General features: G+C 39.3%; 8 protein-coding genes and 2 long non-coding RNA genes across 14 annotated transcripts in view; 4 read left to right on the forward strand and 6 right to left on the reverse strand.

The window, feature by feature from the left end:
* Window positions 1-431, reverse strand: part of LOC110064639 (uncharacterized) — a 38,695-nt gene extending 38,264 nt beyond the window's left edge. For both annotated transcript variants that reach the window (XM_089286334.1, XM_089286341.1), the window contains exon 1: window positions 157-431. The gene's annotated coding sequence lies outside the window, so the exon portion shown is untranslated. The remainder of the gene's footprint in view (window positions 1-156) is intronic.
* Window positions 432-7,058: 6,627 nt separating this feature from the next.
* Window positions 7,059-16,309, forward strand: LOC110064171 (neural cell adhesion molecule 2-like). The gene is made up of 7 exons (XM_089286351.1): window positions 7,059-7,384; window positions 7,493-7,894; window positions 10,797-11,084; window positions 12,564-12,878; window positions 13,714-14,013; window positions 14,507-14,803; window positions 15,239-16,309. The coding sequence occupies exons 1-7, from the start codon at window positions 7,324-7,326 to the stop codon at window positions 15,349-15,351; spliced, it is 1,776 nt and encodes a 591-aa protein (XP_089142477.1). The 5' UTR covers window positions 7,059-7,323; the 3' UTR covers window positions 15,352-16,309.
* A 1,524-nt stretch (window positions 16,310-17,833) lies between these two features.
* Window positions 17,834-98,089, reverse strand: LOC149117809 (uncharacterized). Its single transcript, XM_089295982.1, has 8 exons — window positions 98,048-98,089; window positions 46,783-46,851; window positions 45,407-45,454; window positions 44,028-44,105; window positions 43,678-43,745; window positions 24,425-24,550; window positions 18,857-21,838; window positions 17,834-18,439 (listed from the first exon to the last, which is right to left on the reverse strand). Exons 2-7 carry the CDS (start codon window positions 46,847-46,849, stop codon window positions 18,869-18,871), a joined length of 3,357 nt encoding a protein of 1,118 aa, XP_089152108.1. The 5' UTR covers window positions 46,850-46,851; window positions 98,048-98,089; the 3' UTR covers window positions 17,834-18,439; window positions 18,857-18,868.
* On the reverse strand, window positions 29,008-34,859 carry LOC110064693 (uncharacterized). The gene is made up of 3 exons (XR_016210096.1): window positions 33,059-34,859; window positions 32,330-32,439; window positions 29,008-31,807 (listed from the first exon to the last, which is right to left on the reverse strand). It is a non-coding gene; the product is annotated as an uncharacterized LOC110064693 (long non-coding RNA).
* On the forward strand, window positions 60,923-61,600 carry LOC149117810 (uncharacterized). The gene is made up of 2 exons (XR_016210088.1): window positions 60,923-61,099; window positions 61,519-61,600. It is a non-coding gene; the product is annotated as an uncharacterized LOC149117810 (long non-coding RNA).
* On the reverse strand, window positions 75,329-98,150 carry LOC110065062 (uncharacterized). Of its 3 annotated transcripts, none has more exons than XM_089295499.1 (8): window positions 98,048-98,150; window positions 89,007-89,090; window positions 88,220-88,381; window positions 87,991-88,068; window positions 87,719-87,786; window positions 86,977-87,102; window positions 76,893-80,768; window positions 75,329-76,017 (listed from the first exon to the last, which is right to left on the reverse strand). In XM_089295499.1, the coding sequence occupies exons 2-7, from the start codon at window positions 89,074-89,076 to the stop codon at window positions 76,905-76,907; spliced, it is 4,368 nt and encodes a 1,455-aa protein (XP_089151625.1). In that variant the 5' UTR covers window positions 89,077-89,090; window positions 98,048-98,150; the 3' UTR covers window positions 75,329-76,017; window positions 76,893-76,904. The 3 variants fall into 3 exon arrangements, with proteins under 3 accessions (XP_089151625.1, XP_089151717.1, XP_089151664.1); XM_089295591.1 differs by lacking the exon at window positions 98,048-98,150 and adding an exon at window positions 96,919-97,242; XM_089295538.1 differs by lacking the exon at window positions 98,048-98,150 and adding an exon at window positions 94,859-94,971.
* Window positions 98,151-104,633: 6,483 nt separating this feature from the next.
* On the forward strand, window positions 104,634-106,165 carry LOC149117811 (neuropeptide Y receptor type 2-like). Its single transcript, XM_089297860.1, has one exon. It carries the CDS (start codon window positions 104,760-104,762, stop codon window positions 105,741-105,743), a length of 984 nt encoding a protein of 327 aa, XP_089153986.1. The 5' UTR covers window positions 104,634-104,759; the 3' UTR covers window positions 105,744-106,165.
* A 4,153-nt stretch (window positions 106,166-110,318) lies between these two features.
* Window positions 110,319-116,045, reverse strand: LOC110046219 (uncharacterized). 2 transcript variants are annotated; one of them, XM_089298011.1, is made up of 12 exons: window positions 116,020-116,044; window positions 115,298-115,345; window positions 114,918-115,021; window positions 114,266-114,348; window positions 113,944-114,032; window positions 113,550-113,654; window positions 113,164-113,245; window positions 112,581-112,641; window positions 112,360-112,434; window positions 111,817-111,852; window positions 111,235-111,291; window positions 110,319-110,791 (listed from the first exon to the last, which is right to left on the reverse strand). In XM_089298011.1, exons 3-12 carry the CDS (start codon window positions 114,972-114,974, stop codon window positions 110,774-110,776), a joined length of 663 nt encoding a protein of 220 aa, XP_089154137.1. In that variant the 5' UTR covers window positions 114,975-115,021; window positions 115,298-115,345; window positions 116,020-116,044; the 3' UTR covers window positions 110,319-110,773. The 2 variants fall into 2 exon arrangements, with proteins under 2 accessions (XP_089154137.1, XP_089154103.1); XM_089297977.1 differs by lacking the exon at window positions 110,319-110,791 and having other exon boundaries at window positions 110,929-111,291; window positions 116,020-116,045.
* A 79-nt stretch (window positions 116,046-116,124) lies between these two features.
* On the reverse strand, window positions 116,125-117,502 carry LOC149117812 (uncharacterized). Its single transcript, XM_089298413.1, has 4 exons — window positions 117,308-117,502; window positions 117,099-117,170; window positions 116,596-116,667; window positions 116,125-116,336 (listed from the first exon to the last, which is right to left on the reverse strand). Exons 1-4 carry the CDS (start codon window positions 117,399-117,401, stop codon window positions 116,260-116,262), a joined length of 315 nt encoding a protein of 104 aa, XP_089154539.1. The 5' UTR covers window positions 117,402-117,502; the 3' UTR covers window positions 116,125-116,259.
* A 2,888-nt stretch (window positions 117,503-120,390) lies between these two features.
* LOC149117813 (uncharacterized) lies at window positions 120,391-121,524 on the forward strand. The gene is made up of 2 exons (XM_089298868.1): window positions 120,391-120,637; window positions 120,818-121,524. The coding sequence occupies exons 1-2, from the start codon at window positions 120,440-120,442 to the stop codon at window positions 121,265-121,267; spliced, it is 648 nt and encodes a 215-aa protein (XP_089154994.1). The 5' UTR covers window positions 120,391-120,439; the 3' UTR covers window positions 121,268-121,524.
* Window positions 121,525-134,636: the final 13,112 nt, after the last annotated feature.

The following is a 134,636-nucleotide window of genomic DNA, read 5'->3' on the forward strand; positions in this document are numbered from 1 at the left end:
TAAAAAAGGTGACACGACCACATTAAGAAATGAATCCCAGAGTTATGCTTCTTTCATTCACCCTAAGATAAACTCGTTTTAAATAAATTCATGATCTGACATACTCAAATTAAAATTTAGAGTTTGTGATGTACCGCTATACAAACACTGCCTTACCTTCTGTATGAGAAAACTGCTGGTAAGTTAGTGTTGAACGGTGCCACATGCCACATGTACATGTAAACCAATTTTCGTAAAAACATACCTCGCATTAAAGCGATAACTTATACAAAAGCGAACTATGAAAATGCAAATTTTACGTCACTTTCTTATCCGTAAAATGCGCTACAGTTCAAACAAACGGATTGACGTTATGAGCCCAATATTAGCATGAAAGACAAAAGGGTCGTGTATCCGGAAACCATTCGCGCGAATCCGCCATTTTCCCTTGTACTGTGGCTATTGAAGTAGTTATAGTTGTTATGGTTACTAGCAAATAGACCAAAACAACCGCTGGACAAAGGCGAGCGTTATTGATATTTTTGTCTTTTTCTTTGATTACAATAATTTTTCTAGTATTTTTTAAAAAAAAAAAATCTTATCCTTGCATTGCATTTTGAGGGACCATATTTCATAGCTTCAATAGCAAAAATTGTTACTTTAATTTAGCCGTACTTCTGGATGCATGTTATCTAGGTATTTGCATAATTTATTTATAGCTATATCCCACTGTTGTTTCTGACTATATTAAACCACACGATTACGAAAACAATGATATCATTGTTTGTTTATGAACCAAGCAACCATGGAAATACATAATTTTAATTGGATTCTATGATCAGAGCAAAAGAATTTTTTCGTATTACGCAAGCACAGCAACGAAATTACACGTTTGAAAATTTTGAATGAGTCATTTAGAATACATAACTCAAATGATGTCAATTTTTAGATTGAACATGCACAAGGAAACTATATTTCCTTACTCTCTACATGTGTGCAGTTGAAAGCGAGTTAAGCCGTACCAAGAGAAATTGAGAGACCCTCATTTTCTCTTGGCCGTGCACATAGCAATAATATTTCTGGAACATATTTTTTTCTTCACTCGTTATAGGAAGTCTACCTAACGGCTAAGCATGGCGCATCAGACCTGAAACTAACAGACCAATAACAAATCAGAATATTGGTTATTGACCATCATCATATTACATGACAAGCCGTGAAATAACTGTAGAAAGAGATAGTAAATACTGTAATATGTTCCTAATAGCGCTGTCTCTTGGATTAACGAGTAAAACCAGACAAAATACGTCCTAATTTGAAATGAAGTGGCTTCACATTGTAAATTGTTAGTAAATGAAAAGACATTCAGTAACAACTTTACAAATTGTCATTTTGGAATTGCTGTCTGCTTATCTTTATCTTAAGTTCATTTCTTTAAACCGTAGAATGCGGCAGAGTGCCGAATGCGTACATGCGGCAGATTGTCGTCCTAATCGATATTTTCTGCAAGTGTTTATCTATAAAAACAAACTATATTTGAAGATAGTGGAGCCCCCGGGGGGGGGGGGCTCTCATATAAAATGGTCGGGGGTGCTCGTCGGAAATTCTAAAAAGAACCTATAAGAGGACCAAGATCCCGTGAAAGCTCTCGCTGTGGACCTTTTGAGGCTGAACACCCCAAACCAAACTGCGCTTTTACCCCTAAAAAGTACGATGAGCACTCCTGTCCTCTTTATATGAAAGTCCCCTGGCAGTGGAGTGTTTTTAAAATCTAAATGAGGTATATATGATTCTTTTTAGAACAATCTTTGCACCGAAATTGACGGTCACCTAAAGGTGATTTAGTTGGGAAAATGTTTCGTTAAACTGAATCGAAAATATTCTAACTGAGGGGTTCTTCCACAAGTTGGTGGGAGATCATTCCACAAGCGATAAAAATAAACAACAAATTTTACTGTAGCCAAACTAAAATTCTTACCGAGGCAAAATCCGAAAAATTGTGCGTCTTCTTACTGTGATTTATTGATGTATTTTTTTTTTATTTATTTTCATTTATTTATTTATTTTTTTTTTTTTTTTCAATTCATAGCCTCTAACTGGAACTTGAAATAAATAAGTAAATTCAAAATTTTTATCAAGGTACGGTCCTTCAACACTGCACAAAACCAAGGCGCGTAGAAAACCGATTTGCACAATCTTGACAACATAACCTGTCCTGGTTATCGGAGGCGTTATTTTCGGCCATTAATAGGGCATTGATAGCGGTGAAACTTTGAGATCTGCTGGGGGCTGGTATCCAGCGTGCTAGCTATAAGGTCCAAACCGCCTCTCACAACCCAGGAAACAGTGATGAGTTGATTACAAATCTAACACAGATACCTCAACTCCCCAAGGGGGGGGGGGGGGGGGGAACTCCCATATAAAAAAGACGGGAGTGCTTGTCGATATTTTGAAAAGAATCTCTTAGGGATACCAAGATCCTGTTTCGTGGGATGGGCTTGAAATGTTTTTAGCCCCAATTCTAAAACAACGCATTGGGCGGAAGACCCTAAAAAATACCAAAACCGCTTTTCTTAACTCCTAAAAAGTACGACTAGAGGCCCCGTCTTTTTTATATGGGAGTGCCCCCCCCCCCCCCGGGCTCAGCTCCCGGGCTCAGCTCCCGGCCGTGGGGGGCCTCAACTATAACGATGAAAAAAGTATAGCGCATTCATATCACTCATGACATCGACGACGAACGCCTGACATATTTTGTACAACCCAGAGGAAAACATTCGAAAGTCATCACTCCACCCCTCTCCCTGTAAATCTGAAAGAAAATATGATACAATGAAATAGTTTTTGCGGATCGCTAGCTGTATAAGAATCCCGAACAGAATTGTTTTTTTCATATTATTATCTCTGCTATGGAATAGTATAAATTATTTACAACAAGTTTAAATATATATTTTTTGGACCCACTACATAAAGTAAAAACTGAATACTTTTGCAAAGATTGATTTAAATGTTTTTATTACATGGATCGTGCTCCACGCGGAACACGACTCACGTGCCCATAACTATTACGGCCCCGTGACGGCACTTGTTGCTTTTAATGCTGTGCGTTATTTTGGAAAAAAAAAGTTTATTTCTACAATAACAAACAAGCAAGCGAATTTTCCGAGTTTTAAATGGTGCATTTCTTTCTTCAAGCCGACATATGCATATTTTGCTTTGTTTGTTTATTTGTTTGTTTTTCTATTTAATTTATATAAATGATCTGAGGGATGTAAGACCCTATTGTAAATGAAAATATATGCCGGTGATACTAGACTATGTGTGCCAGGCAAAGACGCTTAGCTTTTGAAATTGAGTCCAAGATTATCTGCCGTTAATATGAATAACTGATATCCTGCTATAAATGAATCTAATAAGTGAATACATAATAATCAAAACCCCAAACGTCCCAAAGATTGCAACTTGATGCCAGTATTACGTATTGGCGGTTAACTACTGGAAAGGATGTCCGATGACAAGATGGAACGACGGAGAAAAATATTTTCTATTTCTTTCAGAAAACACTGCGAGATAAGAACTGAAGACAGATCCCTTTTTTTTATTTGGATTATCAACTGTACTACTTTCATTACCTCAGCAGATCGTGTTAGTTCTTTGTTTGTATCTGGGTTTAGTAGAATTCCGTTCTCTTACTTCTGCAAACACTGTAATCTGATTTGGTGAGCTACAGAACACTATCAGCCATTATAATTCACCACTTAATTTTCCTTTGTCGCCATTGGCCAAGACTGATCACGTGGTATGATCTCGCACGATCATTATGAGGTAATAGCCTGCCCACGGGTGACTATCAGATAACAGTGCCCTCTCGGAGAAGTAGCTTTTTTCATATCGATCTTGTTAAACGCGGTAAACAGCGGCACAGTAAAACGGCAGGCGGACGCAGAGGTTTCAAGCTTGTGGAGAAAAGTTAGGTTTTGACATCTCCTTCTTCGCCGTTTTGTTTAACAAATAGATTCTACGATGCCTTGCGTCTGTTCAGTAATACATCACAGATGACGTCAAAACGTGGTATTACACTGTATTAAAACACGACATGCATATGCTCGGATATTTGTTCGCTGACATTATTTGTTCCGAAAAGCGAACAGTTTTCCGAGAGCGTGGCTCGAGAAAAACTGTGAGCTTTAAGGAACAGATTATGTCCGAGGACAAATATCAGAGCATAATTATTTTCGAGCCAAATGGAGGCTATTGAGTTTATTATCCTTCAAACATTTTTTTGGCAACACGCACGGTTTTGAAAATTGGGAAACATCACTCTGATATTCCCCAGTTTCAGCTGGGGAATATTTGGTCACGTGGCGCGTTGAAACCAATCGCGCGCGAGCAAAAATATTTGATGGATTATAACGACTGATAGTTGTCCCTTGGAAATTTGATGTTCTTAAAACTAGCATCCTTTGCCCTCGAAGCGATAGTTCCGAGACATTAACACCCTATTGTCTTTATTGTTCACCACTAAATTTTCTTCCGTGCGCCAGTTCAAAAGTCGCATTGGATTATTTTCACCTTTTTTAGATGACACCCGTAAAAGCCAAATGTAAAATTGGAAAAAGAAAACAGAACAAAACCCACTTAACCCTTTAACCCTCAAAACTTCCCCCAAAATGCTCTTTTTACCATTAAATCAGTTTTTTTTTCTGGTTGCCATGACGCTAAACGTGACTCAGTTTTGCTGAAAAAGCTACTTTCTTTACCAAATAGATAAATTTCTAGGAGATTAGGCACAAAAAGGTACAAAATTTTAATTCGACGCGTGCATGCGCATAAGCCAAAATTTGGACATTTATTTTTACTTTATTTATTTATTTATTTATTTATTTTATTTTATTTTGGGGGGGGGGGATTGCCCTTTGCGAATTTTTTTCTTGCCCCTTTCTTTTCCTTTTTCTCGGCCCTTTTACTCTCGCTCCTTTTTACATTTCATATTCGTTCTGGCTGCCGTAAAAAGTTGGGTTTTATTTATGGACAAAGCCTTGAAATGGGACCTTGATCAATTATACGTATAATGGGCCATTTTAAAACCATTTTTGCACCAAAACTGAGAAGATTGTTTGTCAATTAATTTGCTTCGCCAGAATGTGGTCGATATCCAAAATCGACTGTTGTGCGAATAGATCTATCCCAGCTCTACTATCTGCATTTCAAGAATATTTAGTGACATTTCAATTGATGAAGTCACAAGTCGTACAAAGAACACCACCACTCAGCGAGTGTATATGCGCGCTTGCGGGTCAAAGGGTTAATACAATTTCATTTGTTCGTTTTCTAGCTAGAAGCCCGCTTGTTTACAGAAACATTTTCACGGACGAGTACTATCCATCCTGGTATTTTCCTCGGACGGACACTATGGGCTGATAGTGTCTCTCCGCAGATGAACACTATCGCGTCCCGTGATCAATTTAAACCAAGAAGAATCGAAGAATATTTAGCGGCGAACTATAAAAGCTGATAGTTACCCTTTGAGATTTAATATTCTAAAAGACAAATATAAAAGCTCGAAATTCGTTCTCAGGCAAATATTCGTCGTTTTTTAGACTATAAAATTTTCACGGGCGACTAACAACCCATACGCCCTCCACAGAAACGTCGTATTGTTAATTTATTAGTAAGACACGGGTGGAAGTCGTCTACAAAATCTGTCTCCCGATGAGGATGATTTATTTAGAAACATTAATGATAATTAAATCTCTAAGAGTAATAAATGAAGGAATTTCACCATTACGCGGTTTTATAACCTCAAAATTGTTGAATAAACTGATAAGCGCGCGTACACAGCTACAAATTCCAAAACCAATTTTCTTCGCTGGTGATTGCGCTAAATCAAAACATATCCTTAATGTATAGATAAAGACTTGCAAAGTCATTATCTCAAGGAATTTCAGTTAGAATTCTACGATAACAATTAGGTTTCGAGCTGGAGATTTCTATGGGGTGCAGGGTGATGGCTGATTCGACCTACAGGCTTCATCAACTATCACCTCATAGACGAAATCTCGCGCTCATCATCTAAGTGTTAACTAGGCACAGCTTCCTAGTAGCATGGGGTCTCTTACAGGGTGTTTTCTAATATTCTATACTTCAAACGAACACCCTCCGGTCAAAAATCCCTGACGGAATAAGGTTCAACCGCAGCTAGTGTTCAATACACTAGTACCAACCCACCTCGCTCCCCGCCCCACCTCCGCCAGTACCAAGTGCAACAAGCTTTATCATATTCATTCATCGAAAATTCAGTCACCGTCAGATGGCATATCAGACAAGCATTGATCACTCATTAGAACTTTCTAAATTCATTTCAAACATTTCTAGTTACACTCTTAGATTCAGAGGTCCTTTTAAGGGCAAAACATATTAGTTCAAGACAAAACAAAAAGATAGGCAAAGATTCATAATAAAGTGACATTGTGGCGTAACACCTGCCGAGAAACCGCGTGCCGCGCCAATATTTTCCCGCCGAAACATCCCATTTAGCAAAAACAGATGTTTGGGATGATGTTTACTTTTCGCGTTAAATTTCCTTTTCTTTTCAGAGAAGTGTTTCGTGCCATACAAATGTAAATAGGATTATATCAGGAGCCATCCGTCCCCGATTATGGTTCCTGATTATATAGATATCTCACCTTCTCATCTTTCCTACCGCTAACACTAATTTGCGTTGGAGTTTTGCAGTTGAGCATTTACATACTGTAGGCAGCTTGAAAAGAACTTTTAACAAACCTTTAAGAGAAAACAAATTTTTGCCAATCCACATGTTCGTGGTACCATGTTCGATTTTAATAGCCAGTCTGTTTTCTGGTCATTTTATACCCTGATTCTTATGACCTTCTACATAGTTAACTAAAGGATCAAATGGCAGAGCTGATCTCGACTTTTCTCGAGATTTTTCACTACACACTTGCGTTCAAAAGCGGAATAAGAGTCAATTTTAATTCAAAAAAAAAAAAAAACTTAGTTAAACCTCCTAGAACGAATATATGGCTACACCATGACAGGCAAAATGGAAGCATTGCTCTTTTGAAATTTTATTCGAGGATTTTTTAGATTCTTGAAGCGTTTTCTCCGATTCGAATAAAACGGTGAATCGTAGACTACAATAGCTGACACTTATTTCGAAATGAGGCGTTTTAAAAACACGTCACGTGCCCTGGTTCGACCAATCAGCGCGCCTCACTCGGTTCGTCATAATGTTGCGGCAAGTGAGTATTTTGTGAGAGGCGACTTCTGCTTACCGTTTCAGAGATAAACTGACATTCGTTACCGTAATCTGCAAAAGTCGAAAATATGGCGACCCAACTCCTCCCTTTTATGCACGTGTTAATATTTTTGTTAAGTTTTATCAAAGGTAAGTAATTTTCTCTTTGAAGCGGCCTACTTGTTTTCTGCACGTGCCTGTTTGAAGTCGCCTTGATGAACCTTAGTGATAAGTTTTTTCTGTGTACTTTCATCGCAGTTTCTGTGGCAAGCGACGCTGTGAATTGGACCACAAGCCCAAAAGATTCTGAACATTTCGTCGGCAGTGATGCAATTCTTCGGTGGGAGTATTCAACCCATCCTTCAAACAAGATACGATTCATAAAATTCGGGATCAAGGTCCGGGCGAACGAAAGTGTTACAGATGTTGTCATTATCAGGAAAGATGTGTTGACAAGAGTTGTCACCTTCAATAAGAAAAGCGATCGAGAAGTCACAGCTCCCTTTGATGGTCGAGTGAGTGTGTTGAAAAACGAGACAGCGAGTTTTAAGATCAGAAAACTCACGATGAGCGATGCTGGAACATATTTTTGCTACCTAGAACCTGAAGATCGGATCGACGGAATGCCGGGTAACGACGAAGTTAAAATAAAAGTGGTGGGTGAGTGTAGTTCGTTTTTTCATTTATGTAATTATGTTGCTATGTTTAACTGAAAAGGGAATTATATATCTCGTGCTGACAGCCACTGACTCAGAGCCGATAAACACTTATTTAGCTCTTGTATATACGCTTCGTGTTGTTGTTTGTTTGTTTTTCGTGATGTAATTTTGCGATGGTTTTGTAAACTTGTGGAGACGTCGCGATGTAGTAATGGAGGTTGTGTTCGTAATGGAGGGATTTTCGTCACTTTTTCCATTAAAGAATTTTTATCCAGACAGCTCTTATCAATGCTAAGTCTACTGTCATTAGGCACTTTTTCGTAACGTACTTTTATGTTAAAAAACGTGAGCTGTTTATTTTGTTGACAACGTGTGAAAATCATGAGTCGCTTTATTTACACAGAAACTCGACCAAAACTTTACAACCTGCGTTGGACAAAAAGACATGAAAGAAAAGCAATTTTGTAGGTCTTCGTTTTCCAAAGCAAATTGGAACACAACCACTCGTTTATAATGGAAACCCTTCGGCGTTTTATTTAACTCTGTCACATTAAATATTTAACGAACCCTCTTGGAAGTCAATTCAATATTCAAGTCTCATATAGTGCTGTTTTTTGAATGAACACATAAGACCCTAAAAGTTAGATTCGCTTTTGATATTTCTAGCGGAAAGCATGCTATGAAAACAATTTTTATTTTCATATTTTTTATGAACCTTGCTCGTATATTTTGTACAGTGGGCTTTGTGGCGTGTTTGCATATGTTGATGAGGGCGGAAAACTGAGACACACGTGGGACGAACAATTTATTTGTGGTTCTCTTTTGTCTAGTGGAAATCTTTCAACATGCCGTAGAAAACAACGAAACTTGAATCAGATAGTACAGGAAAACTGTGTTTGATTGATTTGTTTTGTCAATGTTGGTTTGTGATAAGAAAAATTCATGTACAAATCTGAACTAGTGGAATCGTGAAATGCAGCTGAAGATCTTCAAAAGTGTCGAATGTCGATAGCTTTGCCGTGCCCATTTTCGTTTAAATCTACAGCAAACTCGAACAGACGGCAAAAATAACGTTCCGGGCCAGTATAAAAGCCAAGAATGTCAAGGTTTGCGGCCTCCGAACTGATAATAATCTGAAGATATAGGAACATATGGTGATGTGGGGCATAATTAATTAGTTTTTCATTTTTCGTTTCGATCAGTTTATGATAATCAAAGTGATCTCGCAAATGTATTCACACTTTCATATTCATCACTCAGGACAGGATGTTTTGTTTCGATCTACAGGAGTTTCGTCTGAAATAAATTTTTCAAGCTATTAAAAACGCTAGCTTATCGCAATGTTTACAAAGGAGAGATTTATTTTTGAAAGGTCAGCCAGCAAAATTCGACAGGGAGCGAAAGAGAACAAGAACATTAAAGTGAAAAACATTTCAACACACCAGGTGTAAAGTTCTTCATTTATATTTAAATGCACGACGTTTTTTGAGTAAAAGAAAAGGGTGATACATCCGAACTTTTGCATTTTGACGTATTAAAAAGATGAAGAAAATATTACTATTAATAAGAATCGCCTGTTCAGTTCAATCAAAGTCATAGAGAGATGGATCATGAAATATGTTGTTCGCATTTTTTTCAAATTAAAATTCGTATCTATGTACTTCCAAAAGGTTGATGAATTTCTCTATGTATCCTATTCTCTGTATATTCTATTCTCTCTATGTGCGAGTAGAAAACGCTTTTTGCGTATGGCCGATTGGAGAAAAGGAATTTTAAAGAAAAAAATTGACGTCTTAAATTTTGTGCCCAATATTCCGTGTAACACCCGAGTGATTAAGTCTCTGATATGTCAGTGATTAAAAATTAACATAATTACGAAATTGTGATCATTTTTGCAATTATGTTTTCTAAAAATTGACTGTGCTGCACCCAAGTTATATCCATATTTGGTTAAATGTAAGCGCTTGTACCCAGGCGTTTCTGTTTCTCAGGGACAAAGCAAACGCCTGGAAAAGTACATGATGCAGGCAGTAGCTGTTCGTTTCAATTTTTATGAGCTAAATTTTAAAAAAAACGTTCAAACAGAAAATACAAAGACAACACGAGGACGTTCCTTTATTTTAAGACTATCAGCACTTTTTTTTTATATTTATATGTATTCGTTTTTGCGCAGAACTTCCTCCACTGGTCTTGCTCAGCTATTTGCAGGGCAAGTCCGATGTATCATTTTACGGTATTTAAGGCCCCGTCCGTCCACACTACGCCGGAGAGAACGGTGGTTTAATTCTCTGTTGAGGCCTACCGGCCACACTAATCAGTCCGTCATTTAAACGGGGCTTTCAAGAAAAGCTCTACAAACCGGACGAACTTAAAAAACGCCGGCTTTGTGTTTAAGTATGGACGGAAAACATTTTGAAAAGTACGGAGCTTTTCGAAAACGCTCTTCAAACCGGAGGAATTTGAAAACGCCGGCTTTGCGTTTTAGTGTGGACGGAAAACATTTTGAAAACGGAGCTTTTTCGAAAACGCTCTTCAAACCGGAACAATTCGAATGCGCTGGCTTTGCGCATGCGTTTTAGTGTGGACGGTAAACATTTTGAGCCTTTCGAGAATGAGGATGTTATGATACTCATGCGAGTTCCCTGCCCGAGTCTTCCTCAAAAACTCAAATCCAAAATGGCCGGTGATTGTTGCATTTTTTTTTTCGGCGTAGTGTGGACGGAAAACATTTGATGCGTTTTCCGAGTGAAAACAGCGTTTTTAATTCTCCGGCGTAGGGTGGACGAGGCCTTCTATTGTTAAAAATTCAAATAAAACAAAAACAAGCGATGGGCTTAGTTCAGATTGAATAGCTTCTTTAAGATTTTAGATTCATTTTCTTACAACACATTTGCTATTTTCAGATATAATCATAGATCGCGAAAATTCCACAGTGCTCATCGAATCGTGGAAAGGGCACAGGATCACCATGAAATGCGTTGTGAGGAAGGCTATCACTAACTCCACGGTCCGATTCTACTGGCATAGGTCTAATGGTCAAGTGCTACCCGGAAGAGAGGTTTATTTCAAGGACCGTGAATTAAGTCAGAAGACAGTGGTGACTGACACGGACGCGCAATTCAATCCAGTCAGGTGTACAGCGAAAACGGAGACCACAACTCAAACGCTGGATATCATCATCAAACGACTGCGTGAGTGGTTTCGCTTAGTTGTACTCCACTATCCCCCTCCCCCGCTTCACCCCCCGACTCCCACCGATTCCCCCCCCCCCTCCCCCACCAAAAAAACAAAAAAAAAATCCAGAGGAGTAAATTAGCTTTGATTTATGTGAAAGCTATTATTACTCAGATTTTTTTTTCGGCCTTCACTTGACGGGGATTCCCTCAGAGACGTTGGAACACACTTTCGCCGCAGTTAGCAACTAAAGTGTGACGGGTTTAACGAAATCCCCAAACTTCCTCAAAGTCTTTCTAATAATTTATCCTGCTTTTTGATCAGTATCGGCTATCTCTTCCCTGAAGCGTAGGTCAACGTGTGGCAATTAAGTCTATGAAATCGCGCCAGACAATGTGTCAAAATAATGTTACATTGTTCGCTAAACTATTCGTTAACAGAAACCTTCACCAATTCCAAGGTCTATTTGTTGGTGAATGCAGGAGTTCGAAGGACTGCTTTGTAAATGCCAACGGTACAACTATTCAACAAAGAAAATCAAACGGGTAGCCACTTTCAGTGCAGCGCGAATAAACGGCGATACGAAAAAAAGGAGAAAGAAGCTTAATGCAAGGAGCAAACGCCCTCCCGCGTCCCGCTTCTTCCCTGTTTTTTCGTGCCCCATTTTTCGCGCTGCGCCCCAGTTAATAGCCCTGCGAACGCAGATGTAATTTCGGCGGAGACAAGCGACAGCCGGAGATACGTCTGCTTTCGCAGGCTATCCAACTATCTGAACACCTGGAGGAGGCGATGAGACAGGATGAACGCGAACCATCTCACATCGTTTGAAAACGTATCTTGCAGTGGAAAGGACTGTTCTATTTCATTTCTCAATGGAATGGCCGCGTATTTCATCAAGAAGCATTGTAATAGTGTGGAAAAGCAATTGGGATTAATAGTGATTTCCCCATCATTCCGGAAAAAAGGAGGAAAGAGCAAAACCTCTGAAGGCGTTCCATTTTTCTCAAAAAATTTCTACTGGAATGGAACGTTCCATTTGAGTTTCAACGGAACGAGTTTTCATGCAAATGGAAAGCACCCCGGGTATATTTGAAGGCGACTACGGATTTTTGATTAGTTCCTAATCTCATTCTTTGTTTCATGAGCAGCTTGAGAACCTTAAGCTGCCACAGTGTTGACGATAATACCAATAAAAAAAATGAGCGTAAATTTTTCTCGCGAATTTAGCTACTTCCTGAGTCTATTCAGTAACTAATCAAGAACTGACCATGGAAAAATCGCCATCGTTGTCCATTAAACGTTGAGGTTTTGCAGAAGACCGTAGCTAAATAATGTACCGTGATGTATAACACGCGTACAGAGCTACTGTACGGCTCGTGTAAGAATGTTTTCATGAGAGGGTAGGGGATGTCAGTTGTTTTCGTGTAACGTGTTTTTGGTTTATTCTTATGCTCCTTATTGAGAGTTTCATCTTTCTCTAACATTTATCTTGCCAGACAAGCCTACGGAACCAGTGAACGTCACTGTACAGGAGATTCGCAGCAATAATACCGATTGTCACGTGCACAACAAACTCATATGGGAGCCCCCGGTGGATGATGGTGACACACCGATAACAAGCTACATAGTGGAATATAAACATCCAGTCTTCAACAGGATCTTGATCAGTGAGACGGTCAACGACTACAGAGAGCACGTGATTTGCAAGCTCCAAGCCAGCGGTTATCCACGCGAGGTGCATGTTGACGTCAGAGCGATCAACAAAGTCGGTCGCGGTTTTCGATCTCGTGTAGTTCCAGTATCATTTTTCAGTGAGTTTGTTTGTTTTTTGTTGTTGTTGTTGTTTTTTTCTTGAAAAAGAAAATTTTCTTATACTATGACAGCATTTCGTTATAGTGTGGCGCGATCGTCACAAGTAAGGAATGCCTTGACAGTATTTTAGTTTCTTTTTCTTAACATCAGTAAGACACACATTCTACTGTTTTTTTGTTGTGGTTACTAAAGAGCAGTTTAACCAAATTAGGAGCTGATAACCCAAATGGTTAAGTATGAAATTCTTATGTATATTTGGTGTGGATAGCTTAGGTTTTCCATGACTGTTAAAACTATTGGCTGGAAAGTGCAGGATTTCAAAAGTTTTTAACATTTATAAGTGGCAGTTTTGGTGGAAACCAGAGCATTTGACCCCTGTGAAGCACACGTGGAAAAACATGAAACCGAGTTGCAAGCGCGGGAAAACATGAATTGAAACCCAGTTACAAGTGCGGGAAAACACGAAACCCAGTTGCAAGCGCGGGAAAACATGAAATCCAGTTGCAAGCACGAGAAAACACGAAATCCAGATGCAAGGGTGGGAAAACATGCAAACGGCGCCAAGCGCAAGGAAAATTGCGACTAGTAAAAGGTGCAAAACCCATTAAAGATTACAAGTGATAAATATAACGGTATAGAAAGTTTATAGCCGAATTCTCAATTGATTCTGTTAAGAACTCGATTGACTGAAAAAAAAGGTGTCGTTTTGAGTCGTTAGCATGGTTAGGGTACAGCACCAGGCTCCAAGTTTCTCAAGCTTTCACACAGCCGGCCAAATGATGTTTACCAACAGTCGTTTGAAAGCTTAACTGAAGCTGATTCATTTCTTACTAGGTTCTCCGTCTGCTCCTCTTAACCTGACAAACAGTTTAGTTCGTAAACAACAGCCTCCTTTTGACGTGTGGGTCTCATGGAGTCCACCTGAAGAACATGGCGGTTCGCCTGTGTTGCAGTATCAATTGGAGTATAAAGAAGAAGGTTCGCCATGGATTGATGCCATAGTACTGAAAACCAACAACACTTACATCTTAATCAGTAAACACGAAAAGGCCTACATTTACGAAGTTCGTGTTACCGCCAAGAATAGATTTGGATTCGGCGCCCCCTCAGAAGTCGTTACCGCGGCTTTCGCAGGTATCCTTTTAACACCTTAGTTACATGTTCATCTGCCTGTGTTTCTAAAGAAAAAAAATAGTACGCAATGCCACTACTGAAAAGACACACATGCAGGGACAGCGATATCATTTCCTCTTTTGGCTCTTGGCTGTTCGATTGTGGAGGAAACTGATCACCGTGGATACTTGGCCGTAGACTACAACCCGAAGTCTATGTCCTCGTTATGGGCGCTCTACCCTCCCCCCCCCCCCCGACCACCCCGTCCTCACCCGGCTTAGATGGACAAGACCATTTAATTTCATGCTGCCTATCTCCTTCCAGGTTCTAAATAGGCACTGTGCAATTTCATGGTGGGGATATCATTGCTTTTGATTAGTAATCAGGAGGGCCTATACTCTAAATCGCCTTGTGTTACGGAAATTACGATACGTTCTAGAATTGTGGTTAACTTTGGCCCGAGTGTGTCCTTAATTTTTTTTTTTTTTTTTTTTTTTTTTTTTTTTTTTTGCAGAAAAGCCAGACGCACCACAAGGTTTGGTCAAAGGAGAAGTGTTTTACGACCAGCAAAACAGACCTAACATCAAAGTGGTGTGGAAACCCCCAAACTACGACGGAGGCTCGGCAATCCGCCATTACATTGTTGAACATAAGACAGTGAAAACGGAATGGAGCACTGCAGCTAATGCGACAGTAGAAAAGACGGAGTATTCATTGCAAGTGAAAAAGTCCGAAACATACACTGTTCGAGTGACAGCAGTGAATAAATTGGGTGTGGGAAAGCCAGCAGTTATAACAGTTAAATTCACAGGTTAGTACGAGATAGAAGGTGTCACTGAATGCTCTTTTCTCCGCCTGGTGCATAAGTGTACCTGTACAGGATTAGTTCTGTATCGGGCGAGCATGGCTGTACATAAGGGGAAGGGAGTTAGATAGGGAGAAAAAAATCTTTTATTTAGATTTGCAGAAAGCGTGGAGGGAGGGTTCCATTGAGTGTGAGTTATGTATATCCTTGATGTTGGCATTTACTAGGACGACTTACTGAGATGTTCTATAGGGCGGGGTAAAGGAATAACACTGGTAACTATCTTTACTGACCTCTTGAGCAAACAAGATCAAATGGAGGTTGGCACATTGTACAGTTTCAAATCAACAATGGCCTTAAATACAAACTTTTAACAATGTAAGGCGCGTCAAGCGGGACAAAACTGCTAAAGATATATTGTTTTCTTGTTATATTTGTTAGATGAAGATGTGAAAAATCTCGCAAGATCGAATAAATCCAGAGCATCAATGACATCATCTGGTTTCCTTGGAATGCTTCTACTTCCATCAGCGTTGTCGTATGCTTTGGCGTAACTTACCAATCTCCAATCTTACACATCTCCATTCCAAGTTGTCTTTTTGTCATTCAAATATAAAGACGAAAGAACACAAAGGAAGCATTTCTTGCTTGTCAATGAAGAGCAAGCGCTGGCTGTCTGAGTCGAATTGTAGTCTCCGGAAATAGACTAATCCAGTGATCTGCTAATGCTGTTCTTGATTGGACAATGTGAATTGTGAATCCACTTGAATTGTGCCTCCATTAGACAACTTTAGAAGACTGAAAATACACGTTGTGTTTAATTGCGGTTTGATTTTGGTTACTGCATCAGGATGCTTCGCGTAAAATACAAAACGATATGATATACCCTATCAGCAAAACAATTTCAACGCCGCCCGTGTTAAATACCTTGTATATATGACATGAGTTTCAGTGGATAGATCCTTACTTGTAACATGAAGCATGGTCGAATTTTTTTTTTTGCAGATTTAGGATATTTAAGGGTGTTCTGAAGTCTCACCTGTGCTCGTTTTTTTTTAGTGTCACGCACTGATCGTCTTCTCTTAGTGCAAATCAAACGTTGTGTGTCATGTTATGTGTGGACAGTTTACGGTTGCTAGGAATCCAGGTGTGTTTAGAACGGCGTGCAAACAAGAGATAGATTACTTAACTTGCTGAGAGGAGAACTGTAAAATTTCACGAGTGAAAACTTTTTTGCATCTAAGGAATACCTCGTGTTTTCAATTTTACTGTTGTGTGTTGTCAGTGATAAGCCGGTTAACCTTACTAAAAACAGCTCATTAATTAACGTTTGTATCACTACCCCTCTAAAAGAGGGTGGAATGTGCTTTTTGTTCCAATTTATACCTAACAGAAAACATAACATTATTTTGTAAAAACAAATGGTAAATTGACAGTTAAATTTGTTAATAGCCTTGCAGTTGTTATGTAAGTCATTGATGTTTAATAAAATAAACGATTTCGAAACTTCCGGACTTTTGGCTATCGTTCTAAATAGTTTGGAACATAGAGATGATACCCCCCTGGAAACCGTTTTCAGAATTCTTTCAACTATCCCTCAGATAGAAGCACAAAATCAAATATTTATCAACGTTGTATTTTTACTTAAAGGTTACGATTCTACTTCCTTCTTGTTTACTGCTAGAGGAGAATAGGGATTTCTAGTTTCAGGATTAAACTGGATAAAGCCTTCAATGGAGACTTAAGCCTTGTTCGATTCATCGCCTACATTTGAGGATCAATCCCAGAAATACTAATGCTTCCTATTTGAGTCAAAAGCTAAGTTTCCGAACTGAAAAAAGTTTTTTTTAGGATAAGTTCGAAGCATATTGTATTAAAATTTCATTTTATGATGGATATTATACGTTTTCTTGCTTTCAATAACATTGACCGGAAAACAGAGAAAGCTTTTACATATCTAGATATGTAGAGCTGCTTTCACAGAACAAAGGGACCTTAAGTGAAAAGCCATTTTATGATGAATATTATCTGTTTTCTTGCTTTCAATAACATTGACCGGAAAACGAAGAAAGCTTCTACATAGCTAGCTATGTAAAGTTGCTTTGTCAGAACAAAGGAGCCTTGAGTGAAGGGCTTTCATTATACACGTAGGTCGTTAATAGCTCCATAATAAAAACTGCATTGACTTAATTATGTTTTATGGGTCTAAATACTTATATTTCGCTTTAATAATATTAGCTCGGCGTCAAAGAAATTGGCCTTAAATTTCATGTAGTAATACTTCGCAGAATTAAGAGTCAAAACTTCCCCCTCCGCCTTTTCTTCAATTTCCCCCAGCTTTCGTCATTCGCGTGTTTTTTTCTTCGTCTGACAAAGTCTGAGATTTTGGGAAGGTTATTTTCTTTCACAATAATCATTTTAGCCATATGTAACAGCAGTTTGCAATTGTTGCTCAGAAGAAAAAATTTTGTGGAAATGTGGGGTTGGGGGGGCAGGGGTGGGGGGGGGGGGGCTGTTGTTTTTGGAATCAGTCTACACCAGTGTATGTTCTAGTCCGAGTCTGAAAACACTGCTTGACGGCCGAATGAATTCGGAGCAAGTAAGAACCGTATATGGATGCCTGGGAGTATCTTCCTAAGTCAGGTTTTGTGAGCAAGGTTGTACAGAAACGACCCTAAACTGGTAATAAGCCCTTTCTCTCGCTTTTTATGAGTGAGAAAATCAGTATTGATCGCGATTGCACAACAAAATTCTCGACAAGAATGACGGCGCTACCTGTAACCTTACATTGGTAGGGACGGGTACAAAAATGAGACCGGAGAAAGCGCTGCAAAATAAAAGTCGGCCAATGATCTAGTCAGCTAAGAATTCCTCAAGCATAGCAGGATAATTGACATACAGTTCAACTAAGTACAAGAAGGAATAAAATAGTTTGACGTGTAATATAAAGCCGTTCATTTGTGTCCTCAGTTATCCAAGAAAGATGATTACGTGCTGTATTCTTTTCCGCTTTAACAAAAAAAAACAACAACAAAATATTCGCAGGATATTTTATACACTATTGATATAACATGTTGAAAGGTAAAATAAAGAGGCAGGAAAAAACCAGCTTCTCCGAACAGATTGTACAACTGTACAACGCCTAAGGAACACGACACTCAAGGCTGTAGAGTGTGTTGAAAAATACTGAAACGTTGCTATTTACATTATACTTTAGAGTCCACCTCATTACTTATCTACAAGCTGCTGGTGAAGAACTTAAATAAAGCGTAAATAAAAAAAACCACCTAATCCTTAAAATAGTTCTGTCTGAGACTTATTTACTTTGTAGCTCAGAGTGAGTTTTCTATTTACGTTAAAACAATATATATCTTGAGAAAAAGTCGCTGGATCGACCTCATTCGCATTGATAATAGCACTGAATATCTAAAAAACCTAGTTTGGGAAAGATTTTTATCATCGATTTTCTCCCTAGTTACAATTTGCACTTAATTATATATGTTTACAGTGTCTTTTATAACTTTGTTCAGACTTTTTTTCTTGTGAAGAAAACAGCTTCATACAAGTTAGTAGATACACGTCTTGATCAAGATTCTGCACTTTGGTCACTTCTTCACTATATACAGTTTCCACATTCCGCACCTAAGGGGTAGATATGAACAACACATCAAAATTGTGTAAGTAAATTGCGTCAGTAAAAACCCGGTATAGTCACAATGAATGCTAAATAAATCTTTCACATAGAGGAATCATTTCATCAAGGAGGCATTCACACGTAACGCCAGTCAGCTTTTAACGTTACGCTTTCCATAATTAAAATAATATAGCTATCTTTTGTACAAAGAACTGTCGTAGCTATATCTAATGAACTCAAACTGTTGTCAAAAATGTATTATGCACGCTCTTTTAGCACTGTGCAGTTTACATAACTTCACGTTACTAAGTGCAATAATGTTTCAGATATTTTCCCGCAGTTTCAACACTGAGCTTCTAAGGCCAAACCTAACATTAGTACCCTGATAATATTTTCACTTAACTACTACACACATTCCCACTTACAGGCAGAGACATTTAGTCGATTCCACCAAATTCCAGTGTGACGTCATCTCCAATCAACACAAACGGAGCCCAGTGCTTCACTTCATTAAACTCGTCAGATTCTCTCATACGTCTCATGGCTTTGTTCAATGATTCACTGGTACTGATCCCTTTTACCAAATGTGAGTAGAAAATGTTCATGAACTCCAAAGTGGCATCGTCATCAATCGCCCACAAGGACACCAGGATAGAACGAGCACCGGCACCCAGAAACGCCCGTGCAATGCCAACAACTCCCTCAGCCTTAATCTCCCCACGACCACTATGACAGCAACTTAACACCACTAGCCTTGCGCGAATTTGAGCACTTGTTACGTCTTTCATAGTTAAAACAAAGTCTTCATTCCCAGGAATCTGGGATGCTCGGGTAGTGTTGGGTGCTAAGGCAATTTCTCCTGTTTCCATTCGACCATGTGCCGCAATGTGTATTAAAGCAACTGAAGGGAGTCGTCTTAATACTTCATCCTTTGTTGCCTCTCTTCCAAGGAGGGGTTTGGTGTTGAATATTCTCCCAATCATCTGTACTTCTTTTCTGGCACAAGGCAGCTGCTCCAATTTTTTCCCTGGCATAACGACCTCTTGTACCCACGGGTCACCCACTAAAAGCACCCCCGTCTTGCCGTGGTAACCAGCTGGAGAATCTGTGATCAGTTTCAAACTGGTGAGCGACGGAATCACTCGGATCTTACAAACATCGCATAAATACGTGGATTTAGAGTCGACGAATGCAGCAAAAGGGGCCAGACATAATGGACCTTCAGGAACCAATATAACTTCATCCGCACGGACCAAGTCTGCAATAGGGTCAATGATGAGGCCATAAAGTGTTCTCAGGGTATTCATCTGGAACGGAACAGGCTTGGGTGGTGTCTGCGGAGACCTTTCATTTGCCATCTGCTCATCACTTAGCTTATCCAATGAGCGATCCTCGCATTTCACACCAGCTCTTACACCAATTTCCTGAGAGGCAGTCACAATTAAAGACTTCAGAAAGTCGTTCAAATTTAATGAACTGTTTTGATTAAGTTCCTTTTTCCTCAATTCCACGTATTTTCCTTCTTGAACAACCCAGAAAACAATGTCTTGTTCATCAATTGCCATGAAAACGGCAGTCGATGGAAGGAAACGGAATGTGTGGCATGTATTTTTTTCCAGATGGTATAACTGAGAGTGAGTTGTTTCGAGCCCATAGTTTAATTCCATCATATCATTCAGAGCTTGTGCTCGTCCTTGGTCAGCAGCAAGTAGAGCCTTCTCTACCTCACCTTGTTTTAATAACAGACGCCACAGACTAGTGTATGCAATTTCACACATATTGCGAAAGCTAATTTTCCACTCGTCCTCACCTTTCAGATCCTGCCTAATGATGTTGAACATTCTTACACTGGATTGAAAGCAATCAAGAGCTTTGGGCGGGGACCGTTGTAATTCAAAGGTGCAGCCAAGATTAAAGAACGCTTCGGCTGTTCCATATTTGCTCCCTACTTCTTTTGCAATTTCTAGACCACGTTCCTGAAACTCAATAGCTGTCTTGAAATCCCCCAGACATGAATAAGCGATGCCAAGTCTATCATAGGCCTCCCCTTCTCCAGCTTTGTTTCCCAATTCTTTGGCAATTTTTAGATGACGTTTCTGGTAGTCAATGGCTGTTTTAAAATCCCCCAGACTTAGATAACTGGTGCCAAGAGAACCATAGGCCCTTCCTTCACTAGCTCTGTCTCCAATTTCTTTGGTAATTTCTAGATGACGTTTCTGGTAGTCAATGGCTGTTTTAAAATCCCCCAGACTTCGATAACTGTTGCCAAGACTACCATAGGCCCTTCCTTCTCCTGCCTTATCTCCCACTCTTTTGGCGATTTTTAGATGACGTTTCTGGTAGTCAATGGCTGTTTTGAAATCCCCCAGACTTTGATAATCGTCGCCAAGACTACCATAGGCATCTCCTTCTCCTGCCTTGTCTCCCACTTCTTTGGCAATTTTCAGATGACGTTTCTGGTAGTCTATGGCTGTTTTGAGATCACCCAGATTATGATAACTGACGCTAAGGTTACCATAGGCGCTTCCTTCTCTAGCTTTGTCTCCCACTTCTTTTTCGATTTTTAGATCACGTTCGTGGTAGTCAATGGCTGTTTTGAAATCCCCCAAACTATTATAAGCGTTGCCAAGACTACCATAGGCCATTCCTTCTGCAGGTTTGTCCCCCACTTCTTTCGCAATTTTTAGACTACTTTTAAGGTAGTCAATGGCTAATTTGAAATTACCCAGACATTGATAAATGTTGCCAAGATTACCATAGGACTTTCCTACTCCAGCTTTGTCTCTCAGTTCTTTGACAAATTTTAGATTACGTTTCTGGTAGTCAATGGCTGTTTTGAAATCACCCGTAACGTGATAAGTGTTGCTAAGATTACCATAGGCACTTCCTTCTCCAGCTTTGTCTCCTACTTCTTTGGCAAATTTTAGATGACGTTCACTGTAGTCAATGGCTGTTTTGAAATCCCCTAGCCACATATAAGCGATGCCAAGATGACTATAACTCATGTTTTTTAGAGCTTCGTCTCCCACGTCTTTGGCAATATCAAGACAACGTTTATGGTAATCAATGGCTGTTTTGAAATTCCCCAGACCATGATAACCGCAGCCAATATGACCATAGGCTTGTCCTTCACCAACTTTGTCTCCCACTTCTTTTGCTATTTTTAAATAACTTTTATTGTAAAGAATGGCTGTTTTGAAATTCCCCAGACTGTGATGAGCAATGCCAATATAACCATAGGCCTTTCCTTCCCCAGCTTTGTTTCCTACTTTTTTGGCAATTTTTAAAAGGCGTTCGTGGTGGTCAATGGCTCTTCTGAAATCCTGCTGTCTGTAATAGGCGTTTCCTCCTTCACATTTGTCTTTCACTTTGTCTTTCACAGTTTTCGTTAGAGAATCTGCCTTTTCCTATTGGACAAAAAAGACCTTTATTAATGACAAATTGCAAACATTGATAAAAGCTGGTACATATACAAAATACAGTTGGCTGCATCAAAGTGCCAGCACGTGATCGATGACAAAACATCTAATTGGGTATTGACAATTGCATAATATTATATTGGTCTATATTTCACAATTTTTTTTCAAATCGAGGTAAATAGAGGCAAAATATTTCCTGAGCGACGGAACGGCGAGGTGGATATTCTGCCTCTCTTTACCAAGATTGAAAATAAAAATTGTTGTAGTATATACACACGAAGTGATCTCAACAACAGACAAAAAGAAAACTATTAAAAGTTGATTTAATTAACCTCTTAATTCATGCGTGCAAAACGTGCAAGCGGCACGAAGCATGCGCGAAACTATTCACAGAAACTAAAAATATTCCCCATCTTGTTAACCTTCGAAGAAATCCTTGATTGTCACACTCTTGCAGAACGATCTTTAAACAGCGTTTAAATCAGCAATCCTAACCGACGGTTTGCTTGCAAAACAAATTTACCGTTCAATTATTAAAAGAGCAGTTCGCGAAGGATCAACAGGAATTATACTGTGTGCGAGGGATTTTGGCGAAAACTGAAGGTTCTTCGTTGAATAGCTTTTGATGCTTCTGCCGATGAACCCTGCGGTGTTCATTTCTGCCAATGCCGGGTGAAGAGCGACTTAACGGTCGGATTTGTCTAGACTGATGAGATCTGTGATTCCCAAGAGCATGTCCAGAAAGTGCTCGAAAGTTGAACTTCGGTAAGTTTTTCCTATCCTTTGAGAACTTTTAGGCCAAATTTCATAGCCATCTTTGTGTTTTCTGGTTTAGTATGTCTTCTATTCTAAGGGTTTTAAATTTAGAAACAATGACGAAATGTGAGTCTACGCCGGTCAATTTGTTTTCCTTGAATCGTGCATTATTCACTTGGTAGGAGGTGAATAACGCTCACTGGCCAGAGATAGCGAACCAATCATATGGCTTGAAACACCAAGAATAATATGTACTTATTTTAATATCCAAAGGTGAATATAGGAATCGGACGCTTTATTCACCGCGCTAGGCGGAGAATATAACATTTCCGAAGCTTGCTTTCTAAGCTCGCAATCTTTGCCATCTTGGCAAGAAAACATGGCGGACAATTGCTGAATGAAAGTTTCGTTTATTGAATTGAAACACATCGCTACAGGTTCGGGATATTTTAAGCCAGGGGGAAGTTCTAAATGACTATTGTTGCCCTTAGATAACAAATGTTTTTAAAACCTCGTATTCGAGACACCTAAGAATCGTAAACGCAGTGGTTTCGTTGATCGCCAGCAGGTCAGATCGCGCGACCGAAATTAGTTTTGCTCAAACCGAAGCTACTCGTGTTTAGACGGCGAGTACAACAGAGAATGAAGTCGACCACGTTATACCCAAGGTAACGGATGAATCTATTTTTCGCTGAGTTTTGCTTGTTTGTCTTAATGCCTAACACGATAGGTAAAGCTTAGCACGGCTGCATATGACAAAACAAACGAACAATCGCGTCTGCGGTTCGGTGTTTTACTTCGTTATTTTGTAGTTGGCTCCTATTAACCGTACCGAGTAGGAGGTCTGTATGGGAGAATCTTGACCGAGGTTGTGAGTACAGACCGAACGCAGTGAGGTCTGACCGAGGTCAAGATTCTCCCATACAGACCGGCTTAGCTCGGTTAATAAGATGTTTATTATATAGCAAGAAAGAAAACTTTAATTCGTTCAATAGAACTGGTTTGCTTGCAAACGGAAATGGGCTTAATTTAAACCTGCCGAAATTTGCTCGTCCTCTTTTTTTTTTTTTTTTTTTTTTTTTTTGTGTGTGTGTGTGTGTGTGTGTGTACTTTTTTTTTGTCGTCAGGCTTTTTGGCACTTCCATAAATGATTGAGAAGAAAACAAAAGAAAACTGGGGAACATTTTTGTATTTTACTTGCTACTTTTTCAACGCAAAATGAAATCGGTTTAGATGCCGGTCTAGATGGGAAAATCTAGACCGCGGTCAATATCGATTTCAGCCAATCAAATTCGTGAATTCGGTTGTTCCCAGTCCTTGTGAGACACAGCCATATAATAATTCTTGATATTAACCTCTGAGAATTGTATTGAAGCAATTATTCGGGTCAGGCTCAGTGAACATTGGTAAATATATTCGTAAATATTCACCAATGTTTACTTCGCCTTTGGCGAATAATTGTTAAACAGAGTAAAGCTTTCTCAGTTTTTATAAATATCATGTTCGCAACTGGATGATCTCCCACTTTGCGAGAACGTTTTACCCAAGGCACTTTCCTTGAGTTTTGTGGCTTTCTGTTCAAAAATCATATTCGGCAAGCGCTGGTGTTATTATTATTACTATTATTATTATTATTGTTGTTGTTGTTGTTGTTGTTGTTATTATTATTATTTTATTTTTATGGCTCTAGACATTTACTCGAGGGATGATGTATGAGAAGGAAGGCAACAAAGTTATTAAGATAATGTTCTGCTTTCCCATTAAAGCCTCAAGAATATTTTCTTGTACTAATCCTCTTTTTATTGTGACAATGTTTACCTGGCCTGTTGCAGTGTGAGTGACAGGTATGCTCTTCATCTCCCGTCGCTTTGTTTCTTGTGATGTACCAGGTTCACTGAGACACTTGGTGCGTAAATCAACTAATGTCTCGTTGTTGTTGTTAATCTTCCTGGGGTTAAGTCACGTAGCACATTGTTATTAAGAGGTCATGGATATTGATAATAACGACAAATAAAATGAATCACTTGTCATTCACCTTGAAATCTGGGTTATTAATTAAGAGCCCATTGACCCATTTATGCACGCGCTCTCGTCTTTGCTAATATATAGATTTAGCCAAGCCTAAACGCGGAGCTCCTGATTGCAATAGCTGACGATAAAGGAAAAAGAGAATTATTTTTTCTAGGACAAGAAACTCAAAAAATGATCAGTTGTGAGCATGTAATTGGTTAGCGTGTGGTTTTGCTATTTTCTCCAGTTACATTTTAACAAACTATACCCAATAAGCCTAACCAAGATTGTAGAAATTACGTACGCATTATATCAGGGACTTTCCAAGAGACGATTACACAGCATGAAAAAGCAAATTTACGTGGGCATAAAGACCACGTAAATGTAACGTAAAGTTCGGATATACGCGACTTTACGCTAACTTTACGAAACGTAAAGTTGAGCTTTACAGTACCTTTAATGGATGGCGTAAAGTTGCGTAAAAGAACACCTTAACCCTTGACGTAAAGTTGGCGTAAATGTGTCGTAAAGTCGATTTTAAACAACAGCGTAAATCCAGTTTAAAGGCACTGTAAAGGTTAATTTACGCTACTTTACAGAGCATTAATTTTTCTTCTTACAAAGTTTACCAGTATCACGCTCCCAAGCCTGACTGTAGCCTGGCATTGATGCGCAGGAAGCCAAAAAATTGATCAAGAGCTAGCTCAAATATTTTATGAAGAAAGGAGAGAATTTTCATGGGCTTTTTCGTCTTAAAAGGCAGCGAGCTCACCCCAAATCCATTAATAAATTTGTTACAAAGTGGTTTCAGCCCTGTTGCATTACTCCATTTATTCACAATACATCCGTTACAGAAAATTACGGAATACTCATCTTTATTAACTTATCAAAAATGTTATCAGTTGGTCATGTTCTCAGGATTATGAAAATAAAGTAATCATCAATGAACATAGCTTAATTTTACTCTCACAAGTACGGTTACAAAGGTACAATCAGTTAATTGTAAGAAAAGAAAGAAGTTTTAAATTTATCAAAATAATCACCGCAAATCAACTACTTTTTGTTGTCCATGGCATGGCTTCTAAATCTTAACCGGAACAAACAGAAAGGATAAAAGTTTATTCACAACAGTGTGTTTATCATTCTAGTCAATATTCAGGTGACCTCCGGCGAGTGTGTTTTTTTTTTCGACTTCTTTTTGTTGGAAGAAAGATGTGGCCTGGCGCTCTGTGAAGGTGTCACAGCCCGGCTGCTGAGAGGTGTTGCAGTTGCACATGTAGTGCTGGTGGAGGGAGCAGCAATCCGGGTGCCTGGGGAAGTTTTTTTTCTTTCAGGACTTTATACATCTTTCTAAAGTATCGCTGTAAATAAAAATATTGAAATCAGTAATTATTTAATTGCTGATACGAGGAAACGGCAATCGTTCTCTTTCTTTTCCTGCCAGTGGTTCTTGCCGGCGTACTAGTGCTGTTGCTCTCGAATTTTGCCGACAGTTCCTCAAGTACACGTTTCTGTTCGTTGTCCCGTGCTTCTATTGCCTCTCGCAAGCGTGTATTTTCATCTATAACTCTTTGAAGAAGAAGAACACAATGATCTTCCATTTTGCAATGCTTTGATCAAGAGAAATCTGTTGCGCCAACTTCAGTTCCCCAGTTTATAGCGAAATGACACACTAAAGGACGCGATGACAGGAAATAAACAACGCCGACAAAGCTTTACCGAAAAAGTGAGCCGCCACGTTCCCGCCAATAAATTCGCATTTTCCTATTGGCTTATTTTTGCATGAAAGAAACACGATTGACTTAAGATAATCTGGGACCCAGTATCTTTCCCGGCCGATTAGTCCGACCGATAGTAAATCTGACTTTTTAAAACAGAAACTAACTAGCATAATGCATCACTTGCGAAAGCAAAGTAGGCTCTTGTGCGGGCTTTGCAACGAATATCTGTCTAGGACCGCATTCTGAAAACATCGTCAGCTTTATTATGATGTACACAATGAATGTTGGACGAGCAAAGACGACGCTGAAGAATTCAAACAAGAAATGGAGACAGCATTGCGTAGCGCTAGTCCTGCCGGTTTTACCGCCGAAAACACAAATCTATTCTCTTCTGATTCTTCTGGCGAGGACGGAAGTTCGGATCGAAGATGGACTGTAGAAACCTGCGATCAGCTCGTGATGGCTTCTTGGACCACTGATGATGGCTGTATTGATATCTCTGCACCGAGCAGACCTGGGATAGTCAATTCCTACATTTTACATCGTCTAAAAATCAATGGAGAATTCTATCAGCATGCGTTTGCCATTGTATGGTGGTACAAGGCAGATTGTGATGAAAGTTATTTTGGCAAACCAGCTTAAGTATGGAAACTCCATGATTATGAACCTTGTGGCCCTGCACTATTTATGCCTGTACAGAGAATTAGGCAAAAATATGCTTGCTCTTCAGTTACCCTTAATGGGGTAAAGAAGTTGGTATCCAGCCCCATCCCTAGGGTTTTTCATTAGTTGTAATCAGTATGATTGTACCGATTATTCATCAAAAGTATTGCTGTAGAGCAGTCTTCAAATGAGTGCAATGCAATGAAATATATAAGTAAAATTAGGAGTGAGTACAGTTCATCAGTGAGTTTTCTTATACAATTATCCAACTCAACTGTTTCTGTGATAAAGTTTGGGTTAATATTTGTATCATTAGGTTTTTGATTAATTGCTAGTCTACAAAATGTACAAGACCAAAATTTGAATCGAATAAACACCTTGGATTTTACAAAGTACCGATTTGAGTCGAATGTTATGTGTCTGGTAGTGCCTTCAAGGGAGTAATCTCTGCCCAGTAGAGTTTCTTTTTATTGAAACGTGTCCCAAAATAATTCTACCAAAAGTAATAAATGTGAATTAAATAAAAATGTCAGGTTTTTATTAAACTCTCCTGGCTGGTTTTCACAGGCGAGATCATTGCTACAAAAGTATAGGGAAACGATAAGAAGGTGATAGCACCGGCGACAAAACATAATCTGAATGATAAATAAATTCCTTTATGTTTAGCAATATCAATATCCCAGTTATGTCCATATTTTTCAAAATGAAAATTGTTGTAAACTTTTAACTCTCAAAATAGGTTTAGACTGTTTTGGGATTTGCCAATCATTGCACCCTCGCAAAAATATGCTAAAACTCCTGCATCTTAACGAAAGTCTTACCAGCAAACACGACGAGTTGAGTTGCTTGGTCAAGTCTATCAAATCAATTTGGTGCTGTGAGTGTACATGTTTAGCTCTAACAGGTTTCGGTAAGACTTTGTTCTTAAATACCGCCTTGTAAATACGATACTTGATGTTGTTCGAAGTAACAAGTCGTATCTGCCGTTCATTAAGCCCCGCATAGCTATCTGCGGCTCTATGTTTTAGCTTTTTATATCCTCCCGACTTAGTTTCTTTGAATGTTTTACCAACAATTCTAGATACATCGGATGTTTTCACAGCTTTCTTTCCATTAAAGTACAAGGTAGGACTCTCTTCAGGACCAAGAGCAAAGAGGTCTCTCCTTCTCCAGAACAGCACGACAGCACTCTTCTGTAACCGTGTCCGTTGATTCACCGGGACGTTAAACCTTCCCTGGACAAGCAGTAGTAGAGTTTCGCAGGTTTCATCATCCATCGTATGCGTGAAAGCTTCTCGCGCCCTTTTTTACTTTTCTCCAGCTTGAACCACCTGGAAACTACAGCAAAGCCAGAGGAGATAAACGCTATATAAAACCATTTTGAGCGGTCTGCTATGAGGAATGCCAGGAGTTACGCTTGCTCGATTCTGCCATTTCATGCAGTGACAGGGTTTCCGCGGCAGGGGTGCCAGTAACGCACTCTCCACATAGCTCTCTTTATTAAAAGATGTTGAACTTCCCTAATGGTATCAAATCGTGCAACAAAAACATTTTTAGAACTGATCGATTTTTTAGATTACTTCTTTTCCCTCATTTTTTTGTCCGATTCTTGGAATCAAGTTAGGTTCACGAAAAAGAAAGTAATAAAACGTCAACATTTGCGTGACAATGGGTGGAACTATTTCACCTGGTGATATTCCATTCTCCATTCTAAAGATTTAGGAAATTTTTAAGGAATTAAGAATTTTAATTTACAAAATTTATACACCTTTCGGGCTAAAATTATGCCACATGCTTGTTGAAAATATAGATTTACATAGAAGTATGTGGGTCGTTTAGCTCCCGATACCTGCTTAAAGAGAGCATTTGACAAGCTATATTGTTGAAGGGAATCCCGCTAATCTGTATGCTTCGTGACATTATCGCGTGAAGAGACTTATTACAATTTGCGTCACCACGTTATTACAAATTGCGTAGACTAACGTTCATTACAAAATGCTGCAACACTTATTACGAAATGCGTCGTTTGTATTTAAAACAAAATACTGCAGGTAATTACAAAATGCTGCAACTTTTACTTTACAAAACTTTACAAAATGCGTAAGGTATTACAAAATGCGTAGTTATTACAAAATGCGTAAGGTATTACAAAATACGTAGTTATTACAAAATGCCGCAGAACAGTATCCTTTCACACGGCTTTACGGACAGGTCGCGTAAAGCTGTACTTTACTATGTCCGTAAAGTCCTTTTAAAGCGCTGTAATAACATCCTTTCATACGGCTTTACGGACAGGTCGCGTAAAGCTGTAGTTTACTATGTCCGTAAAGTCCTTTTAAAGGGTTGTAAAGACATCCTTTCATGCGGCTTTACGGACACGTCATGTTCACTGTAAAGTTTAACTTTACTATAGCCGTAATTGGGGGGTAAAGCATTTTAAAACGCTAGAAAGACATCCTTTCATACTCCTTTACGGGCATCAAAAACCATATAAATGCTGAGTAATTTACCAAAAAAGAAAATGGCCCGGTTCCTTTTCTCAGCGCGAAACAACTACTTTGATAATGTAAGATTACTTATTTCAAGTTTAGGTGACAAACTTCCTAAATAAATGTCTTCTACAAATTGAACCCAAAATAACTACAAAACTAGCCAGAAGATTAAGTCCATATACTATTAATTGTAAGCTGAAAACAACATCATTAGGCAAAAGCACAATCCTTTGTACTCAACAACCTAAATTTAGTATCGTATACACAATTCAAATGAAACAGTTCATTTAAGTTAATACCATTGTTTACATCCTAGCACTATAAGGGATTCTAATATTCAGAATTGAAGACTCGCCCTTCTCACTGGCAATAAGTTATTAATACATTGTGCACTTTTATATTAAGGAATGGTAATAATAATCATCATATGAAATAAAATAATCTATATATACAAAGTCCAAACAGCAGTCATTAAATTAAGAACCTTATGATGAAATGCTTAAGGTGGCTGAACACAGTTTATGATACCTATGTTTCATTCACCTTTTTCTCTAAAACCCTTGATCCCTCGGTCGCCAAAAATGGCAGCAAGCTAGTTAACAACACGAACGTTGGTTTTTTGATAGTTAAACTGACGTATGTGCCGTCGCCATGGCAACACGAATAAAAATAAACAGGCCTTTAAAATCGGTTTTGTTTATTTGTAGAAAATCTAGTCATTAGATTTTCTTTATAATTTGCATGCACCAAGCTTGTAACGATTCTCACAAGTTAAGACCATTTTGCTAATAATTTAACAGAGATCTTTAATTATCCCTTGTTGAAGGTTTACCGGAATATCTAGAGTTTCCTTTGTTAAAGTTCAATTATTTTCAATACTCCAGTTACTTATTTCCTAAAGTATTTTCGTGCCAAATTTCGTGAAATTCTAATGAGTGGTTCTCGAGAAATAGGCGTATTTCCGAAGAGCAAATTTTCATTCAATCGCAATTTTTTGACTTACTACGCATGCGCTACATTTAACTGGGTTCTTTCGGTAACAAAGAAAAAAGCTGAGAATTGCTGAGTTCTTTGCATCTTTACCTTTTCTAACATATATTTATGATGAAAGACTAAAGCCATCAATACACCGCGTTCAATTATAGAGAAAAATAGCACAGATAGTGCGGGGTTGAGTAAATAAAATGATCGCTCTATTGACGGCATGTTTGTTTTTTGCAATCCTTGTGCGCGCGCTGAATTGCATCAGCAAAAGCGCGCGCAAAAACTGTGTTCGACCACCTTAAGGCACAAAAGACAACAACTGGCATAGTCCAATGTTGCTGGCACAAGTCAAGAAACTTAAAAATATTTGAACCAAATTCATAGAACTGAAACTTACAAAATACTCACTGTACTGGAGGCAGTAGAAATGGCTCCAATGTTACAATATTATTTCTCTTAGCTAAAAGCAGGTGTAAGAAGAACAATTTCATGCCAGGTAAATAACCTTTCTAGCTATAATCTGACTGGTGGTGTAAATGCACGCAAGTGAAATCATTAATATTTGAATGTGACAATAGCTGTGGCTACACTACATCATTCCATTTAAAAGGCATACTTGGTGTATCCCCACCAAGTTCAAATACCGGAAAGCCATGATAAACCACTTAGGTCAACCTCACCTGTGTTGTTACTACACTATAGCACCTGCGCTTAGAAAAGTGAAAAACTATCACAAGAAAATCGAGATTGGACATAGTGTTGGAATGTTACTCCTGGCAGATTGTAGTATAACCACAGCTTAAGATAATTTACTCCACATACATGATTGTACATTCTCAGTGCTGCCTGGCACAACGAGGAGTGCTTACATGTACTGGGTCTAGAACCCGATCTTCAAATGTTATAGAAAGGCTGCTTGAAGCTTGAGAACCAGCAGGAGAGCGTGATACTGGGGACTGACGCGGCACAGGTACAGGCCTCCTTGCTGGTGCTGATTGTCGTCCAGCCCGATCTCTAACATTTAATGGCATTTCCCTGTCAGATTCCTGTAAATGTGGTACTCGAGGAATAACTGATTCATGGATTTGCCTTGGAAGAGACTTTAACTATATATTGTGCAGTGTTTGTTTTACACTTGTCAATCTTGCACGCTCCCATTTCAAATGCTTCACTTTGTAATTTTGCAACTGCGGGACTTCAGAGTCAGAATCTGGCTCATATGAGCTCTCATCAGAGTTTGTATACTCCACTGTGAGCACTTGCTTTATCTCATCCTTTGTTTGCTCACTCCAAGTTGTTTTATTTAAGGCAGATAGCTTGTGGCCAAGCTTCTGCAAAATTGACAAAAAAGCACATGATAAGTACATCAGTATATTAACACTACCTGAAAAATATTGTAATCTCAAGTAACACCATCTAGTTTTTCTGTAGTATCATAAGAATTTTTCTTGCTTGTTTCATACATGTGATATCAATAACAGTGCAGGGATGATTGTGTCCCACTGTCCCTAGAAGATTTCAGGTAAATTATAATGCATTAAGTTGTGGTGAATTTTGGATACACAAAACATAATTGTGTAGTTCCAGAAAATATCCATATCTCCCCCATGGAAGGGATATTTTCTAGGATGCCCCCACCCCTCTGGAAATTCCAAATAAGCCTTGTACATTTATTTAAACTTTTTGGTCTTTGGGAGCCCCCACCCCCCAGGAAAATTTAAATCCCATCTGTTGAGGGGAGTGTGGATATTTTCTGGAACTGCACATTACAAATGACACCAGCTTTTAGCTAACTAGTATGTGGATAACAGTTTTAAGGCTACAAGAATGACCCCGTTATATTTGAAACTTACATCTCTTTTCCTTGCTTGCCTTCTACAGGTTGCTTTATGTTCGTTTGTTCTGAACAATGTTCTTCTTGTTTTTGCATCAGTTAGTGACCTGTAGTATGTTGCACTTGATTCTGCAGAATTAAAAGAAACACTTTAATAATAAACTTCTTCACTGTTTTTGCTTAAATTGTAGCCTGAGCAAACAGTCAGCTTGCCATTGCAAAAAAACAAAACACAATGCACATTTGTTATTAACACACAAGTGTTTTATTTAACAAATAAAGAAACCTAAGCCGTATATTACTCAGTGATAAAACACGACGGGCATTTGAGAACAGGAGGGAAATGTAGAAAACACTCATCTGCGGCTTGTGTTTTCTACATTTCCCTCGTGTGTTCTCAAATGCCCGTCGTGTTTTATCACAGTGGAATACATGGCCTAAGCTTCTTTATTTGCTTTATGATACAGAGGCAATGTGGCAAAAAACAATAAAACATGCTTTTTCTATGTTTTATACTCTGATAAAACATGGGTTTTTGACCAATCAAAGTGCACGCAGGGTCCTATCTATATTAGAATGGAAAATACACCACTTGTAAACTTTAAAGGAAACTTCATCCAAAACCCAAGAGGCACAGTACACATACTTATGACTTTATTTCCAATGTTTTTCTGTTGATAGTACAAACATTCGGCAATGGGATCAGTGATCATCGTGTTTCATTAAGGACAGGGTGCCAGACACATACCTCTTAACTGTTCAACAGACTATGGGCACTGCTCCTTCCCTCCATAGTCACTATAAATTGACTCTACAAGTTTGGTAAATACAACTCTGTTGACTTCAGAGGCCAACCTAGAAAATTATACAGTTCAGTTAACACAAATTACAACATGCAGGCCCCATTTATTAGATACAATGTTCATTAGCTGTGTCACATAAAATTTATATGTCAGTAACAGTTAATCAGCTTAAAACTTGTAGGGACTAGTTATTTTATAACCTGGGTCACTCAGATTTTGGACAACCAGAAAATTAGGTTTTGCACCTTTGTTACAGGCTCATGCTTGCTACTGTAGATAGGAGGTTCTAAGGCATTTACATGCAGTTTTGCTACGAAAACTGAATGAACTTTGCATTAGTCTTGTGGGAATACGTACCCTTCTTCAAATGAAAATCCCGGACCAAAACCCAAACTTTGTGAGAATGAATTCAATGATCAAAGTCTTTGAGGTTGCATTCTTTTTTATAGGGCAGATCAAATATATACAGCTATAAATATTAGCTATAAGAAGAAGAGCAATTTACTAGGAATTTTCATTAAAAATTTGGAGGACAGGCAGTACATGATTACATGATGGAGATGTACATGTAATGAAAATAGTCCTCTAATTCTAATTCAAAATGGTATGAACTTTCTAGGGATTCTGTGAAATTTCTTTATTTCTCGTATTTTCAGTTTCCCATCATGGGTACATATCTTTCAGTTTGTTTGCTTGTCTTGGAAAAACATTCACATTTTTTTCAATTGCAGTCACAACCTATTCTTTCAGGGAAATTATTAACAACCTACATTGTAGATCATGTGGGTTGCCTTGGCAGGCAAGTGACACACTTTACTATGTGTCAACTTGATATTGATAAAGGAAAAGTAACCGCTATAGTAAGTTTGTGAAACTGACATTTTGAGCATTAGCCCTCCATCAGAGCTCAGTGATAACCTCAAAGAGTTTCAATTACCAAGGACGAATTGATAAAGGGCTAACATTCGAAATGTCAGTTTCAAAAGCTCACCACACTACTTAATCGACTCCAACTTCAAGTTGACAAACTGTCATGTATTGGTCAGCGGTTTTGTTACGCATGCTTAATAAAGGGGCGGACCCTGTTCTTGTATGGCCGCCAAGTTGAAATGTAGTTGTTTGTGGCGTGTGTTTGCATCGGGCCTAATCAGACCTATTAGAAGCCATCCGGAGGTTTCCCGATATTTAACACTGGCGACGAGGACGGGGTTGACTAACTAACAAAGAATGGCGGCAGTTAACATCGAAATTCAAGGAGTAGCTCCGTTCGATGGCAAAGGAAATTCGTCTGCATTGGGACCACGTTGGAAGAAATGCCTTCAATCGTTTCAATACTTTCTTGTGGCCAAAGGAGTGATGAACGATGCACAAAAGAAGGCTTTGCTACTTCACACCGCGGGAATAGAGGTTCAGGAGTTGTACGAGACACTGAGTGACCCAGGCCCGAGTGTGGAATTTGAAGAAGATACGGTTACTGATTTCGAGAAAACTGCACGTACTTTGAACGCGTATTTTGTCACCAAGCTTAATGAACCGTACGAGCGACATGTATTCAGAAGCATGGCTCAACAGGACGGAGAAACAGTTGGTCAATTCATAACTAGGCTTAGGAAGCAAGCACAGAATTGTAATTTCACGACCCCAGACATTGACATTAGAGATCAAGTTATTGACAAATGTTGATCGTCGGAATTGAGGCGAAAATTGCTGGCAAAGGAAAATCTTACTCTTGAGAAAGTTCAAGAAGTAGCTCGGTCAATGGAAGCTATTGACGTTGAAGCTAAGAAAATGGGAGCACAGGATTCTGCATCTTCAACAGAGGAATCACTGGGAGTGAATGAAGTTGTTGTAACACCCCCTCCAAAGCCTCCCAAGCAGCCAAAAGGGAACAAAAGGCAGGGAAGATGCTACCGATGTGGTCAAGAGGGACATTTTAGCAAGGATAAATGTTGTCCAGCACGTCAAAGTGTGTGTATGAAGTGTAAGAAAGTGGGTCTTATGCAAGTGTATGCAAGACCAACCCTGGCAGCCATTCAGCATCTGGAAACAAGTCAAGTGGTAGAAAGAGTAAATTTGGAGAGACAAAATTTGTAGAAGAAGTGGTTGAGGAGGACACAGATGATGATGAGGTTCTGGGCATTTTTACAGTGAAGGATTCTGGCAAGGTTGGACGTTCCCCGATTCATGTGTCAGTTATGTTAGATCAGAAGAGTTACAAAATGCAATTGGATACTGGAGCCACAGTGTCTATCTTGCCTAAGGCCCTGTATGATCAGCAGTTTAATTAGTGGCCCTTGCGTAGTACCAAGGTTAAGTTAAAGGGTTACAATGGTGTCCGAATCCCTGTTTGTGGTGAAGTTCATTTGCCTGTGGTTTATGAACAGCAGGAACTGGTGGTACCTTTGATTGTTGTTGATGGCAATGGTCCCCCATTGCTAGGCAGAAATTGGTTGGAGCAACTCAAGTTGAACTGAAGCAGTGTCTTTCATGTGAGCAAAGCTGACACTGTCTGATGTGTTGAATCGGCACAAAAATGTTTTTGACAAGGGACTGAGAACCATCAAAGGGTTCAAGGCCGATATAAAATTGCAAGACGGTGCAAAGCCAGACCAGTTCCTTATGCACTTCGCCAAAAAGTGGAAGAAGAATTGGATCGTTTGGAGAGTCTAGGAGTTGTTAAGAAGATAGAACGTAGTGACTGGGCGTCTCCAATTGTCTGTGTGCCCAAGAAAGATGGATGTATTCGCATCTGTGGTGACTTCAAGGTGTCAGTTAACCAGGTCCTTCTAGACAACCCTTACCCATTGCCAGACACAGAAGATATATTTGCTACGTTAGGAAGTGGAACTGTGTTCAGCAAGATTGATTTGTCAAATGCGTATCAACAGATGGAATTGAACCCGGAGAGCCAACACTACCTCACTGTGAACACTCACAAAGGATTGTATGCTTATCAGCGTCTGACCTATGGTATTGCCTCTGCACCTGCTCTGTTTCAGTCAACTATGGATCAGATATTGCAAGGAATGGATAATGTGCGTTGTCGTATTGATGACATCCTGATCAGAACAGAAGCCCATGAACACTTGCAAGTACTAGACGACGTGTTGACCAGGCTAGAAAAGCATGGCATCTTAGCTAAGTGGTCCAAGTGTGAGTTCATGGTACCGAGTGTAGAGTTTCTAGGCTATCGTGTAGATGGGGAAGGTCGACACCCTAATGATGAGAAGATGGCAGGGATCAGTGAAGCTCCAAGTCCAAGGAATCTGGCAGAACTGCGCTCCTACTTAGGGTTGCTGAATTACTATGGCCATTTCATTGCCAATCTTTCCACCTTGCTCCAGCCATTACATGAACTGCTCCGAAAGGGAGGGAAGTGGGAGTGGACAAAAGAGTGTGAAGAAGCTTTCCAGCAAAGTAAATCTGAGCTTATGGCTGGTAGAGTATTGGTTCCATATGATGAGGAGAGAAAGCTGATTCTAGCATGTGATGAGTCTCCGTATGGTGTAGGCGCTGTGATTTCACACGTAATGGATGATGGACAAGAGCGTCCCATCGCTTTTGCCTCGAGAACACTTACAAAGAGTGAAAGAAACTATTCCCAGATAGAGAAGGAGGCCTTAGCAATTGTATTCGGAGTCCGGAAATTCCACAAGTACCTGTATGGTCGTACGTTTCACCTATATACAGACCACAAGCCCTTAGTGACCATCTTGGGTCCAAAAACAGCAGTACCAACCTTAGCAACTGCTAGAATGCAACGCTGGGTAGTAATTCTGCAGGCCTACCACTACCGAGTGGAATATCGACCGTCTACAGAACATAGCAATGCTGATGTCTTATCACGTCTCCCGTGCAACAATCCACCATTGAAAGAAGAGGCTGAACTCTATTTCTTCTCAGGCCTCGAAGAATTGCCAGTGGATGCAAAGGACATCAGCAGAGAATCCAGAAGAGATCCTGTTCTAGCGAGAGTTCTGAATTACACGCTAACTGGATGGCCAAATTATGTATCCAGTGAAGAATTGAAACCATACTTCACGCGAAGACACGAGCTTACAGTTGACCAAGGGTGTGTCTTATGGGGAATGCGTGTAATCATTCTTCTGTCGCTAAGGAACAGACTATTGCAAGAATTACACGAAGAACATCCTGGCATTGTCGCAATGAAATCTATTGCCCGAAGTTACATTTGGTGGCCGATTTTGGATGCAGAAATTGAGTTGATGGTGAAAAGCTGTGAAGTGTGTCAAGCAGTGCGGAAGGCACCGCCCAGTGCACCACTGTGCCTATGGAGGTGGCCTACTCGGGTGTGGCAAAGAGTACACATCGACTTTGCAGAGAAGGACGGCAACTACTTCCTTGGGTTGATTGACAGCCATTCTAAGTGGATAGAGGTGGCACACATGAGATCCACAACTGTTCAAAGCACTATTGACCAAATGAGACTTTGGTTTGCGACATATGGATTGCCAGAAGAAGTTGTTTCAGACAACGGGCTCCAATTCATTTCCCAGGATTTCACCAATTTCCTTAAACAGAATGGAGTTAAGCAACCACTGGTACCTCTGTACCATCCATCTTCTAATGGGGCAGCAGAGCGCACAGTGCAAATCCTGAAACAAGCGTTACGGAAACATGCCGAGTGTGAAAAGAGGCGGTAAGAAGCGTTCGCTGAAACATCAACTGGCCAATTGTTTGTTCCAGTACAGAAACACTCCACATTCAGTGACAGGAGTGACACCATCAGAACTGTTCTTGAAACGCAAACCTCGCACCAAGTTCAGTGTGCTCTTGCCAAACATGGAAGATCACATCCAGGACCAGCAAGGAAAGCAGCAGCGGCAACATGACAAGAGTCGTGTCAAGATGCGAGAACTGTCACCACGTGACTCTGTCAATGTGCGAAATACCCGGGGAGGAGTGGAGAAGTGGCATGGGTCCCAGGTACAGTGATAAGAAGGTTGGGACCACTGACCTACTTTGATCACCTTCTGCAGACGCAGCGTTTGAATTCTGAAGAGGCCTTTGATGAAGTGGATCCTGAGGAGTTGCCGGCTCCAATGGCAGTTCCAGTATCAGTACCGAGTACTCCATCACCATCACCGAGTACCAGTGTTCCAGCGACAACTCTGGAAGAACCCGCTCAGATTCCAGACCCTGTTGCAGATCCAGTTCCTGAGTACCCAGCTCGGAAGTTTTCAGCAGCTCCAGAGCCAGTTTCTAAGTCCCCAGTGAAGATCCCTTTTGCAGTATCAGACGCTGAACCACCACCTCCGATGCAACACCAGAGTGAGACAGTTCCAAGGAATTCGCCCGTGAGAGCTGAGCGCAGATACCCAGCCAGAGAGAGAAAAGCCCCAGATAAGCTTAACTTGTGACTTTAAGAACGTTCTAAGGCTAGGGACTCAATCTGCTCTTAGCAGAGACATTTGTTTTGTTGATATTAGAAAGTTCCAAGTTTGTTTATTTGTATGTATCCTTGTGCTGTTAGGTTTTGAGCCAAACATACTAGAAGGGGGAGGAAGTGTCATGTATTGGTCAGCAGTTTTGTTACGCATGCTTAATAAAGGGGCGGACCCTATTCTTGTATGGCTGCCATGTTGAAATGTAGTTGCTTGTGGCGTGTGTTTGCATCGGGCCTAATCAGACCTACTAGAAGCCACCCGGAGGTTTCCAGATATTTAACACAAACAGCTACATGAACACCTTTTATCTTGGCGAGAGCCCAGTTTCTTACATGTACGTGTAGTTATTGTGTCAATTATTTAACAAATAGATGCCATGTTGCCGTGCGTCTGTTCAGTAATAGATCACAGATGACGTCAAAATGTTGTAAGAACAAAAAAGTGGCACACGAGGCGATAGCCGAGTGTGTCACTGATGTTCTTACCACATTTTGACGTCTTCTGGGATCTATTACTGAACAGACGCACCGCAACATGGAATCTATTTGTATTATATAATAACGAAACAAACTACTACAGATAAAGCTTTTTTTTATTTCAAAATCTTCCAACATAACTCGAAAGCCGGCCTTTGCCCACTTTGGCGAACACGAAAAAAGCCATTTGACGTAATCTATTGTCTATACAAAATGAAGCAATCTTATTGGTTGCTATGCGCAACAAAGAATTGTGATTGGTCCAGGAAAATCACGCCACTGTCAAACTTGACTCGAGCGTCGCTTCTCGTGGAATGAGAAGCGAAAGCGCTGAAAAGTCAAGTCGGTTTTTGTCATCAGAGCGGCCCTGTGAGCCGAAAAGCTTGGACGTTGCCTTGAATATTGCAGTAGTTGAAAACTACGCTCGGAAAACTTGCGGTTGTGGTTAACGTGGAGGCCATTCGATTCGAGTTTTGAATGAAAGGAGCGTTAGTGATGGTGGAAATTTGTGTCCTCTGTGGTTGGTGATTCTCAAATCAGTTTGAAATAAAGTCGGAGACACCTTTTAGCTACAATACAGTTGGCCATGAGCTGTAGTGAGCTATACTTTGCTCGCTGCTGTGCCCTGAAACGGACTGGAACATTCGCATCGGAAAGCAAGGTTATGTGTTTATCTTAACTGATTTTAAGAAGCGGTTTTGATGTTTTATTCCTGACATCAATCAGTGTGTCAACAATTATTTTGAGACTGAGAAAAGTTGAATTTTTTCAATAAATTAATCTCATAGACATTTTGTTGATTAGGTTTGTTAAACTCGAGATAAAGCAATGGTTCTCGGCTTACCAATTTTGCGTTTGGTTTAGTCTCGCTCGACTGCCGACTGAGACTGCTCGAGTATTTTTTCTGAGTCATTTTCTAAAAAAAGAAACGGCTTTATCTTTCTCCTTCCTGTTAGACTATGCTTCTTGTACCTGTTCAATGCCTCGACAAGACGTTTTTGTACCTTGTCTTTTGGCCAGTCATGTAAAACATTATCTAAATTCTCAAAACTTTCCGCCATTTTAAAAAACAGTGGGAAAAACTTTGTAATGATGACGTCAATCGCGCGTCTGTCCTCTAATAGATCATAGGCGAGAACCAATCAAAATGCGAGAATAACTTGGGTTATTATGTAAAGACATATAGAAGACTGAAGCACATGTTCCATACCTTTTTCTACAGAATCTTTTTTGTGTGTGTGTGAAAGAAAATTCGACAATATGTGGTACCAGTACCAGTGAGAGCAATGCATTGTGTAAGGGTACATGTGTATTAAGGCTTTAATTTCAGAATATTTACACCGACGACACTAGCATTAAAAGTTTCTCTGCTGAAGAAGGTTACATCCAAATGGTATTCACTTCAGATTTGCTGAGAGTATTACATACAGGCTTACATTTACATGTGTCTTTTGGACAGTTTGAAGCATAATATGCATAAGTCAATAACAAATGCTGCATGCAGTTGTAAGCTTACACCATGTTTAATGACTACAAGGCTAGTAGTGAAATGATCTACATGTACGTGCATGGCAGATACTCGTACAGAATAATGCCTATATATAGCTAAAAGTCTATTCCACAATGTATAGCTTCTCCTTGTTGGAGAAACATTTGTAACCAGAGGCAATTCCATAAACTTTACGACTGAACTTTACCCTGGAAACTTAAATACGTTTTAAACTTCAAGACAACCAGTGGCTTACCTGGCATGTTGTTGTTGGCTTGTGCCCTCGTATGTATCGATGTTTTCACCAGCTGTATGCCACCAAAAACTGCTTGAAATCGTGCACGGAGAAGAAGGGAAGGTAAACAGAATTGTGACCGTTTAAAGTAGAGTTTTTAAACAGTGAAAAAGGACCAAGAGATCGATGCAAACTTCGACATTTCACACCTTTCAAAAAGGACGCCAAAAAATCGCGCGAGAACCGAGAGAACCTGGTATCTAATGTGCAAAACCGCTGAGCCGTACTTGTCGAAGGTCGGGCACTCAGAATGCTGCTGTAAGTCTTTCCTCATTTTGTCACAAGTCGTTTCGATACACATTTAAAGTCGATTTCGTTTCAAAAGTAAACTCGCAGCAAAAATCCAATTAAAGTATTTGCGCCTTCGTAATATGCTTTGTGATTTCTTGTTCAAACGTGTAGCCCCTGAAGAAGGTTAGTCTTGTCTCGGGACTTTCTCCACTAAATACACCAAAACTTCTCCGAAACGAGCTTTATTCCTCTTACTAACACAAAATTAAAACTGGTCAGGTTTTGAACAAATTCTGACCAACAACTCGAATATGTCTTTCAGTTTTTGGAAAACATTTTTTTCCCCTTGTTAAAAGCGTTACAGGTTATCGAATAGACTTCTTCAAAGTCTATTTCCGTAGTGTTTTGCCGGTTTGTCACTTCTCGCGACTTCGTCACGCTCGTTTAACGCAACTTTGTCGCTAATTTTATAGAAGTCGACTAGTGGCAAGCCTAACTGTCGAAAGGCACTTAAATCATTACATGTCCTTTCAGGTTCCTTTACAGCAATTTACGTCCCTTGGCGTGAAGTTTGATCTTTACGGTCACTTTAAACTACCTTTACGGAGCTTTACGGCATTGATAACTTTACGCAGCTTTACGTCACTTTATTAACTCTCCGTAAAGCAGTCAGTTCAGCTTTACGGAACTTTACCTATCTCGTACTGTCATGTAAATTTGCGATTTCGTGCTGTGTGAACAGTCTCAATCGAGTAAAATGTAAAACTTATTAAAAGAAAAAGTTCTTCCTTTCATGGCGTTTGTTCAGCGATCCACTGATCAGCAACAGAGACATTTGTGTTTCAAGATGCACCGTTTGAACGACCGTTACAGAAGCTATCCCATATTCGAGACGAACGTCTTGACATACTGGAGACGTTCAAAGAACCACATGAGGCATTGCTAGAAGTCCTTCAAGCCTTCCATGAAATGTATGAACTTACAGAAGCCACGTTAATATGATGGTAAACGACATGGACGTACTAGAGAAACACCTCCAAAGAAAAATTCAAGAAAAAAACTAAAACACCTCACGGTTAAGACAAGGAAAGGAAAGGAAACGAAAGGCTACTTACCATGGCGTCCTCGGTGCACCAACGATACTTCAAATCAGCAGCAGATACACATGGTACGACGCTTTACACGGTACTACTTAAGGTACCAACTCTCTTAAGAAAACTTTTGACGGCCAACAGACTCCAGGTCGGGCGTCCTGAATCACACAGAGATTCATAAAAAAAACTCTTTTTACGAGTTTTGGAAATCACGCCAAGAGCGTTATTTTGTAATGTTTTCTCTCAAGTGTCGTTGCCTGAATCATGAACGTTTCGCCCGAAAAATTACGTAATTTCCGTAGTTGGGGGGGGGCTGCATCCCCCCTCGCCCCCACCCCCCCAACCCCCAGCTCGCACCCCTATGATGGTGGGTGAGTAAGCTATGCAGTGACTGAATTCCAATGACTAATTAATTGAAAAGCTCAGGCCTGTTTATTTACAAGAGAAGTGACAAGCTCGTTTTGTTGAAATTGACATGATTTTTGATAAATCCAGATATATACAGGGCGATAAATAAAGCTATTCATAACCCGATCTGGTACTAAATAACAACTTGATTACGAGCTCGAGAATTCTACGAAGTGATAATTGATGATGCTGAAGGCTGAATCAGTTATAACTTCATGGAAATCGAAAGCATCTATTTTTGGCAGAATTCTGTCTAGATTAGCTTCAAAAAATTTTTCAAATATTTCCTTACATAATAGGAAATATTAAACTTTAGGCTTTGATAAAATCACACACGGATTAAATTCCCGTTTGCAATTTGCAGCTGCTTAAACGCACTCATCAGTTTATTGAACTATTTTGAGCTTTCAAAGTCGCATAACGGCCAGAATGCCTAAGTTAGTCTTCTTAGGAATTGGATTATCCAGTAACGTTTCTTGATCGTCCTCTGAAACCTCTGAGAAAAACGAGAGAACGTCACCAATTTATGGACGATTCCATCCTTCACACACTTCTGACTGACAGAGTACGATAGGTCAGCCTGCTCACACATATTTTGATTACAAGTCCTTCAGGATAAATTAAAAGCTCGACCACCTAACGAATCTTTCTAGACTGCAAGGGTGAGGAAAGGATGGAAATGGGGATTTCTTGTCGCTAGTGCCGGCGGAAATGCACAAAAGGGGGTTCTTGAGCAGACGTTCTCCTTCTCTACCGCGCACCCCGCCCCGCCCCCTTTCCATCGATCCCCGCTCTCCCCCATTTCTCCCCCGTTTTACGCCTACACAGGCTAAGTTCTCCCAAAGATAATGTTAATTACCGCGCGCATAGCTCATGGAGGAAGAAAATCACTTGAAGCCGCTTGAGCTGTCACAAGATTATCTTGGCCCACGTGGGGATTAACTCTTGCCCTTCATCCTCTCATTAAAAAAGAGATCAGTCAGTGTAATGTCTGCAGCCTTTTTGTCGATATCTGGGGTGGGAATGTTCCGTGGTGTGGGAAATGCTCAAATGAAAGCAGGGTTTTCTGCCAGTTTAATCGTGGACCACTATTTTCCAGAAGGTAGCGGGACTTGTAGCTTTAAAGAGCAGAAAGAATTTAACAGCCATGTTTCAAAGGATACTGCCAATCCCTTATCACACCAGGACGTGGCTTCTTCGTAACGCTTCAGTTTTACACAAGCACTAGCTCCTAAAAAGGAACAGTAATATTTGTCTTAAAACACCACTATTACTTCTGACAGGTTACCAGAATAGTGGCAACAAGAAAGACACGTTGTACACGAGCAAATCATCGACCGTAAGGATTGAGGATATTACTGTACGAGGAAAGGCAGACAAGACTTTAATAATTGCAAGAAGTCTTCCTGTTACAATGACTGCTTCATTCAAAGCCTTGTGAACTTACACTCAGTGGTTTTCTGCTCATTGATATAGATTTCACAGGTCAACAAAATGGTCGTCAAGAACTTACCTCTTTGAATGGCTTCAATGAAAGTTGGTTGCAAAGTTACAGCGGCTGTTGCATCATTCAGTGTTTCCTGGTAATTTCCTGGCAAATGCAAAAAGAAAACAAATATTATATCATTTCATGTTGTAGACGTGAAAAGGGTAAAATTAAGTAGTAAAATTATCACTACCTGCGAGTGTCTTACATGAAATTAATCCGGGATAAATTTAACATGATAGTTATCCTGGACATGGCAAGAGCAAAACGTAATATTTTCTATACACTTTTAACCACTTTTTATATCGTTTCTATCGCCTTAGCGTTTTCTTTATCATCCATGCCGCAATTTTCTTGTATTGTTTCTATGTAAATATTTTAAAGTTTCAGCAGAATCTCATTAGCATTCTTATAAGCGATTGTATATATTAAAGCGCATACAAAAATTTCACTTTTCAACTTAAAAATGACCGTTGCCCGGTCGAAACGTCGTTGTTTTTAACGTTAACTTTTAGTGTGAAATCAGTTTCCATAAACTTGTTGATTTAAATAAGCTTAACTAATTTTAATTTCCTTGTTGTTTGGATTATGGGAAATATTTAAATAGTTTTATTTAAATCGAGCTAAATCATATCTCTCTTCTTAGATTTAAAAATATTTTTGTCACTATGAATATTGCTATATTTTTTATAGTTTTATTTCAGGTTGGTTTTTATTGTGATATCATCAGTAATATGCTACCTTGGTTTTATTTATTGTTATTATTCTTATAACAATACTGTTCGGTGTTGTGGTAATTCTATCTTAGTAGTTTTTAGTCTAAAATGGCTTGAAACCTGGATATTTGAGACTATGGTGACCTAGGTGAATACAAAAGTAATCAAATAATCAGTACAATATTGGTTTATTGCAACAGATTTGGAAAATAATATTAAAGTATATGGACTGTTTAGGTTTATATCACTCGAGTGAAATAATTTCGCCTCAAGTCGCCTAAAGTCGCCTTAAGTCGCCCAAAGTCACCTTAAGTTACGGCGACTTAAAACTACTTAAGGTCCCAGAGAAGGCGTTAATAAAACCCACGACCCGTTAGTTATATTCGACCAACTTTGTGGTTTACTCGTGTTCAAATATGACAAAAGCGATAAGAAATAGATAAATAAAACACTTGTAATTGTTATGGATATCTACTAACTCAAAAAAGCAGCCCAACACCAAATAGTGCTTTTAAAACACTTTCGAAATCAAACCTAAACAAAAGTAATCTTTTATCACGCGGAGTTCAGGGCATGAACGTGCAACCTCGTTCCCAGGGTCACTCCTCTTTCCACTCCGAAGAGCTTTGATATTTACAGCCTGAATAAAGAACTAATAAACACATTATAAAATTTAAAATAAGATCTTACCCAAACGAAAATAAACAGCCGCTCTGCTACTGTACACTTTGGCTATCGCTTAAAAAAAGAGACGATGGGTTAGTGCATCGCTCAAATTTGCTAAGGATGCCTAATACTGACAAATAAATGAAATAATTCATTTATATTTCTAAAAGTATGCAATGGCTAGAAGCTCGAAATACGTAGTTCCCGGCAATTACTTACTACTAAAATGTATTTTCTTTAAAGATACCGTATACCTTTAGAGCACCTGTAGAAGTGTGTCGTGTCCAAGAGATGTAGCGCGTCCCACTCAAACTGTAGATACCTACACTTGTATATCACATTAAAGCTTCTAGATCTGGCCATTGTACTACACCAAACATTTTAAAATAAAATGAATTGTGATTTTTTTTCTTTACGACTTCTAAATGTGCGCGTCCGATTCATCTTTGTACAGTAGATATTTTGACAAATAAACAACCGGGACGCGTATGCAAATTTTTTTATTTCAAATATTTTTTCTCCGAGAGCAATTTTTCTCCCATCACTCAATATTATTTTAATCCTATCTCGAAAATGTTCTGCAACATTTCACTGAAATTGAATATGGCAAATCGCAGACGCGTTTTTTTAGCTCTTCGTGATAATAATATAGTTTGATAGCCAGCTCTATAAGCTTCTATCTGATATGGGGGTTTAGTTTAGTTCAATTCAGTTTAAACCGGACTCGCTCCTTCGCTTGCACGTGAGACACCTCGAAAGGTATACGGTAACCTTAAACACTCATCCAGGATTACGCACAAAAATACAAAGGATTTTTCTGCCCAATCAGGATCCAGATTTGCAGTTGGAAATGACTTAAGAGACTCGGTTCCCAGGGGCGCTTTCTACCTTACATGTAATCTTTGGACGCTTCAATTTATGCCGAGTTTACATCGTCCCGCCCCAACTAACAGCGCCAGGGTCTCCGAGAATGCCCGGAACCAAAACATCTCGCTGTTTGATTTTTCGCATCCGTCGAAGTTCATAATGGCTTCTTAACATGCGTAGATAGAGCAACCGCTGCGACTAATAGTGGCTCAAGTTCCGATTTCAACCAGAGGTCCTAACACTTTAACTGTTGGTGACAAAGCAATCGAAAAATATATATAAAAAATAAATTAATTTTGCGAGGAAACTTTGTATATAGTACAAAAAGCATATTCCATGAGATTTCAACCTACGCATCGTCTTCCTTTAATTCCCCTATAAAATTGAACACTTTAACTCACCGTCTATTGTATCAACCGATTTTCTATCACATTTTATGAGACCTGTAGCCTTTTCCAATGAAAATTGGACCTAAATAATTACGATTTTTAAAGATATGTTTTAAATTGAAATGTTGTTAAGAGTATATTCACCTTTTAAAGTGTCATCATCAACATCCAGGTTAGCATCAGAAGGTGATGTCACTTGACTTTCCGCCATTGCTGAAATAAACCCACGGAGAAAGAATGAATATTTGCGCTAGCAAATTTTCGTTTTTCGGCCCATCATATTTGTGTTTTTTATTGCCCATAATATCTCCACATAATAGCCTCTCCGGGTATATTGTTTTCCAAGTACATTCTAAGAGAGCCGTTTTGCAGACCTCTTAGTCTACATTTCCCGACACCGTTAAACCACAGGTGACCAAAGCGTATGGTAAGGGAAGGGGCACTTGCCATCCAACCAATAATTCCTGCTTGATATTCCGTAGATGTCCATATCCGAATGAAACGGCCTTATCCCAAATTTCAGGAAAATAAAAAAGAATGAACAGACTCGCGAGTTATACTATAATTGTCGAAAATTTCGCTGCTGGATTTCAGTCTGTTGTTGAGGGAGGCAAACGCCCGGAACCTTCTCCCTAGGACGGACTGAAATCACATAGAGAACAGTACTGATACCTTTTCTCAATTGCATTCCTTTCTCTTCCTTCTTTTCATTATTTTTAACATGCTATTTAAATTTACTGAGAGGAATTTTTCTAAATGCAATGTTCTTTTTCCCAAATACTGCTCTTTTAATTATTGCAGAACGTTTTGTTACAACTTTTCGATCTGATTTGGACAGAATGCTTGAATTATATTTTGATAATTATAACAATAATCATAATTATAATTATAATTGTAATTATAATTGTAATTATAATTGTATTATATTTTTAAACAGACTGAGGCCCAGTTCAGACGTCGTGCTTATGACGTGCCGAACGAAATTCAGGAATTAAGTTCGACAAAAGCAAAAAAAGCTTTTGAATTAAGATCGGGAAGCAATTAACTTCGACAAGCTCTGCCGTGCTACGCCACTCTGGCACGGCAGCGATTGAAACGTCGTGCTCCTGTCGCGCCAAACAAAATTCATAAATCATATTAATGTATTTTGGCGGGATTACGTTCTCACGAGTAGTTAGGAGGAGAATTGTTACGAGGCATCAGTAAATTCTGAATTTGGTACGACTCTGGCACGACTTCTGAATCAGAGTTGTTTTCTGCCGTACCATAGTCGAACCAAATTGCAATTAAGTTCGGCTTTGAAAAAGCACGACGTCTGAACTGGGCCTTACACATCGGCAATTGTGATCGAACATGACGTTTTATGAAGCGCAATTAGGGAGCTTACGAATCGACGACTTTCGGACGACGGCGCCGCTGGGTCACCTTATAGTCTCGCTTCGTCGTCCTGTAGAAATTTCAATTTACGATTCGCAGTAAAGACGACGACGTTTATGCGCGACCGGCAAATTTTTTTTGTCTCAGGAGCTCGAGAAAAAAAATACTCAAGACAGACCAACAAAACGTGCTAGGATGGCAGAAAAGAAAGCGCAGCTGTACGTCGAGAAAAATTTGGGTTCTAAAAGATTAGGCTGGCTATAAGACCACTCAAAACAACAGAGGAAAAATCGCCTAGCTCTCTAGTTGAGCTATCTAGTCCTTGTTTCTAACTGTCGACACGAATGCTAAAACCTTTTAGTCCTTTCAAATTCATTGTACACCAAAAAATGTCTTATATTTCAGTGAAGCGTGATTAAAATGAAAGATTTTTCATACAGCAATTTGCTTTTCATTCACACCGTGTCGTGCTTTGACCGCTTTCAGTGTTGGTTGAACTCATAGCGTTCGCCATGGCACTGTAGAAGGTCGTTTCTTGAACGAAAACAGGCAAATAAAATTAAAATCAAACATCAAGGACATGCCCCTAATGTGATACTTAAATTATCTGGCAAAAATACCCGAAGTATCGAGAGAAAACTTTGAAAACTAACCTCACGGCCTCCTGTTTCCAAGACGCCGGCAAATCGCTCGCACCAACGTCGTCGACTTTGGCGCGAAGCTGGGAAGTGCTCAGAAACGCATGCGCAGTGAGCATGTCACGCAATCTAACGGCGGCGTCGTGCAAAAGTCGTCGATTCGTAAGCTCCCTATTATAACTGGGTTGCTTTTCGAAAGGGCGCCAAGCTGGTGAATTAATTTCTGAACATGGAGCTCTGTGCAGTCGCCCGCTAGTCCATCACTGGCGAACGTCTAAATCCACGAAAACAAACAGATCCACGAATAACAAACACCGCCATCAAAACAAATCATAATTAAAGCTTGTGTCGGTGAAGTTAAGTACAGACGCCCGCAGACAATTCAGCATTGAACTGTGCAGTCACGGTCACTGAATTTACTGCTTCAATATACGATAAGTTTAAAAATATGACTGAAAACTGAGTACTATATAGCGTAATAAAATAAATTTTAAGTTAGGTCTATCGCCAACCGGCAGTGTCTGCGTCTGTCATTACTTTGCGCCCTCTAACGAAAAATCATAAGGGCAACGTATGCATCAACAAACCTACGACAAAGCCTGCTATGCAGCTTTAGCATTTTATGTCGCAGGAAACGGGAAAAAACGAAACGCATTTAATGACTCGTTTGCCGCGGGCGAGATCGTACCCAGTCAGCCGTCCCTCGTACGTCGATCATTTTTTCCCGTCTTCATACTCCCCAGAGGTCTTTTGTCCCTATTGTGTTGGTTTATTCGCATATTCTACCGGTTATCAGAAAGCAAAAATTTTCATCACAACAACTTAAAGCCCCCGTGGGGCGGGGGGGGGGGGGGTACTCCGATATAAGAAGGACGGGGGGGGGTGCTCGTCTTACCTTTTAGGGATGAAAAAATAGCTTTTGGTTCTTCTTAAAGTGTTCGGCCTCAAATGGTCCACAGCGGCAGCTCTTGCGGTACCTTATAGGGTAAAATGAACAACTCATATTGACCAGCAAAACAGAGATTTATCAAAATGCTTTCGTAAACTTCTACGAGTTGAAGGTACTCCAAGCAATCGTCTTCATCGCATTTAAAAATTATGAAAGCGTCAGTAAATGTGTTGTTTTGAAATTCGTACCAAAGAGGGTTAAAAAAAATTCCATCCACGCCCACAATACAGGATCTTGGTACCTTTTAGGAATCTTTTCAAAATTTTCCACGAGCATCCCTCTCCTTTATATATGGATGTGCCCAGCTCCCCCCCCCCCCCCCCCCCTCTCCGCCTCCCCCAACGATTTCAAGATGGCAAATTTTAGTGTTTAGTACAACAGCACCTTTCAAAACGCTCGAAATTCGTTATGGTAAAAGAAAAAAAATAGAAGACTAGAATCGCGAAGAAGAGAGTAATAACGGATTAGAAGCGATGACATTGTCCTTCAGGTTCATGACACAGCCTTCCATTCGAAAGAAACTCTGAAATCAAATGCCTCTCTGAATAAATTAACGAAACCGCAAAGTGGATCACTAACGACAAGTTTTAAATTGAGTTTTCGTCAGCGATTTGGAAATATCGCTATTTCAACTAAATTTATCGCATAATTCCTTTAAAAGGGAGCGAACTTAATTAACGCTCTCTCTTAAAGGAATTATAACAGCCTTAATATTGTTGTGTTTTCGAATTCCTAAATAGTAAACCATACGAATCAGTTCGATAGCACAAATATACCTTTCAGACCTTTGAAGAAGACGTATTGATTATAACCAAGTCATAATTTCTCTATCGCTCATTTAGTTATTATCATTAGTCTTATTGCTGCTGCTGACTGAAACGTGATAAAACTTCGCACTTTCTTCCGTTCAGAACCGCTATTTCCCTTTCAAAGAGTGTCGTTGATTTCTACTAACATGACTATCGCACAAGCTGCAGACATGACAGCGAACTAGTTTCTCAGATTCTTAATTGTTCAAAGTAGCTTTTAATTGTAGCCGTGCAGAATTGAACAGTCTTCAAAATATTTCTTTTACGAGGCACAGCATAAACCGAATCTCAATGAACAACAAAACAATAACTTACCTGCTCTTCTGTTTAAGCTTAATTACCACTGTGACCAACGAGACAACACAACAAACTTCATTTTAAAAACTCGTCATTGACACTTGAATCATAACTGCCTTGCTTGAATACAAAACAATTTACAGGTCTACACAAGTGACGTGAATAAAGGAGGAAACAAACCTGGCGGGCGGAATTTAATTACAATCGTGTAACGGAATTTGGGCTTTTTCCCTTTTTCTCTGGAACAATGTATGCCGCATGACCTTGAAAGACTCACGTGATTAAAGTATAAATAGTTATACTGACGCAGCCAGTCAATATTTTTCACTTTTTTCGATTATGAAATTCACTGAAATGCAGAACGAAAATTTTAACAATTAGAACAAGAAAATACAAGAAACTAAAGTAAGAAACTTTAAAGCAGTGTAAACCGATCACTCGGAAAAGCTGTCTGGTCCTAAGCCTAAACAAGGCTGCAGGGCAATACATTACGTACATTTGATATGCCTAATCTGGCATAGCATACTAGAATTTTGGAAAATTTTACAACAAGCAAAAGGCGAGCTGGATTTGGGTCTGTTTTTCGGAGAGGCATATTACATGAAACGCCTAACACCTTCTCTCAACGATCGACTGAAATCCAACAGAGACAACGTTTTCTCATTAGCATTCCTGTTTGTTTTGTCTCTTCATTGTTCTTAACACATAATAACATATTTGTAGCTTGTGTCCTGGTGAAGTCAAATACAGACGACCGCAGACAATTCAGCATTGAACTGTGCAGTCACGGTGACTGAATTCACTGCTTGACTTAACGATAAGTTAATAACATGACTGCAACTGAGAACTAAATAATAATAATATGACCAGTTGGAAGTTCGCCCGATAAAATGACAGCTAGATTTCACAATGCATATGGGCTCGCTAAATTCAAGTTTGTGGAATGAGCATCTATGAGTAGTAGTTTGGTTCACTCTGATAACACTTTAAGTCTACTCTGAATAAAAAGGACCGAGGTGTTCGTCGTACCTTTCAGGGGTTATAAAAAAAGACGTTTTGGTGCCTCGCAGGGTGTTCAGCCTCAATTGGACCATAGCGGGAGCTCTTGTGATACCTCATAGGGTATAATATATAACTCATATTGGCCAGGATAGAGATCTATGACAATGCTGTCAAAAATTCTTGCAATTAGAAGGTATTCGAAACAATCGTCTTTATTGCTTTTAAATGTGAAGAAAGTGTCAGTTAATGCGCTGTTTTTAAATTGGTACCTCAGGGGAAGGATAAGAAAAATCTCTAGCTACGCTCACGATACAGGATCTTGGTAACTCTTACGAATCTTTTCAAAATTTTTCACTGGCACCTCCGCCCTTTATATATGGGGTGCCCCCACCGCCCCCAACCTTTTCAAGATGGCAAATTTTAGTTTTTAGTACAATAACACCGTTCAAAACGCTTGAAGTCGGTTATGGTAAGACTGACGGAAGACTTGAATCGCGAAAAAGAGGGTCATAATGGATTAGAAGCGATTATATCGTCCTTCGTGTTCATGACAAGTACAGCCTTTCAGTCCCAAGAAAGTCTGAAATCAAACGTCTCTCTGAATAAATTAACGAGACTGCACTATCGATCATTACCGACACGTTTTAAATTGACTTCTTCGTTCCACCGTTTGGAAATATGGCTCTTTCGACTGAATTTATCGCTTAGCACGTTAATAAAGTTCCCTTTAAAGGAATTTTACAACAGCTTAAGCGTTGTTATGTGTTCAAATTATATTCCTAGATCGACAACAACACGAATCAGTTCGATAGCACAACTTGATTCCTTTGAAGAGGGCTTATTGACTATAACCAAGTCACAATTTCTCTATCGTACATCTATTTATTATTCTTAACCTTGTTGCTGCTACATGTATTGACTGAAACTTGATAACTGCGCACTTTCTTCCCTTTGGAATCGCTCGTTCCTGTTCAAAGAGTGTCGTTGATTTCTAGTAACATGACTATCGTACAAGCCGTAAAGACGAGTGCGAACCAGTTTCTTTCTAAATTCTTCAAACTAGTTTCAATTGTAGCTGTGAAGAATTGAACAGTCCTCAAAATTTTCCTTACACGAGCCACGGCATAAAAGGAATCACAACGAACAACACTGCACCAAAACTATAACTTACCTGCTCTTCTATTTAACCTTGTTTAACACAGTGAGCAACGAGAAAACATAACGAACATCAATAAACTCGTCATTGACACTAAATCGTAACATTATTTGAATTCAAAGCAACTTGCTTTGGAGTGAGCAGAACAGTTCTACACAGCTGACGTGATTAAGGCTGGCGGGCGGAATTTAATTTCAATTGTGTTAGGAATTTGGGTTTTTTCCCTTTTTTCTCTGGAACAATGCCGCATGGCCTTGAAAGACTTTCACGTGACTAAACTATAAATCACCATATTGACGCAGCCAGTCAGTAATTTTTCATTTTTTCGATCACAAAATTCAAATGTCGAACGAAATTTGAACACTGAGGGCAAGAAAAGGCATCAAATTAAAGTAAGAAAAAAAGTGCTGACTGGAACCTCAGATTACAGTGTAAACCGATTATAGTCAGAAATCTCTCTGGCTAGCCCAATCAAGGCTGCGCAGGGCAATACATTATGTACATTTCATATGCCTAATTAACCGCGCGGCCATGGGCCGAGCGCGGTTCATGTTCTACCCTTGGTTTATTTTTTTTTATTTTTTTTTTGTCGGAGACCAGACGTAGATCTCCACTCGGCCAACTTTGAATTACGCAATCGGTAATGTTTACTCGCCAAACCTTGTTTCTTCAGGGTCAACAGAAATCTCAGATTACAAAATCACGCCGAACCTACACGTTGCAAAAAAATCTCTTCAAAACCCTGACATCGAAGCGATATTTAACAATTATTCCATGAAACCGCGTTGGATATGAAGTGATAAATAACCAACGAGCGCGTAGCGCGAGTTGGTTATGATCACTTCATATCCAACAAGGTCGAATGGAATAATTGTTTTAGTATATTCTTAATCGGGTTTTTGCCGCCGATTTTTATTTCAACAATTTTACAGAGCGGAAAATTTTTAAACTTGGCGCACTGTTTTCCATATAAGGTAAAACTCCGACTAATGGCTCATAGTCGGAGTTTTTGAGCCAATCAGAGAGCTAGAAATGCAATAGTCGGAGCTGAGAATATACTAAATCACTTTAGCGTTAATAGCTACCTCATATCGGCAGTATTAAAATCTATTCGTTAACAATCCAGCTTCATCATATTAAAATTTCAACGAAATCGAACAAAACCAGAACTAAATATTATTAGATTTTTTTTGTAACCTAGCTTCATTGCGTGAGTCGACAAAGGAAGCGACGGTCGCCCATTGCCACCGAAACACATTAACATAACCAGTGAACCTACGTTTCGGTCAAAAAAATCCAGGATTATTGCCCGAAAGCTGAAAATTCAAGAGGAACATCTTTTTCGAACTTTTCTCAAGTCATTTAGACGAAAAAATAACCTCGGCGGACTCCAAAAGAGAACGAAACAAAAAACAGAACGAGACAGTGAGAAGAGCCGATAATTTATTCACCGCGCGGCCTTCGTTACGTTCACGTTAAAAAAACCTTACTTCTGGATAATTTCAGCCTTACAAGTCAGCAACTGGTCCCAAATTACTTTCTGTATCCTTACAAATGTCCTGACTTCCATCTCCGAAAGATTTGGCCGCAATTTTTTAGCAAATAAACATTTCGCCGACAGCAATCACCATTACGGTGGCTTGCAACTAATTCGCTAACTTTACAAAACCCTCCCGAGGGGGGGATATGACGAAAAGAGCTGAAAAATGATGACCGGAAATAGAGTAATTTTCTCAGCTTCCAGTGTGCCAAATTTGCCGGAAATAGGTTCAAAACCGATATTTTTTTTTCGTTTTTTTTTTCTTCGGGTCACTCATGCTACCAAAACAGTTAACTTTTAAAAGCGCGGTTGTAAGATCTTAAAGATCTTCTTGTTTGGTATGGTATACCCAAAATTTACTTAACGTTTTCTCATTAGAATTTCAGTCTTTTTGCTTCGTCTCTTTATTGTTAGCTTTACGAAGCGCTTCTGGGTTACTCTTGGAATGCTTCAAATAGACTTCAGGAAAATCACTAGAAAATAATAACCACGTAAAGCGGGTGTAAATTAAAAGGGGACCAAGTTGACCCTCGCTAAATTTATTTGTGAACATGAAATTCTGTACAGTCACCGGTAAGTACACCACTGGCGAACCTCTAAACAGATCCACGAATAACAAACACTGCCCTCAAAACAAATCATTTATTTGTAGCTTCTGTCCCGGTTAAGTCTAATATAGACACCTGCAGGCAATTCGGCATTGAAGTGTGCAGTTACGGTCACTGAATTCACAGCCTGACTTGACGATAAGTTTAATGATATGAATGTATACTGAATACCAAATAAAAATATGACCAGCTATGAGTAGAACCGATAAACTGATTGATAAATTTCACAATGGGCTCGATTGAATTCAAGTTGGCGGAGTAGGCATCTTTGAGTAGTTCGCTTCACTCTGATACCAGTTTAAGTCCACTGTGAATGTTTTCCACAGTTTAAACCCCCAGGGGGGGCCTCCCATATAAAAAAGACCGGGTTGCTCGTCGTACCATTCGGAGATTAAAAAAGGGGTTTTGGTGCCTCGTGAGGTGTTCAGCATGAAATGGTCCACAGCAGAAGCTTTTGCGGTACTTTATAGGTAGAATACACAGCTCATGTTGACCAGGATAGAGATTTACGACAATTTATTCATAACCTCTTACGAGTAGAAGGTATTCGAAGCAATCGTCTTTATAGCTCTTAAATATTCTGAAGTGTCAGTTAATGTGTTGTTTTAAAATTGGTGAATCAAAGGGTTAAGAAAAATTTACACTACGCCCACAATACAGGATCCTGGTCCCTCTTAGGAATCTTTTCAAAATTTTCCACGAGCAACCCCGTCCTTAATATATGGGAGTGCAACCCCCCCCCCCCCCCCCCCAAGCTTTTCAAGAAGGCAAATTTTAGTTTTTAGTACAATAACACCGAACACATCGAAATCGGTTATGGTAAAAAAATAGAAGATTAAAATCGCGAAGATCGAAGAGGGTATTAATGGGTTAGAAGCGATGATATAGTCCTTTGGGTTCATGACACGTACAGCCTTCCAGTCGATAGAAAGTCTGAAATGAAACGTATCTCTGAATGAATTAACGAAACCGCACAGTGGATCAATAACGACAAGTTTTAAATTGACTTTTTCGTCAGCGGCTTGGAAATATGGCCACTTCGACTAAATTTATCGCTTAACAAGTTAATAACGTTCTTTTTTAAATGAATTAAAACAGCCTAGGCGCTGTTGTGTTTTCAAATTCCTAGATAGATAGCAATACGAGTCATTTCGACGGCACAAATGTACCTTTGAGGAAGGCGTATTAAATATAACCAAGTCACAATCTCTCTATCATTCATCTTTTTGAAACTTGATAACTACGCACTTTCTTCTGTTCGGAACCGTTCGTTCCCGTTTGAGGATTGTCGTTGATTTCTATTAACATGACTGTCGTACAAACCGTAAAGACGAGTGCGAACTACTGTAGTTTCTTTCTAAGTTCTATAAAGTAGTTTCAATTGTAGCCGTGCATAATTGAACGGTCCTTAAAATATTCATTATACGAGCCACGGCATAAAAGGAATCACAACGAGCAACACTGCATCAAAACAATAACTTACCTGCTCTTCTATTTAAGCTTGTTTAACGCGGTGACCAACGAGAAAACATAACGAGCATCAGCAAACTCGTCATTGACGCTTGAGACATAATTTCTTTGCTTGAATACAAAACGACTTGCTCTGGAGTGAACAGAACAGTTCTACACAACTGACGTGATTAAAGCTGGCGGGCGGAATTTATTTTAATTGTGTTAGGAATTTGGGTTTTTTCCCTTTTTCTCTGAAACAATGCCGCTTGACCTTAAAAGACTTTCAAGTGATTAAACTATAAATAACTATACTGAAGTAGCCAGTCAGTAGTTTTTACTTTTTTCGGCTATGAAATTCACTGAAATGCAGAACAAGAAACAAGAAACTATAGTTAGAAACTTCAGTGTCAGTGTAAACAAATTACTCGGAAAAGCAGTTTGTTCCTAACCCTAAACAAGGCTGCAGGGCGGCAATACATTACGTACATTTGATATGCCTAATCTGGCATAGCATACTAGAATTTTGGAAAATTTTACAACAAGCAAAAGGCGAACTGGATTTGGGTCTGTTTTTCACAGAGGTATATATACTACATAAACGCCTAGCACCCTCTCTCGACGACCGACTGAAATCCAACAGAGACGACGTTTTCTCATTAGCATTCCTTTTTGCTTTGTCTCTTCAGTGTTGTCAACACACAATTTGAATTTATTGAGAGAAAATATTTCTAAATACAATTTTCTTTTCCTTAAATATCGATTTCATGGCAGAACGTTTTGTAACAGTTTGTTGATCTGATTTAGACAGAATCCTTGTATTCTCAGAGCATTTTCCGCGAATCTGCGAGTTCCTCGAATTACGATCGACCAAGACGCTTTACGAAGCGTATCTGGGTTATTTTTGGAATGCTTCAAATACACTTCAGGGTAACCAACACAAAATAATAGCCAAGGTTGAGCTATGTAAATTAAAAGGGGGCTAAGTCGATCCTAACTCTTTTAATTTATGAACATCACCCGCGAGTCCACCGCTGACGAACGTCTAAACAGGTCCACGAATAAAAAATACACCACAAGAACTTTAACAAATCATATATGTAGCTTGTGTCTTGGTGAACTCGAGCACACAGACGCCCGCAAGCAATTTGGCATTGAACGGTGTAATCAAGGTCACTGAATTTATTGCTTGACTTGACGATAAGTTTAATAACATGACTGAAAACTGAAAATGAAAGAAAATAACTTTTACTTTATAGGTGTATCCCAAACGGCAGTTTCGACGGTGAATAGTTTGAGCGTTCTTTAAACGAAAGCACAAAGACAACATAAACAGACTTTTGCAGGCACTACACAAAGCATGCGATGCATGCTGATATTATTGCGCAACTTTTTCATTTCTGACGGACGTCGAGAAGACAGGAAAAACTCGAAACGCTGGTCTGACTGGTTTGTCACAAGCAACTTAGTAATGATTCAGCCTTCGCTCTTAAGTCGGTGATTTTGTTTTCGTCTCCCTAGTTCCTCCGACTCACCAGAGGTGTTTTGTCCCAATCGTGTTTACTTATTCGCATATTCTAAAGAGCAGGAGAATGGTATAGTTTTTATCACAACATTTCGGTTTTTCAGCTGGGGTTTTTCAAGACGGTAGCTTTTCGTTCTAAGAGCGAAACACAAGCTTAAAAAGCTCTTAATGGGTTAAAAATATTGTTTACGAGTAGCTGCATAAGACGAATGTCAATCAACAACAATGCATGCAGAAAAAGAAAAAAAAAACCTACCTCACTCTCTCCCCTTTACCAGGGTGCAAAAATTATAGTTACCAATAAATTCATCATTGACACTAAATCGTAACATTATTTGAATACAAAACAACTTGCTTTGGAGTGAACGGAGCAGTTATGCACAACTGATTTGGATAAAGAACTTACAGTGCGAATGGACACAGACCGCACGGGTAGAAATTTTATCATGTCGGGAGTTTGGGGTTTTTCCCTTTTTCTCGGAACAACGCTTCATGACCTTGGAAGATTTTTATTTACTCAGTGTACAAACAAATGCATTAACGCAGCCAGTAAGTAGTTTTCCACTTTAAACGCGAAGCAAACTAAAGGTAGAAAATTCGGTTAACTGGAACTTCAGTGTACAGTGTAAACCGATTAGTCAGAAATGTTGAAGATAGATCTCTGGTTACCTTATACTGTTGCGTATGGACAGTTGAAGGTTGCTAGAGACCAAGTGTGTTTAGCACGGCGCGCAAACAAGACAGAGATTACTCACTAACTTGTCAGTGTAGTAAGAACTGTGAAATTTCACGTCTTAAAACTTCTGTGTTTCTATGAAATAGCTCTTGTTGTAAATATTGCGCTGTGTGCTGCAAGTAATAAGCCAGCTAAACCAAGCAAAAATAATTTATTGGCTATTGATGATGTACGAGCCTCTTCCCAAAAGGTAGAGCTCGTTTTTCTCCATATTATGAGTAAGAGCAAACATCAAATTTCTACGAAAAACAGTGGTACGGCAGATAAATATGTCAATAGTCCTGTAGTTGTTGTATTGATGTTTAAGGTAATAAATGATTTTTAAATTTTTGTATATTTTGGCTCAGAGTGACACGAATCGAGTTTGTCTAAAATTCTAAACGGCGCTCAACGGTTAATGTAAATTCAAGGCTATCTTTATGGGTTAGTAAAATTGTAAAACGACGTTAATATTTTTCTAAACATTTTGTAACAGGAAGATACACTATGATTCCTCACTGGAAACCGTTTTCAAAATTCTTTAAACTATCCCTCAAATGGGACCACGAACGCAAAGCTGTTATATATATATATATATATATATATATATATATATATATATATATATATATATATATATATATATATATATATAAGGCACTGCAACTGATGAAGGTCTTTGACCGAAACGTTTATTTTTATTAAATTTTTAAACTTTTTTTTAGATTTCTTAGACTTTTTACTGTATATATATATTTTTTTCGCTCGAAGTTGTCCGTCCTCGTTTTCCACAATTGCCTACAAATTTCATTACTCGAGGTTTGGACTACGAATCCTTTGGATCCTTCTGGCGCGTGGCATCCCTGTTGGCTCGAAGCATCTTAACTTTTTATATATATATATAAAACGGTTATAAAATGCCTCAAGCCAACAAAGAATGCCACTGCGTCAGGAGGATCAATGAAGATTCACAGTCCAAGCCTCACCGCAAAAATGAATTTAAAAACGTTTGATAAAGCAAGGACGGACAACTTCTGACGGTAAAAAAAGTTAAAAAGTTAAAAATTTAATAGAAAAACGTTTCGGTCTTAGACCTTCATCAGTTACAAGAGAAAAAGGACGAAAAATAAGTTTAAATACGGTTACAGTGTGGAAGATTACGTAACGAAATGAAAAATACAATATTGTGCTATTAATACATCGTGATTAATACAATACAGGAAGAAAATGCAAAACGAGAAATACAATGCTGTACTATAAATTGCGTCATACAGGGTGATAATTAATAGACCAAACGAAAAGAATACAATACTGTGCATAAATTACACATATATATATACTTCTTGAACTTGAACAGAATAAATTTATAGAGCGCTCGACTCTGAGAGGAGCAGTGTAGATAATAAACAATGGTAGCAAGACTTCAATTCATCGTTTTATTGCGACAACGCTGTTTCGTATGGTCAAAGGATGACCACACTCATCAGGCAATATCAACGAATGACCGTTAAATTTCACAAACTGGCAATTAAAAGCTAACTTTAGGTTGCTATGAGATATAAAAACAGTTGCTATGATATGGAAAAACAGATGCTATATAACATTGAAAAACTGGCAATAAAAAAAAAATAATAATAAAATAAAATAAAATAAAATAATAATAAAATAAAAAAATAATAAAATAATAATAATAATAATAAAAAGTAAAATAAGAATCAAAATTGAAGCAGTTGCTATGGGATTTAAAATCTGAAATCTCGTGTTGCTAAAAGATTGCGTTACGTGCTCACAAAGTTCTTGAGTAGGTATCTGTTTCTGTGGGGGCACGCACTTGCTAGTTCGTTTCGCTTGTTCAAAGTACACAAACTCTTCTTACAGATGATCACGAATTTTTCAAAAAGACATAAATTACATTTGTTAGTAATGTTGCTATAAGGTCTGCACTGCTTAATGATTCTCCACTTGATGGTAAAAGGTTTGTTGTTGTCTTTGAGTGTCCAAATATGTTTAGATAGCTCAGTTTCGTTTCTCTTGTTTTGGTGTCGAAAGGATGCTGTGTGATTCCTGTAGCGCTCTTTAAAATTTGTGGCGAGGCCCACGTATGATTCTGATGACGTTTGTGTTGTGATTGTGGCTTGGTAAACTACATTTTGTGTGAGGCATTTTCCGTCCAGCGGGCATTGATCTTTTTTTCTGCAGTTGTATTCTTTGGCGTTTGTTTGTGTTTGCGACTGGTGGTAATCTGATAGTAGTGCTTTGTTGTGTGACGAGATGATACTCTTCATGTTAGGCATGCAGGAGTAGCTGAGCCTCAGTGTGTGCTTGTTGAAGATCTTGTGTAGGGGGTGTCCGTTAGGGAAGCATCTGTCAATGATGTTTAGGAACTTCCTTCCCAGGTTAGTTTTCACGTTAGCATTCCATGGGGGGTTGTACCATACGATTTTTCTTTGGCGATTTCTGTTGCGCTTTTGCTGTGGTTTATACGTGAGCTTGTGATTGTAGCCGCTCTCGTCAAGCGCTTTCTGGTACGGCGGAATCGCTTCGTCGAAAACTTTCTGGCTAGATGAGATGCTGGTCAGTCGTTTGTTGATGTTTTCTGGAATGTTCTTCAGTAGTGCGGGTGGGTGATTACTTTGTCGGTGAACGTAGAGGATTTTGTTGTTGGGTTTCATGATGGGTTTGTAAGATCCACTTGTAAGGTCTAGGGTTACGTCTAGGAAGTTTATGGTTTTTTTGTTTGCTTCGATGGTGATTTTGAGGCCATTTGACTTGAAAATTTCACTGACTTCTTGTTTCGTTTTCTCGATTTGTTTAGGTGTTGCTTTGCACACTGCCAGACCATCGTCACGGTAGAGACCAACTTGGCCTTTAAGTTTCGGTGTGATGAGGGACAACATGTAGGTGCCGACGAGTTCGCATGTCTCGGCTCCATCATATTTTATTTTATTATTATTATTTTTTTTTATTGCCAGTTTTTCAATGTTATATAGCATCTGTTTTTCCATATCATAGCAACTGTTTTTATATCTCATAGCAACCTAAAGTTAGCTTTTAATTGCCAGTTTGTGAAATTTAACGGTCATTCGTTGATATTGCCTGATGAGTGTGGTCATCCTTTGACCATACGAAACAACGTTGTCGCAATAAAACGATGAATTGAAGTCTTGCTACCATTGTTTATTATCTATATATATATATGCACACTAAATGGTGTGCAACTAAATTGTGCAGTTTGTCTTCATTTGTGATAGTATATATGAGTTCATGAAGATCGTTTATGTGTGGCTGGTGTTTGTGAAGATTTATATATAATAATAATAATAATAATAATAATAATAATAATAATAATAATAATAATAATAGTAATAATTTCCAGCGAAAAAAACTGAAGACTTCACCTGCTATGAAAGTGCTCAATGGAAAACCAGAGCTGTAAATAGATAGATTTATGGAGTCGTGCTGAGTTAAACAAATTTATTCGCTACTCCGAGTTTCATGCTTCTTACGAAGCATTCATCAGCCAACTGCCAGAAAAAGACGGTTACAATCTTAGATATACACATTTAAAATAGGGAACAATGCCTTACAGCGTGACATGTCGAGATGTTATTGGCTGATGGAAGTGTGACGGTCTTGTATACAAAATACAATTAAGCGATCACGTTACTTAACAGAAATTTCTTAGAGTGGTTTAGTGTTGCATTTCCGGTTTACAAATAATGAAAAACTTTTCCCATAAACAGAAATTACATTTTTTGTTGATGTTTGAATACGATTTCGCTTGTTTTACTTTCCTCCATTTGATTTCGTAATTTATTTTATGGTCCTTCAGATTCCATACGTGTTTACTCAGTTCAGTTACATTTCTGTACCGCTCGTTTCTTTCATTAACGATGTATTTGCACGAAGCGGTGAGGAATCCTATTTTCGGGATTAAACTGAACGTAGCCTTCAGTGGAAACATAAAGCAACATGAAACTAACCTTGAAACTCTCCGCTCTCATTTTAAGATGCTTCAGTACGTTCAATCCCAAAAAATATAATGCCGCCTTTTTATATAACAAGAAGATCTGTTAGATCTTATAACCACGCTTTTAAAATTTAACTGTTTTCTTAGTATTACAGTCGCAACGCAGTGCATATTCTAAAGCAATCTTTGATGATTCATTGATTACTGTAGACATCACAGCACTTGATCAACATAAACTCTATTATCGCACCATCAGTCGTAGCCGTTGTGACATCTCCGATGACGTAATAGTCTTAATCTGGAAGTTTCTTCGGGATATGTATGGGCATGAAGATACGAACACTATTACAAACCGCTTTCTTTCTTTAAAGTCACGATTAAATTTAATTGTTTTTTTCCCTTGAGTTAAGGGTTAGCAAAGAAGTCACACGAGTCACATAATTCAAGAATTGCGTTATCTACGGCTATCTTTAGTACGGTGGTTATTTCCCTATCAATGACGTAATCTTTGCACGTTCTGACACGTTCTTTGCTTGGCTTCCAAACATTTAATTTTCTTTCCGATCTATGAACTCGCTGCGATGAAACAGTCAAAGGATTTACTTCATTTGCCTAAAACCGCAAGAAATACTCGCAAAATTACAAATAAATTAATGACCGTCGCTTCTGCCGAAATAAACTTGCAAAGTAAACACGATCTTATTTGTCACGTAGCGAAAGTGAAAGCTGCAACGTCAGCGCATTCCATGGCTGACGTAATACCTTTTCTTGACGTATTTATTATTCCCTTGGAATCCAACGCTTCGATAAAACCAAAAGAAAATATATTTTACACACAATAAAGAAAACAATATCCGTAAAGTTGTCCGTGTATTAATGTTTCAACAGCTTTTGGCGAATGAACATAACACGTTGCGTGACTCGAAATTTGGCCGACAGGGAGGTTGGGTCTGGTCGCAGACAAAAAAAAAAACAAGAAGATCTTTAAGATCTTACAACCGCGCTTTTAAAAGTTAACTGTTTTGGTAGCATGAGTGACCCGAAGAAAAAAAAACGAAAAAAAAATATCGGTTTTGAACCTATTTCCAGCAAATTTGGCACACTGGAAGCTGAGAAAATTACTCTATTTCCGGTCATCATTTTTCAGCTCTTTTCGTCATATCCCCCCCTCGGGAGGGTTTTGTAAAGTTAGCGAATTAGTTGCAAGGCACCGTAATGGTGATTGCCGTCGGCGAAATGTTTATTTGCTAAAAAATTGCGGCCAAATCTTTCGGAGATGGAAGTCAGGACATTTGTAAGGATACAGAAAGTAATTTGGGACCAGTTGCTGACTTGTAAGGCTGAAATTATCCAGAAGTAAGGTTTCTTTAACGTGACCGTAACGAAGGCCACGCGGTGAATAAATTATCGGCTCTTCTCACTGTCTCGTTCTGTTTTTTGTTTCGTTCTCTTTTGGAGTCCGCCGAGGTCATTTTTTCGTCTAAATAACTTGAGAAAAGTTCGAAAAAGATGTTCCTCTTGAATTTTCAGCTTTCAGGCAATAATCCTGGATTTTTTTGACCGAAACGTAGGTTCACTGGTTATGTTAATGTGGGCGACCGTCGCTTCCTTTGTCGACTCACGCAATGAAGCTAGGTTACAAAAAAAATCTAATAATATTTAGTTCTGGTTTTGTTCGATTTCGTTGAAATTTTAATATGATGAAGCTGGATTGTTAACGAATAGATTTTAATACTGCCGATATGAGGTAGCTATTAACGCTAAAGTGATATATCGCTTCGATGTCAGGGTTTTGAAGAGATTTTTTTGCAACGTGTAGGTTCGGCGTGATTTTGTAATCTGAGATTTCTATTGACCCTGAAGAAACAAGGTTTGGCGAGTAAACATTACCGATTGCGTAATTCAAAGTTGGCCGAGTGGAGATCTACGTCTGGTCTCCGACAAAAAAAAAATTAAAAAAAATAAACCAAGGGTAGAACATGAACCGCGCTCGGCCCATGGCCGCGCGGTTAATAAAAAAAAATAATAAACCACGGGTAGAACATGAACCGCGCTCGGCCCATGGCCGCGCGGTTAATTATGCCAAATGTAAGTTTCCGAGCCGAAAGGGCGGCAGGTATATTTTGCAGGACAAAGGTTGCAGGTTGCAGGATGAAATTTAATTATAACAGGGAAACCGCTGGCACTAAAAATAATTAATAACCTATACTCGTCAGGGGTTCTTACATAATGTAGTTCGCCTCTTTCACATAGTGAAAACACCATCAATCCGCTATAAGTACTTATCGATCGACACGCTGAGACCAGTGAAATCTCTTCAAAGCCATCTGGATGGCCGCTCCACGGATGTTTCCATCGATTCCAGATTTGGCTCGGGTCTTCCCTCAACAACAGAAGATTGCCATCACAAATGAAGCAAATAAATAAAGAAATGAAATAATATAAGATTTTGACCAACGGAATATACTAGCACAAGGTCAGTGTGCTTTCATTTTGGTAGTCACAGGGAAGAAACCAAATTCAGCAGATATTTCAGATGATATTTCAGAAGTTTCTTCAAAAACAATAATCCATTGCAGGCCTAAAATCATAGGAATATACTCTACTCCCATCGCTTCGGCCGGTTTGGCACTTGGGTGGAAGCCACCTTTCTGAGCGATTGTAAACAGCGTCATGTAACAGTCATGTAATATTCGCTCTTAGAAAAAGGCGGTATGAACAAGGACGCAGCAATCAAATGCACTTAATGCTTAGGAATTATTTCTTACCTTAGTGAGTATTTCGCGATGGGAAACCACGGCAGTTTTAGCAAAACACAAACAAAAAGCACCGAGCCATGTCGCACGTGACAGTAACGTCACTTCGACTTGGCTGGGAGGGAGAGGAAGGGGGGAGGGGAGAGGGAGGAGCGGTGGTAGTGCACAGGTGGTTTCTCAAACTTTAACTGCACGTTTTGACGGGCGAGTGCATTTTTACGATGTGTCTTTAACGGGCAGCTTTAAAACGGTTTGTATATGTCAAAATCTGTTATATCCTAAAGGTAAAGTCTGCATGCGAGCCAAGTGGCCCATCAGGCCTGAGCTTATCGCGGTTTCTGTAGCATGAAGCGACTAGGAGTATTTCTACTCCCCCCTGGATGGGATGCTAGTCCATCGCAGGGTTACCCCCAGCATTAAGTTCGCCGGTACCCATTTATACACCTGGGTGGAGAGAGGCACTGTGAGAGTAAAGTGTCTTGCCCAAGAACACAACACAATGTCCCCGGCCAGGGCTCGAACCCGGACCGCTCGATCCGGAGACGAGCGCACTAACCATGAGGCCACCGCGCCTCCCACTGTTATATCCTAGATTGGATAAAAAAAAAGTAGATGGTTGATATCACTACCGAAGTGGAACGTCCATGGCACAAATTTTCACTGCGTTGGTTGGACTCAATGATTAAGGTCGTTCGGATAAAAGAGCATGAAAGAAAACGATGAATCCTCTCTGAACAAAGATTTGTTGGTTTCTTAGATACATATGATCATATGGCGCGTGTGCGCGTGACCGCTTCCGAAATGTTGGCTGATTTGGGTGGCACCGTCATTCCTGAGCAACTGAAAGGGCAATAGTAAGTCGAAGAAAATCTGTGCGAAAATTCAGTATATGGTAACAGACGCGGTGATGCGATGGAAAACATCAAATTTGCCCCATTAAATACAGATATTTTTTTGCCCCATTAAATACAGATAAATACTCCATTAATAGACTACACGGGGAGGCTCTACCCGAAAAAGGTAGAGCAAGTTTCTGAAAAGGGGATCCGTTGTGCCGACTTTAAGTATGTGAAAGGGGCAGCACTTTTTATGGATGGTATATGAAAGAGTTATGTAAGTCAAAAGAACAAAAAGTGTATCAAAGGTTAAGCGTTTAGACGTCGGGCGGGATCCTCCCCATATGAAATTACCCCCAGATTACTCCTGATCTCTCTTGAGCAGATGAAGAGTGACTGGTTGGACGTCAAAAACGCCCAAAAAATCAGCATGGTTCAATGAAGTTGAAAATAAGTAGCTAGAGAACAATTTCAGCCTTGAAATCGAACGGCAAAACATTCGCTAGCAAGACCCTGAGAGCGTGGCGAAAGATATGTGTTTGCAAAGAAAGCAGATAGGTCGAAGCTGTTCTCTAGCGACGCGTGCGTTGCCCTTTGCGCAACAGATACAGACAGTTATTTTGGGAGTGGCATCCTAAGATACATTTTGAGTGATTAACTGTTAGAGTTGCGCAACATTAGCGAAAGTTCCGTGATACCCGCCGGGTTGTACTTCAAGAAACACAGTTGTAAAACTCTCCGGCTGTGTCATCTTGAACCTATCCAACATGCATATTTAAGGAAGGAACTCCTGCGTGCAAACTGACTTAGCATACCCATGCTTAAGACTGCAAGTATTTCATATGGTGTGTAAACACAGTTTCCAACCAAGGCGCAAGGTGGACAACATTTATGCATTAGGAGATGAAGACCCAGTTATGTTCTGAGCCTACTGTGTGGTAATTATCCTCATGTTATAAGTTGGCAACTATTCAGTACCCCGTACCAGACAACAGCAATGTGTTAGCAAACTTCACGTGGAATTCCATAAAATTCACGGGTCACATATACTTCTAGCTGCTTTATCGTACACTATATAATTTTTCCCTCATCACGTCTCACCCATAAGCACTTTTCAGCACTCCACGAGAGCTAATTCAGATGAATGTCGACCGTTATGTATTATAAGTACGCAGACGTCCTCTCACGAGGGTCCTTGTTCCCCTCAACAGTTGTTTGTATTCGCTTGTTCCTACAATTATCCGTACTCACTCCCGGTGAGTCCGAACGAAGCGAGGGTCCGCCCCGATCATTTCGCTCATTCTTTTCTTTCGCTCGCCGAATTTTTTTTTTTCCGTCCTCGCCAGGAGCCTGTTTGCAGGCTAGCGTTCCACTTCTGTAGTGAGGTACTTCCTTGATCCAGTCAAGGATATACCAAATCTTTACATACACAGTTTCAATGTGACTCGCCCGTAAAATCTCACCACGCGCGTCCATTGCTGCCCTCTACCTTCCCCCCATCCCCGCTATCTCCCGGCCAAGGCTATGTTACGTTACTGTCACCTGCGACATGGCTGGGTGCTTTCGCTCTGGGTTTTGCTAAAACTGCTATGGTTTCCCGTCGGGAAAACCCTACTAAGGTAAGGTTGAATTCCTAAACATTAAGTGCATTTGATTTTTGCTTTCTTGTTATTACCGCCGTTTTCTAAAAGCGAATTTTAATATGAAATTCGGCGATCAACTTGAACTTTATGACGTTACCGTCTAAATGCGAAGTGGGTCAAATTTCAAAAATACGCCAGCTGTTTTCATTTTAGAGCAGGTAGTTGCCTCGAAATTCAAAATCCTAACTTCTTCTACTTGAGAATATGTCAGAAAAGCAAACAAAGGCAAAGAAATGTTTATTTCGACGAATGAAAGTAAAATTAAGAGCTGCCATGCATTGATTTCCGAATGGCATGAAAGGTCAAAGGGTCGCTCATATTGCTCAAGTGACCTGTTTTAATTTACCCCAATTTTTTCTTCGCCCGACGTGTATTTGAAATGATTGTTCTTCTCCAGAGTATAGTCTGGTTGGCTGAAGCTATGTACCAGAGTGCTGTTTTGAGCCTTGAATTTCGTCTAAATTCAGAGTTGGTGAGCTCTGTCGCGAAGCATAAATTTAAAAAATTCGTCAAAAATTGACGTTAAACTTTTATTTAAATTTTACACCGCGAATAAGCAGAAGAAATAAGGTCTTTTGATTTCCTGGGCTAACGTAACCTTTTCTAGAACGCTTTCACTTTCTAAACGGGAGCTTCCGAAAAATGCCCGATTTCGTCGTCAATTTTGGCCGCCGCGAGCGCAAAATACAAAAAAAAATTGGAAAAAAAATAAATAAAAATCTAATCGACCTGAAATATTTTTAGAACTAGTTCAGCTAGGCCTTTATTCTGACAAAGTTTGGGAAAATCGGTTTTTTTCTATCTTGCATGACCTTAGTTAATCCTTACAGCAAACTGCTCTTAAAGATTTATTTTACGATGAGCGATTATCCAGGAACCAAAGAAAGCTGCTATGTATTTAGATATGCAAAGTATTAGATAAGCAATCAAGCGAACTGAAGTCACACACTTAAAGTATACATGTAAGCCGTTAATGGCTCCATAATCAGAACTGCTCTGTTACCAGACAGTGGTGAATTGAGTTATGGGTCTGAAGACCTATATTTCGCTTTAAGATTATTAGCTTAACGTGAAAGAATTTTGCCTTTCATATTGTAAGAATGGCTGACTGTTAGGATCGAGAAACGCCGCTCAACGACCCATTAGGCAAATCGCTCATATTTTGCCCAAAGATACCCTTAGGTGACCTAATTCTAAAAATCATATTATAAGGTTCCAGCGAATTTTTATTTTTCAGAAATTCGCGAAAATTTGAAAGCGCGGTCAAAGTGCGGTTTTTCATGTAATAAAATGACCGAAATAAGGTGCGAGGACGAAGCGCTGCTTAAGTCTTAAAATAAATTAAATTGACTTCAAACTTCACACAAATGTGGAACAACCACTCTAATTTATTCCTCGTTTTAAACTAATCTCAGATATGTTGATATAGTGGTTTTCCAAACCATTTTAAAAACACCTATGAAGCGTGTGAAAAATAACGGCAAAATATAGGTCATGTTTAACAGCATAAAAACGCATCTGGTACCTCACTTTCCGATTATTTTACTTTACAGCCTTAAAATATCATTATTAAACATATACCATGCCAAGTTTCATGCTCGAACTCGCAGTACTTCCCTTTGAGAAAAACGAAAATCTATGTCGATGTGTTGGGCGAAAATATCACAACAATTATACACGAACAATAGACAAATCAATTTCAAAAGCGAAAGTAAAAGGCTATCATTAATAAATCAATTCAATCAATTAAGCAATTCACTGCTATCAGTAGAAACATAATGTCCTCATAATGTCCACTACATAAAAACTGTTTTTAGACGTTTTCGATCAAAACATAGCGCGTTAACTTTGTTTAATTTCCTGTCCGCAGTCATGTCTAGTTTGTCATCGCGTGTATTTCTTAATGTAAACAACACTGTGAAAGGCTCTCATAACAAACGCACAGAGGTTTCCTGGAACCTCGATGTTTTCGATACACCAAAACGCTTTAAGTTCGTTAAGACACAATAATGGGTCAACTTGGAATACTCTTTAGCATTAAGGACGTTAAAGGACTGTAAATTAATCGAGTTGAAATATCTTGAGGCAAATCAAAATCGCGCCCTTATTCTAATTGCTAAACAGCCGATCTCCGTTCAAGTTCAAGAAGTCGGGAGGTTAATTCGGCAATGTATCACCGGTACAACAACAAAATCAAACCGAGGGCATCAAAAGTGTAAGTTTAAAAGTGTAGTGGCAAGTTCGAAGTAAATTTCGCCTATATAAATTGGAAACAAGAAGTGAAACGGTCTGACCCGAAACAAATAAACGAAATATTAATACGACTAATTTAATCCGAAAATGTTATAGAAAACATACCTAAAAGCCGTCGATTCCCCTCAATACCACTCCACATTGCCTTAAAGAGGCCAAGCTTTCTGCTATAAGAATCAGGGGCCTCATGAATCTGTTTTTATTATAGTGGCAACCATGCTGCGTGACTGATATTCGAGACTCTGTAAAAGTTGTCACACAACCGTACGAGCAGCCCAGTCACGCTTTCACTGCTTTCGCGCAAATGTTCAACATTTCGCAATTACAAGTTTAAAGTAGTGACAGTAGATTGAAATGCGCTTTTTAAAGCTGTCCTATCCAGGAGCAATTATTTCTTGTTCTTGAATGACTTTTGGTTGTAGCTACAGTCGGGGAGGGGGGGGGGGGGTACTCCCGGAAATTCCGAATATCTGTATGCCGTAGAAGATTAAGTGGTCTCTAGCTCTTAACGCCAACACTGAAACACCAGATGATTCTCGAAGTATCACAGGGATCACTAAGCAAAATAATTTTGAGCTTAGCTCCGCTGAGTCAGATACCTGTTGGCGCGCATATTGCATTGACCGTGGACAGGTGAAAAAAACAGTTAAACCGGAAAAGCCCGTTGCACATTGTAATTCAGCATTGTCCAACACGCAATCGGTCTGGTTGTAATGCTAATCGTATTTGATAGAATCTCAAGCTTTCTTTCGACACATACTCACGTACTGAGGTGGTGACATACTACTAGATGGGCGTGGCCGGGAGCCACGAGTCAAGTCAGTCAACTCGCAAAGCTCAACCGAGAAGAGTGATAGTGAACCACTGATGGAAAGACTGCAGATTGTCCCTACGCCTTACTCTAATAGGCCTCTGTGTTATTCTAATAGACTGATGCTGTTACAATGATACTATTTAGCTTTATGAACATGCTAATGGTAAAGGTTTTCTTTTGCAGTATAAAAGAATCATTAATAAGTAGTTCTTTGTGAAAAACTATTTTAAGGAAAGTAAGCTGTTCGCGAGATCTATGTTTTCAGATGTTCTAGAGTGATTAGTTTGTTAAGGCACTGTTGCGCTGCGCCTGCGCACAGTGTCGGAAAAAAGTACGTTAGATCATCTGTTTCTAAGTTGATAAAGGCAAATTAATCGCTGCAGCGAATTTGGAAAGGGTGACGATTCCAACCTCGTTCCCAGAGTCTCTCATCTTACCATCCTCTCGTTCCCAAATTCGCTGGGAACGAGGTTGAGACCATTCGGCCGTTAGTTTTTCCTCTAAAGGATCTCCCTCCTCTACTCCCTCTCCCTCTCTACAAAAATTTGACGATCCCCCCCCCCCGGCAAGAGATGTTTGCTCGATACCGAAGAAGTCAAACATCGACAGTTCCTAATAATACTTCCGGCAAGTGCAGTTGTTAGTAAAATACTTCACAAGCGCTGAGTATGGAGTTATTCCACGCACGAATGGGAGAAGTATATCTAATCCCATGTCTTCGCACCCGCACCGTAGCATAGGCAGTTTCAGGTTCTTTAAGCCACCCTCCATCGCCAAGGCACAGGGGTCTTGCTGGTCGTATACCAAAGGATGCTGGAGCTAAACTATTTCTACAACTTCCTTTACCTGACTAAAATTGCTCTCCTCTTCAGATGCCTGAACATGCATCTCATCAGGATCACTTTGGCGCAGAGCGTCACTCTGTGAGAGAAAAACTAACACCTGAAAAAGACGAATATTATAAGGGTCCCGGGCTCTGCGCATCTCCCGCGCCACCATTTCGGCGTCAACCTTTCGGCCTGTCGTTTGACCAACGCGAGATTTTGCCATGAGATACGATTGCTGCTTGTCATTGACTGCCCTGAGAGCCCAACCCCCTTTTAAAGCAACAAGGACTTCTTGGTGACGTACTGTGGCTTTGAGTTAAGCGCCAACGCTTGCTCCAAGCAGGGTTTGTAGTACATATTGGCTAAGTCCATAAGGGAATGTCTCTCTAGGGACTAAGTACATTTCTCCAGTGACAAGTGCCTCTCTAAAGTAGACAGCCTATGAAAGACACGAATGCAGCTGCCTTGAAGGCATTAATACACCCTGTTGTGCATGGTTACTATCCATGGAAACATCAGCAGACGCTTCCTCGGTCACACCCGTTGATACTGGCACTGATGTTGAGGTCGCAGTGTTCGTACCTCTTTACAAAATGACCTGAAGTCTCCTTCAGAGAACGAGTATAAACATAGAGCGATGTCTGACTAAATTACAAAAGAACCAGGCCCTGACCATTAGCATATTCACAAAGCTAAATAGTATCATTGTAACAGCATCAGTTCATTAGAATAACACAGAGGCCTATTAGGGTAAGGCGTAGGGACAATCTGCAGTCTTTCCATCAGTGGTTCACTATCACTCTTCTCGGTTTAGCTTTGCGAGTTGACTGACTTGACTCGTGGCTCCCGGCCACGCCCATCTAGTAGTATGTCACCACCCCAGTACGTGAGTACGTGTCGAAAGAAAGCTTGAGATTCTATCAAATATGATTAGCATTACAACCAGACCGATTGCGTGTTGGACAATGCTGAATTACAATGTGCAACAGGCTTTTCCGGTTTAACTGTTTTTCCACCTGTCCACGGTCAATGCAATATGCGCGCCAACAGGTATCTGACTCAGCGGAGCTAAGCTCAAAATTATTTTGCTTAGTGATCCCTGTGATACTTCGAGAATCATCTGGTGTTTCAGTGTTGGCGTTAAGAGCTAGAGACCACTTAATCTTCCACGGCATACAGATATTCGGAATTTCCGGGAGTACCCCCCCCCCCCTCCCCGACTCTAGCTACAACCAAAAGTCATTCAAGAACAAGAAATAATTGCTCCTGGATAGGACAGCTTTAAAAAGCGCATTTCAATCTACTGTCACTACTTTAAACTTGTAATTGAAGTTGAACATTTGCGCGAAAGCAGTGAAAGCGTGACTGGGCTGCTCGTACGGTTGTGTGACAACTTTTACAGAGTCTCGAATATCAGTCACGCAGCATGGTTGCCACTATAATAAAAACAGATTCATGAGGCCCCTGATTCTTATAGCAGAAAGCTTGGCCTCTTTAAGGCAATGTAGAGTGGTATTGAGGGGAATCGACGGCTTTTAGGTATGTTTTCTATAACATTTTCGGATTAAATTAGTCGTATTAATATTTCGTTTATTTGTTTCGGGTCAGACCGTGTCACTTCTTGTTTCCAATTCATATAGGCGAAATTTATTTCGAACTTGCCACTACACTTTTAAACTTACACTTTTGATGCCCTCGGTTTGATTTTGTTGTTGTACCGGTGATACATTGCCGAATTAACCTCTCGACTTCTTGAACTTGAACGGAGATCGGCTGTTTAGCAATTAGAATAAGGGCGCGATTTTGATTTGCCTCAAGATATTTCAACTCGATTAATTTACAGTCCTTTAACGTCCTCAATACTAAACAGCATTCCAGGTTGACCCATTATTGTGTCTTAACGAACTTAAAGCGTTTTGGTGTATCGAAAACATCGAGGTTCCAGGAAACCTCTGTGCGTTTGTTATGACAACCATTCAGCTGTTGTTAACATTAAGGAAATACACGCGATGACAAACTAGACATGACGGCGGACAGGAAATTAAACAAAGATCGAAAACGTCTAAAAACAGTTTTTATGTATTGGACATTATGAGGATATTATATTTCTACTGATAGCAGTGAATTGCTTAATTGATTGAATTGATTAATGATAGCCTTTTACTTTCGCTTTTGAAATTGATTCGTCTCTTGTTCGTGTATAATTGTTGTGTCATTTGCGCCCAACACATTGACATAGATTTTCGTTTTTCTCAAAGGGAAATACTGCGAGTTCGAACATGAAACTTGGCATGGTATATGTCTAATAATGATATTTTAAGGCTCTAAAGTAAAATAATCGGAAAGTGAGGTACCAGATGCGTTTTTATGCTGTTAAACATGACCTATATTTTGCCGTTATTTTTCACACGCTTCATAGGTGTTTTTAAAATGGTTTGGAAAACCACTATATCAACATATCTGAGATTAGTTTAAAACGAGGAATAAATTAGAGTGGTTGTTCCACATTTGTGTGAAGTTTGAAGTCAATTTAATTTATTTTAAGACTTAAGCAGCGCTTCGTCCTCGCACCTTATTTCGGTCATTTTATTACATGAAAAACCGCACTTTGACCGCGCTTTCAAATTTTCGCGAATTTCTGAAAAATAAAAATTCGCTGGAACCTTATAATATGATTTTTAGAATTAGGTCACCTAAGGGTATCTTTGGGCAAAGTATGAGCGATTTGCCAAATGGGTCGTTGAGCGGCGTTTCTCGATCCTAACAGTCAGCCATTCGTAATATTTCGCAGAATTGAAATCTTTCTCCGTCCTCCTTTCCTCAATTTCCACCCTCTTTCGTCATTCCATTGTTCTCTCTCTGTCTGAGCAAATCTGAGATTTTGGCAAGGTTATTTTCTTCCGCAATAATCATTGCAGCCCTACGTAACAGCCGTTTGCAATTGTAGCTCTGAAAATTTTAAGGAAATATTTTTTTGGGGGGGAGAGGTGGCGGTGGAGGGGGGTGGAGGAGGCTGTTGGCTGTTGTTTTGGAACCAGTCTAGGCCAGCGTATGGTCTAGTCTGAGTGTGAAAACACTGCTTCGAAGTCGCACAAGGGACAACTCGGGTGACGGCCAAATTCGGACCATGCAAGAACCGTGCATGGAGCCCTAGAGATTGCGCAAAGTCAGGTTTTATGAGCATAAACTGGTAGTAAGTGCTGTCTCTCTCTTTTTATGAGGTCAGCTTCACTGAGGCAAGTGACAAAATCAGAATTGATCGCGATTGCACAACAACAAAATTCTCGACAAGAATCACGGAGCTAAACATAACCTTACAGTGGTAGGGACGGGTACAAAAGTGAGACCGGAGAAAGCGCTGGAAAAGAAAAGTCGGCCAATGATCTAGTCGGCTAAGAATTCCTCAAGCGTAGCAGGATAATTGACATACGGTTCAACTAAGTACAAGAAGGATTAAAAGAGGTTGACGTGTAATATAAAGCCCTTCATTTGTGGCATTAGTTATCCAAGAAAGATGATTACGTGCTGAATTTTCTTCCGTTTTAATGAAAAAACAAATATTCGGAGGATCTTTTACACACTATTTATATGACATGTTTAAACGTAAAAGAGACACGTGAAAACAACTTCTCCAAACGGATTGTATCACGCCTAAGAAACACGACCCTGTTGATTGTGTTGAAAAATACTGAAATGTTACTATTTACATTATTCTTCCGCAGTCAAACTCATTAATTGTCTATAAGCTGCTGGTGAATATCTCAAATAAAGCGTACATCAAAAAACACCTAATCACTATAAGTCCAAAAACTCAAAACACCTTGCTTGGCCTAAACATTAGAATAGTTCTGTCTTTGGCGTATTTACTTTGTAGCTTAAAGCGAGTTGTGTATTTACGTTAACATCAATATATATCTTGACAAAAAGTCGCTGAGTCGACCTCATTTGCATCGATAATAGCACTGAACATCTACAAAACTTAGTCTGGGAAAGGTTCATACCATTGCTTTTCTCCTTAGTTACAATTTGCATTAATTATGTATGTTAACAGTGTCTTTCATAGGTTTGTTGAGACTTCTTCTTGTGAAGAAAACAGCTTCATATCACGTTAGCAGATACACGTCTTGATTAAGACTCTGCACTTTGGTCACTTCCTTGCTATGTACAGTTTCCACGTTCCGCTTCCTCGCTATGTACAGTTTCCAAGTTCCATACCTAAGGGATAGATATGTACAACACATCAAAACTGAATAAAGGCATCAATGTTCATCGAAATTATTCACAAAACTAAAGCAGCGGTGAAATTAAAGCCTGAAAAAATTCCTGGTTTTAACGGGATTGGAACCCATGACTTCTGCGACACGGTGCAGTGCTCTATATACTACCAACTAAGCTACTAGCCAACTGGGAGCTTGTCATATTGTGAGTTCGTAATATACCCGTAGATGGTGACGAATACAAGTGAATATATGAAAGATCATATAGTTGAACTGCGTACAAAGATATAGACATCAATGATCATCGCTGCGATAATAATTGATAATTTTTTTTTTCAGGCTTTAATTTCACAAATACTGTGTTGTGTATAGTTGTGTATATTACTGTAGTGATCATTGATGTCTTCACATATTTCTACGCAGTTTAAATATATGATCTTTCATATATTTATTTGCATATCAGAATTGTATAGGTAAATTGTGTTCGTAAAAACCTGATATAGTCACACTCAGTGCTAAAGAAATCTTTCACATAGAGGAATCATTCCATACAGAAAGTATCCACAGGTCACGGCAGTCAGGTTTTAACGTTACCTATTCCATAATTCTAATATTGAAACGATTCTTTGCACAAAGAACTGTCATAGCGATATCTGATAAAGTCAAACTACTGTTAAAAATGTATCATGCCCTTTTAGCACTCTGCTATTAACATACTTCACGTCAGTAAGTGCAATAATGTTTCAGATATTTTCCCGCATTTTCGCCTGGGAGCCTTTAAAGCCCGTGTAAGATAAAATATATACGGTACCAAACCTAATAATACTTCGCTTATGATATTTTCAAGTCACTACTACACATATTCCTACTTACAGTCAGAGACATTTATTCGCTTCCGCCAAATTTTATTGTGACGTCATCTCCAATCAACACAAACGGAGCCCAGTGCTTCACTTCATTAAACTGGTCAGATTCTCTCATATGTTTCATGGCTTTGTTCAATGATTCACTGGCACTGATCCCTTTTACCAAGTGTGAGTAGAAACTTTTCATGAACTCCAGAGTGGCATCGTCATCAATCGCCCACAGGGACACCAGGACAGAACGAGCACCGGCACCAAGAAACGCTCGTGCAATGCCAACAACCCCCTCAGCCTTAATCTCTCCGCGACCACTATGACAGCAACTTAATACTACCAGCCTTGCGCGAATTTGAGCACTTGTTACGTCTTTCATAGTTAAAAGGAAGTCTTCATTCGCAGGAGTCTTGGAAGTTCGTGTAGTATTAGGTGCCAGGGCAATTTCTCCTGTTTCCATTCGACCATGCGCCGCAATGTGTATTAGAGCAACCGTGGGAAGTCGTCTTAATACTTCATCCTTTGTTGCCTCTCTTCCAATGGGTGGTTTGGTGTTAAACATTCTCCCAATCATCTGTACTTCTTTTCTGGCGCATGGCAGCTGTTCCAATATTTTCCCTGGAATGACAACCTCTTGTACCCACGGATCACCCACTAGAAGCACCCCCGTCTCGCTGTGATAACCAGCCGGAGAATCTGTGATCAGTTTCAAACTGGTGAGCGACGGAATAACTCGGACCCTAAAAACATCACATAAATACGTGGAATTAGAGTCCAACAATGCAGCATAAGGAGCCAGACACAATGGACCTTCAGGAACCAAGATAAGTTCGTTACCATGGATCAAGTCTGCAATAGGATCAATGATGATGTCATAAAGTGTTCTTAAAACACTCATCTGGAGGGGAACATGCTTAGCTGATGTGTGCGGTGACCTTTCATTTACCACCTGCTCGTCTCCCAGCTCATCCAGCGAACGATCCTCGCATTTCACACCAGCTCTCACGTCAATTTCCTGGGAAGCAGCAACAATTAAAGACCTCAGGACGTCGTTCAAATTCAATGAACTGTTAACACTGAGTGCCTTTTTCCTTAATTGTACGTCCTTTCCATCTTGAACAACCCAGAAAACAATGTCTTTTTCATCAGTTGCCATAAAAACGGCAATTGAAGGAAGGAAATTGAATGAGTCGAAGGTACTTTCTTCCCTGGTGTGTAACTGATAGTAGGATGTTTCGAGCCCATAGTTTAAATCCAAAAGATCATTAAGTGCTTGTGCACGTCCTTGCTCAGCAGCAAATAGAGCCTCGACTACCTTGCCTTGTCTCAATAACAGATGCCACAGACTGGTGAACGCAGCTTCATGCATATTGCGGTAGCTGATTTTCCACTCATCTTTACCTTTAAGATCATGCCTAACTATATTGAACATTCTCACACTTGATTGAAAACAATCAAGAGCCTTAGGTAGGGACCCTTGCAATTCAAAGCTCCTACCAAGACCATAAAACGAATTGGCAACCTCGGCCTTGTCTCCCAATTCTTTGGCAGTTGTAAGAGCACGCTCTTGGTATTCAATGGCTCTTTTGTAATCCCCCAGATTTCGAGAAGCAACGCCAAGATTACCATAGGCTCTTCCTTCTCGTCTTTTATCTCCCACCTCTTTGAAAATTTTTAGAGCACGTTCCTGGTAGCCAGTGGCTCGTACCAAATCCCCCAAGGAATATAAAGCGTTGCTAAGATTACAATAACCCCCTCCTTCTCCTGCTTTGTCTCCCACTTCTGTGGCAATTCTTAGTTGACGTTCATGATAAGCAATGGCTGTTTTGAAATCTCTAAGACCATCGTAAGCATTGCCCAGATTACCATAAGCATTTCCTTCTCCAGATTTGTCTCCCACTTCCTTTGTAATTTTAAGATGACGTTCAAAGTAATCAACTGCTGTTTTGAAATCACCTAGACTTTTATAGGCGACACCAAGATTACAATAGGCCTTTCCTTCTCCCACTTTGTCTTGTACTTCTGTGGCAATTTTAAGATGACGTTCATGGTAGTCAATAGCTGTTTTAAAATCTCCCAGATTGTGATAAGCGTCACCAAGATTACCATAGGCGCTTCCTTCTCCAGCTTTGTTTCCCACTTCCTTGGAAATTTTTAGAGCGTGTTCTTGGTATTCAATCGCTGTTTTGCAATCCCCCAGAACTCGATAAGCGACGCCGATATTACCATAGGCCCCTCCTTCTCTTTCTTTATCTCCCACTTCTTTGGAAATTTTAAGGGCACGTTGATAATAGGCAATGGCTGTTTTGATATCCCCCAAACTATAATAAACGTTGCCAAGATTGCAATAGCCCCCTCCTTCTCCCGCGTTGTCGCCCACTTCTATGGCAACTTTTAGTTGACGTTCATGGTAATCAAGGGCTCTTTTGAAATCCCCAAGACCACCATACGCATTGCCAAGATTACCATAAGCATTTCCTTCTCCAGATTTGTCTCCCACTTCCTTTGCAATTTTAAGATAACGTGTCTGATAATCAATGGCTGTTTTGAAATGCCCGAGACTTTTATAAGCGTTGCCAAGGCTACCATAGGCCTTTCCTTCTCCCACTTTGTCTTGCACTTCTAGCGCATTCCTTAGATGACGTTCATGGTAGTCAATTGCCGTTTTGAAATCCCCCAGGCTATCATAAACGTCGCCAAGATTACCATAGGAGCTTCCTTCTCCGGCTTTGTTTCCCAACTCTTTGGCAATCTTTAGAGATCGTTCCTGGTAGTCAATAGCTGCTTTACAATCCCCCAGACGTTGATAAGCAACGCCAAGATTACCATAGGCCCTTCCTTCTCCTCTTTTATCTCCAACTTCTTTGGCAAATTTTAGAGCACGTTCCTGGTATTCAGTGGTTTTTCTGAAATCCCCCAGACCACCGTAAGCGTTGCCCAGATTACAATAGCCCATTCCTTCACCAGCCTTGTCTCCCACTTCTTTGGCCATTTTTAGTTGACATTCATGGTAAGCAATGGCTGTTTTGAAATCGCCAAGACCACCATAAGCATTGCCAAGATTACCGTAAGATTTCCCTTCTCCAGATTTGTCTCCCACTTCCTTTGCAATTTTTAGATGGCGCTTGTAATAATCAACTGCTGTTTTAAAATCCCCCAGACTTTCATAGGCAATACCAAGATTACCATAGGCCTTCCCTTCTCCCACTTTGTCTTGCACTTCTGTGGCAATTTTAAGATGACGTTCATGGTAGTCGATAGCTGTTTTGAAATCCCCCAGGCTATCATAAGCTTCGCCAAGATTACCATAGGAGCTTCCTTCGCTAGCTTTGTTTCCCAACTCTTTGGCAATTTTTAGAGATCGTTCCTGGTAGTCAATAGCTGCTTTACAATCCCCCAGACTTCGATAAGCAACGCCAAGATTACCATAGGCCCTTCCTTCTCCTATTTTATCTCCCACTTCTTTTGCAATTGTCAGAGAACAATCCTGGTAGTCAGTGGCTTTTCTGACATCCCCCAGACTATAATAAACGTTACCCAGATTACAATAGCCCGCCACTTCACCAGCCTTGTCTTCCAGTTCTTTGGCAATTTTCAGTTGACATTCATGGTAAGCAATGGCTGTTTGAAAATCTCCCAGACCACCGTAAGCGTTGCCAAGATTACCATAGGCCCTTCCTTCTCCAGCCTTGTCTCCCACTTCTTTGGCAATTCTCAGGTGACGTTCATGGTAATCGATGGCTGTTTTGAAATCTCCCAGACTTTTATAAACAATACCAAGGTTACAATAGGCCTCTCCTTCTTTCGCTTTGTTGTCCACTTCTTTGGCAATTGTTAGATGACGTCCATGTTCTACATCTTTGGCAGTTTTCGGTAAAGAATCTTCCCTGTGCTATAAAAAAAAAATTGATTGACGAAAACTTTCAAACATGGGTAAAAGGAGGTACACACAAGATGACTACAGTCGAGCTCCTATTAAACGGCCAGCCTCTATTAAACGGCCAGAGATCAAAGTCCCGAAATTATTGCCAGTAAATTAGTGGTAATCAAAGACCATGAGTGCGTTCGACGCCGTCACTTTAGTATTATACACCTTAAATGATTTCTCTTGCCGACTTTCAAACTCTTTCTATTGGAAAATCAACATTTTTCAACAACAACCGAGGTTTTACTGAGAGATATTTCATAGTGTCGAAGTCCACGTCAGTGAATAGGTCCCCTGTATAAACTACAATTTTTTGATACGTTGCGTGACGGCGCCAGTTTCCTTAGACTCACAAAAATATTTACATTAGCCTGCAAATGTCGTGCTAAATATTCTCACATTAACTGTTAATGTTTCAGCGTAAAAAGCTAATTTGTACAAGTATCTCTTTTTACGTACGTTATTCTAAGCTGAAAGCAAAAATATAAACCAACATTTGCAATCGCGTGCTGCAGGACCACAAATGATCCCCGCCCGCAAATGATCCCAAAATTGTAACGCAGATGATCCCAGCACCGGAGATGGTTGCTTCGCAATAAAAGGAGGAAAGGTATGGACTCAGGAATTTGCACAATGGATTTAGAATTTATAGAATCGATTATTTTTTTTTAATGTGTAACTCGGAAAACTGTGAACACTTTGATTTGATTCTGAGAGGTTAATTGTGTACTGAATCAATCACAATAAAGTTCAGGACACGCTGCCGTTTGTGGTTTAGTTTCCTCACGCTTAATTGGCTTTTTCCTAGCTACACAACAACATTCCATAAATATTTCTGGTTTTCAATTATTTTTGTGTTTCACAGTAATAACATAATATTTTGTTAGGTTCTTCCCTGAATGACTTTATGAGGGTTGTTCAATACACCAAATCCGTAACGGGTCGCCAAAGTGGTGACGATCCGTGACGGGTCGTGACGGCCTGTCACCGTTTGTCACTTTGCGACATGTCGGCGGATCGTCACGTACGAGACGGATGGTAACAACCCTTGACCATGTTTGTACTATGAAGGGAGGTGAAAATGTCGGCGGATCGTCTCGATCGGGACGGATCGCGACGACCCGTCACCGTTTGTGCAGTTCGCGACATGTCGGTGGATCGTCACGACCAGGACGGATGGTGACGATTCGTGACCGTTTGTCAGTTCGCGAGAGACTCATCATTAGCGTGCGTCGTTTTTTACACTTGTGCGAATGTTTGTGGCCGCTTTTTTTAGAACGAGGAATATTCACACACTTCATTCGCCTGTTATTTCCGCTATCCCTTTTCGCGACATGACTTCCGGTGTGAAGGTCGAGACAGTCGGTGACGATTCGTGACGGGTCGTGACGACCCGGCGAACCGTCACGATCCGTCGCGAACCGTCACCTCTTTTGCGACCCGTTACGGATCGGATGTATTGGACATGAGTGGACTTTATTGGGTTCGGACCTGAGATGTATGCTAACACGGGGTGTTCACTCTATCCTCAAGTTTGGAGACAACTGAGAATTCCGAAGTGAGAATTCCCAAGTGGATTGACAACATTTTCGCGTAGCTTTCGGCAAAGAGGAGATTATTGACAATAAAAAAAATTGCACGAACAAAAGCGACAGCTCTAATCATGCGGCCTGACAAATACGTTTATCTTATTAAAGAACACTACGGTAAGTCGCACACACAAAAAAACTGACCTTGTACACTTCCATGGAAGCCCGTGTATATCAAGGACGCAGGTATAGGAAGGCCTCCCAAAGACCAACCCTTAACGTCGTCGCTCGTGGGAGGTGGGCAACAGCGGAGTAGGGGACTGCCTGTCAGGGTGAAGTACAGTGGGACTTAGTTCCCGGGGCCGCTGCGGTGGCTGTGAAGGCCTAGCAGGAACCCTGAACAAACTGGCTAATAGGGGCTCTGGCAAGTCTGCAAACGGCTAGTTACCCCCTCAGACTAATGAGCGACTACAGAAACCGACACAGGAAATTTACAGTGCAAGACGACTGGTCGCCAGAAAGAGGACCACTCCTCGGATGGTAGTATGACGCTCCGCGAGCCGAAACACCCTCATTGCTGGGACTAAATTCATAACCAGAATCGGCTGCTGGAACGTCAGAACGATGTTCGAATGTGGAAAAGCTGCACAAGTGGCCAAGGAAATGAAACAAAATAGGATTGATATTTTAGGAGTTAGTGGAGCCAGATGGACGGGAAGTGGCAAACTAGTATTAGCCGATGGGACAACTGTTATATACTCGGGCCGAAAGGATGGACTACATCAGGAAGGTGTGGCTCTTATGCTAAATAAAACAGCTGCTAAGGCACTTATGGCATGGAAACCAGTAAACGAGAGGATTGTCCGCGCTAGGTTCTACTCTAAATATAGGAAACTTACGGTCATTCAATGCTACGCACCCACCAATACAGCAGACCAGGCAGACAAGCTCAACTTCTATGAACAGCTACAGTCAGAGGTGGCAGCAACACCAAAGCACGACGTCTTGATGGTAGTAGGTGACCTAATGCCAAAGTTGGGAGTGACAACACGGGAAGAGAAGATCATATGGGAAAACATGGCTCTGGTGACATGAATGAGAATGGAGAGCTCATTGCAGATTTCTGCGGTCTTAATGGGCTGGTCATAGGGGGTACCATCTTCACTCATAGGGAGATTCATAAGACCACATGGATTTCCCCAGACAAAAACACCAAAAACTAGATTGATAATTTTGCAATTACCAGCAAATGGAGAACCTCGTTCCTGGACACAAGGGTGTTTAGGGGTGGAAGTGGCCATATGTTGGTGGTTGGCAGGCTCTATTTGAAACTAAGGAGGGTAGTCAAAGAGTCCTCAAGGACAAGGTTAAACCTTTACAAGCTTAAAGATCCGTTAACACAAAGAGAGTTCAGCTTAAGGCTACAGAACAGGTTTGAGGGTCTAGCGGAAATGGGCGCTCAGGAAGAAGAAACCGGGGTGGAATATATATGGCAAAGTGTTAACAGCATATATACAGAAACAGGAAAGGAAGTGCTAGGGTACTCAACCAGAAAAAGGAAAGAGTGGATCTCAGGCAATACGTGGACTTAAGTTGAGGAAAGGAAAGAATTGAAGAAACGCATGTTAAATAATACCCAACCCAACACACTCAAGGCGGGGATCTCCAGCAACAATACAGAGTTAAGAACAAAGCAGTTAAGAAAAATGCCCGTGAAGACAAAAAAAAACTACATCGAGAATAAAGGAAAAGAAGCAAAAGAAGCAACAAAGGTAAATGATAACAGAAAGCTGTATGATATTACGAGAAGTCTCTCTGGTAAATCCAGCAAAACTCTACAACAATTAAGGACCTAAACGGAAACACCCTAACAAAAATTGGGCAGAACACTTCAGTACAATACACAACAGAGATGACCCACGCAATCCACCTCGTCTTGACGTCAATGCACCGGAATTATTATTATTATTATTTTTAATTTTAATTAATTGCTACTTACACTGCTTACAATACAATATTAATGTAGTTACTTACTGTACTTACAAAAAAACTGATTACTTATTATGCACCGGAATTAGACATAAATTCAGACGCAATAACTAGGAATGAAATACGAAAAGCAATTAGACAACTGACGAATAACAAAGCCCCTGGCTATGATGACATACCGGCGGAACTACTAAATGCAGATATTGAAACAGCTTATGAGGTGCTCTTCGTCTTGTTCGAGCACATATGGCAGGAGGAACAGATCCCAGATGACTGGCACAGAGGTCTTATCGTGAAAATCCCAAAGAAGGGCAACACCACTAAATGTACCAACTAGAGGGGAATCACTCTCTTATCAGTGGTGTCTAAATTGTTCACCAGAATTATTCTGACAAGAATTCAACAGGCAGTGGACAATCAGATGACAAAGGAACAAGGAGGCTTCCGTAAGGGAAGGTCATGCGCAGAACAGAATTCCACCCTGAGGAATATAACAGAACAATGCATGGAATGGCGAGACTCCCTGCACCTGAATTTCATTGACTTCGAGAAGGCTTTCGATAGTGTGCACCGTGCTACCCTGTGGAAACTCTTAAAGCTTTATGGCATCTCACACAAGATTATTCGGATGATTCAAGCCTTATACAGAGACTTAACCTGCAGCGTTCTCCATGAGGGAAATTTAACACCATGGTTTGCGGTCGAAACAGGGGTAAAACAAGGATGCATGTTGTCACCTTTACTGTTTCTGATTGCCCTAGATTGCGTTTTGAAGGAAACAACAAGTAACCAACGTACTGGGATTAGATGGAAGCTGACATCCGTATCAGAAGACCTGGATTACGCTGACGACCTTTGTCTGCTCTCCAGCTCTGGAGCGCATTTAAGTGAGAAAACAGGTAGATTAAGCAACAATGCACGTAAGGTCGGGTTAAAGATCAACAGCGAAAAGACCAAATAGATGAGCATTGGATGCAAGCGCAATTGCCAAATCAAAATAGACGGATAGGAGATAGAGAAAATACATCGGTTCTCTTACCTTGGTAGCGTGATTGATGTACAGGAAAGTGCAGACGCAGACGTGAAAGCACGTATTGGCAAAGCGAGACAAGCATTTACTTCACTGAAGCCTGTATGGAGCTCTAAAAAGATCTCTCTCAAGCCCAGATTAAAGCTTTACAACTCAAATGTTAAGATAGTGCTTCACTATGGCTCGGAAACCTGGAAAACAACTCAGGAAATAGTTAGAAAGCTGAGGGTTTTTACCCATAAATGCCTTCGCATTATATTGGGCATAAGATAGCCACAGAAAGTGACGAACTTGGAAGTGGGCAGGATTTGTAACCAAGAAGGCATCATGGTGAGCTTAACACGGAGGAAATGGACTTGGATTGGACACATACTGAGGAAAGACCCCAGCGACATTGCTAGCGAAGGTCTATTCTGGACACCAGAAGGGAAAAGACAACGAGGAAAGCCTAGAACAACCTGGAGGAGGTCAACGGAGAAAGCACTCGAGACCATACACTTGACCTGGGGTGAAATCTGGAAGGCGGCACAGGATCGTTCGCGCTGGAGAGAGACTGTGAAGGCCTTATGCGTCCGATGGTGCGATGAGGATTGATGATGATGATGAGGTATAAGAAGTGTACAGGGAAAAGTGCTAAGCGGTTTAAAATAATAGCAAGGGCATCTTCGCAGATTTATGTTTGTTTTTGCTTAGAGTTTTCTAAACGAGAAAGTTTTTGCAGTCGGCACATGTCAAATTTGCGCAGTGTTTAGCGCTTTTTATTCCTGCTTTTATGCCTGAGGTACATATCTTTTCTTCACCTAGGATGATTGAATAGTATAGATATCCATCCATAGACTTATCATGGAGTACACGCCATTCCTAACTTTTTGCAGTGGACTCATTTCCGGTCCTGGGTTTATTTGAGGTACAATTTGGGAATCATTTGCGGGCCTCTACAGCTGTCAGTGCTCGTTTATCGTAAACAAACCTCGTGCGACTGACTCGAATATTTCCCCTGATTAGTATTTACATTGCCGGTCTTTGATCAGGTTCACTCTTATGGATCGTGCCTTCAGAGTACTTTTCCACCGTTCGAAACAATGCACGACAGGTTAGAGACTGAGCTATCTGTCGCTCATAAAGACTGAACTATCTATAGCTGTTCCCACGGTTAACAATATCCCAAAGCCGAGGCGATTCAAAGTCGCGTTCGTGAACATATGAAATAAATAATTGTCCTAGTCATGTCAAAAAAAGGACGTCATCTTGCATCCCGATGAAACAGGCCACGTTTGCGTTGATTTGCACGGCACAGAATCACAGCGGACCCATTGTAATCATCAAACTTTAAATTGTGATCGATTGGTAGAGCTTACTCAGTTTTATAAATACCATATTGGAATCCACATGATCTGCTTCTCTGCGACAGCCATTTTTTAATTCAGGGCACTTTTCTTATCTGTTGCAGCTTTGTGTTCAAAAACCTTATTCAACATGCGTCGATTAGTGTTTTTGCTTGGGGCGAAAAACATTTCTGTGGGGTGCTATGCGAAGAGCCTCAGAAAAATACAACGCTCAGCTTTACCGTTTAAGCCTCGAGAACATTTTCTTGGGCCAATCCTATTTTTATTGTAATAATATTTACCTGAGCTATTGCAGTGTGAGTGACAGGTATGCTCTTCATGTTCTGTCTCTTTGTTTCTTGTGATGTATCAGGTTCACTGACACACTTGGCCCGTAAATCAACTAATGTCTTCTTGTTCTTGTCAATCTTCTTGTTGTCAAGTCACAAGACACAATGTTATGAAAAGGTCATGGATACTGATCGTAACGACAAATACCATTATTATACATTGAACTCTTTCCTGAACAAACTGAACAATCTCTTTTCTGATCGGCCGAAAGCGTACAATGAATTTTTGTAATTAGCGCCTATGACGTCATCTAGCTGCAGATTATACAATAATCGTTTCAAGGACACTCAAGGTCACGGGTAATCATGTCATGTATGACCACCGTGCATACGATTTCTAAGGGTAATCATCTCAAGTTGGCGCGCTTTTTGTTGCTTGCTGTCAGCGAAGAAGCAAAAACATGACTTCCATTTTTTTTCCCTTCAATGTATAATAAAACAATTATTAGATTCGGCTTTTGTGGTATCCAAAATAATCAAGGTCTCGGTAAGGGTTATCAGCCTCAGCCTTCGGCCTCATCCAATAATTATTTATAAATGACTTGTTATTTACCTAGTTTCTTGCTAGTTTAAAGGGATTTTAGCACAGTTTTGTTCCAGTCTTACCGTGGACCACTATTTTCTGGAAAATCCTTAAAGGTAGAACCTGTGTCTTTTAAGAATGTAAAAGAATGTAACATTTTACAAAGGATACTGCCAATCCCTTATCACACCAGGTCGTGGCTTCTTCGTAACGCTTTAGCTTTATACAAGCACTAGCTCCTAAAAAATTAAAATAGATTCAATTATATTGCTATAAGAATAAAATAATGAGGAACGGCGGACAAACTAACAACACAAAAAGTCTTCCTGTTTCTTCAGATGACACTTTATTGAAAGGCCTGCAAACTTACGATTAGCGGTTTTTTGCTAATTCGTTTAGACTTGTCATACACAAGTCAACAAAAATGGTCGTCAAGAACTTACCTCTTTCTATGGCTTTAATGAAAGCTGGTTCCAAAGTGACAGCGGCTGTTGCATCATTCAGTGTTTCCTGGTAATTTCCTAGCAAATAAAGATAAAATTATTATGTTACCTCGTACCGTAGAAAGCATAAAGGTAACGATAGAGTAAATTCAGTTACGTAGCAAAATTATAGCTAACTGCCCGTGTTTGACACGAAATCAATCGGATAAAATATAAAATAAGATCTTACCCAGATAGGAATGAGCAGTAGCTCTGTTACTGTACAGTTTGGCATTCAGTACGTCATCTTTGCATTTCACTTGGATTCCTTGTGTGTAGAACGACAGGGCGTTACTAGCTTCTTTTCTTCTGTATTCTTTGTTACCTTCTTCTAAGTAGACTGTGGCTATCGCTGAAAATCGAAACGGTGATTTAATAAATGGCTGAAATTTTCCAAGGATGCCTAACACTGACACACAATTTGCTAATTCGTATTCCTTACTGTAAAGTATGCCATGGCTAGAAGCTTGAAATGTTTATTCCTTGCAAGTACCGCTAAGATGTATTTTCTTGAAACAAGTCTCGTCCCCATAGCCCAGCCGTTCATCTTCGGTCAGCGATCAACGCCAGGATACTTCATTCGGAACAGGATCCAGAACCAGAAAATTGCATTGCTTGATTGTGCGCATCTGTCCAAGTTCATAATTATTTCTAAAAGAGCAACTGCTGTGGCTAATGGTGTTTTAGCTTCCGATACATACAAATTTATAACTGAATTTTGTAACTTTGTAGGGGAACTTTACACATATGGCAAAAACTTCATCTTTGTCCTTCAAACCCGGAACCTTCTTCACTTTACTTCTATAAGACATAAAAGTGAACACTTCTACTTCATGATTTATTTGTGGGCGATGCATTCCGTCTCACGCTCTACAACATTTTATGAGCCGTTTATGTGGTCGTGTCCATAGATCATTCCAGCTAAACAATTTCGATGTTATTAAGTTATGTTATAAAATTAATATCTATTTCTATACCTTTTAAATTGTCATCATCAAAATCTGGGTTAGCATCACAAGACGGTGAAGTGACTTGACTTTCCGCCATTGCTGAAAAAAACCCTGTCGAAACAAAATGAAATTTTAAGATTTCAAATTTTCGTTTTTGCGCCCAATTCATTTCTGTTTGTCAAGCCTATATCTCAGAAAAAGTTTCTACTTCCGACGGAAAGATTTCCATCTGAAAACGCTAGGACGGGGCTGCTCGTCGGAAATTTTTAAAAAGAACCCCTATGAGGTACTACAATTCTGTTTTGTGGGTGTGGCTTGAAGTTGTTTTCACCTCTGAAGTACCAACAACATTTTAACTGTAAATTTGATAACTTTGAATTGGAGTAAAGACGATTCCTTCGAATACCTTCTAGTCGTAAAGAAAACTTGACTTGACTACAGTCAAATAACGATGATTTTTAACAGTTTCACCGAAAGGAAGCAATACTTCCCGAGTGTGAAACGTCAAATAGCTTTCCCTCCGAAAGGAGTTGCAAGTTTCCTGGAAGAAATAAATTCTGCCTGACGAAGGAGTTGCTTGGCTCGCATAAGAGGAATTGATTCTTCCTGTTGAAGGGGTTGCTTGGCTTCAAACAGAACATTGATTTCTGGCTCATCAACAGGAACAAAACGCACGATTTTCCCATTTCTTGTATTTTTCCTTGTACATTCTTCTACCCTGTCTTGCAGGATAGAATTCTGGCCGGTCAAGGTATGTAACAAAATTCAACCTTCAAACCTACTCAATAACAATCCATAACTGAACGGCAACAAGCTGATTCTTCACATAGGCATAGCGCAAATAGGCATAACACAAAGACGCATAACTAAAAGAGGCATATCGCAAGAATGCTCATCGCAAAGAGGCTTAACGCAAAGAGCCATAAGACTGAGAGGCATAACGCAAATAGCCATAACTCAAAAAGGCATAAAACAAGTAGGCATAACTCAAAAAGGTATCACGCAAATAGACATTACCCAGAGAGGCATAACAAAAACAGATCTAACTCAAACAGGCATAACCCAAGGAAGCATAACGCACAGGAATAAAACTGAGAGGCATAACGCAAAGAGGTATAACGCAAATAGACATAACTCAAAGGGGCATAACGCTAAGAGGCATAAAACACAGAGGAAAAACGCAGAGGCATAACGCACTAGACGGAACTCAAAAAGGCATAACGTAAGGAGGCATAACTCCAAGAGGCATAAAACAGACAGGCATAACGAAAAGAGGTATATCGCAATAAGACATAACTCAAAAATGCATCACGCAAATAGATATTACTCAAAGAGGCATAACGCAAGGAGGCATAACGCAAACACCTCTAACTCAAAGAGGCATAACTCAAGGAAGCATAACGCGGAGGAATAAAACTGAGAGGCATAACGCAAAGAGGCATAACGCAAAGAGGCATAAAACAGAGAGGCATAACGCAAAGAGGCATAACGCAAATTAAAGAGGCATAAAACAGAGAGGCATAACTCAAAGAGGCATAACGCAAAGAGGCATAAAACAGAGAGGCATAACGCAAAGAGGCATAGCGCAAATGGATATAACTCAAAAAGGCATAACGTAAGTAAGCATAACTCAAAGAGGCATACCGCAAAGAGGCATAAAACAGAGAGGCACAACGCAAAGAGGCATAACGCAAATAGATATAACTCAAAAGGGCATAACGCTAAGCATACGTCAAAGAGGCATAACGCAAGGAGGAATAACGCAAGGAGGCATTACTTAAAGAGGCATAACGCAAATAAACATAACTCAAAGAGGCATAACGCAAAAAGGCATAACGCAAACAGGCATAAAGCAAGTAGGCACAACTCAAAGAGGCATATCGCAAAGAAGCATAAAACAGAGAGGGATAACGCAAAGAGGCATAACGCAAGAAGGCATAACTGAAAGAGGCATGACGCAAGTAGGCATTACCCGCTAATTTGTGTGATTTTTGCGGTTTTTTAAAAAAATTTCCGCCGTGAAACGAATGTTAAAAGAAGGTGTCAATGAGGTTGACTGTTTAGCGTAAAATGATGGCGTTTTCTTGTTTTATTTTTGTTTTTTTGTGTGTGCTTTTGTAACCATATAAACAACAAAATATGAACTAATATGCTTAACGGCCAAAGGGTGCTGACTTTCCACGACAAATAACAACATTTTTAGGATATGAAATTACGCAAATCTTAGTTTACTTTGACCTCGTCTGGCACTTCTGGAAACTCTTTATACCGTCATATTTTGTCTGTTGTGTGTCCTGTTGGAGTTTGACCCTGATTCGGTTTTATTTCGTAACATGCCTTGAGCTTGTGGTCTGCCTGCTCGAGCCTGCGTCTTCAGTTACCCACGAGTTACCAGTTCCAGGCCTTCCCTTTTCCCTTTTTAAGCAAACCTGGCAGCCATGAATGCTGTAATTATCTTTTACCAAAGTTTCGGGAAGTTATCGAACGATTTAACTCGAGGACTTTCCTTCCGCAGTCACTGAGGCAGCAGCTCCAATAACTTCAAAGCTTGGAGCAAATTGGTTCGAGCCGAAATTTCCTTGCCTGGCTGTGAGGTCGCCAAATTCCTTGTATCCTCTGCGGCAATTGTGAGGGTCGTACAGGGGGGTCTCTAGCACGGTTCACGAACGGAAAAAATAGGGGATCACGGTTCACGGATATAATAAACGGCACGCAATGCATGCAGAAGCGATGACGTGTACGTGCTATTTCTAAAATTGTTCCAAGAAAATTGGATCACAAACATACAGGCCGATGGTTAAACTTAAGTAAATTAGTGAGGTACAACCTGTGTGGGAAGTAGCTTTGCAAAGTAGGGTTTTGAGAGTCCAAGTGATCGCTCGCATCGCAAGCTTACTTGTTCCCTTTGTTCAATTGTTCCTCTTTGAACTGAATAGTGCAATTCACCTTTCTCCCTTTTGTTTACTTTTCGAAATGACCGGCAATGAGACTTATGAAATAAAACAATGTAAAAGAATATTGTGATAGATGTCCCCAAGAGAAATCCAGTGGCGGATCCAGACTTTCACCAATACAGTTTATTTCAGTTCACAGATAAGTTTAGTTCAGATATTTCAGTACTCATACACTGCTCTGACAGTGCTCATTCAATTGAATTCATCTCAAGACAGCAAAAGTCCGGGTTAAACAGCGCTCACCAATACGTAAATTTTATGTTGACCCTTGACCTATCGCGTGTGCAACTTGCTAGTAGATCTAAAGTTGTATGTACAGACGATGTGTTCGAATTATCAGTTTGCCGGTGAGCGCAAATTTATCTGATATTGCTTAAAGTACAATCCGCAATAAAAATCTTCTTTTAAACGCTGAAATTAAAGACACTACGCGGATCCTACAAACTGCAAACGACGGCCGCAAAGGATACGTTCCTAGTTCCCCGAAAGCAGAGATGGCGAATAAACTCTTACTGCTGATCCTAGAAGCTGCAAAGAAATGAATAAACTTACATCTCTCCGGATAAAGTGAGACGTGTTGTTTAAAGTATATCAACAACATACGTAAACTTGAAAACAACAAACAGTATTTTCATTGTTTCTCTCTGAAATCAACACCTTATCTTGAAATAACAGACATTTGGCAACGCTAATTACCTCACCGGAAATTAATTTGTTGTTTTAACCTTATACCTGTTTTTAATGAACCTTCCTATTGATTTACCACTGACTAAACCATTATCTATTGTTTAATCACAACCACTCTTCCGTTGAGAGAAAATTTAAAACACCACATTTGTAAAACTTTACAAAAAACTGAAACCTGCAAATGAATTGTAACTTGAATTCATTATCACTACTGTAAACCTTCTGTTTTATTACAAAAATAACCTGTTTTCCATTGTGAATGTTTTTCAGCTGAAAATCCTGTGGTTAAATCGCGTCTTCTAGACTCTTCTAGTTGTTTTTCACAAACCAAACCTAATTTGTACTCTTATCATGCGTGACAGTTATAGGCTGTTTTCATTACGGCAAAAGGATTAGTTCTTCAGCGAATTACTTTTAGGGCCTCTTCATATAAGCCCGGTAACCGGGCTGGTTCGGTTACCGGGACGAATTTTGTTGTCTGTTCATATGGGAAATTTCAGCCCGGTCTACCGGGATAAAATCCAAGAAACACAACCAAAATAGTGGCACAAAAACTTGTATCGTTCACGGCTGTCGCAGCTTTGTGGACTCTTGTAACTTTACTAATAAAGCTAATTCGCCTACTCCTAAAGTGGAAATACATACAAGGCAAAAATTATGCCATTTTGACCGCTATGTTGCGAAAGCGAAGCTATTTCGTCGAAAAAGTTGCGTCCCAGTTACCCGGACTGGAGTGTTCATATGGTTGTTCATATGGCAGCCTGGCTTCTCATATGAACCCATCGAAATTTTTACGAAGGAAGGAGAAGCGAGGCGAGATCTTGGAAACCGAGCCAGCCCGGTTGACCGGGCTCATATGAAGAGGCCCTTAAAGTTGAAAGATACATTGCATTGCCTCCAGGTAAAATGTAAACAATGGCATAAACCAAAACTTCCCTCTTACACGACTTGAGTATTCTTTGGCTTTCATGTAAATGTGTGTAACCCAACCGCCGCTCTGTATTGCATTAAAGAAACCATAAGCTACATTAACCAGTTCTGATAAGGACAAAACCTTCAGCTAGCTCACCTTTTCGTAACACTATTCTCCATTGCTTTCTGCTATCTCAACTGCTTTCACAGCGAACTTCTTCAATGCTCTTCTTCAATTCTAGTTTAATTTCACCACTATTTCAGCCCACAGATACGTTTAGTTCAGCCCTAAACAACGCTCACCAATACGTAAATTTAATGTAGACCCTTGACCTATCGCGTGTCCCACACATATAAGTTTAGTTCAGATATCTCAGTGCTCGTACAATGCTCACACAGTGCTTATTTGCTACCTCCCGGAGTGTATTTCCCTTCCACAGAAGGGGTGAATCGTGCGCGACATAAGCGCGACGGACATATACGCGACGAAACTACGCCAAATCACTATCCAAAGGAATGCAAGCACGCAGCATAAAGCGATGACGTCACACAATACATTATCGCTTAAAAATTTCGTTTTCCCGAATAACGAAAATAAGCAAGTAACTACTCTTTTCAATAACCTGTCCTTACACAAAAAGAGCGTTTGAAGAAAGCAAAATCGCGAAAGGCTAAGTCAAGGTTGCATATTGCAAATCGCATACCTAAGACACTCTAGCTCGATAGACGACTCTAACGACTCGGAGGACTCGCGTTCAAAACCACGAAGAATAGAGTGGTAAAATCACGAATATCGGTTAATAATTCAAGTTCTTCACGAGTCACGCAAAACCTTCAGGTCACGAATGACTAAGAATAATTTCCTAAATGAGGAGGCATAATCGGGGACGGGGACCGTAAGTCTTGGAATCCGCGCGCACCTATTTTATGGGACAATTTTTCTATTTTTAGACCAAATTGCGCCATCCTACCTAAATTCATGTTTCACGGAAAATAAAATCAGCTAATCACGCATCACGAGAATACCCCTGTACGACCCTCAATTGTTTACTCATGGTTTCCCGTATAAAAATCGAATAAATCAGCCATCGCTCCAAGATCGCTCAATAGTCGATGATATTCAATGCATGGCTTTTTTTCCCGTTCAAACTTCAGATTATCGTACAAGCTGTAAACTGATGTAAAGATCAGAGCGAGCCAGTTTATGTAATCGAAGCCGTGAAAAATTTAACAGTATTGTAAATAAATACATGAATGATAGGAGTGATGAATTGTTCGCCAACAACAGCCAGCAAAAACGTCCCGCCACGAAACAATATATCTTACCTGATCTTCTATTTAGCACGGTGACCAACCGGATGACACTTGAATCATAACTTTGCTTAAAAAATACAAAACGACTCGCTTTCGAACAGAGCAGTTTATATGTAACTTACCTGAATGTGGGCGTGTGTAAATTGACTCGCGTCAAGAATGTGGGGTTTTCCCCTTTTTCTCAGAACAATGGCGCCTGACCTTGAAAGACTTTCACGTGATTAACGTAAAATTAGAAACATTCACGCAGCCAGTCAATAGTTTTTCAAATGCAGACAGAAACATTCAACCCTGAGGTGATGGGCATGCTTGTTGTCTCGTTCAGGGGAGTAAATCTCAGTCAAGGTGTTCAGGACGAAATGCCACAAATTTTAGTGGTCAAGGTATCTTTTAGGATAACAGGCGTACAAATATTTCTTTACAAAAAACCGCAGTCCAAACTTGTTTGTCCCTTTCAAAATGGTTTCTTGAAGGGATCAAATTAAGCTTGAGTCACGCCTAGATTGACCTTCTTTAGGATATTCATTCGAATTTTCAGACAAGAATCCTCTTCTTTTTAGTCTCATACGGGAGTTCCCTCAGAGGACAGTGTAAGCAGATTAGACATTACGGTACATTTGATATGCCTGACTTTTGTTTCTTTTGCCTTTTTTTGGTGCAGTGAATGAATCGTATTTCTATTCGTACTTTCCCCTTCACGGCAAAAACCCATCTCATTGTTTTAGGTTTTCGGTTTTGGTTTGGTTTTTAATCGTTATTCGCTCTTTGTTTTTCGTTAAATGATGCGGCTACAACTCAAAGATGGAAACCTACTGAGAGCAAATGTATTTTTGTTTACTCCGACGGATTTGGGAATACGCTGCGAGACCTAGTTATTTATTTATTTTATTTTATTATTATTATTATTATTATTATTATTATTTTTTGTAGCAATCTCTTAAAAAGAAAAAAACAACATTGAGACTAAGATTTTCAAAAATTATAATGGAACCCTAGGCCTCAGTGAAAAGCTTTACCACGGTGACGAACAGGATGAAAATTGAATCATAACTTTCCTTGAAAACAAAGCACCTTGCTTTGGAGTGAAAAGAGCAACACAGCTCCCGCGGGCAAAAACTGACTCGTGTCAGAAATCTGGGGTTTTTCCCTTTTTCTTGGAACAATACCGCGTGACCTTGAAAGCCTTTCAGAGATTAAAGTAAAAATAAATATATTAACGCAGCCAGATAGCCAGACATTTTCAAATATTACTTATGCGGCTTGGAAAAATCACTTAAATTACACGCAGTATCGTCACAAAGGCGCATGCGGTTTATGAGCGCGGATGCTTAGTGATAATTGTAGAACCCTTGTGATCAAAAATGCAGCAAAATCTTTATGAAAGTGCCCCTAAGTATCAAAGTACTCCTAACTATCAAATGGTCCAACATTGTACTATAACTTGAAAGGCATACAACAGAAACCTTTAACTGGAAAACAAGTATTGGGCCAAACCTCTACCGATCCATTTGAATGAAGACATGGACCTTTTTCCCCAAGAAAGTAATCTCGTCGCTGCATATTTAGCCTAAGCACATTTTAAGAGCCATTGGCGTACCGAACAGATCTAGACAATCAAGAATTCCGCTTGTAAAATATAAATTCATTTTTTACTAGGCGTCGTCCTCGGCGTCGTCGTCGTCGTTGCTTAAGCTCCCTATTGTTAAAGTTGATAAGACCACGTTCACTTTTTCACGGTATAAAAGCTATCTGAAAAGAAAACTTGTCGATATGATTAAGGCAGAATTCAGAAGACTTGAATTCTCAAGACTACCAAATCGGCAATTGTTTACCCCTGGTTTCCCCTAAGTAGCTAAGATCGAATGAATCACCCGCCGATCCAATTAAAGTCGCTGGAAAGTTGATGTCGATATCCTCTTTTTCCCGTTCGAATTTTTAAGTGTGTCGTTGATTTCGACGGAAAAATTATCGTACAAGCAGTGGATCGTTGCACAGTAATAATCGAAGCCGTGAGGAATTTAATCGTCTCGTATTGTCCACGAGCAGGACACCACAACAAAACAAGAGCTTACCCGATCTTCTGTGATCTTCTGTTTACCACGGTGAACCCACAGGATGACACTTCAATCATAACTGTGCTTGAATACAAAACGATTTGCTTTCGAATGAACAGGACAATTATATACAACTGACCTGAACAAAGAGCTTACAGTGCGAATGGACAAACCGCTCGAGCGGAAATTGAATCGTGTCAGAAATTTGGGGATTTTCCCCTTTAATTTTCTCGGAAATGCCGCGTGACCTTGAAAAACTTTCACGTGATTAAAGTACTGAAAAAAATAGATTAATGGCTTTGCAGGCTCTTTTCAACAATATTCAACAATTCACGTTCGATTCTAGGCGCATGCGGTTTATTGAATGAAGGTGGTTTGGGACAATTGTTGCACCTCTCGACCAAAAATGCAGCAAAATTTCCATGAAAGTGTCCCTTTAAATCATATAAAACTTCTAAGTATCAAATGGTCAAAGATTGTCAGAAAACTTGAAAGGCATACTACAGAAATCCCTAAATGAAGAAAGAAGTACTGGGCCAAAATTACACAGATCCATTTGAATGAAAATATCGACCAGATTCTAACTCATATGTTTCCATCATGGCAGCAAGAGAAACAAGAGGTGCCTGGACCTCCCCTCCCCTCAAGCCCCCTCAAGGGTAAAATTATTTTAGAGGGTTTTTTAGGAAAGAAAAGATGTTTTCAGTTTTCTCATTGCGTAATTTCAGGCGACATCACGGAAGACAGAGAAAAAACTATTTTTTACGGCATTAAAGCTTTCTGGAAAGAAAGCTTGTCGATCTGATTTGGACGGAATCTTTGCATTTTCAAGGTAGACGTCGGCATTCGTTTAATCCTGTTTTCCGCGAATTAAGATCGAATGAACCAGCCGTCGCTCTAAAATCGCTTGAAAGTCGATGCATGGTTTTCTTTTTTCATTTAACATATCTAAAAGTGTGTCGATTTCAACTGACAAGATTATTGTACAAGCTGTAAATCGGTGTCAAGATCAGAGCGAGCCAGTTTGTCTCAAAATTCTTAAAAGTAGCTTGTAATCGAAGCCGTGAAGACCCGTGAAGAATTGAAGTCTCGTAAATGAATATTGTTCACGCGCAGAGGCACACACCGCAACAAAACAAAAACTTACCTGATCTTCTATTTACCACGATGATCAACAGGATGACACTTAGATCATAACTTTGCTTGAATACAAAACGATTTGCTTAGGAGTTGACAGAACAGTTATACCCAACTGACCTGGATAAAGAGCTTACTGGCAAGTGGACACAAACCGCGCGGACGGAAGTTGACTTGTGTCAGAAGTTTCGGGGAATTTCCCTTTTTCTCGGAAAATGCCGCGTGACCTTCAAGGACTTTCACGTGATTTAAGTACAAACAAATGATTAATGCAGGCAGGCAGTCATAGATTTTTTTTAAGATTTGGAAAAATGGCTGAGAACTTAGTACACTTTTCAATAATTCACTGAGCTCAATTCTAGGCGCATGCAGTTTATGAGCGAAGGTGGTTTGTGACAATTGTTGGACCTTTTTGACCAAACCTGCAGCAAAATCTCCATGAAAGTATCCGTTTAAATCATACAAAACTTTCAATATGAATTGGTCAAAAATTGAAACAAAACTTGAAAGGTATACTACAGAATCCCTTAATGGAAAACAGGTACTGGGCCAAAATTATACCGCCATCCGTTTGAATGAAAATATCGACCTGGTTCCTCAGAGTGAGTAACCCCTACCCCCATTAGATTTATAGTAGCAAGTGAAGCGAGAGGTGGTTGGACCCCCTTAGTCCCCCCCCCCCCCCCCCACCCCATCCCTCAAGGGTTTTCCTTCTGATAAGGAACACTAAAATTATTTTTCATTTTGTTCTAGAAAAGAATAAAACTAGGGTTTCCCGGAATGAATCAGCCGTCGCTCCAAAGTCGCTCGAAACCCGATGATATTCAATGCATGGCTGCGTTTTTTCCGTTCGAAGAGTGTCGTTGATTTCGATTGAGAACATTATCGTACAAGTTGTAAATCGATTTAAAGATCAAGGTGAGCCAGTGTCTTTCTAAATTCTTTTTAAAAAGTAGTTTGTAATCGAAGCCGTGGAGAATTAATAGTCTTGTAAATAAACATTGTCCGCGAGCAGCGGCATACACCGTAACTAAACAAAAACTTACCTGACCTCTATTTATCACGGTGACCAACAGAATGACACTTCAATCATAACTGTCCTTGAATACAAAACGATTTGCTCAGGAGTCAACAGAACAGTTACTTACAACTGACCTGAATAAAGAGCTTAAAGTGCGAATGGACATAAACCGCGCGGGCGGGCCGGAAGTTGGCTCCTGCCAGATGTTTCGGGGTTTTCCCCTTTTTCTCGGAAAATGCCCCGTGACCTTGAAGGACTTTCATTATAGATTTTGCCTGTTGGCAGGCAGGCAGTAGTACGTTTTCAAATTTGGAAAAATCACTAAAAACCTATCACTCTTTTCCCTAACCATCATCACGTTCAACTCTAGGCGCATGCACTTTATGCGCGAAGGTGGTTTGTGACAATTGTAGGACATTGTTTGACCAAAAATGCAGAAATCTCCATGGAAACGTCCCTTTAAAATTTTAGATATCAGAATGACCAAAAATTTTCACAAAACTCGAAAGGCATACTGCGGAAGCCCTAAATGGAGAAAATCATTGTCTCTTAACCAAAATTATACAGATCCATTTGAATGAAAATATTGTCCTGTTTCTCAATTCCCAAGTAAACTCGCACAAGTGAATATATAAAAAAGCATATATTTGAACTGCGGAGAAAGATATGAAGACATAACGTCTTCATATTTTTCTCCGCAGTTCAAATATATGGTCTTTCATATATTCACTTGTATCTTCACCATCTACGAGAGATATATTACGAGCTCACAACGTGACCAGCTCCCACTTGGCTTGATAGCTCAATTGGTGAGAGCACTACGCCGCTATTGCAGAGGTCATGGGCTCGAATCCCGTTTAAGTCTGAATCTTTTCAGGCTTAAATTTCACAGCTGCCTAAGCTGTGTATATAACTGCGATGACCAATCATTTCTTAGTAAGTAAACTCATACCCCTTCCATTGTGGAACCTGAAGCGAGATGTGGTTGGGCCATCTCCACAAGGGTTTACCTTCTAAGAAAGCGCATTAAAATTATTTTACAGCTCGCTCTACAAAAGAAAAGTTGTTTTCCGTTTTCATGACGTCATATGAGGTCACATGACGTTATTAAGGTTACTTCCCACCTTCAGAGGCCAAAAAAATCGTTTTTTCTTTTATTTGACAAAATTTAAGTTCGTCATTTTATCTAGTGTTTCCAAAAGAAAAACATTAAAAATCTCAAAAAGCGGCCGAGTTATTTAGAAAAAACGTATTTTCAAATAAAGTTAATAAACTAGGAAGGTGTCACAATCTTGCCAACGGGCGAGAACCCTGGGGAAATTTTCGCGGCAAACGCTCATCGTTCGTATTTCATGTCATTTGCATATTTTTATTTACATCACGCACTTGACAAAAATTTCCACGTGGAAGCTCTTTACGCTAACTCCTATGGAAAAATCAAAAGTAGAAAAAAGGCCTTGGGTAAAGAAAACGAAACAAACCGGCCCAAAGAAGAAAGAAAAAGCTCCATATTGTCAAGGAAAGAAAAAAAAAACTTGCTGAAAGCGACAAAGGCCCTTGGTTGGGCCAGACGCCTTCGACAATCTCGGCGTCTGCTGAAGATCCGGAGAGTTCGAATATCCTTGGAGCAAGTAGCTTAAAAATCAAAGTTAACGTCAGTGCAGGCTGCGAACAAGATTCTTCGTTAGAATCTGGCGGAAGTGATGAAGAAAATGAAACCTACCCAAGGGAACTCCTTTCAGCAATAAGGGTATTTCTTAAGCTGTCCGTCGATTCCTTAACGTCTTGTTTTTCAGCGGCACATTTTCCGCCTTTAACCTTTTTGGCACGGGTTTTGCCTTTGCCTTTGCCCATTATATAACGTCGCCGTCCTGAATTGAACTCCACTGAGCGAGATGAAAAAAGACATGTTGCAATGCGATGCTTTTCCCGGGAAATCTTGATCTATTGTCATAGGCACTAGGAGGTCCTGTTGTTCCATTGGTTTGCGGTTTTATTAGGCGTGATAATCTCCGGGCGTGGCGCGAGTTGTTTACGAACCTTTACAAGCTAAAATCTCGCATTTGATTTTTGGGGAAATACATCCACTTTGAGCGAATTTATAGGGTATGCAGATTTGACGGATTTTCGTGAAACTTTGCCAGAACATTCCAGAGATAATGACAAACCAAAGTGTGTCGGGAAATTTGGATATTTAACACATTTTTCCCGTGGCGTCCATTTACGCAACACGTCTCGCATATTTTTAGCTACTTCAACTTTAGAAGTGGATATCTAGACAACCAATCAGAATATCGAAAAAGCCCGACACACTTTCGTTGATTGATGCCTTGTGAATAAGACTGTGCAGCCATTTTGCTCGTACTGCGGAATCCGATACCCGATAAATTCAATAGAAGAAGCCTCGGTCGTTTCACGCCTTACCGCCTCCTGACACTTCCTGAAAGAAAACATTGCTGAAATTGTATTTTGTTCTTAAAGTACATTTATTAAACTTTCTTATGATATATAGTTTGTTGGGATTTTATTGAAACTGGCGCGCGTACGATTTTTTTCCCGAAGGGCACCTGCGAAGGTGGGAAGTAACCTTAAGTGTTGTTCTTAGGTGTAAAAGGACAGGACCAAAAGAACGAGGTCGGCTTTTACTACTTCCACTTTTTCACGGTATAAAAGCTTTCTGAAAAGTGTTACCAACGGTGACCAGGCCATTTGACAGTGAAAGTTCAACAAAACGAGCAACTCTCAAGGACTCCATTGGATCGGCTGAACACCGGCCTTAAGTTGGCAATTTTGCTTTGGCAACATCGGTTTTCACAGTTAGCCTTTTGAAACAGCTGAACTCGGTAGTTATAAAGGCGTTTAATGAATAAATAATAGCCTTAAAAAATCTATAGAGTTCTTGATTAGAACTTTTGTGTCAGTACTTTTTTGGTCAGATCTTAAGCTTCTTGGGCGGGAGGAGGAAAAAAATCGTTCGAAAAAGGGTTTTGCTGGATGGAAGGCAGTAAAAAAGGGTTCGAAGACCAAGGTATAAAACCACTTTTTTTGATATAGAGTCAACAAGACGAGGATGATCTTCACTTGACGGTCAACTAATGGTCCCCATTAACGGACCTAACGAAGCAAGAAAAGTTAAGATAACCTGCAGAGGACAGAGTGAGCAGAGATAATACAGTCGAACCTCTTTTAAGCGGTCAGTTATCAAAGGCCCGAAATTATTGTCAGTAAAATACTGCAAATTAAAGCCCTATTAACCGGCCGCCTCTAGCTCCATTTAGCTTTGGAAAAGGCGATGACAGATAAGAGTCCGAAATAGAAAGGCACGGCTTGTAAACGCATTCAAACACGTTTATTAGAACAAAAACAAAGTAAAGCTTTAGTGATTGTCTTAGAGAAACTAAACTGAAAGAACTACGTGTGAAATAAAATGGAACGATACAAAGCATGTAATGAATGAATCATCAGCCTTTTCTGATGCTCTTCCAATTTGAATATATTTTCCGAAACCATCACCGCTCACCCAGGGAACGGATGGCTATTGTAAGCTGGTTTCACAGTGTTACTTCAATTCCAAGAATGACCAAAGTTCAAAATTAATCAAAGTGGCTGTGAGCCACTGAACTTGGAAAATAAATTATGAAAGGGTGTTGTGAGGCACTGCTCATGTAAGGAACTTCTTGTGATGTGAGGGCACTCTAGCTTTCGAACAAGCCCATAAAGCCTTTTTCCATTCAGGGGTGTATTGTGATATTTGCAAAATGAAAAAGTTCGACGATAAGAAGCTGTTTGTTACTCAGGCCTGCCTACACGTTTTACATTGCATGTATCTGTACATGTCTTCCTTGTGTTATAGTCAAAAACGGCAAGATCATTTTGTTTGGTCTAAAGTGATGTATAGATTGAGCGAAATACTTGAGCCTGCGGGAAGTAAATGAATAATTAATATTTTCATCATAGGGTAACTGATGAACGATTAGCTCAGTATGATAAGCGCTGGCTCGCCATACGAGATATAGGGAGTTCGAATCACCGTCGTAGCTACTATTTTTTCCTTTTCTTCTTCATTGTTTCTTCTTTTCCTGTCAAGAAACCATGTACCGAAAGGTAGCCTTTTGTCTTTCCGTTTCTTGTGTTAAAAAATTGTCTGGAGCCTTTAATCATTCGTTTATATCGATTGCTTTCGAATTCACAATGTCACGTAGGTTTGTGAAAGAAAAACCACGAAGATTTGCCCTGAATCGAATCGCTGAGGAAGAACCATAAATATTTTCATTACGATGAAAAAATCGGTATACCTTCTACCTCTCGAAAATAACTAACTTGACAAGCTGCAAACGACTGTAAAACGGCCTTAGACGGCTGACGCGAGTCGAAACCAGGGGGGGACTCCTGCATGAAAAGGTCGGGGGTGCTCGTCGTCTTGGGTACAAATCAAGGATTCTGGTCTCACTTAGGGTGTTGATGACGAAACATCACCATTTTTAGCTGTCAAAGTATTCTTTAGGATGCACTCGAGGAAATAATCATAAAAGAAACGCTCTCATTTAACTTCTGTTTTCAGGCTTGATTTTCGCTGATCTCTAAAGTACGCGAGTCAGGTCTACAAGTGCGCGCGGGACACTTTCTTGAACAGTCGCTAGTGATCGTACCTATTCCGTTTTAAGTGGTATCTTTTAGGGGTCTAATGAAGCTCAAGCAACGTCCAACTCCCTTCGGAGTTAAATTCATATTTTCCGGCGAGCGTCCCTTGCCTTTTCATATGGGAGACCCCCCCCCCCCCCACGTCCCCCCCGCCTGGGTTTCCAAATGTCTAACGGGAAGTGAAGGAGTGATGGAGTGAAATCGTTCCACCACTACAACTTGGAAAATAATATTTTTCAAGTTTAAAAAACAGATGCCAAATTTGATTTGACAAGATAGCAACACTTGAGAGCAATAATTCGTAATTTGCTGCTATTCTGGGTTTCATTCTTATCGCTTTAAGAATAAATATGAATCCGACGACACCTAACCAATACTGTTTTAAAATGTTCCTTAGCAAAGCCCTCTATACATACCTCTTATGCCACTGACATATTTAATTTATTCCAGCTTCACCTAGTCAGTTCAAATTGTACTTATATTTCAAAAAGAGAATCTGCATGAATTAGATGTTTTATCATTCTTCAGAACTGATAATAATTCTCCATTTTCTCTCTCATGGTCATTAGTTTAGGTTTTCTACCTATTTTGAAATTTCAGTTTCAAAATGACAGGAAACGCGAATAAGTCATATAATTAACTGACTATTTGGTCTCCCCTGCTTTTAAGACAGGCTAGACTCATCATTTGAAACATTTGAACTTTGTAAATTGTAAAAAAAAAAATCTTACCTAATGAACAAAACGCATTCAATCGTGCACGTAAAATGACTAGCAATATTGGTGTGTGCGGAGTTTGAGTGCTTTAATTAACCGAACCACGTCAACAGATTGACATATGATAATTTAATTTCTAGTTAAAATTTGAACCAATAGAATAAATTAATTTTCTCTGAAAACAAACGTGAAAAAAAGCCGTAGCCAATGAGCCAGCGATATCGTCAAACGTTAAACTTAACGGGAATTCCAGTCTTTTTGCGACCATAAACGACTGCTCACAGTAACTGAAGGAACTGATAAAGGTGCGGTTTCGTCAATCTAACCATTGCAAGCAAATAAAAATGGCGAGTATTTCTGTCAGCACGACTCTTTATAACTCCCTGTCGCCTTTTAATGTGACATTGGTCGTTTTTTACTCGATCATCGTGGTTGTAGGCCTCACAGGGAACAGTTTAGTCATCACCATTGTGTGTAAAACAAGGTCCATGTTTACCCCAACGAACATCTTTCTGGCAAACGTTGCGGCGGCAGACATCATCTCACTGTTGTGGTGTCCAATACCTTTAGTGATTGGCCTTTCTGGCATACACGTTTCTGGAAAAACAGCGGACTACATTTGCAAATTTTTTACTGGATACTCGGTGACCTGTCTTACTGTTACGGTGACGTACCTAAGTTTGGTGGTTTTAGCGGTGGAGAGGTTTCATGCCATCGTCAAACCCTTTCACTCCACACTGACGTTCACGAACAACTATATGCGTTATGTTATTGGTTTGATCTGGATAACCGCAGTGGTACTTTCCTTGCCCGGGTTCATTCTTAGCGAATACGATGAAAAGTTGGGAAGATGCCTGGATCCTTGGACTCTTGAGAAAGCAGGTTCACTCAAATGGCTTTATGTTATGTCATTGGTTGCGTCTCTCTCTTTCTCGGGTTGTTTGCTTTATTGCTATTTTCAGATACTGAAAGGAATATTCATTAACAGAACCGTTTGTTCAGCTGAAGCTGTATCTTCAAGGCAGTCGAATGCAAAGGAAAAGCGAAAACTGGCTTTAATTTCTTTTACTGTCACAGTTGCTTACCATTTGTGTTATCTGCCATTTTTGGTGTTTGAGCTCTACATAGCTTTTCAACCTTATCAGGCAATTTTGGACAACTACGAAGATTTGTACAAAGTTTATCGAGTCGTTGGGTTTGTTATGTACGTAAATTCATGTTTGAATCCATTTTTTTATGGCTTTCAGAGCTCAAATTATCGAAAGAACTTTATGCGACTCTTTACTAGAAAAACAAAGTTAGATAACAACAGCATCTCGTCCAGGTAAAGCATTACCCTAAGGATGTTGTTTCTTCTCAAAAAAAGGAAAACAAGGCAATTTTATAGCACTGTGAACATCACTATTATGAAGTTCAAGTTAATTAAGGATTTCAATTTATAATTGATGTGTTTTAATATTTTTACCATGTCGCGGTTTGTGAAGCGTCATAAAGGAACTGTTAAATTAGTTCATTTCTCAGAACCTTTAGCACTGTCATATTTTCGGTAACTTTGTACTAAGTAGCTCAGATAAAGGTTTCCGTTTTTTTTCGTTTTTTCTTTCTTTCTTTTTTTTTTTTTTTTTGCTAAAGCGAATACATTTATAGAAAAACAATTTTCAGTAGCGTAGGGGAGAAAGTTGTAAATATATTTTTCTGCGTAACTGTTTATTCACTGTTCGCTGATTAAATGCAAATTTACGTTCTCTAATCTTATAAATTTTCTTTTTAAATGGAATCACAAATGTGTATGCTAAAGTTCAAACAACAGAAATTAACCTGGGCAAACGCATAACATATATTTTTCGTTTTAAAGAAAGATTTTTGAAATGAAAAATGAAGATGGATTCAGCTTTGCAATCAATAGATGTGCATGCAATTATAGGAAACATTAAATGAAAATGCCAATTCACGGAGGCTCTGATCACGTTTTTTCTAATAAAGGCTAATTGAAGCCATTCCGCAATTAACTTGACTTTTCTGTGGTCGTAGCTTTTTATTCCTGTATTTATTAAGTGCGACTCATTAATAACTTAGTTCAGTACCGTTTCTCCACGGAAAGAATCGTGTCTTATTGGCGAGCGACGTAACATTTTCATGTTCACCATCATGAAACACTGCTACCCAATTTTTAGCCCACTAGAATGTTTTTTTTTTTTTTTTTTTTTTTTTTCAAACAAAAGATTTTCAACTGATAAAATGAAGAGGTTGTAAAAAGACCGAAGGAACATCTGGCGAAACGGAAACAATTCATCACCCCTGAGGTATAACTCGAAATTTTCGGTCAGCATGCCATCCGGCTCTTAAAGCCAAATTTTCATAAGTGAACAAGACAGTTAGCCTCGTCTACACAAGCAATTTTCATGTTACAAATATATTCAGTTTGATCGTGAAGATGGCATAGCAAGTATTTTGTAGCAGTTCAAAGTCTAGTGCGCCAGTAATGACTTGTTCTCACAAGAGATACGCAGAATCAAGGCGAGGCTGCGTGGTCGCCCCCCAAAAATATGGCGCTTACGTACATTATTGCCACATTTTATATGAGTAATAAAAGTAATTGTTCGAGTAATTTTTTGAGTAATTTTTCTTATATGACAACTTGCAATAGAGCAATCTTAAAATTTATTTCACTGAACCGCATGAAGCCCAAGCTGAAGCAAATGGTGTTCGTTACGGCCGCTGAGAATTTAAAACGCTCATTATACTTAAAACATTTATGAGACATGAAGGACAGCAAAATTTTTACCTCAGTCCGCCCCCTTTGACGGAAGGGAGAAAATGCACCCGACTTCTTTTGTTGTTGTGTTACTAAATTTGTTTTTTACTTATATTCGCTGAGAAACGACTATACAAAATTTTCGCTGGATGTATTCATAGTCAAGATATTTCGAGATATAAGTGAAGAGAAACTTGTGATGATTTCTGTTTTAGGGCAGGGTTGGAAAATACCATCAACGAATAAAGAGCTGAACACGCATACAATAGAGTGATTTTAAGCTCGATAGAATTACCAGGTTAGCGTTTTGAACGCGTGAACTCGATATTTTTATAAGCTTTATTACTAAAAAGATAACTTCGGCCAACTGAAAAAACCGTAGTTTTAACCAAGTTTTACAACTCTCTAATGTCAGTAAACGTTTCTTTTAGGTAACTCTTTTATATATATGTAAAAAAACAAACAAAACAAAACAGCGGGCTCTAACAACAAAGCCCTCGATTCATAAGAAGTTGCTAAATCCAAGCTGTCATAAACAGCACCAGTAGTCCAGTCTGGATCATGATCAGACAAAGTGTGGATGGTGAAGAAAACGAAGCCGCTTTTCCTCCATAAGCTTTTTCCCATGAGCGAGTCATCCCAGCGTTGCAGAAATCCTCGTCTTTACAACATTTTGTCTCGCACCACGAGCTTTCCAATTGCCTCTCAAAAGTCTCTCTGCACTTCTCTTCTGGACACCAGTCTGGGTTGTAACAAGCCTTAATGAATTGATGCTCTTGCTGTCCATTCCGTTTGAACATTCGGTGAGACATATAACAGACTTTTGGAGGTTTGCACTCGTTTGTCTTGATAGCGTGTTTGTTGCAGTCCTTCCACGACAAGTTAGAAAAGCACTGAAGACAACGAAGACATGATGAATCTAAAAATATAAACAAGTTACAGGACTAATTCGGAGCGGATTCAATTCGTAATGATGCCATAATGTGTTTATTTTAAAATATCGGCTGCTAAGCAACCAATTACAGAATTGATCATTATTTTAAAACAAATTTATTTCCATTTGTTTTCCACTTAATCCCAGCATTCGTCGCCGTTTTGTTTCGGTAAAGATAAACATCTTGGGACTTGGGAAGGAGGTTGCACTTCTCCGCGGCCAAAAGAGAGTGTGCAGAACGACACAAAGCTCAAACCCTACAAACTAGAGATATCACTTTCCCTCACCGACAAAAATATCGTGTGTTTGCTAAGGATGGCTAGATAACGCGTAATCTATAACTCAAAATTTCAATCGCGTCGCCTTTCTTTCAAAACAAGTTATGCAAACCCTTGACAGCATCTCGGTTTTGAATAATTGTCTAGAATTTTCCCAGCGCCCTCGTGAGGGCGAGATGAGGTGATGTAAACACGGAAGAGGTCCTCTATAGCTTTTTAAAAATATACAACGTTTTGCATCAGGGGAAATTCTACAGCTCGAATTGCATTCGACACGATGGGACTAAATTGGATGAATAAACACGAGCTGAAAACCGGGCGACGTTAAGTTTCCCTAAGCATTTCATTCCATTGTTGTGTCGATTGACAGTGTTAAGTGAACATCTGTTTTCACACGTGTTACTCGTTAATGTATTCAACAATCGACAAAAATAATCTGTTGGTTGGAGAAACTGCATGCCTTATAATTATTTAACCGTTTGTGGCACGCCCCGTGTTGTCACAATGTTACTTATTGCCTTTTTGTCTGGCAAATACGAAGTTTAGCACACAGAAAGAAAAAAAGATAAATATCATTGTCCAATCAAGAACGGAATTGCGGAATTAAACAAATCAGTGAAAATAACACTTACCTAGTTATTTATTTTACTGCGGGTTAATGCGATAGCGAAATTGCACTTAAGTTCAAACTCTAGATCTTAACTTGCTTGGCTTGAAACTCTAATGTATTCCCGTCTAACACGCGTTAAATAATTGAACTGCTCAGTTTTCTTGAAAAGCAATTGAGAGTTTTCTCTCGTTCATTTGCCTTACGCTCCCTGATCGATGAGATTCGAGCAAAACGCGGATCAATATCAGCAGCTGGGCAAAGTCCCTTACGTAAAAAACTTATTTAAATTACTTAAAAGTCCCCTATGTAACTACAACAATTTAAACTGTTACAATTACTGTCAGGACCCCCTATACAGTTCTGTTGTCCTAAAAGTTCCAACTTCCCTAATAATTCTTAAAATTTTTCAAGATTCTTAAATGTCTTAGAGGTTCGAACTTTAAGAGTCCTTAAAGTTCGAACTTTAAGAGTCCTTAAAGTTCGAATTTTAACAGTCCTTAAAGTTCGAACTTTTAGAGTCCTTAAAGTTCGAACTTTAAGAGTCCTAAAAGTTCGAATTTTTAGAGTCCTAAAAGTTCGAACTTTAACAGTCCTTAAAGTTCGAACTTTTAGAGTCCTTAAAGTTCGAACTTTAACAGTCCTTAAAGTTCGAACTTTTAGAGTCCTTAAAGTTCGAACTTTAAGAGTGCTAAAAGTTCGAACTTTAAGAGGCCTTAAAGTTCGAACTTTAACAGTCCTAAAAGTTCGAACTTTAAGAGGCCTTCAAGTTCGAACTTTAACAGTCCTAAAAGTTTGAACTTTTAGAGTCCTTAAAGTTCGAACTTTAAGAGTGCTAAAAGTTCGAACTTTTAGAGGCCTTAAAGTTCGAACTTTAACAGTCCTAAAAGTTCGAACTTTAACAGTCCTAAAAGTTTGAACTTTTAGAGGCCTTAAATTTCGAACTTTAAGAGTCCTTTAATTTCGAACTTTAAGAGTAATAAAAGTTCGCACTTTAAGAGGACTAAAAGGACTAAACTTGCTCTATATCAGCACCGCTAGGACTCTTTAAAGTTGTGGAAGGCATCCGGCATAGCAACTAAAAATGGCTCTTAAAGATCTGATTCAGGCAAGTGTTCTGAAGTCAATCGGTGTAGTTGAAGATCTGACTCAGTTAAATCTGACTGGCGGGTTCAATCACAAACGTATGCTTCCTTTCTCCCTCACCTGCCCCCACCACCTGTCCTCGCCCGAAATAAAAAATTGACTTCTAATAGTGGGTCATTTTGTAATTCAGGCACTCCGTTTGTGTTAAACTAAGTCAATATGGTGGTGTATCAGCAAAGCGTGTAACAGGAGGTGAAACTGTTTATTTAACTCAGCAATAAACAACATATATATCAATGATTACAAGTTTATTCTTTCGCCGATTTACACAGCAATGATTTGATGTTTTTGAAATACAGATGCAATGATTGCAATGGCCAACCTGTTAAACTATCAACTTCATACAACTTTAAAAGTTTCTTAATGCAATACTTGTAACAAAACTAAATCGACTGTCTTAAACTCCTACATGGATTCGCATTTTGGTAAAAATATTGACCCATTAATCATCTACATATCATTGATAACTAAGGTAACTAAGGTAATTGTGTAGTAATAAAGTAGTTTCAAAAAGGTCAAAAAGATTCTTTTCATTCAGTGGTGAAATGCTAAAAGTTCTATTTTTTTTATTTTTATTTGTTCATTTATTTAATATTTAACCAGCATTTTCTCACTGATTTATCAATGATACAGCTAAGTTATATCCTGAATGTAACCTGAAAATAAAATCAAAGAAGAATGTATTTACTTTTAATTTTCAGTGATGATAAAGCCCAGTTAAGAGTACCATTAAGTATCAGAAAGTGAAGAAACTCAGGACTCGAGAAAAACCTTTTTTTCCAGTTTGCCTTCTGACAAGCAGCACTCAAATTTTGCTTGCCCTGGGCAAGTCTTAGTTTCCTTTTTTTTAAAATTAGATTGCAGATTACTTGCCTAGGTCCTTGGCAATTGGGCAAGTTAGAAATTTAAGTTACTTTTCTTGCCTCTGTTATGGACGAATGAACGATGGTGCCCCCTGCATCGATTTAAGGTGATTAGGTTCATCTATTTTTTAACTGTGAAGGGAAGGGGAAAGTGGGTAGATGATGATGTAAACAATCATAAAATTATTTTAGCCCAAACAATGAAAAACGTATTGGATTCCAAACAACTTCCTTACTGTTCCACTATCATCGGCCACAGAACTCTCTTCCCGGGGGCGTTTCGAAGTGCCAACCTAAAACAAACAAATAAAATGTCTTACATCCTTGAGTGTCTTTACCTTTACCATGATGTATTTTGAAACTTCAGTAACAATCCTTTGAAGTTGATAACAAATCTTAGTGTTTGACCGATTACTTTAGCTTAACTGTTCAGGTGTTAGAAATACAATTGAAATTCAAATCAAAGGTCTCTTTGAGGTTACGACTATTTTGCATGATGAAATACATGCATCAGTTTTTGGCTTTGTCGCCAAAATAGATTTCTTTCTTCTGTCCCTTGTTTAAACCTCTTAAAATCACGCTTTAATCACTGCGTATTTTGTACTGACTGGTCGTAACTGATATTACTTTAACCCATACATGTTCACATGCTTAGTGACCAATTTATTTGTTTCCGCCCCTGCTGGAAGGAGCCCAATGTCATGTCATCTAGCAGCTCATGCACAAAACGCTGTTAGAACAGGGAAGTTTTGCTTTACCTTCCCACGCTCGAACAGAGTCTCTTTAATCTATGATAATTACTAGAGTATAATTTGTACCTGGGCATCTAAAGCTAACAACCTTTTGCGTCGAACCTGGAAGGAGTTAAAACAAATAATTTCATGAGTTTTTAGCTACAATAATAATCAACAGGTTAACTTTTTACCTAACTTGCTTACCTGTGGTTAGTGCCTGTGGATTATGCAAATGGTAGGAAATGTGGCTCGAAATACGTTCTGCATTGGTATGATTAAATTAAATATTGCAGTACAAGCAATTGAGGCATACCCCTCAATATTACATTTTATTTAATGAATCGATTATTCAAATTTTGAATGCACTAGACGTTTCGAGAATGCAATGATGAATTGATTACTGTCAGTGCTACTTTACCCGAATATACATGTACATATAATGGGTTTTATAATTAACTAAAAAAATGAATTTGATATCATTGAATCTTGAAATGACTATAACGAGTGCAATAGTGAAAAAATTACAAGATTGCAGTCTTGAAAAGGCTAGTGGGTTCAATATTCAAGTAATGAATTCATTTATGTATTCTTGAGGGGTACACTTTAACTGTAAGGAATAACACTTACCTCGTCATCATCAGCAACTGTTTCATTTTGACTTTCTTGGGTTTCTTCTGCATGTTTTCTTTGGTCTTCCTGCTCCTGAAAATGTTCGGGAGAACTTTCAAACCTGTTTCATCCCTTTTCGATGTCAATTTCCCTCAAATTTCTACCCATGTCTGTACCATTGAATATTTTCAAATTTGGTTAAAAATTGAGCACGATCAGCGTTTTCAATTGAAACTTACCGATAGTAATAATTCCGCCTCTTGTCGCCTCCGTATTACTCTGTTTTGCTGTAAAAGTTCCCTGTAATAATTTACCAGTTTGTATTAATATTGATTACAATTAAAATGTTGTAATAACAGAAATTGTGACAGTTCTTGCATTTGGCAGATTAGATTGGAAAAGTGTCATCTAGAACAAATTTCTTTCAAAAGACTCTCATGCACTATGTAATCATGAATGATTACTGTTTAATACACCAATGACACTAATGTTCCACAAGCAATAAGTCATACTTTTGACTTTTGCTGTGTAAGATTCATTTTGCATGATTAAAATGCATGTAAGAATACATCACAAAAAGAATAAATCATGTTCCCTACTCGCTTAACAATTACTACTGGAGAGAATGGAGAATATTTTATTATAGTGGAGGAGATACAGTGTAGAAGCAGAAAACTTAACAGGCGTTCCTCAATTCATTTATAATAACAGTACTTAACTCTACCTTCCTTCTAATAAAAAGTGACAAAAGTATTACTTCTACATTCATTAAGCCAAAATAGCATTCAATACAGGAAACCTAACTAATAATACTAGTCTTACCTGTTTGCTTTGATAGCCTCGGCAGCTTCCTGAGCATCCTGGATTGAATCGCTCAATTGAACAAGGAAGTTGTCTTCCTCTCCTTCAATGGGAATTTTAAATATAACACTTCCATTAGCATGTCTAAGCATGTGATTACTTCCCATTCACAACCTACATGTACATATCATTTCTTCTCAAACCTCAGGAACCACTGCATAATGTTTTTACTAAGGGGGTTCTTTTCATCTCTTCTGCTTTGGTAGTTTCTTTCTCAAGAAATTTACAATTTGCACTTTTTAAACAAGGCTAAAAGAGGGCCACTCATGACATAACCTTTTATCTCAAATTAACATTTGACACACACACACACATACACAAGCAAGGTAGTATTGCATTATGATCACCTGTCAAAATGTTTCCTACAACCATCCTAGCTGCCGATGCTGTTGGATGCATTATGTGCACCTGGATGTCACTTCCACTGTTGAAGATTCCCTGCTTTCCACATGCTACAATATAGCAATCAAAGGACACATCACCTTTTTGCAAGTGTTGTAAGGTAGTATCAAATAATACAAAGAATTAGTTTAAAGCAACATCAGCCTTGCTCATAACAGCCAGTCAATGGACAGTGTCTGGCCAAAATGAATATTTGTCCAGACAAAATTTTGGTATGGCAGTCATTTTGACTGGTCAGGTACCTCACTTTCAAATTATAATTAACACCACTGGCCACCATTCAAAAATTATTTTGAGCCCTGTAACATATGTAATAGTAGCATACCACAAATTAGTTACCTTCCTCGTCAAACTGGCTCCCTTTCAAAGCTACATGTACATAGCAATTGGCCAGCTGTGGCAAAAGATCTATTGTCGTCATTAATGATCTGAACCAAAAAGGTAAAAAAAGTAATAGTTAATGAGGCTCCTATACGGTATTGTTCACAACAAAAGGAAAATGGTTAAATACTACAGTGTAAAACATGCATGACCATGTGAACAAGAAGATACGACAAGCTGTCATAACGAAAACACAGTGTCTTTTATCAAGAAAATGAAGAAAATAGCTGCATTAGTTGTACTACATGTTGTATTCCTAAAAAAAATCTTTAATACCCACCTAATAATGCTAATGGCCTTTGCACTTGGGATATATCGAAGAAGCACTAGTGGAGTGCAATCTTCATGGCTCTGCCTCCTCATCTGAGAAATTATAAGAAACTCTGCTGTTAAATTATTATATCCCGCATATACCTCTACGTGTTTTGGGGATTTGTACTCTTATACATGTATTTTTTAAATCCGGGATTTTTACTTTATAACACTAATTAAGCTTAATAACATCATAACACAACTTTTTGACAGATATTTAGTTTACACTCCCTCGCTTGGGCCTACTTTGCATAAAATATGTACACACTTAAAGCAATCTGCCCTGCCACAAATACTTCTAAATAATCATAATCAAACAGTCATCACAACTTAATGGGATAAAATAAGATAGTTCTTTTTTTGAGTACCACTCAGGCCCAAGCAAACTTCACATGCTTATTCTTCTAAGGCAGATTTAGAGGGAGATGCAGGGGGTGCAGGCCTGTCCGAGATGAAACCCTCTAGATCTTCATATTCACTTTCAAAATTTGTGTACTAATGCACTTATGTGCTATTAGCAAAAAAGTTTGGTGTGTCATGAACATGCATTCACAGTCGATACCTCAGGTTCTTGTTTGACAAATCTATAATTATCATAACGTGAATTTGCTATCACTTACTTCCTGAGCATTAAGGCAGAGAAACTGGAGCCTTTGTGGTACTTTATACGCTTCCATCAACTTTGTCAAGAGCTGCACATCATATGCAGGTCATGCTGATTCATCTGAGGAAATGTATGTATACTTGTAATAATGAGACAAATATGCACTGAGTGCAAAACCACAGTTTAGTACTAGGACTCTCATTGTTGTTAGAGTGCAGAAGAATTGTTAGGCCAGTTTTCTATTTAATAGATGTTTGTGTAGTGCAGTGCCAGCAAAGGGGTTAGGATGCAATACCATGATTCACCTGAGCCATCACCTGGGTTCACTGCAAAAATTTAAAACCTAACTTAAAGTGACTTGTAAATTGATGATAAAAATTGCACTTATCAACTCACTTGCTTCAGCACCTATCAGATGATTGCACTCCTCTTCTACAGTTCCAACTAAAAATGGAAATCAATGTGATTATTTAAATCAGTACTGTGTATTGTAATTGGATTGTCATTTAAAGTGCATTAATCTTTGAACATAAATTTTCACATTGTGTAACTGTAACCACAGACAGGTTTAAAAATGTTAAGACTGTACTTTGCTGTAATTCTGGTGAGTTCCTTGGTCTATCTGCATTTTTTAAAAAAAAGCTTTTTCATTGATGAGCGTATTAATGATGGGCACTTGATCGTGATTTAATCAATATTACGTAACTTTGGGCTCCTCAAAATTTTTCCCAGACCGAAGCCTTGATGATAAATATGGGTTATTGACCAACAGGAGGTTGAGATAGATGACTGGATATTGACCAAGTTCTTTTTTTTTTTGCATGTTTATGACCGTGACAAAGCTAATCACAGCATGATATTCGGTTCATCTTGCCCGCTTACAGAGGTGGTCATATAATAATTTTCTTTAGTGCCTGATCGTGAGATATTTTTTAGGAATGACGGCTTAATTACTTATTTATACTAGTGACCAGATTAATTATACATGTTGTCTCTTGACACTTGTAATTATGTGTGATTGTGGCACAATATTGATATCATCACAGTCTTTAATGAAACATCAATTAACTTAAGTTATATTTTTCTTAACAGTACTGGTTAGGATCATCAACATTTACCTTCTGTTGCCTGATCAGCACTCTGATTAACATCCTTCGTCACTGTACCACTGATAGTGATTGAATCTACAAATCAAACCCCAACTAAATGTTACTCTAACATAGGAATTATTTTGTGACCAACACTATACAATTGAGTACCCATTTAATTTTTTCTCAAATCTATCTTTCAAATGCTGATGCCAGAATAATAAATTATTATTAAGTCAAGAATATCAAGAACATTAATACATTCAGCTGTCATAGTGCTTGTTTACTATATCTTGACTTACTATAAAATGTCTCCACAATCTTTTCCACCTTCCTTTGTACAGAATCTTTGAAAAGAAAGTTGAAAAAAATCATTGCCCATAACTGAATAACTTGCAACTACAGCTGTAATCAATACTCTCTCCCTAACTTATCCTCTCTGTCCTGGCATGAGACTTCCGAAATGAAGCACTTCTCATTATCACAAATGGTAACGCTTAAGATCTGAAGTCTTAATATATTAAATGCCTATACATCAGACATACCTTTTCCAAATATTACAACTTGAACTTATAAGTAGACATGTTATCACGATAGAAGATTTACCTGTACATTTGGGCACTAGGGTGGGAGTGGACGAGAAGACTGGCGTCCCTAAATCATCGTCACTGTCATCATCTGAAGAGTGAGGTAAATATATAATTAAAAACCTTATCTCGTAATTGCAACACAACTATCAATTAAGATACACACAAGTACAATGTAACAGTTGACTTGTATGGAAGTTTTAAGACTTGTTATTTGCCCGTAATAAATTGCTCCAATTCTTTCGAATTTGGATACGGCATCTGATTGGGTTCTGTCATGAAACGATGTTTTTGTTCCGGAAGGCAGTCGTAGCACACACAACCTTTTTGTATGGGTGAAAGCTGTCTGGGTTCTAGATGCAATGCTTCATGATTATCACTAAAAAACCATCAACATGACTTCTCACGTACTGAATGCCATTTGTCTGTCACACAACAAAGAAACGCAATGCACTGACCATCACTCAAACAACCACATCAATATGACTAGTATGACCAACAGGACAAATAAAAGCACCATACCGAATTGTGGAGCTAGGGCAGTACTGGAATCATCATCCTCAATCTCAATTTGTTGAGTTGCTGCATTTCCTCCTGTGCATCAAGAATTTAAAAACTATGTAAGTATATATGTATATCACTTAAAATTGGTCAGCAAATACTTCATAGACAACTGTTTAAGTTGATGCTCAAATTAGTGTTTAGAAATAGAATAAACAACTCCAACGAACCTTCAGCTTGACTTTGGCCGGCTTCTTGATTACTTGGCCCTGCACCATCTCCACTTTCTGTGAAAAAAATGAAATCCAATTGCTTTACATGCATAAGATCAAATGGTCACACAGATCACGCGTAACTCGATGTATAACTCATGAATCGACGCGTCACGCGTGGGTTTTCTTGCGCGCCGTACCACTTAAGGTGGCTCCATAGGGTAATCATTTATGGCGTTGCGCGCGCAAGCGTTATGTTTTGAATGTTGTTTTTGCATTTGTGTTTTTCACCCAGTCCTCTCAAACTTGCCAAATGTAATAAGCAATGATTAAATAGTGTTTTAGTACCGTCTATGTTAAAATTTTGGGTTTAAGTCTTAAATTATAAATGCCCAGATCAATGTGTTTTTCGCCGTTTTTAAGGCTTTATTTGCGATTTTCTTAAATTTCCTTCGGTGAAATCTTCCAAAATTTTCACAGCACATCGCACCCAGCAGGACACAAATTTTAAACACGAAAAAAGTAGGGTTTGTAAAGGCAGTTTTTTAGATTTTTTCAGATTTACGTCTTTTACCGCTGCTAAAAAAATGGACTAATAGATTTCCCTGGAAAACGAGTTCCGACTAAAGTAACATATTTATTAACAGTCTGCCAAATTTTACGGAATTTCACCGAAGGAACCTCGAGAAATTTCACTGTCAGTTTTGCTTTCTGTGCTCATGTTGACGTAATAAAATATAGAAAAACACTGACGTTTCCCTTCGAGCGCGCGCAGATTGCTTGAACTTTCGTCCCCAGCGCGCGTGCGATCGTAAAACTATAGGGAGCCACCTTAACATATATATTCCAGTTACATATTTCAGAAGCGCTTTAAAGAATAAAGGCCATTTATTTCCATTTCATTGAATCACAAAGATACACCAATTATCTTATCGATGGCTCGTTCGTCAAAGCGTTTAGCTGCGTTCAAATATGATCACCAATAATGCTACCTTGTAAAATAAAAGTGTGATTTGACAGCTACATTAACAGCCGAACAGGATACCGAGTTCTTATGCTCAATGTTACGTCGCTTACGATTTAGATGTTCTTACCGTCCTCTAAGCGAAGGAACACCTTTGCGCGAGATTTATAAATACGCTTGAGGGTGTCTCCGCAGATGTTTCCAGCTCTACCAGCCCGGCTTAAAACGGATGTGTTTCCAACAGTCTTATACAAGACAAGCCTAAAAAAGAAGATATTGATAACAATACAACACAAATCTCAGGATTAAGTCTTTGTTGTAAAGACCAAAAGTGATATTTATGTTATAGCTTCAGTTCTAGTACCTGGAAATGTTTGATTGGTTAAGTTGACCAAAGGCATTCATGACCAACTCAGTGATGTGCTGCGATGTCGCATTATTGCTAAATTCAATCTCCTTTATTCGTCCACTTGCCTCGAGTGTCTTAAGCGTTGCTGATCTAGGAACGCGACTATTCGAATCATCTGATCTCAGAAGTATAAAAGTTCTGGAGAGATTCCTGGCTCTTGGTTTTCGACCACCTTTGTCCGACATTCTTATGGAATTTCTGCGTACACCACACTAAACGATTCGAAGGAAGACAATGCGATGTGCCGCGTGGTCCACGGTACTCATGTTTCAGTGCAGAGTTGTTTGGAATCATTACCATATTTGGAGATTTTACAGGAAGTACCGTGTTAGAGACCATTCGTCGAGACTGTCAATATCGCAGCACTGAGCAAACAATGAACCTCATTGATATTACGACCCTTTCAAACGGTCCTATTTTAGAGTTGATTCGATGGTTGCAGGGTCACAATTTGCTGGCCAATCCACTAAGATGCAGGCCATGCAATCGAGCAATGGAGTTGACTGAGAGGAATGAAGATCACGTGGATGGGTATCTATGGTTAGTATTCTATTTAAAAAATTGCAGTACTAAAGCCCCGGGGGGGGGGGGCTACTTCCTTACATGGGCTATATAGGTATGTGCGGCCCCAAAGGGTACGGTTTTTCAGCCGTTTTGGTCGTAAATTGGCTATCGATTTTAGCCATTTTGCCGCCATTTTGCTAATAAGTAGGGTATCGATTTTTGCACTCTAGTTTTCAATTCGGTTTTTTTTAGAAGAAGCTACTTCTTCATCACGCCCTTCTTCTCCCATCTGCGCTTTGCCCTCTACCCCGTTTAACGCCTGCTACGCATGATAGATAAAGCCATTTCCCTAATTACGTAAGAGTCAGATCATAAATAGGGTATCAAATTTTTGGTCAGGTCAATAATAAATAAGGTATGGAAAATCGCAGATTTTGGTCATAAATGGGTAAGGGTTTTCGGAAGCGGGCCGCACACGTACCTTCGGGGGAGGAGCGCGGGCTCCTTTCCCGAACAGCGGCTGTTAATCGAGCTTACAACAGGGAGTCTCCTCCTCGCTTTGTGAATTCGGGTGAGACTTTTTGATGATACATCAATCCCCGATTCGTGATTATTTTTGAGGGTGTCATAGAGTAAACTAGTAATCGAGATGGGAGTCCCACTCTGATTGTAACGCTCTTCCGGAAATAAAAGTTAAATTATTACTCGAAAGTAACGCCATCATAAATGACCACCTCCTGACCACTTGCATGCTACGGCATTAAAACTCAAAGAGCTCTGAATTACTTCAAAGATGTCACGATGCCAAAACAATTAATTTTCCTTAGTTTGGCATAAATTTGACTGAAAACTATCAACAATTCTCCAATGCGACAGTGACGATCGACAAACTTTACGAAGAAAATTTTGACAATGTTCTATCCAAAGCCAAACTGAAATAATCTTGAATTGCGAATTGTCACCTTGCTTTTTATGGCACAAAATAATGTTGTGCGTTTTTTGAAAACGTCTGCTACGCAGGCTACCTGGTGCGCAGCTAAGGTTACCCTAGCTACCCTCCCCCAAAGGAGAAAAAGAAAGGCGGGAGTCCTAAGGTACCCTAGCACCATGGTTGTAATCAGGGCCTGAAAGAACAGACATTTATTTTTAAAATGCATGTGTTGCTTCTTTTTCACATAGGAGGTGCTCTACCTGTCGACGTAAGAAATCTCTCCGAACTGGAAGTTTCTTTGGAGAGCTGTCAAGAGTCCCGTTGGGAAAAATTCTCTTGTGTATGTATTTCTGGAGCGTTCGTGAGCTACGTACGACTGTTGCAAATATGCTCACTCTGTCGAAGAATACTGTCGGGAACATCTACGCATTACTTCGGCATTATTGTGGAAGAGATCTACAAGATAGACCCGTTATTCCATTCGGGGGTAGAGTGTACGTTGTAAAATGCGACGAAAGCCAGTTTAAACATAAATCCAAGGTAAGTCAGGGTCTTGTACATGCTACATATGTAACCTTAACACAACTGAAACCAGTATTTCCAGTTAAACCTTTAATCATTTAATAAATAATTTTAAGCATTACAGTAATGCCCAGTGAAGTTGACAAAAGAAGTGCTACTTCCCACGTATAATCTTGAGTATTAATTGTTTCCTTGTAGTATCAACGAGGGCGAAGACCAAGGGACGACGTATGGGTTTTTGGAGTTATCTCAACAGAGTATAACCCATGCCGCGGTTATTTCCAGGTGGTTCCACGGCGAGATAGAGCGACATTAACTCAAATATTGCAAAGGGTTCTTCTTCCGAGGTCAGAGGTTCACTCAGATGACTGGGCTGCCTATAGGAACTTGCCGCTTCACGTACCTAACGTTTCTTTGCATAGGGTTGTTGTTCACCAAAATCATTTTGTGGATCCTCTCACAGGCATTCACACGCAAGAGGTGGAATCGGCATGGAGTCAACTGAAGTACCACATTAAACGGGAGAGGGGCATCCGTCAGTTGGACCTTCAAGATTTTCTGAATGAAGAAATGTGGAGGCAATGGAGGGGACTAAATTCTGTGTTCACTAATTTGATTCTAATCATTCCACGATATTATCAACTTTAGACTGCTGATCCAAAAAACACCAAATGTGTAAATGCTGAGGATTAATAACACCCTGAGGAAGGAACATTTTTTAATGAGATAAGATTGTGTTAGAGCGTACCCGGCTCACTGTATGTTTGATAAATGTGTGCTCAACGATATTTGTTCATTTGGCTGTCAGTCTCGTTTCAACTTGAATTGCTTGAATTCACCAGTTTTTTTCGTTTTATCGGTGGCCCATGCCATAATTTAATTGATCGAGCAAGTGGTGCGGTTGCGCGTGGTCTTGAAGTTCTGACTCGCTTCCATGCCCTTTTGAGAGGAACTTTAATCAAGAATGATTAGCCGTTTTTAGTGAGTAGGAAATGAAAGTCAATCATAGAAACGGATAGTGTTGAGGAAGAAGGAAGAGGGGTGGGGGCTAAAAGTAATATAAGTGACTACTGTAAAATGGTTAAAGAAGGAAATTTGTATAATCGTTGGAAGTTGTCTTTCAGTAGCATTTCAAAGGAAAGTGGCAAAAGTTCAATTGTGGCCTTACACTACTGTATAATGATATAAAATCGTTAAAAAAATCCATGAGAATATTAATAAGGTACAAATATGAATTAAAATGGATGATATGATCTAATGAGCGAGTGTCATCTGGTACGATGGTCTTGATTTCGATGTCTTTGTGAACTTTGTTTTGGCACTTTGAAATGTGTTTCTTCACGGAGGATTTGTCATTGTTCAGATGTTACACGTGATTTTTAAACAGCGTTTTGCAATAGTCATAATTTGGTGCTGGAGATAGGGCGTCCTCCGTCTTAACGGGTATCCTGAAAGCACTGTACACAAAACTAAGCACTCCCAGGGCCGTGAGAAAGACCCTCGACCTCTTAACACAGAATGGGCGTACCTGAACATCCCATATATCTGCGAACGCCAAAGAATACATCGAATAATATTTTATACTATTTTTTTTTTTTGAAACAGTCAATATGACCACTTGTAGATGTCTTTTTGTGAGCAAGAAATGCCTAACTTAGCTTATTTATTTCGTCTTGCCAGTCCTACACCCTCTCTAACTGAGGGCGCAATGTTGTAGATAGGCTATGAATTACCAAAGTAAAGGGCAGCCATGTTTTGTCTTTGCGTTTATCCTATATTATTATTCAAAAAAATGGAAAACTGTCCAAATATGGTCATGATTCTCTCAATATCTGTCATCCGTAGATAACAGATATCCTGCGATATACGTAATTTTGTACGCCGCAACAAGCAAAAAAACTGTAAATAAAAGAGTTTTTTTCCTGCCCGGATAAAATTGCTACGGCCTCGTCGGCTAAGTATCAGGCGATATTCCGCGCGATTTCGCAGGATAATTGTTAATTAGTGGCTTTCAAACTGAAAAAATAGCCCAAAGACTACTCGTATAGGTATGTGTGGTTTCATCCGTTAACGTTTTGGTCATTTAGTCTCAAATAGCATTCGTTTTAGCATTTTAGTCTAAACTGGGTATTTTTCTTTTCTTCCAGTGGAAGCTAATTTTTCATCATTGTGGATAGGACCATCCTCAAAAGCTCTTCATAAATCATGTTTAAGCGAGTGCGCGAGCCGCTCATAAATAAGGCATCGAATTAACGGTCAGGTCGTAAATAGGGTAAGGGTTTTCGGAAGCGATGCAAATCGCGTAAAGCAATTTAGCTGATGAACTTGTGTGTTATCAATTTCAACAATCTAAATCACGCATAATCTCCGTTAAATATATAATACTTGAAACCCGTTGTATTTACATGAAAAGTTGCCATCTTTACAAAGGTGTCTATAGTGGCACTTGCAACCGCAACTGAGCAAACAAACTGATTAAAAATCAAGTTTCCTTGGAATTGTGGAGCCAGACACCATTACATCTAAATGCAACAAGAAAAACAGTTTCTGCGCTTGGTCAACATGACCACACACTTGTGATGACCAAATTGAAGCTCTGGTCTTTCCGTACATAGCAAAACTTCAAGTTATGAGAGAGAATGACTCTTACAGTCATCATTCACTGCAATTTACATACTACTGATTTACAATATAATTGGAAAATTTGATTTATAGAAAACAATATCCCGGCCTGGTTTAAGCCGTGAATTTTCTAGTCCCCATGACCTGTCTGCCTGCAAGTGTACTGCTACGACAAGGTGAAATTATAAGCTAACCACTTCTCTTTCAAAAAGAAAATTTCGTCGCTTAACCCCTAATTAGTAAGTGATGAACACATTGAAAATTTTCTGTATTATCTTTAATACATTTTAGATCGGATATTTAAACACACATATTCGTCCAAGCGTCATTTATCTTAATCCACGTGTTTCCGGGATCTAAACGCAGGCTTACAATCCGAATAGCAACTTACACTTGGTCGGTCTGCAGTAGGTTTTTCTGCCATGGATGGAACTCTGTGTTAACGACAGTTTGGGGGATAGGCTTGTTATTTATATATTATCTTGGTTTCTTTTAATGTATTGGGCGGTTTTCAAGAATAAACCAATTATTCCACTCGCCCTTTTAGAGTACACTCTTTTTTTTATAAGAACCTTTTTTATAAGAACGTTGAGGCTGAGATTTACCAAAATTTTAAGAACTCGAAAGCTCGAAATGATTGAGAAATAACCATATCCCCTGTTCCACTGATGCACGTCCATCCTGAATCAGGTCACGAAAATCATAAATCTTAAGAGGCTTGTTCTTAATGAAGTTTTTCCGAGGGATCTATGGATTGGGTTAATCAAGTTAACTACGGCTTCTGTTATCAATTAATGAGGGAGATGATTTTAGAGAGACCCTGCCTGGAAACTTAGGCAGTTGAGTCGGGGGCTGGGAATTAGCTCAGGTTCTGGGGAAGAAACTTGTCACGGGTTGCAATTCACTTATCTCGGGATCTGAAAAGAAGAGTAAACCCGTGGAGATCATGTTCCAGAAGTGTCCGTATTCCAGGTGTTGCAGATCCAGTAAAGTAAATTGCACCCCGTGACAAGTTTCGTTCCCACAGCCTAGCGAGTTGTTCTGGGCTAATCCCTAATTGAGTTAATTTCCCCGAATCAGCTATCTTATCTGAGAAACGGCGGTCTATACAAAGCTAGTTTATAATGCAGATCTGAGGAACGTGTACTCCTGTATAATGTGAAGATATAGCTATGGCGGTACACTGCCGTAGTTCACCGGCTAATTTACAGGTACAATTATATCACTAGAAAAGAAATACTAAAATAAGAATTTGATGATTGTGTACTTTTTCAGGAATATTTTCACTTTGCTCAGCGGCAATTGCCATTTATTCCATTTATTCCATTAATCACGCATACAAATTTTTGTTTATCATGGTGTATGAGCTAAAGTGTAACGAAATATTGTTTTGTGCCTATTTGCTTAGGTAAATGATAACGCCTCAAGCGCAAAAAATGTTACTTTTATATTACCGCCATATTGGAAATTGAATTAATGTTATAAGGTAATTGTCGAAATAAATGAAAAATGGGCGGGGATCGCCTCTGGACAGATGATCCTCCCAAAAAGAGCCTCGGGTTGGCCAATAGAAGTGTTCAGCGTAAATCTGCAAATTATTCACTTCAAATTTCAATTTCCTAAATCCATCGAATCTCAATTAAACTAATCCTTTGAGAAAAAAATCCCTTCCTTCTGTAACAGTGACGACTTCATTGGTGTGGTGAGGCGCATCAAGGAGAAGGATAAGATCATCTTCTTCAACCTCTAAGGCATCTTTACGGTAGTTATAGCAGGTTAGGGCACAAACAATGTTGCTCACATCGACATATCTCTCTGCATCTTCCGTGAAAAGCATTGGATTGAAAGGATCTTGTATAAACACTTTAGCTGTCACCCTTTTCATGCCAACACTCACATTCTCTTGCAGACAAGCCATTATGAACAATTGACGAGTATTGATGGAATCAGCTTTAATTAACACCGACAATCTGCCTTAGTTTGTAAAAAGTCTCTGTTGTGTCCCTATGCAGCACTGGAACTGCTGCTGCTCCTCTCAGCACTATGAAATCTAGGGGCTGTACAGTCAGAGAGTCAGCTGCATACAAATTTATGGGCAGAGTTTCTGGATTGTCCTTTGTTTTCATTTTTCGCACTGTTTTCTGGAGGACACTCTGACCATACATTGCTCTCCAGTTCCTCATTTCACCTGCTTTTCAGATAGTTTGTGTGCCTTTGGAGGGCATAACTTGGGTAAATCATTGTAATATGTGGTGGTGAAAACCTGGACTTGGGAGCTGTGAAGTAAGCAAATGGTGTAAAACTTTGCCTCTTAAACCGTTCTTTGATTGCCCTGTTTAATCTGTAATCGAATTCAAGCTGTAGGGGCACAAGCGTTAGAAGACTTTTGATGCTAAATTTGGTGGTAAGGCTTGGAGTAAAATGATTAAGCAGGTCCTTGATGTCACGCAGAGACTTCAGGATCCTTCTTTCATCTTCCATGACAACAGACGAAACAGTTGTTCGTTGAGGGCCTTGTGTCACAGCTGTGGTACCAATAAGGATCATAACTGCATCAACACAATTTTTGTCAAAGGAGTAAACTTGCTGTAGCCTCTCGATTGCCTGGGGGATTTCCACTATGACCAAGGTGCTAGTCTTTGTGTGAAGTCCAAATGTCTCTCCAAACAGATGCAAATGCTTCCAATAGTCTTCCAAACTAGTGACCCTGCTTGTCATGCGGAGGGTACCTGTTGAGGTGTCGACGGTAAACTGAGAGTGTCATAATCAAAGCAGATGCCTATTGGCTGGGAAAACTGGGCTTTACTTCCATCTCTTCTGTCTTTTCTATTGCCAACTACAACAGAACATTGCTCTGCTGTAGGTTTATAAGCCTTGATATACGAGTCTCCAGTGTCACTTAATTCAAAGGAGTTGTCATTGAAGGTGGTTAAACTGTGTGCGTTGTTGCAGAGTAAACCACCATTACTCACTATCTTCTCAGCCGAGCCACCTTTTGTCATGATCAGTTAAAGGTAAGTTTGTATATCCCTCCATTATCGTCGTGTGCAGACACATAGACCACATTGTTCAATGGCAGTATCCCATAAAGAAGCGTAGAACTTAACTGTATAGAAGACCCTTTACGCTGATGAAGTTGAAATGAAGCTGTGCGACATAGACTGCGCCCGTGAATGTTGAAACAAACATTCTCACGAGCTCGTAACAATAATCATCTCGAAAATAATTTCGCCTGACACTCAAGAACGTAAGATATTTTATATTTTAGGGGCTCGGAAAGTTAAAAAGAATATTTTATTGAAAGTAGATCGGTGTTCCCTTGTTCCCAACAATCTACTCAAGAGTTCCCTTGTTCCCTGAAAATAATTTGAAAATATCCCCTGTTCCCAAAAAATAACTGTCCCAGTTCTCTTGTTCCCTAAAACCCCTGGGAGGGGCTCTTTGATTCCCATTCCTTTTTTCTCAGGTAGTGAGATGGAGAAATTTGTGACGAGCCCAAAGAGAATCTCTGTAGGAAGCTATAGTCTTTGTCGGGGCTTTTGGCCCATTGACATGTCACCAATATATTTGTAAATTATTTCATAAATCCCTTCTCTAGTGCGTTCCATCCAAAGGACCCGTGGTTTAAATTTTGATTCATTTTTTGGCGCAGGCGACTGGAACCGAGATCGGCTCGTGCAACGTCATTAGCCTGCAAACGTAGACCTATTTCCGGCTGTCGCTTGTCTCCGCCGAAGACAGCCTTCGCAGGCTACACACAAGTCAGTCGCACACAAGTTGTCGGAGACAGGATGGGCCATGATGAGCTTTACCACGCCATCCAAGCAAGTGTTCGATTATGTACGGTTTAGCGAAGATCTTCCACAGGAATTGCTTTGTAATGTTTGGTAGGAAAACATACCATTGCTATAATGTCGTAACATAATTTCTTTTCTTTGTCCATTTCTACCAGTTTGAAGATTTCACAATGTGGCCCTTCTGATTTATATTGCAGTTATAACCCAATAATCGATGCGCAAATCGCAACACCCTGTGGGCACACATTTTGTGGATGCTGCGTAAAAAAAATTATACAAGAGGCGAGCGGCCCTGTGCTCTGTCAGTTGTGTCGACAGCCCGTCCGTACTTTCTGTAAGAACCATTTCGCGTTGAACGTGCTCAGCACCAAAGAGGGGGAATGCAGCGCCTGCTCGGAAAAGTTCCCACTGGACGCTGCACTGAGACATGTGGAAAGCTGTACTTCAACAGATGTTACGTGCGATCTTTGTCGCGAAACATTAAGACGCGTCGATCAGGGAAACCACGTCCAAGTGTGTCCTATGGTGGAAATCGATTGCGAATGCGGCGAGAAGCTACAGAGAAGAGAACAGACTGTTCATAAGGACTCCGAGTGCGCACTTAGGGAAATTGCTTGTCCCTTAAAGTGCGGTGAAATGGTTAAGAGGTACGTTGAGTACTAAGCGTAATTCATCATTTTCATTGTTTTTACTAAAACGAGCTATCAGTCTGCAACTTTTCATTCTCACTTACATGTTGATGACTTGGTCTCAAATCGCAAACAATTTCATGACATGACTTTCTCCAGGGAAAGATGTGTAATAAGGGCAATACAGTGCTCATTTTTTTTTCATGGTATATTATCCTACTATTTTGTTTTATGATTTTCCCTTACTGTCTCGCGCAATCTGGAATCGCGCTTGTTTCATAGCTCTCACCCCAGTGGAGCAGATTTCCGAATATTGTTTTTCGCTCTCGGGGCGTAAATCCGGGCGTAAAACAAAAGTCAGAAAACCATCAGTATTAGCAAACAGGGAGTTTCAATCCTGTTTGAAAATGTTTCTGTTTTTTTTTTTTTTTTTTTTTTGCTTTCTGTTAGATTATTGTTGAACTATCCATGAGGTCAACGGGACGCAGAAATTTTGATGAGGTTACGTAATATAACCTTTGGCCCTTTGCTAAAGGTGTGAATTTCACTGCTGCGAAAACGAAGCAAGGCTTTAATTAAACCATCTGAAATTGCCTCAAATCGGGATGCGGAGCGAGCGTACAACAAAGGAATCAAAACAGTTTTAAAATAAGTTGATATAAGCTTAGCTTCCACCTCACCACATGCAGCTTCAGGTCCTTCAGTGGAACAATTATTGTCATTTGTCCGAACAAGAGCAAATAACATTGAACGAGTTTTGACAACGTTTGGAATGAAAATTGCAGAGATTCGGTGCGCGAATGCAGACAGTTTATTTACTGTTTCTTGAGATTTAAAAATTACAAAGTTTAGACACTCTCGAAAGTATCGAATCATTCAGTGAAGGTGTCAAGGAATTTTTGACACCTTAGTGACATCATTCGAACCACCGGTCAGAACGAATTCGTTGTATGAAAAGCCGACAGTCGTTTTTTCGCCTCACATGCCCGTGTGAGGCTCGCGCGCTTCACACGCGAGGACTACAGTCACGGCGCTTCGCGCCTTCCGAACAGGAAAGAAAACACGACTGCATTACAGTCTACATGAGACGAGACACCCATGGAAACAACTTAACAATAATAACATAACAACATAATTTCCAGATGGAGAAACATTGACACTACGTAAAAAGCAAAATTCTAGTGGACTTTTCAGTTCAGTAGGTGGTTGTAGGTGGATTTAGATAATTCCATGTTTTAGCATTTACGCAGCGCGAAATCTAGAGAGGAAGCCGCGAGGCGAGACAGTAACTTTTTGGGTACCTCTTCACCAGACTCATTCCTGCCTGATCGCTTTGCTCGCTACCGCTCACGCATGTGATCGAAAAGGTGCTCTTTCCGCGTCATTCGGTACCGGCTCCTGATAATTCCTAGCATTATATCCAGGATTATATTTCTGTCGTAAACGTCATTTATTAAATTTTTTACTCATATATAGTTTGTTGGAGTATAGCCTGCAGTACACCTCGCGCTTGGCGCTCGTTCTCACGCTTCGTGCGCGCGCTCTTGTCCCCGTCTTGTCTCGTGCTAGTTGGAGTGTTACTGAAACTGTCGCGCGTTAGAATGTTAATTTTAAAGGATACCCAAAAAATAATAGAAAATGGTAAAACGTAATATATTATGCAGGCCAAAAATAATTTGCGTAGCGCAAATGGTACTCGATTACAAGTTTTACAGTTACCTCGAAGCATTCTAAGCTCCAATAATTGATAGAGCAACATACTTCTGTTTCTTTCCTGAAGTTGTCTGATACCTTCTCACACCATGACTTGCGATGCCGTGATGACGATCTGCCAAGTCAAAGGATGTGGTCAAGCGCTAAGAAGAGGGCAATTACATGACCATATCGCCAACAACCAAATGCGCCACTTTTCCCTTTTGGAGAAAGATCGGGCGAACTTGCTCTGGGAATCCTTGGAAAAGGTAACTGATTTTCTCTGCTAAAACATTATTAAGACTAATAACAATACCCTTTATGACTTGCACTTTTTAATTATTATAATATCAAAGTGTTCTCAGATGAAATATCAATGAATTCTTGATATCGGGGACGTAACTAGGCTATAGGCCAACCAAACATCAAATACTACAAGAAAACAAACACGCGGGTACGATTTCCAAAAAAGAAAGAGGATCACCTTGGGATTCAGTTTCTTAGCTTGATCTTATCCTGCTTGGATTTAATGTCCGAGTAACTGTTTAATATAAGTAGTGGTTTGGAATGGAAAGTAATAATCTTTAACGCAATGTCATCTTCCTTTAGATGTCCCTCAACATTAAAAGTAAAGGGACTGGAGTCATTGGCGTATTTAAGTGGCGATTACCCACTCCATTGCGCAGCCAAATTATTTGTTCGCCCCTCTTTGAGAAGTGGGAACGAAAATGGAGACTGTTTGCCAAAGACGACTTCCTTGCCCTGCAATATGTTCAAGGCGTCGAATCCATCCACCTTGATTTAAGGTATGCACCATTGGTTATTAATAGAATTCTTATAGTATACTTCCAAATGCTACAATCCAATTGGCTGAACACGTTTTCTAACAGCCGTTCTGTAAGCGTGCAGTGAATGGAAGGAGTCCACATAATAACGTTTTCTGGTTTTTCTAATGCTTGGAAGAAGATGTAATTATTAAGTTACCACTCGATAAATTGATTGCAAACACTACTAATAAATAAAGTTACCAAACCATTATGCGACTTAAAACCTAAATCTTTACCACTGAAACAATGAGCCCGGGAGAACAACTGTAAGATTCAAAAACCATTTCAGTCCGCGGGATTTTGCTGCGGCTTGAAGATTATTGGAAATCGTTTTCTAACGGAAATGTAGTCGGAATTCTACTGAAAATTATGAGCTCGATATTTTATACATTATGGGTATAGCTGCCATTTCATTATGGGTGTTACATACGATACAATCATATTTGATAAGAAAAACTAAGCTCAATGTCTTGCTACTAAACATGTTTTTTCTGAGAACACTGCTTTGTTATCATAGCTTCATCATGGAAACAGCAAACGGTAACCAGTCCATCCACGTTGTACACAACGCTAAACTGGCTGAGGGGAAACAGTTGGAAATAAGCCAACGCCTGCTAACCCGCAGCTTAGAACAAATAATGGTCAAAATGGAAATTTTAGAGCCAATTCTGGTTAAATAAATAAATGAACAAATAAAAATAAAACAAATAGAACTTTTAGCATTTCACCACTGAATGAAAAGAATCTTTTTTGACCTTTTTGAAACTACTTTATTACTACACAATTACCTTAGTTACCTTAGTTATCAATGATATGTAGATGATTAATGGGTCAATATTTTTACCAAAATGCGAATCCATGTAGGAGTTAAAGACAGTCGATTTAGTTTTGTTACAAGTATTGCATTAAGAAACTTTTAAAGTTGTATGAAGTTGATAGTTTAACAGGTTGGCCATTGCAATCATTGCATCTGTATTTCAAAAACATCGAATCATTGCTGTATAAATCGGCGAAAGAATAAACTTGTAATCATTGATATATATGTTGTTTATTGCTGAGTTAAATAAACAGTTTCACCTCCTGTTACACGCTTTGCTGATACACCACCATATTGACTTAGTTTAACACAAACGGAGTGCCTGAATTACAAAATGACCCACTATTAGAAGTCAATTTTTTATTTCGGGCGAGGACAGGTGGTGCCGGGGGGAGGTGAGGGAGAAAGGAAGCATACGTTTGTGATTGAACCCGCCAGTCAGATTTAACTGAGTCAGATCTTCAACTACACCGATTGACTTCAGAACACTAGCCTGAATCATATCTTTAAGAGCCATTTTTAGTTGCTATACCTTCCACAACTTTGAAGAGTCCTAGCGGTGCTGATATATAGAACAAGTTTAGTCCTTTTAGTCCTCTTAAAGTGCGAACTTTTATTACTCTTAAAGTTCGAACTTTTAGGACTCTTAAAGTTCGAACTTTATTTAAGGACTCTAAAAGTTCGAACTTTAAGGACTGTTAAAATTCGAACTTTAAGGACTGTTAAAATTCGAACTTTAAGGACTGTTAAAATTCGAACTTTAAGGACTGTTAAAGTTCGAACTTTAAGGACTCTAAAAGTTCGAACTTTTAGGACTCTTAAAGTTCGAACTTTAAGGACTCTAAAAGTTCGAACTTTAAGGACTCTAAAAGTTCGAACTTTTAGGACTCTTAAAGTTCGAACTTTAAGGACTCTAAAAGTTCGAACTTTTAGGACTCTTAAAGTTCGAACTTTAAGGACTCTAAAATTTCGATAAGGACTCTAAAAGTTCGAACTTTTAGGACTGTTAAAGTTCGAACTTTAAGGCCTCTAAAAGTTCGAACTTTTAGGACTCTTAAATTTCGAACTTTAAGGACTCTAAAAGTTCGAACTTTAAGGACTGTTAAAATTCGAACTTTAAGGACTCTTAAAGTTCGAACTTTAAGGACGTTTAAAGTTCGAACTTTTAGGACTCTTAAAGTTCGAACCTCTAAGACATTTAAGAATCTTGAAAAATTTTAAGAATTATAAGGGAAGTTGGAAGTTGGAACTTTTAGGACAACAGAACTGTATAGGGGGTTCGGACAGTAATTGTAACAGTTTAAATTGTTGTAGTTACATAGGGGACTTTTAAGTAATTTTAGTAAGTTTTTTACGTAAGGGACTTTGCCCAGCTGCTGATATTGATCCAAATTTTCTTCCGTTTTAATGAAAAAACAAATATTCGGAGGATATTTTATACACTGTTGACATGACATGTTTAAACGTAAAAGAGACAGGAAAAAAACAGCTTCTCCAAACATATCGTACAAATGTACAACGCCTAAGGAACAAGACACTCAAGGCTGTTGATTGTATTGAACAATACTGAAACGTTGCTATTTACATTATACTTGCGCAGTCCGACTCATTACTTACCTATAAGCTGCTGGTGAACAGCTCAAGTAAACCGTATATCAAAAAACACCTAAATCTAAAAATAGTTCTAACTTTGACTTATTTATTTTGTAGCTTAGAGTGAGTTGTCTATTTACGTTAACATCAATATATATATATATATATATATATATATATATATATATATATATAAACGGTTATAAAATGCCTCAAGCCAACAAAGAATGCCACTGCGTCAGGAGGATCAATGAAGATTCACAGTCCAAGCCTCACTGCAAAAATGAATTTAAAAACGTTTGATAAAGCAAGGACGGACAACTTCTGACGGTAAAAAAAAGTTAAAAGTTAAAAATTTAATTATTAAATTTATTAAATTTTTAACTTTTAACTTTTTTTTACCGTCAGAAGTTGTCCGTCCTTGCTTTATCAAACGTTTATATATATATATATATATATATATATATATATATATATATATACTTCTTGAACTTGAACAGAATAAATTTATAGAGCGCTCGACTCTGAGAGGAGCAGTGTAGATAATAAACAATGGTAGCAAGACTTCAATTCATCGTTCTATTGCGACAACGCTGTTTCGTATGGTCAAAGGATGACCACACTCATCAGGCAATATCAACGAATGACCGTTAAATTTCACAAACTGGCAATTAAAAGCTAACTTTAGGTTGCTATGAGATATAAAAACAGTTGCTATGATATGGAAAAACAGATGCTATATAACATTGAAAAACTGGCAATAAAAAAAAATAAATAAATAAAAAATAATAAAAAAAATAACTTGCTAGTTCGTTTCGCTTGTTCAAAGTACACAAACTCTTCTTACAGATGATCACGAATTTTTCAAAATTCTCGGCAAGAATGACGGCGCTACTCATAACTTTACAGTGGTAGGGACGGGTACAAAAGTGAGACCGGAGAAAGTGCTGGAAAATAGAGGTCGCACAATGATCTAGTAAATGGTTTGTTGTTGTCTTTGAGTGTCCAAAAACTGAGCTATCTAAACATATTTGGACACTCAAAGACAACAATAAACCTTTTACCATCAAGTGGAGAATCATTAAGTAGTGCAGACCTTATAGCAACATTACTAACAAATGTAATTTATGTCTTTTTGAAAAATTCGTGATCATCTGTAAGAAGAGTTAGTGTACTTTGAACAAGCGAAACGAACTAGTAAGTGCGTGCCCCCACAGAAACAGATACCTACTCAAGAACTTTGTGAGCAAGTAACGCAATCTTTTAGCAACACGAGATTTCAGATTTTAAATCCCATAGCAACTGCTTCATTTTTTTATTCTTACTTTACTTTTTATTATTATTATTATTTTATTATTTTATTATTTTTTATTTATTATTTTTTTTTATTGCCAGTTTTTCAATGTTATATAGCATCTGTTTTTCCATATCATAGCAACTGTTTTTATATCTCATAGCAACCTAAAGTTAGCTTTTAACAAAGTTAAATTAGAGCTTACATTGATCATTTGGTTCGCCGCGGCACTAATTTAGACAGGCTTAACCTCTGCGATTTCACCTAAATGACCTCACTATGTCTTTACTGTGGGTTAAATTAGCCAGTCACGCTAACAAGAGCATGGTAAGCAGTGGAATTTACCTCTATATTTCAGCCAAAAAGTAGCCGTTACGTGACATTTCATCTCAATATCTGACCGGATTCGGAAAAACATAGCGATAGAATTTGACTTGTCACTGATAATCTTGCTACAATTCTGTCCTAGAACTTGCTTTCCACGAGGCTTATCGTAGCTCAAATAGCAGCAAATAACTCTCCTGTATGCCTTTTGAGGTCAGGAAGACTAAATTCACCGTCTTTTCGTTGAATCATGAATTGTACAATTTATTTAAGAGAGCTTTTAACATGAAATTGGAGTCTAAATCAACACGAACGTACAGATACCAAAACCGCGGCGGAGAGACAATCTATTGCTTTGTAAAGGCCTGCATCGTCCTAAATGGTCTAAACAAGAGCTTCCTGCATCGAGAATCGATTGAAAT

This window comes from Orbicella faveolata, unplaced genomic scaffold (assembly GCF_042242905.1).
Source record: "Orbicella faveolata isolate gen_17 unplaced genomic scaffold, um_ofav_v1 contig_1, whole genome shotgun sequence".
Classification (NCBI taxonomy): domain Eukaryota; kingdom Metazoa; phylum Cnidaria; class Anthozoa; order Scleractinia; family Merulinidae; genus Orbicella; species Orbicella faveolata.

Coding starts and splice junctions, on each gene's coding strand:
- LOC110065062 (XM_089295499.1), bottom strand. CDS start 89,076: ATGGCGGAAAGTCAAGTCACTTCACCGTCTTGTGATGCTAACCCAGAT. Junction 88,382..89,006: donor TGATGATGACAATTTAAAAG/GTATAGAAATAG, acceptor TTCGATTTTCAG/CGATAGCCACAGTCTACTTA. Junction 80,769..86,976: donor CTCACACTGCAATAGCTCAG/GTAAATATTATT, acceptor TTTTTTTTATAG/CACAGGGAAGATTCTTTACC.
- LOC149117811 (XM_089297860.1), top strand. CDS start 104,760: ATGGCGAGTATTTCTGTCAGCACGACTCTTTATAACTCCCTGTCGCCT.
- LOC149117813 (XM_089298868.1), top strand. CDS start 120,440: ATGTATTTCTGGAGCGTTCGTGAGCTACGTACGACTGTTGCAAATATG. Junction 120,638..120,817: donor AGTTTAAACATAAATCCAAG/GTAAGTCAGGGT, acceptor GTTTCCTTGTAG/TATCAACGAGGGCGAAGACC.
- LOC149117809 (XM_089295982.1), bottom strand. CDS start 46,849: ATGGCGGAAAGTCAAGTGACATCACCTTCTGATGCTAACCTGGATGTT. Junction 45,455..46,782: donor TGATGATGACACTTTAAAAG/GTGAATATACTC, acceptor TCTTTTTTTAAG/CGATAGCCAAAGTGTACAGT. Junction 21,839..24,424: donor CTCACACTGCAACAGGCCAG/GTAAACATTGTC, acceptor TTTGTCCAATAG/GAAAAGGCAGATTCTCTAAC.
- LOC110064171 (XM_089286351.1), top strand. CDS start 7,324: ATGGCGACCCAACTCCTCCCTTTTATGCACGTGTTAATATTTTTGTTA. Junction 7,895..10,796: donor AGTTAAAATAAAAGTGGTGG/GTGAGTGTAGTT, acceptor TGCTATTTTCAG/ATATAATCATAGATCGCGAA. Junction 14,014..14,506: donor CGTTACCGCGGCTTTCGCAG/GTATCCTTTTAA, acceptor TTTTTTTTGCAG/AAAAGCCAGACGCACCACAA.
- LOC149117812 (XM_089298413.1), bottom strand. CDS start 117,401: ATGCATGTAAAGCAATTGGATTTCATTTTTTTCACAGAAAGTGGAGAT. Junction 117,171..117,307: donor CGGCCAAAGTCAAGCTGAAG/GTTCGTTGGAGT, acceptor CTTGATGCACAG/GAGGAAATGCAGCAACTCAA. Junction 116,668..117,098: donor TGCCCTAGCTCCACAATTCG/GTATGGTGCTTT, acceptor CTCACTCTTCAG/ATGATGACAGTGACGATGAT.
- LOC110046219 (XM_089297977.1), bottom strand. CDS start 114,974: ATGGAAGCGTATAAAGTACCACAAAGGCTCCAGTTTCTCTGCCTTAAT. Junction 114,033..114,265: donor AAGGCCATTAGCATTATTAG/GTGGGTATTAAA, acceptor TTTTTGGTTCAG/ATCATTAATGACGACAATAG. Junction 112,435..112,580: donor AGGCGGAATTATTACTATCG/GTAAGTTTCAAT, acceptor GAACATTTTCAG/GAGCAGGAAGACCAAAGAAA.